This window comes from Prinia subflava, chromosome 26 (genome assembly GCF_021018805.1).
Source record: "Prinia subflava isolate CZ2003 ecotype Zambia chromosome 26, Cam_Psub_1.2, whole genome shotgun sequence".
In the NCBI taxonomy this organism is placed as follows: domain Eukaryota; kingdom Metazoa; phylum Chordata; class Aves; order Passeriformes; family Cisticolidae; genus Prinia; species Prinia subflava.
Window position 1 is genome coordinate 3,114,631 of NC_086272.1, and position 114,540 is coordinate 3,229,170.

Below are 114,540 nucleotides of genomic sequence, written 5' to 3' on the forward strand. Positions count from 1 at the left end.
AAAGGCAGTGGATGTTGTGTACCTGGATTTCAGCAAGGCCTTGGACACTGTCTCCCACAGCACACTCCTGGAAATGCTGGCAGCCCACAGCTTGGACAGGAGCACTCTGTGCTGGGTTAAGAACTGCCTGCATGGCTGGGCCCAGAGAGTGGTGGTGAAGGTTCTGCATCCAGCTGGTGGCACCAGTGGTGTTCCCCTGGGGTCTGTGCTGGGGCCAGTTCTGTTCAATATTTTTATTGACGACATGGATGAGGGGATTGAGTCTTTCATTAGTAAATTTGCAGCTGACACTAAGCTTGGACCGTGTGTCCATTTATTGGAGAGTAGGAGGGCTCTGCAGTCTGGAATGACTGGATGGATGGGCAGAGTCCAATAGGATGAAATTTAATAAGTGCAAGTGCTGAGTCCTGCATTTTGGCCACAAAAACTTCCTGCAGCACTCTAGGCTGGCAAGAGAGTGGCTGGACAGCAGCCAGGGAAGGGGACCTGGGGCACTGCTGGACAGCAGGCTGGACATGAGGCAGCAGTGTGGGCAGGTGGGCAAGAAGGCCAATGGCTCCTGGCCTGGATCAGGAATGGTGTGGCCAGCAGGAGCAGGGCAGTGTTTCTTCTCCTGTATTCGGCACTGGTGAGGCTGCACCTCGAGTGCCGTGCCCAGTTCTGGGCCCCCAATTTAGGAAGGACATTGAGACGCTTGAGCACGTCCAGGAGAGGGCAACAAGGCTGGTGAGGGGCTTGGAACAAAAACCCTGTTAAGAACGGCTGAGGGAGCTGTGGTTGTTTCGCCTGGAGAAAAGGAGACTCAGAGGTGACCTAATCGCTCTCTACAATTCCCTGAAGGGTAGCTGTAGTCAGGTGGGGTTTGGTCTCTTTCTCCAGACAGCAGCTGACACAACAAAAGGACACAGTCTTCAGCTGCCCCAAGGGAAATACAGGATGGATATTAGGAAGAAGTTTTTCACAGAGAGAGTGATAAAGTACTGGAATGGTCTGCCTGGAGAGGTGGTGAAGTCACCTTCCCTGGATGTGTTTAAAAAAAGATTGGATGAGGCACTCAGAGCCATGGTTTAGTTGAGGTGTTGGAGCATGGGTTGGATTTGATGATCTTGAAGGTCTCATCCTACCCAGTCATTCTGTGAATTCTGTAAGAAATTTAGGCTCAGTTCTGGTGGCTCATTCCATCCTGGCCCAGGACACAGCATCAGGAAGGTCTTTGCATTCCAAGGCTTTGCTGCAGCCAAAGAAATCTCCTGGCTCAGGGTCACCTTTCCTGCTCAGCCAGACCCAAGAGTGCCCCAGCAACAGCAGAGAATGGCAGCATTGCCATGGGCTGGCACAGCAGAGGGAGATTTCCCCCTTGAGAGTGGCTCATATTGCAGTTTTTGCATTCAGGCAGCTGCAGATCCCTCCGCTTTGGTTGCACAGCAGCTGGAAATGCAAGGGCAGGAGCTCTGTTCATGCCCAGCCACAGCAGGTGACAGCAAGGACAGGCTCCTGGCAGCGTGACATTGGTAGGCAGCTCCTTCAACAAAAGCTGGGGGCTGGAACTCTGTGCAGAAAATGCCCTGATGGTCTCTGCACCCAGGCAAAAGGAACAAAGTTTCAGTTTTGGCCTCTCTAGGGAGCACCAAAATGATTCCTTTACAGAGCAAGGGTCCATTGCCGGCTGTTCCCCAACCCCCAGAGGAGAGCCCAGGGGCCCAAGGAGCTGCGAGCGGGGACTCTGCAGGAGCCGGGACAGCGAGAGAGCCCGGGCTGAAGGTCAGCCCCGGGGCGGGCAGGGCCTGGGAGGGGGCACAGCCCGGGGGTCCCGCAGAGCCTCCCTGCTGCAAAGGCCCGGCTGGGACAGCGGGGCAGCTGCCGGGAGCCGTGTGCCAGGGCCGGGCCGCGGGTGGGTGTTCAAAGTGCCTCCAGGGGAGCAGCTTTTTGTCCCGGCCCGGGGGCATTCCCGCGGGGTCGGGGTCCCTGCGAAGGCGCAGGAGGACAGGGTGGAAGGGGTTAGTTTGTGGGTTTGTTTTTGGATTATTTTTGTGGGGGCTGATGGCTGGTTGGGATTTTATTGTTTTGGGAGGGGATACGGGCAATGGTTTTTTGTGAGATGCCCCCGGCAGTTTGAACCCCCTTGGGTGCGGGGAGCGCTGGCGCAGCCCCGGCACGGGCGGGGCGGCCCCGGGCGGGCTGTGGGAGCCGGGAGCGGCCGCCCGGGCCCGGAGCCGCCGCCTTGGGCCGGGAGCCCCCCGGGCAGAGCTCTGTGCTCGGGGCCCAGGCCCGGGCGGCCCGGGGAGCGCTCGGTGGCCCGTGGGCCCCGGCGCAGGTGGGTCCGTGTGGCCGGGCTCGCAGGGGAGCGGAGCGGCCCGGCCGTGGCCGTGCGGGGCCTGTTGGGGCTCGGGGGGCCGGGCTGGGCCGGGCAAAGGCTGAGGGAGAGCGGGGGAAGCGTTGGCACAGAGGCCCCGGGCTCCCCGTGCCCCCCTGGCCACGCAGCCGGGCTCGGGGGCCGCCTCGCTCAGAGCCGGCCCCGGCTGCGGGGGTCCCCGGGGGCCCTGGGGAGGGGGCGGCGGGGGCTGGCGGAGCTCTGTGCCCGGGGCTGGGCGCGGCTGCCCAGGGAGCGGAGGATGCAGGGTCCCCCTGTGGTGGGGCTTGCTCTGCCCGGCTCAGGGGCTGCATTGTCAGCCCAGAGACACGTGGGGATCGCCCGGTACCAGCAGCGCTGGGAGGCAAACCCGGGAATGGGGGGAGCAGAAACGGGCAGTGCGAGCGCTGGGGCTGTTCCAGAAGCCTGGACAGGTTGGGAACAAGGACAAGGGGGACCCATGAATACCCCAGGACTCTGAAAGAGGGACCCTGGATAGTGCTGAGCCCAGGGACACCTGTGATCCCTAAGTGGTGAGCCCAGAGAAGGGGAACCTCCTGGATTCTCAGGAGCCACAGCAGCCCAGAGAGGGCCAACACCAATACAAACTTGACCTGGGGCAACACTGACAGGGGTGGTCTCCAGGACCCCAAAGTGGAGAGATGAGAGAGGGGAAACTCATGGTTGGGTGTTTTTGCTGAACCTTGGTCACTTGGTTATTTTGGAGAAATGAATCTTTGTGTTTTGGAGGTTTATATGGGCACCAGATGGCCGGTGACTTCTAGAGATGGATTTGGGCAGGAGGAACCCCCCAACCCAATGTGCTCATATACTGTATTTTTCCCCAAAGCAGAATTTCCCACTCCCAGACCTTGACCAGATGGAGAAGGCAGCTGCAAGGAAGAGGAAGATGGCCAGGGACAGCCAGGCAGGTGAGGAGGAAGTCAGTGCCCCTTTGCCCCTCTCTCCTGCTCCATCTCCCAGCCCAGCCTGGCCCCGGCTGCAGGACAACCCTGCTGCCGACGCCGTCCTGCCGGGGATGCACTGGGGGGATCTCCTTGGCCTTCCCTCTGGCATGGAGGCAAATCCCATCCACTCCTTGTGCTTCCTCCCCTGGACAAAGAGCTGAGGACAGAGACCAGGGAGGACAAATCCCCACGGCAGAACCTCATGGAAGAGGCTGTTTTCAGCAGCTCCATGGTGCAGGAATGCAACGGGGAAGAAAAGTCACAGAGATCCCGCAGGAGGAGGGGCTCCAAACCCATCTCAGGGTGCTCAGAGGAGGAAAGACCCACGCAGTGCCAGGAAGGTGGACAGAGCTTCAGCCAGGGCTCTGAGCTGGTGGTCCATGAGCAGCTTCATGATGGGGAGAAGCCCCACAAGTGCTTGGAGTGTGGGAAGAGCTTCAGCTGGAGCAAGACCCTGATCCAGCACCAGATGATCCACACCAGGGAGAGGCCCCATGAGTGTCCTGAGTGTGGGAAGAAGTTTCAGACCAGCTCACACCTCCTCAAGAACCAGTGGATTCACACAGAGGAGAAGCACTTCTGCTGTCCTGTCTGCAGGAAGGGCTTCAAGAACAACTCCCACCTCGTCACCCACCAGCGCATCCACACCAGGGAGAGGCCCTGTGAGTGTCCCCAGTGCAGGAAGAGCTTCACCCACAGCTCTCCCTTGACCAGGCACCGACAGAGGCACTGGTAAGGGAAGCCCTGTGAGTGACCCGACTGTGGGGAGAGCTTTGTGTGCTGCTCCAACTCTATCCTGCATCAGGGGACCCACGTTGGGCAGAGCCCTGATGACCCACATTCCCTGTGATCTGCACTGGGGAGACACTGGGCTGGTGGTCCTTTTGTTTGGTGGTCCCTAATATTCTTTTGATTCCTCTTCATCCCTTTAAAACAGACAAAATTGGGATAAAAATGAACAAATTCATCAAAGGCATCTAAAGCCTTACTTTTTGCTAGTTTTTCGAGGGGATCTGGGATTCAGGGGGATACTTGGTAGGATTTAGGGGTTTGGGGGTATTTGGTGTCATTTTCTCCATTTCTTGGCACTCAAAGAGATGAGAAGGTTTGATCTGTTACCTCAAAACCACTCAATGCCACTGAAACCTATTCAATCCCACCCCAAAATTACTTGATTTCAACAGCCCCTCAGGGTGGAACGGGGTTGGAAGGACTTTGGTGAAGTGTGCTGCAAATCAGGAGGGGTGAGATGGGCATTGGGTGAGGGGGGTGGGTGGGATGGGGTTTGGGAGGGGTGGGATGGGGGAAATATGTCTTGGGAAGGGGGTCCTGATGTCCAGGAGAGGTGGGATGGCTTTGGGTGGGGATTGGGAGGGTGTGGTGAAATCTGGAATGAGAAAGCCGAAGGCTGGAAATGATGAAGGGAGAGGGAACCTATTCCTGAGGGAGTTTTTGGGTATTCCACATTCCTAAAGGCATTTTGGTGCATCCCAGGTTTCTGAGGCGGTTTGGGGGCACTCCCCAATTCTTGGCAGGGGGTTCCAGAGAGCAGCTCCATGGAGCCCCATTGCCAGGGGTGGTTGCTTTGGGCACGAGCTCAGAGCTGCAGCCAGAGTCCATTGCCTCGGTGCTGGAGAGCAGAGAAATGATGAAAGGCCCCAGATATCTCCAGGGTGTGTTTGGGGGCCCAGGACAAGTTCTGCATAGGTGGGACAGTCACTGCCCCAGCCCCAGCCACTGCAGCCTCTGGGCCAGCCCCAAAGTGGCTGCCAAGCCCCTGGCACCCCCAAAACCCCACCTGTGAGAGGGACCAGAGCAGGTGAGGCTGTGACACGGCTGTGACACTGACACGTCCCACGGCCCCGGAGCTCACAGCAGCTGAGATGGGCTGGATCCAAGGTCTTGGCTGTGGATGTCTCTCTCTCTCTCTTCTCCTGACTTCCTCTTCTCAAAATATGGATAACTTGAAGTTGTAGGGTTTAGCGTTTTCTGAGTCAGTGCTTTGTAAAGTGCCTTACCATATTCCAGGTTTAATATAATTTATAAGCTGGGTACTATTTCTGTGTAAATGTTTACATCATAGGTTATAACTTAGGATAAATACTGTTCAGTGCTGTTCTTTTGTTAAATTGTGACGTTTAAGGTGTAAGTTAAGGTTAAGGTAGAAGCTAAGTCCTGTTAGTTTGAGCTCTGTTCAGCTTTTAGGCCATGTTCCTTTTATCCTTGCCCTCACTGTCCTCTTGTCACACACACACAGAGGGACAGTTCTCGGTTTGTTTGTGGTTTGATTGCTGGATTTGGTTTGGCTGTGTTGATGCTTTCCTTCCTTGGTGTGCCCAGAGTGTCCAGTCAGGGGTAGAGTGACTCTTGCCAAGGAACTTTGTCATGCCTCACCACCTGTGCTCCTAATTGGTGACTTCTGTCAAATATGCTAATCTGCTAAACTTATAAAACTGTATTGACTTCATGGAGGGGTTGGGCATTTTGTGGACATTATCTGTATCTGCCCCTTGGAGGCCTCCAATAAAGATCAGCCTTTCTGTTACCTCCTCTATAATATTATGTCCAAAGGGTGTTACTTTATTTCTAGGTTCTGTAAGGCATCAACACAGCGGGGTCTCAGGGCACCCAGGAGACCACAGTGACACAATGACATCTTGGGGAGCCAAGTGCCAGCTGCAAACACAGCGGGGCCTGATGGAAGCCAGGAGCCACTTGGAGAGTGCCAGGGCACGTGGGACTCAGTGCCCGCTGTGACACAGCACAGCCCCATGGAGCTCAGCAGACCATTGTGACAACGTGGAATCTCAGGGATGCAAGGCTCTACTTGGGCAGAGTGGGGTCTCCTGGGACACAGATGCCACTGGGGCATTGCCAACTCTTGTATAACCCAGTGCCCCTTGTGACACAGGGCAGCCTCATGGAACTGTCCTGGGGATGGTTCATAACCCATCACCATTTCGGGTTGTTTTTTGTTTTGTACCAGGAATGGTCACTGCCTCCCCTCCCTGCCTCTGGGAGTGCTGCAATGGGTGGAGGGGCAGCCCGGGGTCCTGCAGGGGTTGGGGGACGGGGGCTGCTCTTCCTTCTGCTTGGGGCCATTGACTCAGTGGCCACGTGGCACAGCGCATCTGATTTGAGGTCTTGTTGCCCTGTGGTTTTGGTCTTTTGCTTTTTTCCTCTTGTTTTTTTTCTCCTCTTCCTGCTTGGGTGGACGATAACAGACTCCCAGTAGGTACCCCTGGGAGCCCGTCCTGTTTGCTTCGGGTAGAACAGGAACAATGAAAACCTTCCCAATGGCACAACTCCCCAGCCCACATGGGGAAAGGAAAGAAAAAGTTGTCAAGTTCTCAAAACCTTTCTCCTGCTTTGCTGCAAGACTCCTGCTTCACACATGTTGTGGAAAGTCAAGAGAAGCTGCATGGGTGGGATATCTTGTGACAGATGGTGCAACTCGTTCTCCAGGAAAGGTTCTTGGAAAGAGCAGACAGGACTGTGGAGAAGATTCTGGGAAAGCTGAAACAGCTTTTCGGAAATGAAATGAAAGTGGAAAGAAACAACCCAAGATATTTTCCTCTGTTTATTTCTCTGTCCCACTTTCCATCTTAAACTACTTCTTCATCTCATTAATTCTAAATGGGTCTCACCTCTGACATCCAAGACTTGGCAAGATTTAGACACTGTAAAATACCATGAGCTACATCCAGTTTGCCTTCCCGTTTTTCTTGGAAAGCAATGCCGGAGACACAAGTGCAGTGCTTGGGTCAGGTACAAATTCTGCATTCAGGGAATGTGCTGTGACAGTGTCTGACCCTCAGCAGGGACAATGCACAGCAACAGCCAAGGGGATTCCTCTGTCACTGTGCAGGAGTCAAGACTGGGCCTTGACTGAAAACGGCGAAGTTCCCGTGTTTGGACAGGCTCAGGGGCTGCCCCGGGGAGTGCAGGGCTCGGTGCGAGGCAGAGGGGGCAACGGAAAAAACTGACAAGGGGACAAACGGCCCTGGAGCTTCAGTTGCAGCGGCAGCAGCGGCAGCAGCGGCAGCAGAAGCAGAGAAGAAAAAAGCGGCTTTGTTGACCAACCCGTGCTTCCCCTCTCCCTCTCCCACAGTCCCGCAGCCTCTCCCTTTCCCAGTGTCCCCCTCCCAACCCAGTCTCCCTTTCCCCTGCTGGGCCGGGCCATGCCTCGGGCCCACCCCCGGCCCCGGGCGGGGCTGCCCCGTCCCTGCCCCCGGGCGTCCCGCCGCGGTCTCGCCTTCGCCCGGCTCTGGCAGTGCTGGCGATGGCGCTGCTGGGCGGGCATCAGTGCCTGGGGCTGGGGCAGCATTGCTGGCCTTTGGCTGCGCCTGTGCCGAGCCCAGCCCAGGCACCGGCCCCGGCCCCAGCCCCGGCCCCGGCCCCGGCCCCGGCCCCGGCCCCGGCCCCGGCCCCAGCCCCGGCCCCGGCCCCGGCCCCGGCCCCGGCCCCAGCCCCAGCCCCGGCCCCGGCTCGTCCCTGGGCCCGCAGAGGACACAGGCGGTGCGGCTGCTCCCGCCGCCTCCACTGCGGCTTCCCCAGCCCAAGCTCCTCCGCTTGGCAGCGCGGCCGCTGGCCCTGAGCCGCTGCTGTCCCGTTGCCAGGAGCAAATGCCTGGGGATGCCCAGCCCGGGCCGCTCGAGGGGCGCTCGGGGGCCGTTCCTGGCCCCGGGCCGAGCGCTGACAGCCGCGTCTCGCCGGCAGGGAAGGCGCAGCAGGCCCTCCAGGAGCAGTACCGCCTGGGTTCGCTGCTGGGCCACGGCGGCTTCGGCAGCGTCTGGGCGGCCACACGGCTCTCGGACAGTGCCCCGGTGAGCGGCAGGGCCGGTGGTGGGTGCACAAGGAAGGGGCGCAGGAGGAGGAGGAGGGCGAAGGAGAAGGAGGCTGGGGCTGGGCAGGGCAGGCAGTGAGCTCAGCCTGCTGCTCCCCTTGGCTTGCAGGTGGCCATCAAAAGGGTGCCACGGAACCGTGTCCGGCATTGGGGTGAGCTGGTGAGTGAGCGGGGCCAGCAGGAGAAGCTGGGCCATGCCAGGCGGGGATGAGCTGAGGCCTGGCAGGGTGGAAGCCGCCAGGACGCCTGGAGGGAGAGCGGGCGTGGGGCCAGCAAAGGGTGCAGAGCATCCCGGGCTGGCTGAGGGGTCCCTGACCCCTGGCACGGCCTCAGCCCCACTGACAACATTGTGCTCCTCCCACAGCCCAACGGCACCAGCGCACCACTGGAGATCGTGCTGCTGCACAAGGTCTCCACTGGCTTCCCTGGTGTCGTCCAGCTGCTGGAGTGGCTGGAGCTCCCCAAAGACATCATTATCATCATGGAGCGCCCGGAGCGTTCTCAGGACCTCCAGCACTTCATTCGGGCACGGCGGTTCCTGTGCGAGGAGGTGGCGCGGGAGCTGTTCCGCCAGGTGCTGGAGGCCGTGCGGCACTGCACCAGCTGCGGGGTCCTGCACCGCGACCTCAAGCCAGAAAATATCCTGCTTGACCTGGCCACCGGGCAGGCCAAATTGATCGATTTTGGCTGTGGCACCTACCTACAAGACACAGCCTATACTCACTTTGCAGGTGAGCCATCGCAGGGGTGTGCTCCCCATTGCAGACATCTCCTGGCCCAACATCTCACAGCCCAGCCTGGGTGTGGCTCTGGGGTTCCCTGCCACTCATGGCACTGAGTCTTCAGCCCAGTTGCTTTTGAACACAAGTGGGTGGGGGGACCAGCTTCCAGCCCTGCTGGCAGCCTTTGCCAGCCACTCTGCCTGGGACTGGGGCTGGGACTGGGGCAGCCAGCCCAACAGAAGCACCCGTGGGTGGGGGTGTCTGAGAGGGGAGCCAGAACATGTGCACCAGCCAGTTTGGGGAGCAGGTGAGAAAGGGCTTGGACTGCTCTGATTGCCTGGTTTGCTTTAGGTTCATAATGGTTTTTTGGGCAATGCAGGCAGGGACGAGTAAGGCATGGTTTTTGCCCAGCACTGAGTGGGTTTTGCTTGTCATGGTTGGGCCTTGCCAGGGCTTCCACTGCCACCTTCCGACACCAGTGGCTTCTTTTCCAACCCTAAGTTCGTACAAAAGTCCCAGGTGCTGGCCAGAGGGCAGCAGGTCACACCACGTGCCACTGGGGCAGCCCCTGCACGCCCAGGGATGCTGGGGCCAGGCTCTGGGAGCAGCAGCATCCCCCTGATGAACTCCATCTGTATTCCATAGGAACACGGTCATACAGCCCCCCGGAATGGAACCACTTTGGCTGGTACTATGGACAGCCAGCTACCGTCTGGTCCCTGGGCATCCTGCTGCACCAGATGGTGTGTGGGGAGCACCCTTTCAGGAGGGGCCACAAGATCAGCTGGGACCATCAGCTCTCGCTGCCACCATGGCTCTCTCAAGGTGAATCCTCATGTCTGAGCATGGGGGAAATGCCAGTGCTGGGAGACAGCAGTGGGCTCTGGCAGCTGCTGAGGAGGTGGCACGTGTCCTGCTGTCCTGCTTTCCTCCAAAACAGGGAATTCCTGGGAAAGTTTAGGCCCAGCTCTGAGCAAATGCAGCATGGCCTGAGAATGGGAACAGTGGGACAGACAGGAGCCTTCTCCAACTGACCGGCAGTTTTTGGTTTCTCTCGCCAGAGTGCCAAGATGTCATCCGGCGGTGTTTATCCATGCTGGATGTGGACCGGCCTTCAGTAGAAGACCTGTTGTGTCATCCCTGGATGCAGGATAGTCATCTGCCATAGAAGAAGGGAGAGAGCCACAGAAACAGCGATGCAGGGCCCTGGTAAGTTCCAGCTCCACACATGCCTTGGCAATCAGAAGCAAAGAACCCAGACTTTTTTGTCCTGCCTGTGTCACTGCACAGGGGTCATCAGATGGGAACACACAGCCCCTGTGCTGGAGCTGAGCTGCTCTGCCCAGCACTGCTGGCTGCCATCCCAGCTGCTTTGGCTTGTCCTGGGTCACTGCCAGCTGGGGCCCTGGGCAGAACACTGACAGCCTGGTCTCACTCCCAGGGAAAGCGAAGCAGCCCCTGGAGAAGCTGTGCCAGGTGGGGCTGCTGCTGCTGGAGACAGCCAGGACAACATCAAGGATGAAAACCTCTTCCTCGACCAGGCCACCACAAAGCTGAAGATGATGGACTTTGATTCTGGCACCTTCTTCAAAGCCAGGCTCCACAGTGAATTTGCAGATGAGTGCACACACAGGGGGATGCTCCCAGATTTGGGCATTGCACAGGCTGGCCGGGAAACAAAGGTTCCCCCTTTTGCTGGGGTGGAAGCAACTGATTTTTCAGTGGGCTGCCAAGCTGTATTTTGGCAGGGCTGGGGGGCATGGGCTGGGGTGGATGTGAAATGGCAGTGGGGTCCTGGCCCTGCCAACAGCCCCCAGTATCCACTGTGCCATTTCCCTCATTTTCCCTTTTTGTCTGTGGTCTATTTTCATTAATTTGCTGTTTGTTTCTCTAAAGGAAGCGTTCTAGGTGTTGTCCAGTCTGGACGGGGAAGTGCTTGGGACCAGCCGTGCCGTGGATGGGCCGTGCCCTTGGAGAAGGCTGAGGACATCGTTTGGGAGCAGCTTTTCTTCCAGCGGCGGATGGCGTCAGGTGGGTCCCGTCTTCTTGTCCTGGGTGGGATCAGAGCTTTTGGGAGATGGCAGCCAGCACAGGAGCATCCTGCTGTGGGCAGCTGCTGAGGAGGTGGATGTGCCACGGCTGGCTGCAGGCTGGGCACATGTCCTGCCCTCCTGCTCTGCTGCCAAGGGCAGCAATGATGGGCAGCTCTGGGCACCGCTCTGGGCACGGCCAGCATGGCCTGGGCACGGCGGGCACTGGGACAAGGGGGACAGGAGCCTTCAGCTGACGGGCGAGTTCTGGTTTCTCTCCTTGCAGCTGGGCTCTGCGGATGCTGAGGCTGCTCTGGGCTCTGCCAGGGCTCTGCTGGAGCTCAGCCCCAGGCCAGAATCAGCCAAAGAAGAAATGGTGTGACCTGCAGCAGAGACTTGCTTGAGCACTTGGGCAATGCAGCTTGCAGAGTGTACATCTCCGAGGGAAAACATCACACCCTCCAAAATTAAACTTGATCAAGAACTTCTGAAATGCAATCAATCTGGGATGACCCCAAATGACATTTATCAACTTGCCCAAGGTGTAGCTCAGCCCTTCCCTGAAGATTTCTCTCCTCCACCTACTTTTAAATTTCACAACTGCTCCCTCCTTTCCCCCAGTGAGTTCCCAGCCCATCACAGTCTCCGTCACAATGTTGCCTTCCTTGATGGCCTTCACCACAAGGAAGACCAAGCCCCAGGTTTAGGGCCTCATCCTGTCACTGGCTGAAGAGCAGCAATATCTCCGAGGTCCCGTGGCATTTTAGTGTCAGTGAGAGCTGCTGTCCAGCCCTCAGCTCTCCTCAGTGCTCAGTTCCCACTCCCTTTTCCTTGTCCTTCCAGCAGGATGAGCTCTGTGAATCCCCTTGAGCCTCCCCACTCTCCCAGCCCACCCACCCACCTCACTAAGGTTAAGCTGAAGCTTCTTTGTCTCCTCTGGCACACCAGTGCAGTCCCCTCTGCGGGGAGCCCCAGCCCCAGGGCACAGCACACAGCAGTGCAGTGTGGGCTGGAGCAGCTGCCCAGCACCCCTGGCTTGGCTGTTTGTGGCAAGGAAATGCTCCCTGTTTGCAGCTCTCCCTGCAGGATGGCCCCAGGGCAGAGCCCAGCCGGGCTCCCACTGCATCCCCTGAAGCCTGGGGCAGACAGTGGTGCCAGGGCTGAGGTTCATGGGCTGTCTCTGGGAGCCTCGCCTGAAAAGACACACGGAGCCACGAATCTGGGGAGATCAGAGCAGCAGGGAGAATCTCCTGCTTTGTTTATTACTTCCTATTGTATACTTTTAGCAAGGTGCCCATGGATTGGAGAGTGGCATTCCCACCGCTCAACCACATTGGTCAGAGGGACTGTCATTCAACCTCCCCTTCTCTTGGAGAAGGAATTCAAAACAATAGCAATATTTACAAAACACAATCTCCTTGTTTACATGAATGAGCGTGAGAAGGTGCACACTTCTACTTCAGTATGAATGCTCAGAATACTTGGGAGAATCTCATGGTGACAATGGGGCGCACCCAGAGCTGTGGCTTCCAGTCAGTGTTTGCAAGCGTTGTGTTCTCATCTCCTGCAGCCTGTGGGGAAAACAAACTGTGCTGCCAGGCCAGCAGTGCTCCTGTGGGCAGGGACAAGGCTGAAGGGCTTTCCCATTGCAGAAGAGGTGGCACTGATCCTTGTCAGGGCCTGGCAGGGCTGGAGCCGGGTCTGGCCTGCTGTGAGGGACTCGCTGCCACCAACCGGCCCCACCCGCCGCGCTGCGTCCTCCAGGGACAGAGGGGTCTGTGTGTGCCAGGGGCTCTGGGATGTCTCTGTCTGCATGGACAGAAGGGTCTGTGTGTGCCAGGGGCTCTGGGATGTGTCTGTACCCATGGACAGAAGGGTCTGTGTGTGCCAGGGGCTCTGGCATGTCTCTGTCTGCAGGGACAGAAGGGTCTGTGTGTGCCAGGGGCTCTGGCATGTCTCTGTCTGCAGGGACAGAAGGGTGTGTGTGTGCCAGGGTTTCCATAATGTCTTTGTACCCATGGGTATGGAATGAACACAGAGAGTGAAAGTGTCAGTCACGTTGCTTGCACACTCCTTCCTCTTTGCACAAGACACATCCATGCACACCCCCATGCATGGATATACTAAAAGGATAGGGATGAATAGAGATTTGGAATAACTCACTTGTAAGCCAGTGGCCAGGGCAATTTTTTCCCAGCTCAGTGTGAGTAGGTGTCCAAGAGCTGAAGGGAGCATCATTCAGAAGCAGTTTCAGGATTTCTAGGCAGGAAGTTACACCATCCATGTAACTCACTGTATTTATCCGGTGGGCTGCTGGTTCTTTAGGAATATGGAGCAATGGAGACACGAGACTTGGGAAACTCCCTGCTCTGTGGATTTGTGTCAAGGGGGGAGCAGCAGAAACACTTTGTGTCTGCTTTGGGGGATACAGGGTCCAAGGAGCTGGGGTGGCAGAACGTGACCTGGCATGTTGGCAGGTGAAGTCCTGTTTCATGACATCCCAGAGTGGAACAGGACAAAGCTGCAAGCACCCCCAAGCCTACTGATGAAGTCTTTGTGATGCTGCAAATTCTCAAGGAAAGGCTGCTGCCACACAATCCACTGGGATTTACAACTTTCAGTTGCAACTCTAGGTCGAAGTGTCAAACTGTAATATTTTTTACCCTCAAGACACAGTCATGCACAATCCATCTGTCAGTTTCTTAATGCTTCAACAACAATTTCAAATAACTTAATATTGGAAAGAAAATCCATAATCTTTTAAAAAAGGATACTGAGGTCAGTGAGATGGATCCATGCCATCAAAACATTCACAAATTAAGTAATTTAGTTGTCTTTTTAAGAAGATCAGCTACCTCTTAATCTAAAGTTACAGAAGATTTTTCACTGCATGTTTGTTTTTTGTTCTCCCTTTCTTATTTTCCTGCTTTTTCCTTTTTTCTTTTCCTTGTTAAGCAGATAACACATCCTAAAAGAGGAATGTACAGCAAAATGAGATACATTTTGGATAAACAATGAAAATGTAGGCTCCTCCTCTGTTTGCTTCTGTCTGGATACCCTGAAGAAAAAGATCTAGCAGAGACCAGCAGAGGTGGAAAGCGGCTTTGGACTAAACTGGAGTTCAGCACTGGTGACATCCTGATCCAGTCAAGAGTTGCAGAATTCCTTTGCACATCTCGAGCCATGTGTTTGCAGGCACAGCACCTGCAGTGCTGACGCACCAATGCACGTGAATAACTCTGTTATTCCCTCCCAGAATTTGGGCTGTGCCCAAGAACGAGGTGCTCCAGTGCTTTGCTGCTGGTTCCCGTGTGGAGGAGCTCCCTTCCCGCTGGCTGAGCTGCTCAGGCACAGCCCGGCAGCTCCTGGCCCTGCAGGGCTGAGGCTTTTCCCCATTGCTGGGCACAGACTGATGCAGCAGCTCTGCTGGACACGGGCACACACAGAGGGAGCAGAAGCAGCTGCCTTTGTGCACTTGCAGCTCCAAGGCCCAAACTCTGAGCAGACAGGGCTGCAGGAGTCTGGCAGGCTCCCTGTTTGCTGTGCTGCCCCACTTGTGCCCAGCCCAGCTCTGCAGGGCAGAGGGAGAACAAGGGGCAGCTCCCTGCCAGCCCCAGCCCAGGGACCCCTGCGGCCCCGGGGCTTGGGGCACTGTCAGCACCCGCTGCTGCAGCCACCACCTCTGCTGGCACTGCCAGCAACAACCAACCTGGGGCTGAGCCCAGGGAGCAGCAGCAGGGCCTGGAGCTGATCCCTCCCTCTGGGCAGGGCTGCACAAATGACCCACACAGCAGCAGCAGCACATGGAGCTGACTTTGAGCACATCCCTGCCACTCTTCCCTCTGTGTGCAGGGGTGTCACAGCAGCCTGAGGCACCTGGGAGCCCTCAGGGCCAGCAGGGACTTGAGATGGCAGCCCTGGGCTCCTGGGGGCTGTGCAAGGAACAGAGGTGGGGACTCCCTCTCCATGTGCAGCTTCCAGATGGAAAAGGCTGCTGTGCCCAGGCAGCTCCAAGGGCAGAGAAAGGAGGAGCTCAGCCACTGGATCTGTGCCAGTCCCACAGTCCTGGGCAGCAGCCACCGAGCACAGGGGAACAGAGGGCACAGCAAGAGGGACAAAAGCAGGCAAGGTCAGAGCCTGGGAAGAGCCAGAGCTGGGAGCAGGAACAGCTGCTCCATTGCACTCTTGGAGAAAGCTCTGGGCTGGTTCAAAGTGCTGAAAGGTGTGAAGGGCAGAGGGGAGGCCACACCAAACAATGCTCCTGTTTCCATACCCTCCCCTCTCAGTGTCCCAGACGGAATTGCATGAACTCTATTCTTCTCTCCGAGTCATCTCGTTCAGCATGAGCAGCTTAGCACCAGGAGCTGAAGGAGCTGAAGCCTTAGGCCACAAGAGCTGAGCAAGAGGAAACTTTTTGACCAAAGTAATGCTGCTAACATGGTCTTGGATGAATCCAGCAGATGGAATCCTGGAATTATGGAATCCTTTCTGTTGGGAAAGACCTCTGAGCACATCCAGTCCCGGCATTCACCAGCAGTATCAAGCCCAGCACTAAACCATGTCCCTGAAGTGCCAAGGCCTGGACAACAGGCCCGAGTGAGGCCTGAACAACAGGCCCTGAGCCAAAGGTGACCTCTGGATGAACCTTCCAACCAAAGGTTATCTTTGTATCTGCTCCATAATGAAATATGCATGGTCATTAGTGCTGTGATAAATTGATCACTCATCACTTAAACATGGATTGACCTTTCTGTAGTTAGAAACCGGACAAGGCCATGAAATCTGACATCTGGCCTTGTCTGGGGCTGTATGGTCAGAGTCAGCTCCCTTGGTTCCTCCTTGAGCCCCGGCCAGGCTTTGGGAGGAACCCAAGGGGAGAATGAAACCAGATGTTCCTGCACTAGAAGTGCTGTCAGTTTGTTTATTCAGCACTGTCAGAGCTGGGCCCTCTCCCAGCCAGGTTGGAGCCTCACCTGTGTCTGGAGGCCCCTGCAGGAATTCCCAGTGTCCGGGAGTGGCTCTGCAGTCCTTGGCTGTGACAGCTCCCCCAGCTGATGTGTGGGTCTGGGTGATGGCAAAGTCTGAGGGTGACTGCTGCTGTCTCTTTCTTAATCACTGCAGGCAATCCTTGGTAGTGATGATTGGGTGCATTGCTGAGCTTCTCCTTTTGTGATTCTTTGCAGTTTTGCATTAGAATAAATCACACCATTGCTGAACTTAGTGTCTGTGTCTTTGGTGCTGACCCTGCTCAGGGGCAGAACAGACACTGCAGCCCCAGAGAACCAAAGGTGCCTTGTGACACTGCGGGGCCTGGTGTGACCAAGGGGACCAGAGTGACACTGTGGGGCCACATGGAACCAAGGGGACCAGAGTGACACTGTGGGGCCACATGGAAACAAGGGGACCAGAGTGACACTGTGGGGCCACATGGAACCAAGGGGCCATTGAGGTGCTCAGTGAGGGTCTCATGGAACCAACTGGACCATAGTGACGCTTTGGGGTCTCATGGAACCAGGGTGAAATTGTGACATTGTGTGGTCCCAATGAACCAAGCAGCCATTGTGACTCTTCATGGAACCATGGAGACCATTCTGACACTGCAGGGACTCGTATAACCAAAGGTCCATTGTTTTCCTCTCCCTGGCACTGCAGAGTCCAGACTCTCCTTGCCCCTGCCCCAGCCCCACGGAGCAGCAGAGTCAGGTCTGGCCCTGCAGGTGGATGCCTGGAGGAAGCTGTGATCCAGTGGGAGACCCAGTGGAGAGAGAGGGCCCTGCTTCCATGCTGGAGCAGCCTGTTCTTGGAGGGCTGCACCCCGTGGGCAGAGAGACCCACCCCACAGCAGTTTGGGAGGACACTGTGCCCGTGGGAGGGCTCATGTTGCAGCAGGGGCAGAAGGGCTGCTGGTGGTGAGAGTGGACCCACGCTGGGGCAGTTCACGGAGAACTGTCTCCCCTGGGAGGGGCCCCACAGCCTCACAGGGGAAGGACTCCTCTCCCAGAGCAGCAGAAAATCTCTTGATGAAATGAGAAAACTCCCATGCCCTGTCTCCCTGTGCTGTTGGTGGGAAGGAGAGAGAGGCTGTGGAGGAAAGGTGTTTTAGGGGCTTATTTTATTTCTCATTATCCTCCTCTGATTCTGTTACTAATAAAATTCACTTTGCAACTTAAGTTGAGCCTTCCTTGCCTTTGAAATATTTCTCCTGGTCTTTATCTCCCTCATGAAGTGTTTGTTAATATTTTTTTTCCCTTCTCTGCCCAGCGGTGGCAGCAGAGGGCGAGCGAACGACCCTCGTGGGTGCCTTCAATTGCGCCAGTGTCAAACCACAACACAAGCTGTCTGCAAAAAGCTAACTCCTGGCTATTTGAGCAGGCAACCTTCTAGAACATGTGCAGGAAACAGGAGTAGTAAGTTCAAGCCCAAGGAAGTTTTCTGAGCCTTCATCAAAACAACCACCAAGAGGCTGACGACCACCTCGTGCAGAGACCCTGCATGTGCTACAGGAGCTTACATATTCATGTGATTAGAAAATATGCTACAGTATGAAGGTAGCAAAGTATAATGTGAACATAAAAAACATGTATAAAAGCTAGTAATGTGTGAAGAACGGATGAGTGAGCTTGTGGTGGAGCTATCCCCCTCACTCCGGGTGTTGAATGAAAAAATACCTGCTCTAAAGGCCTTATACTATATATATGGAGGACTGTTTCCTTGCCTAGTGTTCCAGGTTTTTGGCCACCTCATTGCCTCCAAAGCTGGATGCAGGAATTCCCAGTTGCTAGTAGTGGTTCTCCAGTCCCTGGCTATGAAAGCTTCCCCCATCTGATGTGTGGATGTGGATGGTGGCAAAGTCTGGGGGTAACTGGTACTGTCTCTTTCTTAATCATTATGGTCAATCTTTGATAGTGATGACTGGATGCAATACTGAGCTTCTCTATTTGAGATTTTGCTGATTTGCATTATAATAAATTCCATTATTCCTTAGGTTCATGTCAGTTTTTGGTGCTGCTCCTGCTCAGGGGCAGAACAGACACTGCAGCCCCAGAGAACCAAAGGTGCCTTGTGACACTGCAGGGCCTGTGTGACCAAGGGGACCAGAGTGACACTGTGGGGCCACATGGGACAATTGAGATAGTCCTGACACTTTGAGGACTAATGTAACCAAGCTTCCATTGTTTTCTTCTCCCTGCTCAGCCCCACAGAGCAGCCCAGCCTTGTCTGGCCCTGCAGCAGGAACTGCAGGCACTGGAGCTCAGAGACAGCCACTCTGTGTCTGCAATGCTCAGGAGATGCTCAGCTCAGGCAGCTCCTGCTGCCCCAGGGCCAGCCCCGCTGCCCAGCACAGCAGCAAGGAGTTCACCCTGGGGCTCCTCAGGCAGCTCCTGCTGCCCCAGGGCCACTGAACCTCAATCCCACTGCCTCCGGGGTGCTGAAGGTAGGAGGACTCAGGGAAACCCCAACAGCCTCCCACCACACAACCTCAGGTGTGCCCGAGGGGCTGGTACCTGGTTGGGAGCAGTGATGGTGCCAGCAGGGAGGGGATCCTGTGTTTTTCTTCAACAGGGGGTCCTGGCCGTGGGCTCTGGATTCCAGCTCTGGGCTTGGGGTCCTGGCTCTGGGTTTGAGGTACCAGCCATGGGCTTGAGGTCCTGGCTGTGGGCTCAGTGTTCCTTGAACATCCTTCTTGGACATCCCAGCCCTATTCTCAGTCCCCAGGTGTGCTGCCCATGCGCCACCTGCTCTTCATCCTGGCCATGGAGGATCTGAGCTGCTTCTTTCTGCCCAATGACCTCTGCACCATTGTTGCCATGAATTTTCCTGGTTTGCTGAGCATTCATATTAAAGGAGAAACGTGCAGTTTCTCACGCTGGTGAATTGTAAACACAGGACCATGTTTTGTAAATACTGGCAATGTTATGAATTCTTTCTCCAAGACAAGGGGAGGTTGAATGACAGCCTCCTGGACCAATGTGACAGGAGAGGTGGCGATACCCTTCTCTAATCCATGGTCACCTTGCCACAGATATATAATGGAAAAATAAACTAAGGGCTGGTCTTCTGCCCTGCTGCTGTTGATGCACCCAGATCTGTGTCCCCAGTCTGTGTTCCTGGTTGGGCCTCCACGGTGATAACTGGTGCCCAACGTGGTCAAGTTGCAAGCTAGTGAGGAAAGAAAAAAGAAGAAGAAAAAAAAAAATCTGCCTTCTACAGCTGCAAAAAGAAGAAACCCACGATGTTCTCAGAGGAACGATTGATGATGGAACTGCTCCACTCCTTTTTGTTGTCCTGTTACGCTGACTTGACCAGGAAACACGTGAGAGAACTGTTTAGCTGGGGAAAGAAACTTGGAATTTTTTATAGTGCTGAAAAAGCACTCTCAATCGACCCATGGAAAACCCTGGGGGAAAAACTTTTTTTATCCGTTCTGAACGGAAATATGAGAGCTAGCGCTCTCTTAGGGACCTGGGGAACAGTCTTCCCACTTCCAAAAGAGGCTGGAGAGGACTTTGAAGTTGATTCTGGGCTTTCGACAGGAAGCAGGACTGGCTCCCCTGCGAGCTCCGTCGTTTCTGACGAGGATTGCTCTGATGCAGGGTTAGAGCTGATGCAGGAGATCCCAGCCCCCATGTCGGAGGTTGGGCGTGGCCAGCGCGGGTCTCGGAAGGGCTGCGGGACTTTTGTGAGCCTTTTTGCTGGGCCACTGTGCCCGGGCAGTGCCGCTGACGCGCGCGCGCCGCGTCCACCTGTGTCCTGCTGAGCCAGAGCGGTTCAACGCCACTCCCGCCGCTCCGCCGGCTCTGCTCTCCGCCCCTCACGGGCCCGGCATGCCGCGGCGACCCCCCCGCTGCCCGCCGCCGCTGCGGGGTCCGCCCTGCAGCTGCCGCGCGGAGCCGCCCCGCCTCGGGCCCCCTGCGGGGAGCCGGGGGGGCCGCCGTGCACGCCGCCCCCGGCGCTGCCGGCGCCGCCCCCTGCCGCCATCTCCCCGGCCCGCCCCGCCCCGCCGCGACTTGCTCCGCGCAGGATTCGGCAGGCGAGAGCGGCAGGGACGGCCCCTCCTTGCCCCGTCCCCCCGCCGCGCCAAATGCTGTGCGCGGGGTCGCCGCCGCCGGCGGTCCGTGCGGTGCCCGCAGCGGAGCCGCCGCCGCCGCCCACCGCGCCAAGCCCCGCCCCACGCGTCCGGTGCCGGTCCGGCGCCGCGGGGGGAGGGCTGGGCGCAACGCTGCCCGCTGCTGCTGGGCCACCCGCGATGGACAGCCCCCCCGCGCCGCCGCGCGGCCCCGCCGCATGCCCCCTCCGTTCAGAGGGGACGGGGCCGAGCGCTGGAGCCGCAGAGCTGCCGCCGGCTCTGGCCCCGGCCACCAACCCATCGGCTGGCCGAGCAGGAGCTGAAAGCCGTGGCCCATCGGCCACGCCCCCCTGCCCAACACCCCCCCGCTCAGAGAGGAGTCTGAGCGAGTCACTGTCCCCCACCCACCCCCCCTACGGGGCCGGGTCGGCTGTGGGAGATGATAACGGGGCAAAAGCGTTGTCTGATGTGCACGCTTTTCCTGTTGTGAAATCGGATGAGGTTTTTAGTCCTGCATCCCAGGTGAACCAGGCTGCTGACCTAAGAGAGCTGCTGCCTGAAGATGCAGCTTTGCCCGAGCCAGTTCAGGGACCTGTGGACGTGGGTCCACAGCATCATAGCCATGATGACCCATCATGGGCAGTCCCGCTTCCCTTATCAAGGGACGTGGCAGAAAATAATACAAGCTTCACTGAGGCAATTCAATGGATCAGTGCAGAATTTGAGAATCTGATCTTTCCTTATGTAATAAGAGGTTTTGCAACAGTGATGCTTGAACCTCAACAGGTTTTTACCTTTGAAAGAAATTGGAAATTCCTAGCTGGACAAATGGCTGTCGTAAATAGCCACCTGCCTCGAGACGATCCCTTGTTTGGGGTCGGAGCTGACCTACTTACGGGGAGGAGTCAATATGCTTGCCCTGATGTGCAAGCTGGTCTTTCTCGCACTGTCTTAGATTCGTGCAGATACATAGGGATATCTGCATTGATAAAAACCAAGTTATCCTTCTCCCCAAAGCAAGACTTCTCAGATATAGCGCAGAAGCCAGGTGAACCTTTTCATCGACTTATAGTGCGTCTGATGGATTTTTTAGAGATGAGAGTCCAGGATAGCACTTTAAGAATGATAATTTTGGAGCAATTAGCAAGAAGCCATGCTAATTCTGCTTGCCAGAGGCTCCTGGAAACCATTCCAGAGACTTCTACTGTCCTGGAGATGGTCCAGACCTGTGCAGTTCTAAACACCTGTGATTGTATGGTGATTACCCCAACAGCGGCTTCACAGCCGGCAGAAAAGAGGCAGAATGATGGACATGAGACACAGGCAGATATTCAGCCTAGTGGAGAACAGGAAAAGGAGGCACAGAAAGTGACTCCCTTGTTTTTCTGCGCACAAGGTGTGGGTCCAGACCATACTGCAGAAACATGCGAGGCAGTGGGTCATGCTGAGCCCACGCCAAGCCCGAAAACTCGGAGGCGAAGAAAAAGACGAAGACGTCAGGGGGACGAAACAGTTTCCCAAGCTCTAGAACAAGAGCAAAATTCTCTGGCTGGTGTACAGCCATCATCTCAAGTGTAGGAAGTGTTGATGTTGCCACATAGCTATGGTCAGTTTTCCTTGGACCTTGCAGTGGGTTTCTACGTCCACATCCTATGTTGCATGCATTCTTTGAGAAAAAGTCAATTGCTCAATTTGTGTTTTCTAAGTTCTCTATCCTCAGGTTCTGCAATCCATGCTAAGAAGGCGGCCGCTGAAACACTCTGCTGAGCTGCCTCAGGTGCATTGGACTGATCCTGTTTGATCCTGAAACCTTGTGCATCCTGTGCCACCCTAGTGCCACCCATCACAGAAGCCTCTTCGAGATCTGATTGACATGAACACAGACTGGCATCCTCTCTTTTCCTATATGGCCTCCATAGAGACTTTGGATCCTGTGGAGCTGCTGGACAAGGACTGACTGAAGCAGTGTGATGCTGAGAGCCAACGGACTGTTAATCATGGACTCAGAGGAATTGTTTGCTACGGCTCAGTTTTATGTATGGTAGCCATTGTGACCTCTGTGGGGAAAGTGCACGTTGTTTGGGGGTTGTGGTTTTGGGACAGAACTTTTGGGGTTCAGAATTTTGAATTGAGTGATTAATTTTTCTTGGAATGCTCCTGCCTTTTGCACCGTATATTCCCTTGTATCTTATAAAAATTTAAATATATGAGGGTGTTGGTTGAATTATGTTAGACTATGCTCGAGATATTTTGAGCAGGTTATTGCAAGGGGTTCAGGGTGAAACCCTGGGTAGCAAAGGCAGAATCAGACCAACATGTAGCCCTCACACCGTCACCTAAATGAAGGTCGGTGAACTTTATACAGGTTTTTTTTTCCTTCTTTTTTCCTGTCATAGAATTGTTCATTTTTCTTTTTTTGTTTTCTTTTTAATATACTTAAAAGGGTGAGATGTTGCCATGAATTTTCCTGGTTTGCTGAGCATTCATATTAAAGGAGAAACGTGCAGTTTCTCACGCTGGTGAATTGTAAACACAGGACCATGTTTTGTAAATACTGGCAATGTTATGAATTCTTTCTCCAAGACAAGGGGAGGTTGAATGACAGCCTCCTGGACCAATGTGACAGGAGAGGTGGCGATACCCTTCTCTAATCCATGGTCACCTTGCCACAGATATATAATGGAAAAATAAACGAAGGGCAGGTCTTCTGCCCTGCTGCTGTTGATGCACCCAGATCTGTGTCCCCAGTCTGTTTTCCTGGTTGGGCCTCCACGGTGATAGGGGAATTACAGTGATGTGTCTGAATAACTTACGCCATTCTGTATACCAGCCAAAATCTTTATAGTTAACAAGCAGCTGCAGTCTTGTTTTCAGGGTTCTCATGAATTCATCAAGGCTACTGAGACAACAAGAAGACTAAAAATAAGAAAGAAGAGGCGGAGATTCTGTCTAAAATAATGCAAAATCTACATAGAAGACACACAACATGAGGATGGATGTTTGCCTAATTAGGTGTCCTGAAGGATGTGTGCCTGCCTTGTGAACAAGTGGCTTAGCCAATCGAGAGATACCTGTACATTTGGACAGTAGTTCTAGAATCTATAATTGGACTTGAATATGGACAATACAGTGGCTTCTGCTGAAATCATATTTTCTGGTATTCCATTGCCCGTTTTTCCCCTGCAGTGAAAGTGCCATCCCTGAGTGAAGTCTGAGTTTTATTAGATCAGCAAAGGGGAAGAGCCGAGCTTCAGGGCAGTGGAGATTTGGCTCTTTGTCAAGTGTACCCGTAGCGAAAAAGTGTTGCCTGGGCTAGAGATCCCACTCATGGATCCGGGAGCACGCCGCTCTCTCAGGGTTATTGATTCCCTGAGATTCTCCTTGGGGTTGCTGTTCCCCAAGGTAATAAGGGTTCCCCCAAGGTTGCTGTTCCCTGGGAGTTTCTTCGGGGTTGATGTTCCCTGAGGTAATAAGGTTTTCAGTCTTCTCTTCGCCCTGGGTGTTTCACACCGAAGCCAGAGACGACAAGTTGAGTCCAGCAGTTCGTGTTATCAAGGCTGTTTATTCTTAATTATCTATCAGTTCTTGTCGAGCTTTGCAAGGCGTCCCCAGCAAAGCAAGGCACGCGGCTGGACTGGGCGGATCAGAGAGCCCCGCACCTTAAGTACGGTATCTTTGACCCAACCACTGTCCAAGACGTATTTTTTATTTACAAAATTTTACTAATGCCTACTACCTATGCTAACATGTCAGTTCTACTCTAAGCCAATCTCTAAAACCCAACTCAGCACAAAATGGGGGACGAGAGCAAGAACAAGGAGGACAGGGGCCACTCCCCAATTCCTCCATCTTGTCTCTTCAGCCCCATATGCTAAGAATCCTAATTTCTATATTTATATTCTATAATAAACCATCCACTACTTATTTTAAATTCTTAGGGTTTGTGATTCTTCCTGCATGTGAGTGTTCACTCCCATGGACAGGGATCAGAGTCAGTGTCCTCCTGGGATCTCTGTGGGTCTAACTGACCCCCCTGTACAGATCCCAGACCCCCTGTCCAGTCTCCAAACCCTCCAGTGTGGCCAGAGGGATATCCTGGACTCCAACATCTTCCCCTCCTGTTTGCACCAAGAACACCTGTTGGGGGTAAGATTTGGTTTTTTTCTTCTCACAGAATTTTTTCCCATAAGTTTCCAAGAGGTCTTGATGACTACTTAGTCAGAAGAAAAAGGAGTACTTGACGGACATGGCAGCACAAGGCTACACCTATTGTTTTTGAGTCCCTGGGAGTGTCCCTCAGAGGGGAGAGATTATGAGCTTTGGGAAAGGTAAAAAGACAGATCTGGAGGAGGGGGAGGCACTCTTGCTCTCAGTGCCGAGGAGGACGGTCAGGCTGCCCCTGCTACAGGAAGAGTTCGCGGCCCTCACTCTGCCTCGTTCTGGTCCTGGGAAATCTATCGTCATCTGCTCCTGTTCCCGGGAATCCTGAGCTCGCTTTCTCCAGCCTTCCCCCACCGCCGCTGCTTCTTCGGAGCTTGGAGGTTCCACTGCTACTCTGTAGCCCTGCACTGCCCAGCCCTGCCGGGACACCCCTGCTGCTCCAGCTGCCAGCGCAGAGCTCCTCATCTCTTCCACCGGCCCGGGACTTTCCTCCCTTCCAGCTTGGCCTCTTGGAGTCCTGCAGGGGCACCGAGATCAAACTGCTCTGGGCTTTTGTAAAAGAAAGCCCTCAAGGTTCTTGGTTCTGTTTATTATTGATGCTGTAGTTGTTTTTTGTTTGTTGTTTTGTCATATATACTAGTAAAGAACTGTTATTCCTATCCCCATACCTCTGTCTGAAAGCTCCTTTAATTTTTTTTTTTTAATTAGAATAGTTTGGAGGGAGGGGATTTTCTCCACCTCTAGAGAGGTCCTGCCCCCTTCCTAGCAGATATCTGTCTTTCAAACCAAGACAACACCTCTCTGGCAGCCTTTTTCAAGGCCCGCCTTATGCATTGAAGCAAGCACGGCACAAACATCAGAAGAATCACAAGCCCTAACAAAAAATATATCAAAACTTTCAAAAGTTCTCTCCTCCATGATGAAAAATTAAACCAATTGAGCACTCCATCCAGCCATGATCCAGTGACCTCTCCAAGTTTGTTAACACTTTCCCACAATTGCTTTATGTTCTCATGGATGGATTTGGAATGGTCCGACAAATTCATACAGCACATTCCCTCAAATTCCTCACACCCGTGTCCATGTGTCAGCAATAGATAATCCATTGCTGCTCTGTTTTGGAGAGTTGTTCGTCTCACACTGTCAGTGTCAGTTAACATCTCACTCAGTGCGAGAGAGATGGATCGGACGTTTTTGCTCAAGCAACAGCCCATCGGATCCAATCGTTTCAAGGCTGCTGCTGCTGCATGTGGTGAAAATATAGGTACCAAAACTCTTTGAGCCTTTTTCCAGGTGTGAACATTGCCATCACAATTTGGATCATATTGTTTGATGGCTCTTTTTCCTCTATATTTTTTCTCTCTCAACAATGTCATATTGGGTGTTAACAATGAAAGTTTCCCAATGCTGCATGGACCACCTGTCACCTGTGCAGGGATCGCGGGCCAAATCCTGTCCCCGCAAATTAAAAAGATCCCTTTTGGCAACTGTGCTGGACCATCATGGCTGTATGGTTTGTTCCGCACCTTGGTGTAATTGCACCAAGAGGATGCATTCTTATAGATTATTTGATTCGGTGTGACATTTATTGCTTTGTTTTCTGTCACCCCAAAAGGACCGAATTTTACACAAAATCCCATTCTGGCCGATCCAAGAATTTCCAGTTCCTGAGGTTCAAAGGGGGCCTAAGGAAGGGATTCCACCCAAGCATCCCATTCACCTTCTGTTGGGATCGGCCATTCATTCACTGGCAAGCCCACTAAACATGTTGAGAAGGGTTTCTTTGGCTTTGAGTGTGTCAAACAGATGGTGTCCAACCCTGACGCATTGGCCAGAGTTTCCCAGACATTTTCTCTTGGTTGCATCACTGGCAGATCTGCCACACTGCCTAAGGCAATCGGTGAGAGAATGAGGCACAGGAATAACACCTGATCAAACTCCATATTTAAAAACCTCATTCTTCCTGGGAATTTTTGAGATCCAACACCACCCAAGTCCCAAAAGAGCCCCAAGTCCCAAAGTCTTTTGCACACCAGGCAAGGAGATGTTCACAGCTTTGTCACCAGCTCACGTCTTGCTTGCTTCTCCATTTCCAGGACTCGCATCTGCTTGCTTCTGGACCCGATAGGGTTTCACGTGTCTTGCCGACATCCACTTTGGTCCAGCTCCTGTGGAGACACAAGCATAACCCTTGCCCCAAGTTATTAATTTGAACGGACCTTCAATTTTTCCTGACTCTGGGTTTTTGACCAGGACCAGAGGATTCTCTTTCAATTTCACCTGAGAGCTTTTTGAAAAGTGTCTAATGATTGGTGGAGTGGGCTCTGTAAAAGAGCTGTTCAGGAAATTCAACACACATAAAGCTTTGTTCAGGCGCATGTCAGGTGTTGCGTCCGCCTCCCCCATTTTTGTTTGTCCAAAAGGGACTTCAATGTATGATGTGTTCTTTCAATGATTGCCTGACCTGTTGGAGAATGTGGGATGCCAAAGGTGTGACGGACACCCCATCTTTTCAAAAATTTGTCAAGCACCTTTCCTGTATATGTTGGACCATTGTCTGTCTTAATTTCCTGCGGTACGCCTAGTGATGCAAATGCTTGTAAAAAATGTCTGCATGTGTATTGTGCTGTTTCACCTGCGTGCAGAGATGCAAAAATTGCGCCTGCAAATGTGTCGATTGAAACATGAGTATTTTTGAGCTTTCCAAAAGATGGATATTTTGTTACATCAGTCTGCCACAACTGCAGACTTTGCAATCCTCTTGGATTGACTGCTCCCATGGATGTGGGGGGTTGCACAAGCTGACAATCCGGAAAAGCACTTATGGTTTCCTTCGCGTCATTTTTAGAGATGCGAAAGTTTTCAGTGTTTGTGCATTCTGATGAAAAAATGCATGACTCAGCCTTGCCTGTTCAAAGATATTTGGCAGAGTCTTTGAAATTGGCATTGTCAGTTTGTCTGCGTGTGCATTCCCTTCTCCTAAAAATCCTGGAAGGGAGGAGTGTGCCCTGATATGTGAAACAAAATATTCATGTTTCCTTTCCTGCAACAGTGACCTCATGCAAAGTAAGAATGTGTATAAATCTCATTGTCGACTGTCACGGTGCCGCTTGAGACCTCTGCGTCTCTGCACCTCGGACTAGCCCAGACACCGTGTACAGTGACGGAAGATCAGCCAGCGAGCAACGCAGGCTGGGCTGATTCTTGTAGGGGGTTCTTGGTTTCCGAGAGAATCTTCTCAGCAGCGATGGATAAAGTGACGCAGACAGAGACAGGGAGGGAGGAGACCGTTGAGGTAGTGACAGGATTTATTGCACCTGGTCACTGACTCCCAATTCTGGCGGGAGAACTCAGCGACCCGGGATTTTATCCGGATAGGAGAAAGGGAGTGGTGAAGTTACAGCAACCAATGGAAAGTGTCTTCGGGGCAGTTACACAGGTGGGAAAATCAAATTGGACCAACTAGGGATAACTGGGATGAGTTTCACAACAGCGGGAAAAATGATGGACAAATAACGGACTGTTACATAACAGCAGCGGGTGCATGCATTAACACAACTGAGAGAGACAAAGGAATGCCCATGAGGCTGAACAGGGTATATAAAACTAACTATTACAATAAACTTAATAAACTTAATTTGCTCACTGCCACAGTCGACTTCTCTCAAAAGTGACCCCTCAATTCTCCTGACCACATTTGCAACATATGCTGAATCTGTGATCAAATTGAAGGGTTGTTGGAACAATTCAAAAGTCCTCACTACTGCTGCCAATTCTACAATTTGGGGCGAGCCCTGCACTGTTTATATATTTGATTCCCACTTTCCTGTGGTTTCATTCTGCCACGTGATTACTGATTTGTGAGTTTTTACTGACCTGTCAGTAAACACCGTTATGGTGTCCAACGGCACCTCACTTATTTTTGGGTTTTCCCTTAGACTTATTTTTACTTTCAGCAATCTGTGGCTTGGAAAGCGAATTGTACAAATACCTGGACAATCTAACAATGCAATTTGTAAATCTTCTGATTTCTGCAATGCCCAATCGAGATACTCTTTTTTCAGAGGCAGGTAAATTGTTGCAAAGTCTTTGCCTGCCATGGACAACAGTCTCGCCTAGCTTTCATTATAATTTGAGCTATCTTTTCTAAATTCTTGAGGATTGTTTTGGAGGATCTGTGGGGTAAGAAAGTCCATTCGATGATCAACAACGGGTCTTTTTGTGACACGTCCCACTGGAAAATCAGCCCATACAACTGTATTTCTTCTCCTTATATTGCAAGAAAGAATGGTAATGATGTAACGATACGATGTGCTTGTCTTTGTTCGAGAATCTTCGCCATTTTCTCAAGGGCTTCTTGAGCTTCAGGTGTGAGAGCTCTGGGAGATTTGATGCTGCAGTCCCCTCTCAAAAGACTGAACAATGGTGCAAGTTCATCATTCGTGATTCCCAAGATTGGCCTCATCCAGCTGATTTTTCCTAAAAGTTGTTGCAGATCTTGTAGAGTGTGGATTTCTGTTCTGATCTGTATCTTCTGCTGCCTGATTGTTTGCTCCGTGATCTTCCATCCTAAATATTTCCATGGCGCAATCTCCTGAATTTTTGAGGTGGAGATTTCCAATCCTGCGCCGTGTACTTCTGCAATCACTCTGTCACGAGCTTTTTGCAGTTCTTGTTGTGTTTGTGCTGTGATGAGCAGATCATCCATGTAATGAACAATCCTTGCTTCTGGATGTTTCTCTCGCACTGGGGACAAGGCTCGCACCACAAACCATTGGCATATTGTTGGTGAGTTCTTGAGGCCTTGCAGAAGAACCACCCAATGATATCTTTGCAGGGGCTCCTCCCTGTTGATGCTCGGGATGGAAAATGCGAATCGAGGAGCATCATCTGGATGAAGTGGGATATTAAAAAAGCAGTCCTTGAGATCAGTGATCACAAGTGGCCAATCTCTCGGGATCATTGAGTTGAGAGTCCGAGTTGCAATGGACCCATTTTTTCAATGACCTCGTTGATTTTTAAGAGATCATGAAGCAGTCTCCACGAGCCTGAGGTTTTCTTGCAAATCACGAACACTGGAGAGTTCCAGGGGCTGTTCATTGGCTTGAGGTGTCCTTTTTGCAGCTGTTCTTGAACTAAGTTTTTGAGTGCACTCAGTTTTTTCCGTTCAAGGGGCCACTGATCCACCAGACAGGGTAGTCTGTTTTCCAAACCAGTTTCAAAGTGGCGAGTGCAACAGTGACCCCTACTGAAAATCCATTTCTAAATTGTCCTGGGGTGACAGGACATTTTCATGCTTTGTATCCCAGATCGTGTGTTTCTGTTCCCGTGCGTTTCTGTTCCCATGTGCTCAGTTTGTTTTGTCTATAGCTGAGCCCCTCCCTCTGCTGCTTGCTTTTGGCTTGCTGCTAGCTTTAGGCTGCTTTGCTGGCTTTGCTCTCTTGCTTTCTGCTTTTTTGCTTGCTTTTTTGGCATTTTTCTGCTTTTGTGTTTCCCCTTCTTTCCTTCCTCCCCTTCCCTGAAGGCATCAGACCTGCTTCGGGCCCTGATTTTTGGGAACGTCGAGGGAAAACCCCCTGGAGCCTGCACCTGAAAGAAGCTTTGGCACCCTCCCCAGCAGAGACCGCTCACCCTCTCTTGGACTGGTGAAAACACTTGTTGTCATCTCGGACTGTTTTTTCTTGTGTTGGGGAGTGGGTTTTTTTTTTTGTTGTTTCCTAATAAACAAGTTTTTTCCACTTTTTCCTCTGAGGAAATTCCTCCCGAACCCGGTGGTTGGGGAGGGAGTTGTGGGGATTTTTCTCTAAATTTGTCCTAAACTAGGATATGACTTCACGCCCCATTGTGCCAAAACATCTCTCCCCCACACCGTGAAGGGCTTTTGCACAATGAATGGGCGGATAATTGCAGTCCTTCCACCAGGTCCTGAAACAACAATTGCGTTCTCACTCTGCAGACACAAGGAGATTCCCCCTATGCCTGAGAGAGAACTCAGAGGTGCAACCAAATTCCATTCTCTGGGCCAAAAGATGTACGATATAACTGAAACATCGGCCCCTGTGTCAAGCATTCCACTGACTGTGATCGTCTTCCCACCATAGGACAACTCACAGGTGATGATGGGTCGATCCCGACCTATGTGCTTCACCCATGAAGCATGAATTTCCACATGCTCCACAGATGGAAGGTCTTGTTGGCCGAATACTGGCATGACCTGTTTTGCATCATGGAATGGTAGAGCAATGGCTTTGGCTATTGAGGTGTTTTCTGGAATGACCAGTGGTGTTCGAAGAGGTGTGGCCAAAACTGTCAATTCTTCATTACGATTTGCTGAGACAATGGAAGGGTATATGATGAGTCCTAGGATGCTGCTCCTATCTTTACCTATGATTAAAAATTCTTGTCTCTTGAAAGATGTTCCAGTGACTCCCGTGGAGATCACTGCATGATTCCCGTTGAAAAAGCATGTCAATTTGGAAGCTGCCAAGTCGCATTGTGCCGCTGGCGGCAGCAATTCTGGATCACTGGGGATCCTGGAGATTGCCCGACTTGAGGGCATCTGATTGACATTCCCCAAGAATTGTGTGTTTTGCAGAACCTGGTTTGGAGTCATCGCCATCACTTGTGTTGTTGCGCACTGGCAGCTCGCGCTCTTCTTCAAGTTTCCCGGAACTGGTAAAGGTGTTCTGTCTATATCTGTCTTGGAGCGACACTGCTTCGCAAGATGTCTTCCTCTTCGACATCTCGGACAAAGGCCTATCTGTTTCGTGGCTTTTGCGAGCTCTGGACAATGTATCTTGAGATGTCCTTGTTTGCCGCAATTATAGCATGTTGCTTTTGAAAATTTCGTCGCCGTTGTTTCTGAAGAATTGGATTGATCAAGCGGTGCAAGAGCTTCCTTAAAGTTCTCGTTCTTGGCTTTGAGGATTTTGTCAATCTGCTCTCCCAAAAGGCTCGCTTGAATTGATGCGACATGTTGAGGTGTGCCCACTTTGCTGCATGCTTCCACCATATCTGTCAGAGAGGGTTGACCTGGCATGGCGCTGATGATGCGCTTGCATTCTTCATTGGCATTTGCAAAAGCAAGGCTTCGAAGTAGGTACGGTTTTGCCCCTTCATCATTTACTTGTCTGTCCACTGCCTGCGTGAGGCGATCGACGAATGAAGTGAAGGGTTCCGAAGGACCTTGTTTGATGTCAGTGTAAATGCTCTCGGGAACTCCCGCTGGTGGGATTTGCACGATTGCCTTACGTGCTGCGTCTTTGATATCTGTCAACACCCCTTGTGGTAAGTTTCTGGCTTGCTGCTGTGGGTTGTCATTTGGTGGGTCTCCTGTCATTTCTGCCATGGTGAGAGCTTCATTTGGCCCTCCTTGATACTTGTTTCTGAGATCTCCAAGGGCTCTTCTCCATTTTGCATCCCATATCAGGATTTGAGTCTGTAAGAGTCATTGAAGCAATGGATCTAAGATCATATGGTGTTAAGTTGTATGTGTTGAATGTACCTTTCAAGAGCTGCTTGAAGTAGGGTGATCCAATGCCATTCTCACGCATTGCTCTCATTAAGTCTCTTACTACATCATGATTTAGTCGTTCCCATCTTGGGTTTTGACCCTGTGCATCAGAAGTCACTTGCATTGCTATACTTCCTGTGTCTGTCATATCAAATTCTTTTTCCTTTAATGCTTTCTTTTTAATTTCATTCCAATCCGTTGCTTCATATGCTTGTGGATCTATATAAATATACTGATGATATGGAGTCAGTTGCTGTGCGTGTTGCCACGATATGACATCTTCCTCCCCCTCTTCTTGCTGAGGATAGAAAAAGTGCTGTCCTTGTGCAGCACTCTTGAGAAAGGCTCTTCTTTGTCGACTAGATTGCTTTGGCTTTGCTGTGTAGCTGCCTTTTGCCGGAGGAAAAGGTTGAAAAAATTCTGCAGGAGAATCTTGAGAGAACTCCTGAGCACAATCTCTGAGTTGAAGGAAGAATTGCTTCACAAAGTCTTCTGAAAGTAGATTTGCTTGAGAAGCAAGTGGAATTCCTTGTGAAGCTGTGATTCTGATGATGTCATCATCGTCACTATCTATTTATTCTTCTTCTATTTCTTTTTCTTCCTCCTCCTCTTCTTCTTCTTCTTCAGGTTGTGGGATATAAAAATCTGTATCTTCTTTAAAAAGTGGTAAAAATTCTTCTTGTTGCTTTGGAGGTTGTTGTTTTTGCTTAGGAGTCGTTTTTCTTACAGAAATCTTTCTTTTGTATGAAATCGGGAAAAAATGGTGTAATTTTGGGGTTCCGCCACTAGGTGGCGCTGTTGCTGCACAGGCTGGGTGCAGTTTTAGGGTTTTGCCACCAGGTGGCACTGTCGCTGCACCGGCTGGGTGCAGTGAGTCTTTCTAGTGTTTTGATTGGATCGCTGCAGCGTGACCGTGTTGCTGCATACTTGCTTTTAATTTTGGTCGTGCACCAAGGTAGGATGTTGATTTTGTGTGATGTTTGGTGGGAGGAGGTGGGCATGGCGCTGCTTGCGCCTGCTGCGAGGAGATGGCGCCCAGGGGGCAATCCCCTCCCTGCTCCTTCCCCGTTCCTGCCTCCCTTTGCACAATGACGTTCTGCAACCCCGCCTCCCTTTGCTCGCGCACGGTGACGTGGCCCGACGCCTTTCCCGTCCCCCCATGAGCACTGATGTGGTGCGGCCCCGCCACAAACCGGATTGTGGTGACAATGGCTCCCGCTTCCGGCTGCATGGCGAGAGCAGCGGGCTCCGCGGACGTTCATGTGACGTGATCCAATTCAGCCTCTCCTGATCTCACCGCGCGCGGAGGCGACCCCTCCCATTCACGCCCCTTGACGACCTCCCCCAGCACAACGGCAGTGCCTGTGTCCGCTTTTGCCTCCAACTTGAGCTGTGCGGACACGGGCAACTGCTGAGTCTGCCCTGCATTTTTTGGAGTAAGTTTTATTTCACGAAAATCGCACAGAAGTATTTCATCCTCCTCATTTTCTTGCTCAAAGGCTATCACCGCGAGGCCTACCACGAAATGAGACTCGGGGAAGACAGGTCTGGGTAGACAGAGGATGCAGGGCAGAAGACTCGCCCTTTGTTTATTATACCTAATATATACCTGTAGCAGGGTGACCGTGGATTGGAGAGTGGTATCCCCGCCTCTCTACCGCATTGGTCAAGGAGACTGTCACACAGTCTTGTTTGTCCCAGCATGGAATGTGAAAACAATGGCTATGATTATAGAACATAGCTGGTGTTTACATGAAAAGAGCATGAGAAGGTACAAACCTTCTGCTTAATATGAAACGCTCACTAGCTAGGAAAAACTCATGGCAACAAAAGGCGACTGTGAAAGTTCGCCTTCTCCCCATTCGATTTCTTCCTCCTCTGTTTCGAACCCCTCCTCCTCCCCGCTGATGTTTCCCTCCCCGTATCGGGAGTCTGCGGACTGCTCCTGCCCGCATTGTGTGCTCCCCCCTGGCCCTGGTGGTGCAGCTGGTGTTCCTTCCCCCGCCCTTCCCCCTCCCTCCCTTGTTTTGCAGTGGGGGATGGGGAGGGCAGCGCAGAAGGACCACGGGCAGGCCGCCTCGCTTTCCTTGCCAGGGGGCGGGGTGGGGCGTTGAATGGGCGATGAAGTTTGGGCTCTGGAGCACTTACATGTCTCTCTCTAGGTTTATACTCGTGTGCAGAGGAACCAAGTTCATAAAATATCATATCAAGGTGCTTCTGCCAAGCAGGATGAATAAGGAGTTGTAATTTACCTGGAGGTGGTGATGAAGTTTGGGGCAGACTTATAGATTGTGGTGGAGTTAGGGGAAGTGCTAGAGACTGATCTTCAGCATTCTCTCCACCTTCTGGGGTTATGGTCGAGGTTTGGGGTGGCTGCTGCTCAGAGGCCTGAGAATCTGGTTCCTCTTTGCCTCTCTGCTGCCGTGGGAGGTTTGATTTCTCCCTGGTATGTTGTGTTATTATTTCCAGCAGTGCTCGTGCTGGTGCCAATAATTTGAGAGCTATCTTATCTCTCTTTGTGGCTTTTTGATATAATTTTTGTTCACCTCTTTCCAAAATTCCGTTTGGAACAGTAGTTCCGTTTTACATTGTGGAATTTCAAGGCGAATCCATTTCAAGAGAGCTCGTAGCTCCTTATTAGATAGAGCCGCAGGCTGTGCGCCAATGATGCTCTGCAGAGATGATAAAATATGTAACTGCTCTTGGGATACATTCCCCCCCATGATCTGGGGTTTTGACCGGTCTCACCTAGATTCAGTCTTTCCTCCCTCTGGAACTGGAACCGGTGTTGTCCCTTGCTGTCCCGCAGCTGTGGGATGACGCAGCCCGGGGCCCCTGGGTTCACGTCAGTCTGGCTGAAGTTCCAACGTCAGCAACCTGCTGAGTCTTTTCTTATCTTCTAGTGATGAAGTTTTCTCTTGTTCTGAGGGTCCGTGGCTGCTGAGATGTTTTTGGGCGCCACTCTCTCAGGGTTGCTGTTCCCTGAGATTCTCCTCGGGGTTGCTGTTCCCTGAGGTAATAAGGTTTTCTGTCTTCTCTTCACAAGCTGAGTCCACCAGTCCGTGTTATCAAGGTTGTTTATTCTTAATTATCTATCAGTTCTTTCCCAGCTTTGCAAGGCGTCCCTGGCAAAGCAGGACACGCGGCAGGACTGGGGCGGATCAGAGAGCCCCGCACCTTATGTACAGTACCCTTGACCCAACCACCGTCCAAAACGTACTTTTTATTTACAAAATTGTACCAATGCCTACTACCTATGCTAACATGTCATTTCTACTCTAAACCAATCTCTAAAATCCAACTCAGCAGAAGATGGGGGACGAGAGCAAGAACAAGGAGCACAGGGGCCACTCCCCAATTCCTCCATCTTGTCTCCTCAGCCCCATATACTAAAAATCCTAGCTTCTATATTTACATTCTATAATAAACTAGCTACTACTTATTTTAAATTCTTTCGGCTTGTGATTCTTCATACAATGTGACTATCCACTCCCATGGACAGGAATCAGAGGCAGTGTCCTCCTGGGCTCTGTGTGAGGCTGGCTGACCCCCTTGTACAGATCCCAGACCCCCCTGTCCAGTTTCCAAATTCTCCAGGGCGGCCAGAGGGATATCCTGGACTCCAACACCCGATAATGGACCGAAGGTAAAAGACAAAGGAGCTCTTTTTCTTCCTCAGGACCATGGTCCCACAGCTTTATTGTAGAACCCAAACTCCAAGAGAAAGGAAAAGAGACAGAAATCCACATGGTGGGGGGTTTAAGCCCGAGGAAAAAGGGTGGGGAGAGGGAGAGGAACCACAACCAATGGGAAACTACGCAGGGAGGGAGAAGGGGCATAAGGAGGAATCAAATAGGGGATACCAAAACCCAGAGGGAGTACAGAATATACCATGTGCAAAATATAATGAAACTATTTTTGTGTGCAAATATGACAAACCACCCAGTGCAATATAATAACAAAAAAACCCCTAACTATTTAGTGCACTTCAACGCCTCACCCTTTTTTGTTAAAACAAACCTAAAAGAAAAGTGTTGGGCCTATTTTGATGCAGAATATGAATCTGTCCACCACTTGTGATCTGCGGGCAAGTCAGGCTGCTCTTGGTCTGCAAACTCTGCATGATTGACTTCTGAGGTAGTAGGGATTAAACTGTTGAGGATTTTTAAAATAAGGCAACGTGGAACTCCCAACACTAACACAATTAAGAGTGAAACAATAAAAAAACAACAGAATTGTTTTAGCTATTGAAGTCCACTACCCCAAGAGTCCCCAGCCTTTGAACATTCTGCTTAACCAGTCTTCAGATTCTTGCTTTACTCGTCCAACTAAGCCTTTTAGTTCTTTGAGGATAGTGTGGACGTTTGATGCTTTTGATGTTAAATTCAGGCAATGGGGTCCTTCAAATTCCTGGCACTCATGTCCATGCAGCAGCAGGAGGAAGTCTATGGCTGCACGATTTTGGAGTGTGGCCTGCCTGGGAATCTCCTCGTCTTCTAGGACAGTGGATGTCAAGGTTGCTGGTTTGACTGAGACTGTGCCTTCTGATCACCCTGATCGGGGAGCCCGGCTAGCAGGCACAGCAGTCAGCTGGGGACACTCCTCAGTGCCCTGGGGTGCCGAGGGGCGGCTACGGGCGTTACCCTGTGCATGGGAGGGCTGTGGTCAGGAAAAAGCAAAGGCTGAAAGAGGACTCTGCACACTGGTATCAATCCAGGTCTTTATTGGTGACTCCAGAGAGCCCCTAGACACAGAGGGTACAGACTATGCAAAGGCTGTGCAGAGAGGCTCTGACTCCAGGCTTGGAGCCAACAGCCCCTTTTACAGGGAGGAGGGTACAAGGGGGAAAACCACTCATCAGCCAATGGGGGAAGGCTGGGGAAGGAACGGGGTACATAACAGATGATGAGGATAACGACTGAGGGTAGATTAGGGAAGGGACTCTTGCTTTCCAGCCTATCGCTCAACGCCCTTCTTAGAGGCTTCTAGAATAAGGGAAGAGTACATCAAGTGATGGAGAAGGGATCAGGGAGGGGGTATGGGGATTGCCATATAAAGATGATGATACAAACTCTTGATGATTACATCATAGAAAAAAACCTTAGCAAGCCAGAACAAAGGTAAACAAACTCTTGGGTTTAACCCCCCGAGATTAGGGTGATAAATCGTCTCTGCCCTTTGATGAGTCGCGAGCTGGGTGCAAAGAAACACACGGAGTCTTCAGGTTTCTTGTGTTCAACGTCTCGCTTTCTGTTTATTATTTCTTATCTCACAAGCTCTTCTCCGTGCAGCAGTAGGGGCAACGACGCTCTCCCCTCCTCCGGGAGGGTCTTGGCCTCCTATACTACATATTACGTTTCTATTATTTACAATTAATCACCAATACCCAACACCTGTGCTAGACAGGTCATATCTGCTTTGACCCTATCCAAACGTGCCACCTTCACAGCAGAAATGTTGGACCAGGAGAAGAAGGACAGGACCACACCCTGAATCCTCCATCTTGTCCTCTCGAGTCCACACACCCAAAACACATGCACCCCCAGTGATAAACTGATTACTATCTATTTCACACTTTGGTGACTTGTAACTCCTCCTGCAGTGTAGGTAGTTTCTCCCATGGACTGAAGTCAAAGCCTGCATCTCCCTGGGCTCTGTGCCAAGGCTTACAACCCCCCTGTACAGATCCCAGACCCCCCTGTACACGTTCCAAAGCCCCCTGCCCGGGTCGCAGACCCCTTTGACCGGGTCCTTGACCCTCCAGGGCGACCAGAGGGATGCCCTCGACTCGAACAAAAATGCATGGGACCCCTGGGCCAGTCACAATAGGGTGTTTCTTTCACTCATTTCCAGTCAGGCTCACATCTGCTTCCACCAAAGTAAAATCCTGTGATCCCCCTGTCATGCCAGGAATAGAGACAGATTCTTCACCGCCATGTCTTGACAGGATTAATGTGCACTGTGCACTAGTGTCAACCAAGGCCTCATATTCTTGTGGTTCAGATGTGCCAGGCCAACAAATCCACATAGTCCAAAAAACACGGTTTTCCCTAGCCTCTAACCTGGCTAGAGGCAGGGCCCCTCTAAGCCTGGTTCTTTCCTTGGGCATATGTCTTGGAAGTTGCTTCAAGGGGATCAGACAAGTCTTCATCATCATACCTGGCAGTTTGGCTACAGGCAACTGGAGCTGCTTCCCTTTTGGTGGAACTTCCTCTCTGAGTCTTGTCTTCCTTCAGTTCATGCACCCGTTGTGTCAGAGCAGCAGTAGATTTTCTGTCCCATCTCCTCATATTTTCTCCGCAATCGCGCAGGAAGAACCACAGCTCAGCTCATGGGGTGTGCCTCCCTTTCCTACATCTTGGGCAACCATAAGGTGTTTTTTGGTGAAAGCCTCGGGACAGTATTTTGATATATGTCCATGTTTCCAGCATCAAAAGCACAGTCTCTTGTCATTCTTGTTGTCCTGTGATGTTTTATTTTGCTGGAGTGCTGAGCTGAGGCCTTCAAGGGCTTTAGCAAGTTTATCCTCCCTTGTTTCTGCTTGAAATGTGAGAGCTTTTTCAAGTTTTTCTCCCAGAGCTTCTGCCTGGATCGTAGCTATATGTTCGGGGGTTTCAATTTTGTACAAACCTCTAATATTTGAGGCACAGTAGGTTCAGCTTGATTTTGGATGACCTTTTTGCATTCCCCATTCGCATTTGCATAAGCAAGATTACGAAGGAGGATTGGATGGGCCACATTGTCCTCACATTGTCTCTCCAAAGCTTGCATCAAGCAAACAATAAATGCTGCATAGGGTTCAGCTGCTCCTTGCTTTACTCCTGTATAAGTTCCCTCAGGGATCCCAACTGGTTGGGTGAGTAGCAAAGCTTTGCGAGCAGCATTTTTAATGTCCCTTAACACAGCTCTGTCTAGATCTAGTTGATCCTCTGGCCTGTCATGTGGTGATCTCTGGCCATATCTGCCAACATTACTGCAGTGTGAGGACCACCCGCATAACTCTCATGTAGCTGAATCAAAAATCTTCTCCATTTTGATTCCCATAACATGTTTTATGACTCGGTCAGTATTAAATTGGCAATATAACGACAGTCATGTGGTGTTTAGTCCACATTTTGAAATACTCCTTTTAATAATTGCTTGAAATAAGGCAAACCCAGTCCACTGTCTTTAATAGCTTTCCTCAAATCTTTAATATCTTCATGGTTCACTGGTTCCCACCTTGGATTGACCCCTCCTCTGCCATATTTAACTGGCATAACAAAAAGTGGTTTCTCAGCCATCTTAAGATCTCCTTCCCTAAGTGCTTGATGTCTGAGCACAGCCCAATCTGTCAGGGACTCACGCTGAATTCTTCTTGAAGGATGCCTTGATTCAGGCAGAGGTGAGGGGTGTTCCGAATCTGAGGAAGATAAGTCTCTTTGCTGGTTTAAGTCTGGTGGGTCTGAAGTTGATGTTATAAATACCAAGCCAATTCAAATTAATAAAATAAAATTTTATTAATTAAAGAATTACAGGACAAAAATTTGGGCAAACCAGCAATCGGAAGCACAGTGCTGATGCCTGGGATTGACACTGGGTGAACCTCAGTTACGGCCTCTATCGCACCGTAATTCCCCTCATTCATGAATTGGCCCTTTTTGGGGTCCCTGTTTTATACAGTTTATTTGGCCGGCAGCAGAGGATTTCCCCACAATTCTTTTGTCTTTGGGTTGGTTTCTTCATATTCATCTCTGCCGTCCGGTGTGCTGAATGGGGTTTCCCACGGAAAGATGAATGTTAAGTTCATTCCTCCGGTGTATGAATGGGAGGTGAAGTTCTGAATGAGAGGTGTTCTCCTAATCACATCTCCTGCAATGGCCAGGTACTTCACAGTTCCAGCGCCCCCAGAGGACTGATTCCAGGCTTGATTTATTCTTTATTCTGGTGTCAATGGTGGGCTTCCCGATTCCCAGCAGGGTATTGTCTTTCCCAGAATAGCAGCCTCTGGCTGTTGCCCATCCTGAAACTAGTCGGTTTCGTGCCTGATCACCTTGTGTATTTTGTTTCACAAAATATATTCACATTTTATAGACACCAAAAAACACGCATTAATATACAATATTTATTACAGTTGATGAATCCGATTTGTTCTGTGAAGCAATATCATTTATGTCTCTGCTTTGGTGCATTACAATCCTGTGGTGTCTCTCATTAATGTCCTGTGTAGTTGCTTCTTTTTGGTGTGTGCCCGCCCTGTTTCCCCCTCTTGTTGAAGCGTTGGTATTGTCCAAGTCCTGTGTAGGCTCGGGGGTTTGAAGCATGCGCAGAGAGCATGATGAAGCAGTCCACAAAATGCTGTGAGCAAGCAGGCAGCGGCGTAGGCGGTGAGGGCAGGACGGTGTGATTTGGTGCAGGCATGGCGTCATTCCCCTGCACAGGTTCTTTTCCACCAGTGGTAGAATCCGCGTGGTTGCGTGATGGCGGCATGGGTGCTAGCAAAGGCCTTCTCGATCGCGCTCCTGGGTGACCGTCCCCGGTAGCTGGTGGCAAGTTGGGTGCTCAGTTTCTTGTGTTGTCATCAGCCAGCGGCAGCGGTGGCTCTGGTAGGAGGGGAGCCACGCTTGCCGTTAGTGCAGTGTTTATTGTACATATTCACTGGTTTGCCTTGCAAGCCATAAATTTTTGCATGGAAACAGAGTTGACTCTAAAAACTTCTGATCTGTACTGCTGAGATTTGGAGAAGGTCCTCTTTAATCTCCTCCCTGAGTTTCTTGTGGTTCTCCTCCATCTTATCTCCTGGTTTCTGTAGATGCGTTTCCACAGCTGCGATTCTGGCATGTGTTGGGCCATGCATGACATCTGCATATGCTCAGAGCTTCTTCACCATATTCTGCACGGTCTCCTCAGTGTCATCCTGCTTCATTACTGCTACAGCAGAAGTGGGTTCTCGTGGCCCAAGTCGTACAAGTTTTCGCCACATCACATGGCACCATGTACATGAGTTCTAGTGTTGATGTCATCTGAGAAGACAATCTCTGCCACTGCCATTTCCCTCAAGAGTTGAATCCCTTGTTCTATGGTCTTCCACTGGGTTTGCTGCATCTAGACATCATCTGCACACCGATATCTTTATGCCCCACTTCCTAGGACCAATACCCAGAGACTGTGAGGATGAGCCCCCTCATCATTCCCTGGTTGATAACTGGATCAAGTGACAGGGATCCCAAATGTCTCATTTCAGTGCTGTCCAGAATTGTAGCCTCGCCTGCAGCATCCCAAAGACAGGCTAACCAACTAATTCTAGATTCCTCAGGTTGTCGCCTGTAATCCTTTCTTAGGCCCCGAAGGTCCTTCAGGGAGAAGGAATCAATATTGGCTTCTGATCCTGTGCCAGTTGCATTGGCTTCTGATTTTGGTGAAGGTCCTTCTCCTGGATCGTCGTGGTCTGCTGGTCAATGGGTTTTGTGTGTGTGCTTCTTTGCTGGAGCAACTACCAGGGGCTTAGGCTTACTGTCTGGTTTAGCTGCCAACTCAGGCTCAAGTTCTGGTTTAGCTGCTGGTTTCATAATTGGGGTTTTGGCTGCGGTAGGCGTTGATTTGTATCCCTGCCCCCCGCCTCTGCTGGCCTACAGTATCTAGCAGTGTGCCACAAGCATATGCCAGGGCCCAGCTTATTGCAATGAGTTTTTTCTCCTTAGAGTCATCATGGCAGTACTCCTCCAGATATTTCCCCACCTCATCTGGGTTCTGAATTTGTTCACTTGAAAATTCCCAGGCTGGGGGATCAGAAAATTCCTTCAAGGTTCGGCCCATTCTGTCCCTTTCTGCACACCACTCAGGATTTTCCAAGCCTGGGTCTACTTCTGGGTCTATTTCTGGGTCAGGGGTCTCATCAGCCCCTCTGGAAATCTCAGACCTCACCCTAGAGAAGCTACAAACCATATAGAGGAAGCTCACCAGATGAAATACCAGGAAGGTGGTATCTTTAACATTCAGGTGACGCTAAACATTCTCAAGAAGTGATGTAACAGATTCAAAAGAGAAGAGGGAAAGGAAAGGCTGCAAAGGTTCAGCCCCTACTCCTTCTCTAACAAACTGGGTACAATTACTAATAAATCCCCAAAACATGGTGCTGGAACTAGGACGCAGAGTAGGACAAAGGAACCACAAACCAAACATAGCTGGCACAAACTCCAGTACCTTTATAAACCTCCTATAAATCATGATTGCGGAGCCTAACAAAATAGCAATCTTAATTCGTGCACCTCTAGTGTAAAAGCTATGGGTTAGAGACAACACTGGAGCTATTTCCAGATGAGAAAACAAACCTAGGGACCAGAGAGGCATTAAAACCTCAAAAAAGCCTAGGAAACAGAAACACAGGAAGGACTCCATTCCTAGAGACATTATGAATTCAAGCAGCAACATGGCTACTGACAGTTTTATCCCCACACAAAGTACAATCGAAATGCAATCCATAATCAATACAAGTTTTTTCCACTCTCTCCAGCCCCACGCGGGGCACCAATGACATAATGAATTGTCCTGGTTTAGGGCAATTTGGGAGGAAACCTCTGAATAGGGTCCCTCTGGAAAGCAAACCCAAAAGGCCCTTCCCCCCAGCTGGTCTGGGAAAAGAACTTCCTTGGAGAAAAGTGAAAAAATCTATTTATTTAACAACAAAATGCCCACAAGCACAAAGAATGAATAATATGAAATAATAAAACCTCTCACTCCTCTGAACAGAGATGGTAAACCTGAGAAAATCCTTGCTGTGGGTGGCTCAGCTCACTCAGTTTTTATCAGTCCCAGTCCCTCTGGAGGTCCAGGCCCGCTGGGCCGCAGGTAGCAGCCCTTGGTGCTCCTCTGGGGTTTTCATTCAGGAGCAGATTGAAAGAGTCCCAAGAAAAAGGAAAAAAAAAAAAAAAACAGTCCAGGGAACTTCTCTGCCCTAGCTAGCTAAAACTAACTAAAAAGCAGAAAAAGGATCTCTGTCACAGGCACTGGTCTGTGCTTCGGACGAACACAGTCTGGAGAGAGGAATGTGCAGGAGGAGAGCTGTTCTCAAAACAATCTTGACGCTTCTTCTTTCCCTGCTTTGCTCTCAGAGCCAGCGTTAAAGGCACAGAACTCAATATACAGCACAAACAGAACAGACGGTTGGGGATACCAGCATCATAAAGTCACCCTAGGACAGCACTTGGAGTGTATTTTCTTAAAATTAAAGCTTAAACCTCTACTTTATGTATACGTGGCTTAATATATTCTAATTTCTCTAAAGGCTTTAATTCAACCCCTGTACTTTTCTCTCATTGTGGAGAATCCATGGAAACATGGGCTCCAACATTTGTCTACACTACTGTGGAGTTAGTAGGCAACTGTACAAGACTGATTTTTGGTAAGATTTTGAGAATTCTTCATAACTTTATTTCTCACATTTGTTTTTTGGATGATAAAGGTTTCTTTGATGGTTTTGTTTATTATCTGTTGTACACCCTGAAGTATATAAGGTACTACTACTAATACTACTATTAAAATAACTAATATATATGTAAACTTATTTTACAGCATTCTTTTAATTAAGGTCTAAAGTTCTATCTTTCAAACAAATTGTCTAACTATGACTCATTGTCTTCTTTGATTAGAGTTGTTTTTGTATGTTTTGTATGAGAGTAGCTTTTGTATGTTTTTGTGGATAGATTTGGAATGGTTAGATAGGTTTATATAGCATAATTCTTTAAATTCTTTACAAGTATGTTTAGGTGCTAGTAAAACAAAATTAATTGCTGCTTTATTTTGTAGGGTGGTATGTGTAATACTGCTGACATTTGTCAGCATATTACTGATTGTAATGGATGTGGCATTAGTTGGTAATTGTTGTGGATATTGGTCAGCTCTGGAAAGATTACTCCAACAGTGAATAATTATAATAAAAACTTGAGTTTCTATATGCAAAGTAATGGGGAGTATATTGAGGAACTGCTTTCTTGCTAATTACTAGCTGAAAACGTAAGGCAGAAATCTATTGTTAGAGAACTAAGAATTTCAAAATCTTGGGGTTTGGATATTGTTTTGGGAAGTTATTTGGTTTAAATGTCTTAGTTACTCACGGGATTGTTCTCATTAGTAACTTTGGTTTATTATTAAGCTGCTTTTTGGTTAAAGGGTCAGAATGTATAGGTATTGGTCAATCTTTTACTGGCATCCCCCTTTTTTTAAGTGTAAATAGGTAATTGTAAAATCCTGACTTGCTAAGGGTAATAATCTTCTTTTGGCTCTGATTATAAATTGTGATTGCAATAAACTGTTTATAATAACTATAACTTATAGTAAATAACTATATGATATATATTATAATACCTTATATTAACTCTGAATATAATAAATTTCTTTTTCATATTTGTAAAAGTTGTTTTGGGGACCTATAAGAAAGTGTCATTGTTAAACTTTTCTATTATCTTACTTAACATACTTTTCTACTTGCTAAGGCCTTACTCTACTCAGCACAAAAAGGACAGTCTTATTGTTCTATGTCCTCATTCTTGTATCTTTTTTAATTTATGCCTACATCTGCACTGCTATGAAGACTTTCTGCTTTTTCTATTTCCCACACCAAGGAAGCATTAGGTGGAACACGACTTATTATTCACACATGTGGGGAGTTCACACCACACTGATCTCTGGCATTTGTACTGAGCCCTGTAGCTACAAAACCACCAGGGCCCCTCACTCACCCATCTGCAGGGGCTGCACCTTGGGGGGTTTATTTCTTCTGTATCCTGCAGAAGAAATAAAAGGGCTGGAAGTGGAGAAGGGGGAAATGGGAATCTTTGGGGAAAAACCTCAGCACCAGGGGGATGCTGAGGAAGCAGGGAAGGTCTCAAGCTTTTGAGCAGAGACTCCTCACCAGCTCTGTGTTCCTGTCCTGTCCTGCTGGACACTGAGCACAGGGGCTGCAGTGGGGTGCCACAAAGGGCTCCTCTGTGACACAGCCCCTGTCCCCACTGTGACACAGCCCCTGTCCCCACTGTGACACAGCCCCTGTCCCCAGCACAGCTCCCAGCGATTGTTTACATGGAACCTGCCCCAGTGACCACTGCCCGGGCAGGGAGGCTCTGGGTGTCCCTGAGGGGCATGGGGACAGCTCACTGCTGGGCACACGGGTGCTCCCCAAGGACCTCCAGGCCCCCTTTGCCCTCCTGTCCCCTTGGGATGTCCCTGGTGCCCTCCAGCATGCCCCAGAGCCCTGTGCTCACACACCCCCGTGTGCCCCAGGATGTCCCTGTCAGTGCCCCGCAGAGCCCCGACAACACGACACGGGTGAGATTTGCTCAAGCCTAACAGAAATCCCCGGGGTTGGCACCTCAGATCTTCTCTGGCTCGCACCGTCAGAAGAGCTGGTGCAGAAAAGAGGACAAAGGAAATGGAACTTCTTCCACTGAGTTTGCCCTTTCTGGATCTGGCAGCTCCCAGCAAGGGAGATTCCCCTCTCGCTGGTTTTCACTCATTTCTGCTCTGGGACCATGATGGTGAACAGCCTCTTACAACCACAGCCCCTTCTCCACTCTGAATGCTCCACTGCTTCCAGCACTGCTCCACTGGGGACCCTTCCTGAGGCCTTCAGGGCACCCCAAGTCCCTCTGCACAAGCACCCCTGGACTGGGGGTTCCCCCTGCGCTCTGCAGTTCCAGTGGTGCTGGTCCCAGTAGCCCGAGGAGCTCTGCCTTGTGCTCTGATAGTGCTGAACAGAAAGTCTGTGCTGAACCTGGAAAACCTCGTCAAGTTTGGTGTCATTTTAAAGTGTGCTAACCATGGAGTTTCTTTGTGTTTCCTGGATTTCTGGGTAGACCTTGTCAGGAAAATCCACAAATGCCAGAGGTTTATATTCAAAAAGGAGACAGAGGAGTCCTTCAACTTTATTCGAATAAAGGGAGAGAGCCCACCAGGGCACAAGCTCGTGGGGTTTTTCATTCTCCAGCTTTCAGAGGACGCAGCCTCCTTTTATCCTAAACTCCCAGCAGCACGTTGCCCTCTTCCTTTTCCCATTGTCTGAAGGAAGGTACAGCCTTCCTGAGCCACCCACCACAAATTCCCCCTTGAACCTGTCCTTTTACCCCAAAGTTCAGCAGTCCAGGCTGGTGCAGACCCTTGTCTGCTTCTGTCTGGGCTCTTCGACTGAACCTGCTGCCCGAAGTCAGTGGAGACATTAAGGTTCCAAGGACCTTAACACCCATAACCTTCACCTGTCAAATTATTTTGTAAAGACATTGATGTAAAGACATTAGCACACATCTTTCCTCTCATTCCTGTGTGGCTGCTGGAGGAGTTCCTGGGGCACTTCCTGGGAAAATCTGCAGGTGGGTTCCCAGATGGGTCCCAGGCAGCTCCCGGGTGGGTTCCTGATGCCGAAGGGGCAGCAGAGACAAAAAAAGCTGGTTCCAAAGGAGCTTCACTGCTCCTTGTGGAAAACAAAGCTCACTCTTCAGAATTTTTAAAAGTTTAGTAACAGGGTAAAAGAAGGGCAGTATTTCCAGCACTGGGGGGCTTTTGACAAACGGCCAAAGAGCAACAAAAAAACCTTAAAATCATGTTCTATATATACAGTACCATAGCTGGGCTTACATGCATATCTGTTAGCTTATACATCATTTAAACAGTCCCCAGAGCCTTGGATGTTGCAGGGGCTCTTCATGTTCAGGTTTCCCATGCTGACTCACCTGTGTGACATCCTGAGATCAAGTGAATCAATTTGATTCCTTCCAGTGATTTCATCCTTGGTGTTTCACACTTTTCTGATCACAGGAGTTAACGAGCTCTCCCCCAGTCTCCTCCGGTGCTCTGTCTTGTGTCACTGTTATCCCTTGGGCAGGGCAGGCAGTGCATGGCCTCACACTCTTCTTCCTACTCACACAAAAGCCTTTGCACAGCTTCTGTTTTGCTAAGGTCTAGAGTACAATCTGCTCATCACACCGTTATTTCTATAAGCAATACACAGACATTACATTTATTACACTACTATTTCTATGAGCAATACAGTTCCTACTAAAACTGATAGATTATATTATATTAACAATCAGTTCAAAAGAGTTACAATTTGTACCATATTTAAATACTTACGATCAATAATAACATGCAAACGCTAATACATAAATGCAGAACCCAATGTTATTTTTATAAAATAATGTCATTTTTAAAAGGTGGAAGTGGGGAGCACTGGGCTCTGTGGGTCTGCCCAGCAGCTGTGCAGTCGCAGCCAGAGGAATTTCTATTTCTTTTCCTCTCTGACACCTCCTTCCTATTTCTCTACGTCACATTTCTTGTTCAGTGTGACAAATGAAGCACACTCCTCTGAAAAATTCTAAGCATTTTAATAAAGCATAATGAGAGATAAAACAGAAAGCAAAAGACACAGGTGCCTGCAAAGCCAGTACACACCCACTTCAGACTGCTTCAGTCTGCAGTCTTTTATACCGTTGCAGATGTATTATTTCCTCAAGTGATTGAGCAGATTTAGTTTGAGCTGGTTGACCACAATCGTAATTCAGATTTTCTGCAACCTTGCACACTTCAAGAGTTGAACACTTTGGAGGTCCAGGGTGGTCTTCTGATGCCACTTTAAGGGGTTTTGCTATTTCTCCTTTTATGCTCTTCTGCTCTCCGTTTCTGCTATCTTGGACATATATATTGCAAAAATAATTATATCTTAAAATACATCCTTTGCAAGCCCACTTACTCTTGTGAAAGCCTCTCTTCCCCTTTTACACTGCTCAAAGCGTTTACAAATTTTATCCTACGTCAAAGCGGTTAAAAACTTACCATAACTATTTACAAGCAATTACAATTTTATAATTAAAGAAAATAAATTCTAGTGAAAGTCAACTACTACACAATTGTTTAGAACCTTCAATAAAATAAATCTTAAATAAAATCCATAGGTTCTGGTGCTGTGGTCTCATTAGCACCTCATTGGGGTAGAGGCATCTCTCCCTCCCGGCACTGCAGCCCACGGCCAGGGGCCCTTCCCACTGCAATGGTTCTGGGATTCTGTCAGGGACTCACTTTCCTTTTCTTCTTCCCTCTGCTCTGAGCTGGCAATGGGCTGGAAAATGTCCAGCAAACCAACCTTTGCTGTCTGCTTTGTCAGCCTACACAGCTTCAGGACCTTGTCACCTGCCCCTTGGGCACAGCTGCCCTGGGCAGCAGGGCAGAACCGGCACCCTGGGAGCCTTGGGAATTCCCCTCTGGGATCCATGGCACACGCTGGGATGATCTGGAATTTCAGTTTCATGACACAGCACCCCATGCCCCTCCCAAGAGCCCTGAGTTCACTCAAACCCATCATCCCCCACATTCCCTGGAAGTTCAGCCCATGTCCCCACCCATGTCCGTGTGCCCTGATGTCCCCACCCATGCCCGTATCCCCACCATGCCCCCATTCTTGGCCCTCCATGTCCCCAACCGTGTCCATGTCACCCCCATGTCTCCAGCCATGTCCATGTCACCATCCATGGCCACGTCCCCTTGGGGTCCTGTTGCATCCAGGTGCCCACAGGTGGCCAGGAAGATGTGCAGACCACCAGCCAGCTCTCTTCCTGTCTTGGTCTGACAGACAGGAATCTGCTAGGGAAGGGCAGGACCTCCCTAGGGGTGGAGAATTCAAATCCTCTCCCTCCAAACGATGATGATGTAGAAAATAAAGGGGGGCTTTCAGGCAGAAGGATGGGGCCAGGAAGAACAGTTCTTCACTGGTATGTTGTGGATACATGGCTGGAAAAGCAGGGACATGTGCACAATCCTGCTCTTAGCTTAAGGGATGAGTAGAAGATGAAACGTCCTTGAACCATTCCTTAGATGGGATAAGGAGGAAGTAAAGCTTGGAACAGTAGCTGTAACAGGATGCTAGACAGGATGCATTGACCATAAGTTAGGGAAGATTTGCAGCATTTAGCGTCGTGGACAGAGCTTCTGAACCAATTATGTCTACTGCAAGGACGTGTGAACACTATGGTTTAACCAATGATGTTCAGAGTTAGGTGCATGATATGCTTAGCACAGTATAAATGTAAGCCAAATAGCTGAATAAACGAGCAAGATTTTTAACTCATATTGAGTGCTGTCTTGACTCTGGCTGATTCCCCGGCCAACTGTAGGTATGACAAAGCAAATAAACAACAACTACAGCATTAATAATAAACAGAACCAGGAACCTCGAGGGCTTTCTTTCACAAAGCCTGGGGCAGTTCGATCCCGGTGGCCCTGCAGGACTCCAAGAGACCAGGCTGGAAGGGTGGAAAGCCCCGGGCTGGTGGATGAGCTCAGAAGTTCTGCGCTGGTAGCTGGAGCGGCAGGGATGTCCCGGCAGGGCAGGGCAGGGCTACAGAGTAGCAGAAAGCCTCAAAGCAGCCCCGAATAGGCCGCGATGGCGAGACGGCGGGCCCAGCAGGGCAGGAGGAGGCGAGCTCAGAATCCCTGGGCACACGAGCACATGAGCAGATGATGGCAATTTCCCAGGGCAAGATGCAGTGATGACCGTGAGCTCTTCCCGCAGAGAGCACCAGCCCGACCATCCTCTCTCCCAGAGCAAGAGCAGCTGCCCCCAGCTCTGTCCTTTACCTCCCCCAAAACTCCACTTATCTCCCCCCTCTGAGGGAAACTCTCAGAGACCCAAAAACAACAGGTGTAGCCCACTGCTGCCATCTCCTTTAGACACTTCTTTCTTTAAATCAAGCACACAGTTGCTAGACTTCTAGCAACTTATGGGAAAAAAATTCTGTAAGTGAAAAAGAAACAAATGTAATCCCCAACACTTGCACACATGGATCACCAGGACCGTGGATCCCCAAGGCTCTGCCCAATGGGGCTCACTGGGGATCATCCAATGGGCTCCTCCAACGGGGGATGGAGTTGGAGCAGTGCACAAAGCTCTTCCCGCACGCGGGGCACTTGTAGGGCTTCCCTTCCTGCTGCCTCCATTGCTCTTGGGTCACGGCACAGCTCTGGGACAAGCTCTTCCCACACTCAAAACACTGTTAGGGCCTCTCTCCACTGTGCATCTGCCGGTGGACAAACAGCTTGGAGTGCTGGATGAAGCTCTTCCCACATTCTGAGCACGTGTAGGGGCATTCCCCAGTGTGCACTGTCTGCTGCATGATCAGGCCAGAGCTGTCATGGAAGCTCTTCCCGCACTGCCCCCACACACAGGGTCATTCCCCAGTGTGGAGCATCTGGTGACTTTTGACGTGGGAGCTCTTCGTGAAGCCTTTCCCACATTCCTCACACTCATAGGGCCGTTCCCCAGTGTGGATCCTCTTGTGGCGGATCAGGTGGGAGCTGACAGTGAAGCTCTTCCCACATTCCCCACACTCATAGGGCCGTTCCCCAGTGTGGACTCTCTGGTGGATCATCAGGCCAGAGGTGTCTCTGAAGCGCTTCCCACATTTCCCACACTCGTAGCGCCGTTTTCCAGTGTGGATCTTCTGGTGGATGATCAGGCTAGCGCTGGTAGTGAAGCTCTTCCCACACTCCCCACACTCATAGGGCCGTTCCCCAGTGTGGATCCTCTTGTGGGAGATCAGGCTGGACCTGTCAGCAAAGCTCTTCCCACACTCCCCACACTCATAGGGCCGTTCCCCAGTGTGGACTCTCAGGTGGATCATCAGGTGAGAGGTGTCTCTGAAGTGCTTCCCACATTTCCCACACTCACAGCGCCGTTCCCCAGTGTGGATCTTCTGGTGCCGGACCAGGCTGGACTTTGCACAGAAACTCTTCCCACATTCCGAGCACTGGTGCAGCTTCTTGCCATTGTGAAGCTGTTCATGCACCACCAGCTCAGAGCTCTGGCCACATCTCTGGCTGCCTTCCTGGCACAAGGTGGGTCCTTCCTCCTTGGAGCATCCTGGCATGAGTTTGGAGCCCCTCCTCGGGCGGGATCTCTGCGGCTTTTCCTCCCCGTTGCATTCCTGTGCCATGGAGCCGCTCAAAACAGCCTCTTCCACGAGGTTCTGCTGAGGGGATTTGTCCTCCCTGGGCTCCTTGTCTGGGGGAGGAAGGACAAGGACAGGATGGGATTTGCCTCCGTGCCAGAGGGAAGGGGAAGGAGATCCCCCCAGTGCATCCCCGGCAGGACGGCGTCGGCAGCGGGGTTGTCCTGCAGCCGGGGCCAGGCTGGGCTGGGAGATGGAGCAGGAGAGAGGGGCAAAGGGGCACTGACTTCCTCCTCACCTGCCTGGGGATCCGCAGGAATCCTCCTCTTCCTCACAGCCTTCTCCTCCTCTACCCAGCCAAAGTCTGGCACTGGGAATTCCTGGCGTGGGAAAGACATTCTGTGAGTGCACTGACTTTGAAGTTCCTGCTGTCCAAGTCCATCTCCAGAAGTCACCGCATGTCTGGTGTCCATAAAATCCTCCAAAAATCGAGGAGTCCAAAAACACTGTCCCAGGGCTTCCCTGTTTCCAGTGTCCTTACTCTGGGGTTATGGGGGTCCCTCTTCTCAGAGCTGCTGGGGGCCCGTGGGTCCTGGGGATCCCCCCTCTCCCGGACCCTGCTTTGGCTCGCTCAGGGGGTTTTGGGGCTGCCAGGGCTCATCCTGCCCTGATTCTGACTCGGCTCCCAGCTGTCCCAGGGTCCCCTTCCTCAGCATTCCCCCACTCCAGCCACTCAGCGCTTCTTCCCCCACTCCCCGACAACACTTTCATGCTCGGGGGGCCCGGACCCCCCTCATCTCCAGCCTCCACCACCCCTCCAGGCTGCCGGAGCTGCCCCAGCTCTGCCATCGCCCCGCTCCCCAATCCGGGCCTCCCGCCCTTCATCCCCGCCTCTCCCGGGATCCCCAAAACCAACGTCCCGCCCCGCCGGCACCGCGCGATCGCTTCGTGGGACCCCAAAATCCACCCAGGGGCAACTACGGCTCAGCTTTGCACTCCTGCAAGATCTGAAAATATCCCCATCTCCTCCCCCAAAAAACCTCCCAGGCACATGCAAAGATATTTGCGGCGCGATTCTGGAATCTCTTAGCTCCCAACGCCATTCCTAAAGAAAAACCCCAAACCTCTCGGGGACCCCCGGACAGATTTGGGGTGAGCTCCCTCTCCCTGGTCACCGGCAATGCTGCGGGGGCCGGAGCTGCGGTGGGCTCTGCGCGCCCCTGGTCGAACTCCGTCGCTCTTTCCGTGTTCCGGCTCCTCCTCCTCCTTTCTCCCTCCTCTTCCTCCTCCTCCTCCTCCACCACCAGCACGACCCCCCTTCCCCCCATTTCCCCGGACCGCGGCCGCTGCAGCACCGGCGTTTGGGTGGGGAGACCCCGCCAGGGATGGGTAGGGGGCTTGGGGACAGTGTGCACCCTTATTATCATTTATTAAAACGCTTAACAGTTTAAGAGGAGTGTGCTTCGTTTCTCTCATTGAACCAGAAGTGTGTGGTAGAGAAATAGGAAAGCGGTGTCAAAGAGAAAAAGCAATGGGAAACACCTCTGGCTTGCAGCTGCCCCCGCAGCGCCCAGCGCTCCCCACTCCCACCCCCCTGTGCCACCCCTGGCAGCCAGGCACCCCCGGGAGCGGAGTTTGGGCTCGGGGGGCAGGGGGACGGCACGGCCGGGTCTGCCCTGGGAGGAGCCCCGATCCCCCCGCCCATCCCCGGGGGCTCCTGGGGGCTCCCCCCTACCCAACAGCGGCGCTGCGGCGGCCGCGGGGCAGAGCGGGCGGGAAAGGGGGGCCCGGGCTGGGGGCGGAGGAGGGGCGGGAGGAAGAGGAGGGAGAGACGAAGGGGAGGAGCAGCAACACGAGGAGCACCGAGAGGAGGGGCAGCAGGAGAGGGTCGGTGTTCCACGGCGAGCCCGCTGAGGCCGCAGCTCCGCTGGGCGCGACCGCATCGCATTGCCCGGCAGCCCGCAGGTGACGGGGAGGGGAAGCTCGCCCCAAATCTATCCCGGGATCCCCGGTACGGTTGGGGGGGTTTGGCTTTTTATTTTTGGGGGGGTGTGGGGTGTGGGAGGGGAAGGAAGGTGGGGTTTGGAACTCGCAGATTGCAGCGTGGAGTGTTTGTGGAGGGGTGGTGGAGGCTGGCGATGAGGGGGGTCTGGGCTCCCCGAGCGTGAAAGTGTTGTCGGGGAGTGGGGGAAGAAGAGCTGAGTGGCTGGAGTGGGGGAATGCTGAGGAAGGGGACCCTGGGACAGCTGGGAGCCGAGTCAGAATCAGGGCAGGATGAGCCCTGGCAGCCCCAAAACCCCCTGAGCGAGCCGAAGCAGGAGGCGGGAGAGAGGGGATCCCCAGGACCCACGGGCCCCCCAGCAGCTTTGAGAAGAGGGACCCCCATAACCCCAAAGGAAGGACACTGGAAACAGGGAAGCCCTGGGAGAGTGTTTTTGGACTCCTTGATTTGGAGAATTTTATGGACACCAGACACACCGTGACTTTTGGAGATGATTTGGACAGCAGGACCTTCAAAGCCAATGCACTCACAGAATGTCTTTCCCACACCAGGAATTCCCATTGCCAGACTTTGGCTGGATGGAGGAAGAGAAGGCTGTGAGGAGGAGGAAGTTGTCCCGGGAACCCCAGGCAGGTGAGGAGGAAGTCAGTTCCCCTTTTCCCCTCTCTCCTGCTCCATCTCCCAGCCCAGCCTGGCCCCGGCTGCAGGACAACCCCGCTGCCGACGCCGTCCTGCCAGGGATGCACTGGGGGGATCTCCTTGCCCTTCCCTCTGGCACGGAGGCAAATCCCATCCTGTCCTTGTCCTTCCTCCGCCAGACAAGGAGGCCAGGGAGGACAAATCCCCTCAGCAGAACCTCGTGGAAGAGGCTGTTTTGAGCGGCTCCATGGCACAGGAATGCAACGGGGAGGAAAAGGCGCGGAGATCCCGCCCGAGGAGGGGCTCCAAACCCATGCCAGGGTGCTCCGAGGAGGAAGGACCCACCCTGTGTCAGGAAGGCAGCCAGAGATGTGGCCAGAGCTCTGAGCTGGTGGTGCATGAACAGCTTCACAATGGCAAGAAGCTGCACCAGTGCTCGGAATGTGGGAAGAGTTTCTGTGCAAAGTCCAGCCTGGTCCGGCACCAGAAGATCCACACTGGAGAACGGCGCTACGAGTGTGGGAAATGTGGGAAGCGCTTCAGAGACACCTCTGACCTGCTCCGCCACCAGAGAGTCCACACTGGGGAGCGGCCCTATGAGTGTGGGGAGTGTGGGAAGAGCTTTGCTGACAGCTCCAACCTGATTGTCCACAAGAGGATCCACACTGGGAAACGGCACTAGAAATGTGGAGAATGTGGGAAAGGCTTCATGAAGAGCTCCCACCTCAAACACCACCAGATGCTGTGCACTGGAATCTGACCCTGTGTGTGTGGGGAGAGCGGGAACAGCTTCTGTGACAGCTCTGGCCTGATCATGCAGCAGACAGTGCACACTGGGGAATGCCTCTACACGTGCTCAGAATGTGGGAAGAGCTTCATCCAGCACTCCAAGCTGTTTGTCCACCGGCAGATGCACAGTGGAGAGAGGCCCTAACAGTGTCCTGAGTGTGGGAAGAGCTTCTCCCAGAGCTGTGCCGTGGCCCAAGAGCAATGGAGGCAGCAGGAAGGGAAGCCCTACAAGTGCCCTGAGTGCGGGAAGAGCTTTGAGCGCTGCTCCAACTCCGTCCCCCGTTGGAGGAGCCCATTGGATGATCCCCAGTGAGCCCCATTGGGCAGAGCCTTGGGGATCCACGGTCCTGGTGATCCATGGTGGGAAGACAGCTGGCTGGTGGTCTCCACATCTTCCTGGCCCCCTGTGGGCACCTGGATGCAAAAGGAGCTCAAGGGGACGTGGCCATGGATGGTGACATGGACATGGATGGAGACATGGGGGTGACATGGACACGGGTGGGGACATGGAGGGCCAAGACTGGGGGCATGGTGGGGATACGGGCATGGGTGGGGACATGGGCTGAACTTCCAGGGAATGTTGGGCACGGTGGGTTTGAGTGAACTCTGGGCTCTTGGGAGGGTTGTGGGGTGCTGTGTCATGAAACTGAAATTCCAGATCATCCCAGCGTGTGCCGTGGATCCCAGAGGGGAATTCCCAAGGCTCCCAGGGTGCCGGTTCTGCCCTGCTGCCCAGGGGAGCTGTGCCCAAGGGGCAGGTGACAAGGTCCTGAAGCTGTGTAGGCTGACAAAGCAGACAGCAAAGGTTGGTTTGCTGGACATTTTCCAGCCCATTGCCAGCTCCAAGCAGAGGGAAGAAGAAAAGGAAAGTGAGTCCCTGACAGAATCCCAGAACCATTGCAGTGGGAAGGGCCCCTGGCCGTGGGCTGCAGTGCCAGGAGGGAGAGATGCCTCTACCCCAGTGAGGTGCACATGAGACCATAGCACCAGCACCTATGGATTTATTTAAGATTTATTTTATTGAAGGTTCTAAACAATCTTGTAGTAGTTGGATTTCACTGTAATTTATTTACTTTAATTATAAAATTGTAATTGCTTGTAAATAGTTATGGTAAGTTTTTAACCGCTTTAACGTAGGATAAAATTTGTAAACGCTTTGAGCAGTGTAAAAGGGGAAGAGAGGCTTTCATAAGATGTAATTGGGCTTGGAAAAGATGAATTTTAATATATGATTATTATTGCAATGTATATGTCCAAGATAGCATAAATGGAGAGCAGAAGAGCATAAAAGGAGAAATAGCAAAACTCCTTAAAGTGGCATCAGAGGACCACCCTAGACCTGCGACGTGTTCAACTCTTGAAGTGTGCAAGGTTGCAGAAAATCTGAATTAAGATTGTGGTCAACAAGCTTAAACTAAATCTGCTAAATCACTTGAGGAAATAATACATCTGCAACGGTATAAAAGACTGCAGACTGAAGCAGTGGGTGTGTACTGGCTTTGCCAGGCCCCTGTGTCTTTTGCTTTCTGTTTTATCCCTTATTATCCTTCATTAAATCTCTTAAAAATTTTCAGTGGAGTGTGCTTCATTTTTAACACTGTACAAGGAATGTGAGGTAGAGAATTAAGAAAAGAAGTGTCAGAGAGGAAAAGAAACAGGAAATTCCTCTGACTCAGGCTCCGCAGCTGCCGGGCAGAGCCGCAGCACCCAGTGCTCCCCACTTCCACCTGTTAAAAATGACATTATTTTATAAAAATAACATTGGGTTCTGCATTTATGTATTAGCATGGTATTATTATCACACATTTTTAAATATGGTACAAATTATACCTCTTTTTTATTCCCTTGTTGATATAAAATAAAATATGATGTGATATGATATATAACATAATAGAATTTAATATCATATATAACATAATATAATGTAATGTAATATAACATATATCATCATATCATATATATCATATCACATCATATGGTATAAATGCCAATTACTTTGCTAATTGAAATATAATTTGATTTATTAAAAAAGTCAAATTACAGAATTTCGGTAAAACCAACAAGCGGAGTTACGGTGACGATAACCCGGGATCGTCAAAGGGTGAACGGAAAGCAGCCTCTGTCGCACTGCAGTCCCCCAGTGTTCACCAGTTGGCCCCGTCTGGGGTCCAGGGTTTATACACTTTATTTTGCCCCTGGCATAAGATAAGTTCTTTGTTTCCCTGGAATAGTTATTCGAATTTATCGGAGTCACTGGTCTGCTAATGGGGTCTCCTATGGGAGGGAGAAGTGTCAATTTGGGTCCTCCCGTGAGGGAATGGGAGCTGAAATTTTGAATGGACAGATGTTCTTCTCCAGTGATCAGCGAGATGGTGGAGCTCTGATGACTCTGCTGCCTTTGGGAGGAAGAACTGATTGCTTATTTTAATGTTCCTCCTTTCTGATGCAAATGACGGTGCCCCAGGTTCCCAACATTTCATTGTCTCCTCCTAAAAGGTGGTTTCTGGGTGTTGCCTGCCTTGGAATTTGTCAATTCCGTGGCTGGCTGGAACTAAGGTTACATTTCATGTGACATATTTACAGTTTGTATTTATGTTTTAACATACTATAATCCATAATATCCATTCCACCAGGCAGCAACTGACAGAACAAGGGGACACAGTCTCAAGCTACGTCAGGGAAGGTACAGGTTAGATATTAGGAAAAAAATTTTCACTGAAAGAATAATAAAGCACTGGAATTTTCTTCCCAGGGAGGTGGTGGTGTCACCATCTCTGGATGTGTTTAAAAAAAGACTGGACATGGCACTTAGTGCTATAGTCTAGTTGAGGAGTTAAGGCATAGGTTGGACTTGATGATCTTAGAGGTCTCTTCCAACCTCGTTATTCTGTGATTCTGTGATTCTGTGATTCTGTGATAAGAACATGAATTAACGCACCATATTGACCACAGGGAATATTATCCTGATTTTGTGACTTCAGAGAAAGTGGATTTGCAGGTATGGGAGTGATTTGCCAAAGCAACTTCAGGCAGGAGTGGGAGCTGAAATACTAAAATCCCCAAATTCTGCTGTCCTGGAGGCACCCTGGGCTCTGCCTGGGGGATCCCTGGATCCCTCCTGCACTGAACACACACCTGGATGTGCTTATTGCCTCTTATGGGTCATTGTCACACTAATTTTTCCAAGCTTTGCCTCTTCCTGCCCCCTGGCTTGGTGCAGGGAGGGGTCACAGGTGTGCAGACCCTGGTCAAACACCTTTCCCAGCTGCTGGCTCACCTGTCTCTGGTTTTCCCTGCAGATCTAGGAGGGCACAGCACAGATCCAGTGAGTGATCATTGCCCGTGAGCACCTGGGCAGGTACAAGGCCTGAGGGATGCCCCAGCTCCAGGCCTGCTATTCCAGGGAAAGGGATTGTGCTGCATTTCTCCATCAGAAGAACATGGGAAAACCCCTTTTCCATCCAACTCCTGTTCTTGTGCCTGACCCAGCACAGGCTCTGGGACCCCATCCATGCCCTGAGCTCATCCCACTGACTGATCATCCCAAACATCCCTAAACCCCACAGGGATCTTAGCGCTCCTTCCAAATCTCCCTTTGGCTTTCAGCAGCAAAGGAGACAAAATCCTTCCCCAGCAAACCTGGATGAGCAAACCTGATGGTCGGATTTGGGCTGTTTCCATGTTTTTAATGGCACTGATCCACTCGCTTTGATTATTCCTGGGGCTTGGGTGATGGCAACTGGATCAGCCTCAGGGAACTTAAAAAAACCCTGACTTTTCCTCCTGTGGAAGGGCCCAGCTGGCTGTGGCACTTAGGCTCCAGCGCCCCAGTTCCCAAGATCCACAGGAAACACTGTAGGTTTGGAGCCTTTCAACAGCCAGATCTCAAGAAAGACTAAAGTGAATCCTTATTTCTCATGCCTCGACCCAGAATTCCTTGTTACGGGTCCGTGGTAATGACGGTGTGTGAGGGAGGCTACGTATGTGCTGGCAGGAAAGGAGAGGGATGGGGCAGTGGGAACGGGAATGAACTGATCCTGTGGAAAAGCGTGCAGGAAATGGGCTGGGTTTGGGCATGGCAGTGTGTGCTGAGCTGGGCCTTGCCCTGCAAATGCCCTGCAAGGAGACACGGCCTCATTCCTGTGCACACACCGGGCAGCATCAGCTTCTCCCACCTGGCCTGGCATTCCCAGCTCCTCAGGCTGCCCCTGAGGGCGCTCAGTGCTGGAGGCACCGCCAGGCACGGAGCTGACCCACATCCAGGCATGTTGGCCACCGGCGCTGGGGCTCCAGGGAGAAAACCAGCACAGAGCTGGGGCAATCTTCAACAAACGCTGGGAACATCTGGAACGCTGACAAACAGTGTTTAGAGCTGTGAATTCCCTGAACATTCCCAGCCAGTGCTCACTCCTGCCTTCAGCCATCTCCTTGTGCAAGTGGTGTCTGAGCCATGAAAATACAGCCTGGGCTCTGAGCAGTGCTGGGGCAAAGGTGTGTCTTGGCCACATCCCGGAGCTGGGACGCCTTCAAAGGGGACAAACTGGGTTTAGGAGGCTCATGACCTTAACAGGATCATTTGACGAATGGGATTGTGATAAACGCCAATCACTCGTTTTTTGAAATTTATGAATATTTAATAAAGAATAAAAATTGGTTACAAAAATATTAATACAATAATAAAAGTTTAAAAAAAGTTTCCAGAGACAGGACAAATAATGAGACAACAAGAGCAAAGAAGGTAGCCCGGGCTTTTGTCCCCCCTCCCTCCCAGACAAAGGCTAGGAAGGAGAAGGGCCCAGAACAAAGAGAAGTCTTCTTTTTTAAGCCTTCAGTTTATGACTATTCATATCTTACGTAAAACAAGTAATTTTCAGCTGTTTCTTGTCACAAAAGCTTTCTGTTAATTAAAAGAACACATGAGAGCATACGTCCTTGAGAAAGTTAGGTTCTGTGGATAAGAGGCTATAAATTCTTCTTCACTGGAAGGTTTAGAGGCCTCTGTAATGTTTAGGGGCCTCTGTGAATGTTATCTCTCTGCTGAGGAATTTTTCTTCTTGAGCAAAAAAATATAACACACATACACAGCTTCTATTGTACTATAACTTATTGTTAATTACAAAACTACATTCACTACATTATTCTAATGTTAATATAGTATAACTTTTCTATCTATCAGATTACATATAGTAAATATCTGCGTAGAGCCACATATACAATATGCCTTTTTCACAGGATGTTCCCCAAACAACCCCCAGAGACCCTTGGGAGATCCCTTCCTCTGATGTAAATGAGTTCTCAGAAGTCATTAAATATGTACATGAAGTTGTAGGAACGTTCAGCAAATCCATGTGAGTTTGGGAAAAGGGATGGATTTGTATTAGTGACACAGAGAGGAGCTGGTGTGTGAAATAGCTGGGGCTGTGTGATCCCAGCGCCAAAACAAAGCAAGGCCTGCCTTTAATATCGGAATGAGAGGGTTGGAAAGCTTTTCCCGATGGTTTGGGGACAGCAGGGAGACCAGGGCGAGGTGAGGGAGGCAGGTGGAAAAGCCTTGGTGCTGCCCCAAGGGGATCCCCCGTGCCTGGAGAGCTGCAGGGCTGAGAAAAAGCTGAGAAGGAAACATTTCCCGGAGCGCTCGGGCACGGCCCCAGCGGGCACGGCCCCCGCAGGTGCCGATGGCGGGGCTGTGGAAGGGGCCACCCTGCAGGGATGGAGGGCGAGGGAGGAGCGATGGGACGGGCTGGGGAGGAGGGAGGCGGAGGCGGAGGCGGGCGGATCCCGGCGGCAGCTCCTCCTGCGGGAGGATGGCCCTGGGAGCGGAACCGGCGGCGGGAGCGGCCGCGTGGTGCGGGACGGGCCCGGGGAGAGGTGGGGATCCCGGGGACAGGAGAGGATCCCGGGGACGGGAGGGGATCCCGGGGACGGGAGGGGATCCCGGGGACGGGACGGGATCCCGGGGACGGGAGGGGATCCCGGGGACGGGACGGGATCCCGGGGACGGGAGGGGATCCCGGGGACGGGAGGGGATCCCGGGGCCAGGTGGGGATCCCGGGGACGGGAGGGGATCCCGGGGACAGGTGGGGATCCCGGGGACGGGAGGGGATCCCGGGGACAGGTGGGGATCCCGGGGACGGGAGGGGATCCCGGGGACGGGAGAGGATCCCGGGGTAAGGACCGGATCCCGGGAGGGTCGCGGGGCGTCTCGTTGCCGGCAGGGGCCCCGGGCGGGGAGCGGCGGGAGCCGCGGGCACGGAGCCCCGCGGGCACGGAGCCCCGCGGGCACGGAGCCCCCGGGCACGGAGCCCCCGGGCACGGAGCCCCCGGGCAGAGCCCCCGAGGGTGGCGGTGCCGGGGCTGTGGCAGGGGCCGCTCCAAGGGCGCGGTGCCGCAGGCGCTGCCCCGAGCGCGGCCAGGCCGGAACGGCGCGGCCCAGGGCGGAGCGGCCGGGCCGGGCCGGGCGGCCCAGGGAGGCCGCTCAGGCCGATGGCGGTGCCGCCGAGCCGGGGCCGCGGGAAGGGCCGTGCCGGGGCGGCCCCGGGGGGGTTTTGTCCCGCTGGCTCCAGCGCCGTGCCAAGGGCTGCGCCCCGGGGCCCAGCTGCAGCCGGAGGGAGCGAACCGCGCTGGGAACAGCGGCTCGGGGCTGGGAGCGCCGCGCCGGACGGGGACGGGCACGAGGAGGAGGAGGAGGCGCTTGCCGGGCCCGGGATGAGCGCTGGCATGTATTATCTGAGCCCAGCTGATGTCTCTCACCGCTTTAGCTCTAGAATTACTCTGAGGCCCGGCAAGCCGCCGATCCCTGCGGCAGTGGAGCTTTTCCCACGGCTGGGATCGAGTCCCCATGGCCGAGTTTGAGGCGGCTGGAGGAGAGGGGTCCCCGGTTGGGCTGTGCCCCATTGCCAGGCGGGGCAGGTGCAGCTGTGGCTGAGGCGTGGGGTTTGTGGCCACGAGGGGCTCTCAGGTGGCCCCAGTTGCCTGCTTTGGGAGTTGGTGGCCAGGTGCATGTGGGAATGTTGGCTCGGGGCTGTCCCTGAGCCCCGTGTGCTGCAGAGCTGGGCAGGTTCCCCGTGTGCAGCGGGGCTGCTGCAGCTGCAGGTGGCAGTGAGTGTGCAGGAGGGAACTGCACCTCTGCTCAGCCTGGCCCTGAGCCTGCAATGTTTTGTGCTTCTCGCAGGTCTGCGCCTCAACCCAGGACATTCCAGCAGCCCAGAGCTGGGATCCAGACACAGCGCCTGATCCTGCCTGGGGCTGCCCTTGGATCCAGCTGCTGCCAGGCTCCTCTCAGGCATTTGGAAAACCGGGGCATCCCTCCTGCACCCCATGACCCAACAGAAGTGGCTTCCCCATAAACCTTGTGTGCAGCTTCCTGTGGAGCTGGGAATGCACAGCACAGGGTGTCACCCACTGCTGGGGAGCTGGGAATGCACAGTTCAGGGTGTCACCCACTGCTGGGGAGCTGGGAATGCACAGCACAGGGTGTCACCCACTGCTGGGGAGCTGGGAATGCACAGCACAGGGTGTCACCCACTGCTGGGGAGCTGGGAATGCACAGCACAGCTGTCACCCACTGCTGGGGAGCTGGGAATGCACAGCACGGGGTGTCACCCACTGCTGGGGAGCTGGGAATGCACAGCACGGGGTGTCACCCACTGCTGGGGAGCTGGGAATGCACAGCTTAGGGTGTCACCCACTGCTGGGGAGCTGCCAGATGAGTCCCCAGGGCAGAACTGGGCATTGCTCTTGCTCCTGTCACAAGTTGTGCCATGGCTCAAATCCCTCTGATCCTGGCAGTTCTTGGATCCACCCTGCACCCCTGGGAAGCTTTCCCTTGCAGTCAGCCCCACTTAATTTAAGGAGTTTGTGCTTCATGTGCGCTCCACCTGCACCTTGTGGTGCTTTGGGATCCACCTCCACCCTCAGGGGCTCTGGGGTGCCCTGTCTTGTGCTGGGGACAGCAGGAAAGCAGAGGGGGCTTGGGGAAGGAGCCCCCAGTGAGAAATGGGGAGCAGGAGCTTGTGTGGCTGTGCCAGAAAGCTGGGAGGGCTCTTGGCAAAGGGCTGATGGTGCAGGAGAGCAGCAGGGGGGAAAACAGCTTGGCCATTCCATGGGGAAGCTGGGCCCTGGCACCAGAGCATCAGGTGCAGGGGCTGAGGGAAGCAGGTGGAGCTGCTCTTTCCTGGATCCTGCTCCGTGGGATCTGCCAATGGCCATGCCATGGGATCAGTGCTGTGCAAGAGCCACTGGGAAGGGGGGTCAGGGCCAGCACTGCCCTTTGGGCTCCCCTTGTCCCCCTCTTGGGCCAGGATTGGGATTTGGAAGGGATGAGGAGCCCCAGCTGTGCTGCCTGCCTGCTGCAGCTGGGAATTGCAGTGCAGCTGCTCCAGTGCCCTTGGGCACCCTTGGCATCTCCTCCTCCTGCCCCAGGAGCCGCGTGGCTCCTTCTCCTGCAGCCCCAGCTCCTGCCACGCCTCCTCCCTGTCCCTTGCCATTGGGGACATTGGCTCCTCTTTGCTTTCAGTCCTTGGCCCTGCAGTTTCAGCTCTGCCTTTCCCCGGGATGGGCTGGCAAACCCAAAATATGCCCTGGCCTGTCCTGGACACTCTGATGCCTTCCCAGGGTTTGAGATGCTCCAGCTCAGATCTTGGCCCCCCCACCGGGGGTTTGGGCCTCTCAGACTGGACTTTGAGATCCTCAGACCAGGGTTGGCACCCTTGAACTCTTGTTGCACATGAGGGTTCATTCCCTGGATGCCACTTTCCACCCCAACCTGAGGCATTTCCTATTTTTCATTGCAGTTTCTCAGGGAGGAGCTGGGGGTGTCTGCAAAAGGCCGATCCCAGTGCTGAGCAGCAGGACTGATGCTGGTTTGGAGTCGGGGGTCAGTGGGTCAGTGGCCATGAGCCCCCGTTTAGTTGGTTCTGAAGTGGCTGGTTTTGCACTGGCTGGTGGATTTTGGGGGTGACACCCCAATCAAACTGGGGGAATGTGTAGAGGAGGGGTTTATTTGGGGGTACAGAGAGAAAAGGGGTGCAGAGGGACCCCAGGGTGGGTTTTGGGCTCTCCCTTAGGTGGGGAGGGGGTTGGAAGGAGCCCAGGTGGAGCTTTGGGGTCTTTGGGGTGTTTTGTCCTCTTAGGCATTGGCACCACCTGGTAACCGTTGTCTCTGCAAAATTGGGAGTCCCCTAAACCAGAAACCTCCCAAAATCTGCCCAATGGGGACTCCTCACCACCAAAGGACCTACAAAAAGGCCTGAGCACCAGGAACAGCTCCAAATTTCAGTTCTCCAACCCACTGACCATCAAAATCGGGTTCTTTCCACCTTGCACCCTCTAATCCAGGGTGCAAATCCTCCATAAATGCCCCAAATCAGAATCCTTTCAACCCAAACTCCTCAAAGCTTCAGTTCCCCCACCCAATCGCTCCAATCCAGGCATTTCCTACACACCGTTGCCCAAAATTGCTGTCCCCCCACCAAAAATACCCCCAAAATTGGGGTTTTCCAACACTTTGACCCCCCAAAGATTGGGTTCTCCGCCTTACCTTTGAGGCTGCTCCACATTTACAGCAGATTCCCTCCAGTTTAGTGGTGCAGTCTCACACCTGAGAGCCCCATTTTTGCCACACTCTTGATTTTTGGGTCATACCTGGGGGGCTGGGCAGATCCTGGATCTATGTGGTGACCCCCCACATTCTGGAGCTTTTCCCTCCATTCTCCAGGTCTATCTCCCGTTTTCACAATTCAGCCTTCATTTTTGGGGTCCAGCCCACAGTTGGGGCCCCACCATTGTTGGCCCCCCTCGGATTTTGGGGCTCACCTGGGGGGCCAGGTTGTCCAGCAGGACGATGTCAGCCCCTGCCCCTGCAGCTGCCAGAGCCTCATTTGCACTCGAGCACTGCAACCCCAACCAGCGGGTGAAGCCCCCGGCCTGGCGCAGCCCCAAAATCATCTGGGGAAGAGAGGGGGGTCAGCGGGAACCCCAGAGCGATGTCCAATCCCTCAGACCCAAGATGGGGTGGGGAAAATGGGGAGGTTCCCCCAGTCATTGACTTAAAATTAGGGTTTCACATCACACCCAGCACTGATCCCCACAAATTGGGGTCCTCTCCCCAGATTCCCCCAATTCAAGGGTGTCCACTGACCCCAATGTTGGGGTTCCCCCTCCTATGATCCCCAACAATTCAGGAGTTATCCCCCAAACTGGGACCTCACTGTCTCTCCAGTCCAGGGGTCCTCCCACATCACTCCACACCTAGAATGCCCCAATCCAGGAGTCTGTCCCAAAATTTGTACTCCCCTCAAATATTGGTGTTTCTCCACCACCCTTGAAATTTGGGGTACCCCAAACCATCTCTCCCCTCACAATGGAGCCCCCTTGCACCAATACCCCCCCCATTTCCTCCAAACCTCATGTTCCCCCATGCAACACCCCCAAAATTGGGGTTGTCACACCCACGACCCTGAACCCACCAGTTCAAGAGTCCCTGCACCCATCTCCTGCCAAACTGGGGTTCCTGCCAACCCCATCTTGGGGATCCTCACCTACACCCCACAATCCAGGGGTTTGGGTCCTTCCCATCAGGCAGATGTTCACCCAGGGTAGCATCCAGGCCAGCAGCTGGTTCTCTGGCAGGCTGTGGGGGACATGGGGACATTGGGGGATCACCATGGGGGGAGAGATTGGGAGGTCATCATGGGGAGGGACATGGGGGGGACATGGTGGGAACAGAGGACGGATGGAGCCCATCAGGCAGATGTTTACCCAGGGCAGCATCTGGTTCTCCAACAGGCTGGGAGGGACATTGAGCCATGAAGGGGTCACCGTGGGGGGGACAGGGGGATGAGGGACACCACGAAGACACGGGGGGACCTGGTGGGAGACATTTGGGCCAGGGATTGTTCTTCAAGAGCCTGAGGGGTCCATCAGGAACATCTGGGGGTCACCATGGGGGTGGGGCACACGGTGGGACATGGACAGGGGATGGAAGGTGGGGGAGGGGATGGGTTGCCATGGAGGAGGACATGGGGGGATGCATAAAAGGGACACGGGGACATCATGGAGGGCATGGTGGTGATGATGATGATGGTGGTGGTTGGGTGATGATGATGATGGCATTGGGTGGTGATGGTGGTGATGATGATGATGGTGTTCAGTGATGAATTGGTGATGCTGTTGCTGAAGATGGTGATGGTGTCGATGGTGTTGGGTGATGGTAATGGAGGTGATGGAGTTCACTGTGGTGTTGCTGATGAAGACCAAGGTGTGGATGAGAGTGACGATGATGGGGACAGTGATGGTGGTGATGATTGTTGGAAGCCTGGAAACTGAGAATTTTAGGCTTTCTGTGCTAACAGGCCCTGACCCTCAGGCAAGCACTACATTTGACCTGAGGCCATGGAAAAGGCTTCCAAAATTGAGTGATAGCACTGGGATTATGGGTGTGCAGTTTGAATAGAAGTGTGTGATGTCACAGGGTGGAAAACTTGGATTTTAAGGTTTAAGAATATAGTAATATATAGAGAGCAAGATGGAGGATTTAGGGCATAGGCTAAGTTCTTTCAGCTTCTTCTTCATGGGTTTGGTGGTATACTGTAATTGGGTAAGAAAATCTGCATTGTGGACTACGGGTGTTTGGTTATTGGGTGAAAAGTAAAAATAGTCTAGGTGTCATTTCATAATTGGAGTATTTGTGCTTAAAAGACCTTGGAAAGAGTTAGAGACAGAGCCACTTTTCACTTGTTAGCTAGAACTCACAACTTGTGAGACTGTACTAAAGATAAGAATTAATAAACATCTGAGTCCAAACATGAACTGCGTCCCTCGAGCAATTAATCCCGGCTCTAACAATTGAAGAAAAGGAGATATCAAACCCATAGATGATGATGATGATGATGCTATCAGTGTCACAGTGACGGTATTGGTTGTGTTGGAGTTGACTGGTGATGATGCTGGTAGTGATGAAGATGAAGCTGTGGGTGATAAGGATGAAGGTGCGGGTGGTGTGGTGGTAACGGTGTCCATGGTGGTGTGTAATGGTGATGGTGTTTGTTGGTGTTGATTGGGGTTGGTGGTGAAGATGATGGTGTGGGTGATGAAGATGGTGATGACAAAGATGATGGTGATGATGGTATTGAGGATGAAAGTGAAGGTGTGGGTGATGAAGACAGAGGTGTCACTGATGAAGATGATGGTGTGGGTGATGAAGATGCTAAGGGTGATGGTGGTGTTGCTGGTGCCATGGTGACGGTGTCAGCGGTGTTGGATGATGAGGATATTGGTGATGGAGTTCAGCACAGTGTGGACGATGGCAGGAGTGAGGAAGATGAGGTACGTGGTGATAAAGATGATGATGATGATGATGATGGTGACGATAGTGTCAGTAGTGTCATGGTGATGATGTCAATGGTGTGGGTGATGAAGATGAAGGTGATGAAGAAGATGAGAGTGATGATGGTGCTGTTGGTGGTGGTGATGATGATGGAGGTTGGTGGTATTGGGTGATGATGATGGAGGTGTGGGTGATGACGATGATGATGGTGGGGTGGGGTTGATGGTGTGGGTGGTTGTGGTGATGAAGATGATGATGACGATGAAGGCCACCCCCACTACTTGTTCAGGGCCTTTCACATCTCCATGGGCACCAGCACTGACAGCACCGTCGGCACTGGGGCCCCAAAGATGTCACAGTGCAGAGCCTCAAAGAGCTCGTTGTGCTCTGGGACCTGCATGGAGAGGGGCTGGGGGGTCACCAGGGCATCACCGGGCTGGAACACTTAGGGGACACCTTGGGGACACCCAGGGAGGACTCCTGGGGGCTGGGGAGGCTCCACTGGGGTTGGGATTGAGGAGCAGCAGTTGCCCGTCCCAAACACTGTCACCACAGGAGGACTTTGCCATGAGATTGGCACAGAATGGAGCACCCGAAGATAAGATCAAGGTGGGACAATTGTCCGGGGCTTATCCCAGACCCTGGGGGAGGTAAACAAAGCTGGGGGAGCAGAATGGATCCCTGGTGCTGGATAGGGAAATCCAACCCAGCCCCCGAGCTGGAATCAGCTCCGACTGGGTCAAAGGCCACTGCAGAGGGGCAGATGGCGACCACCAACTCACGGCCACCGACCCCAGAAAGCTCCGGCTGAAGAGAAGAGACAGCCTGAGCTGGGACTGATCAGCACCCAAGGGCAGGGAATTGTTGAAGCAGTGGCATGAGAGAGCTGGGTAGCCCATGAGCACTAATTCCTTGGTTTGCTCATAGGGATAAACAGGGAAAAGCTCAGAATGACCTCAGGACCCCCCACCACTGAGAAGCTCCAGGGGAAGAAGGAACACCAGGACACTGCTGGATCCATGGGTGGTGCTGCCCTTCTGACTGATCCCTGGGCAGGGAAGCGCTGTGGCTCCCAGCGGCAGCAGAGGAGCCAGGGCTCCAGGCTCCTGGCCGTGCTCCACTGCTGCCGCCAGCCCAAGCTCTGCTCCCTGGGCATGGGGCTCCCCGAGCCCTGGGCACAACCTGCTGCCCTCTGTGCCCCAAAGCCTGCGCGCTCCAGAGGCTGCTCTGGGTGCCCCTGGGCCCTGCCAGCTGTGGGGGGACATTCCAGGCTGTCCCAACCTGCCCTGCCCAGGGCACCAGGCAGGGGGGAAGGGACAGAGAGCCCTGGCAGCCCCCAGAGTCGCTCTGCTCATGGTGGGGGAGGAAGCGGAGCCTGGCAGGGCTGAGAGAGGGACAAGGAACACACAGGGACAGGGAACGTGGAACACACACAGGGACATGAGAACAAGGCCACACGGAGAGCCAGAGCTGCTTTGCTGAAGCCATTTATTGATTCTTGCAGGGACATTCCCAGGGCTCCCAGGGGATCAGGGCCCTCTCCAGGGATGATCATCTCTTCATGCTGCTGCAGGGGGACAGGACACGAGTGTCACCACCAATTCCAGACCTGAAAGGATGAACCCAAATTGGGACCCTGCTGTCCACTGGGACATGAGAGGGCCCTTGTCCCCAGCCCTCTCTGCAGGGCCCTGCAGCAGGAGAAGGGATTTGGAGCCCTGCATACACCTGGAACTGCACTTGGCTCTTGAGCTCCATGTGGCTCCCAGAGCCCCTCAGCCTGGAATATCCCAAAAGCTCCCACAGCCCTCCCTGCTCCCACAGGGACACTGGGTGTCCCCAGAGCCCCCCGGTGCAAGGAAAGCCTTGGGGACAGCTCTGTCCACCTCAGCCCAGCACATGCATCAGGGACAGTCCCCTGCATGTCCCTCTGCCATCGCCAAGGTCTGCACAGCCCAGAGGGCTCAGGGATGTGCCCTGGCCCCCGAGGATCTTTGGTGGGGCTGGAGAGCCCTGAGGATTTCTCACCAGGGCATCCAGAGGGGCAGCCGGGCATCACTCCCGCAGAAGCTTCACCTTTTCAGCCACAGGGTGCTGAGGGGGAAAGCAAGGGTTAGAGCCACACTGGAGGATACTGGGGCACGTTGGGACATAGTGGGGCATGCTGGGGTGCACTGGGATGTACTGGGGTGCACTGGAGGGTCATGACCAGGAGAGGGGAAGCTCTGGGCCCAGCAGAACTCCAGGTACCCATCTCAAAGCTCTTAACTTATGGGAAGCCAATCGGTTTTTTCAGAGACATGGGCAGATGTCCCTGGTCGCTGGGGTGTCCCCAGTCCCAGCAAGGCACAGGGGGACCCAAATGGCTCCAGTTCCCACACTGGTGCCCCAATTCCAGGACTTACCTCAATGCATCCACCCCAACCTGCTACTACACCTCCCTGTGGAAGCAGAGCAAAGGATTAGTCTGGAATGGCCCTTGTGGGGCTCAGGGGATCACAGGCGTCCCCAAGCCCCGTGGCTGGCCCCGGTCTGAGGGGGAAAATCCCTTCTGCTGCCCCCAGTCCCACTCCAGACAGTTTCCCCTGATCCCTGTTCCTGCAGGGACCATGGTGGGGATGGAGACAAGGAGAGCGAGGGGAATTTGGGGCCTCCAAGGAGGAGGGGAAGGAGTGGGATGTGGGGAACCCAAAGACAGTGAAGTGGGGGGAGCTGGGGGTCCCAAGGGATGGGGCTGGGGGTGTTGAAGGGATGGGAATTGGGGAATGTGGGTGGGGAGGCAGGAATTCCAGTGGGGGGGCCATGGAGGCTGAAGTGGGGGGTGGGTGGGGGCAGGGGAAATCCTGGGCAGAGGAGCAAAATTGCTGGGTTTGGGAGGGGCTTTGGGAGTGGCAGTCAAGGAGGGGGATTGGGGGACACCACTGCCATGGGCAATGAGAAAGGGAAAGGACTGGAGGGCAAGAGGAGAGGGAATGGAGTGGCCATGATGCTCTTTGGGGGTGACTGGGGTGCACTGGGCTGGGTGGGAATGCAATGGGGAGCCTGGGGAAGGGGCAGCCTTGGGAAGCTCTGGGGTGCACTGGCATGCACTGGGGTGCACTGGGATGGCCACGAGAGGGTGATGGCCACGAGAGGGGAGGGTCTGGGCACAGCAGAAGAACTCGGGGTACCCACCTTATCATTCCCAATGCCACCAGCTTCCTGTGGAGAGAGCATGAGGTGTCAGTGGTCACTGGGGTGTCCCAAGTCCTGGGAAAGGTTGGGGGTGACCAAAGTGCCCCCCAGTTCCCACACTGGTGCCCCCAGCTCCAGGACTTACCCCAGCACACACAGTTTCACCACTGCCATCCATGTGGGCCTGGGGAAGGAGAGCAAAAGGTTGGTGAGGATTGGCCCTGGTGGGGCTGGGGGCACACAGGTGTCCTCAGCCCCCCGGCCCATGGCTGTCCCCTGCTCTGGGCAGGGCTGCCAGACAGAGCCCGGCAGAGCCCCTGCCTTGGGAAGAGCCCCCAGCGCCGAGCCCAGCCCGTGGCCCTGCAGCCGCACCTGGCTCTGTGCTGGGAGGCACAGCAGCATGGAGAAGAGCAGGGCCACGCCGAGCACAGCCACCTTCATCTTCCTCTGGCACTGGGCAGCGCTGCCTGAGGCTGCAGCAGGGCACCGGCACCTTTATCCCTGCCGGGACTCCTCCCTTTGCCCTCCCCGACAGCCCCCAGGCCAAACCCCGTCTTGGCACAGCCCCCAGCCCTGGCCACAAGCCCAGCCCTGCCCAGAGTCCATCCCAGCTGCGGCACGGATCCAGTCCCCCTGCCCGCATCCCTGCAGCTTCCCGCACGGGGCAGCTGCCCCTGCAAGGGCCCAGGAAACCCGGGGGGGCCAAGGGGGGCCAAGGGGATCCAAAGGCAGCTGGGGACCCGGTGGGGACAAGCCCCGCTCCAACACCATCCATCCTCCAGCAGCCCCCAGTGCCACATCCCCCATCTCCCGCCGGCCCTGCCCTGCCAGAGCGTTCCTTGCAGGACAGCCCGGAGCTGAGCCCGGCCCCAACCCTGGTGTGTCACAGCAGAATTGTCCCTGTTGCCACTGCAGCCTCTGGCCTGAACGGGGAGCTGCCCTGAGCCCTCTTCTCGGGGCCCCAGGAGCCCAGGATCAGGGAGAACGGGGAGCTGGGAGCACAGCAGGGTCCTGGGCCATGGCAACAGCTGGGAGACTGGGATCTGCAGGCTCTGCAGGCACTGGGGAGCGCTGGGCAATGCTGGCACTGGCACACAGCTCCCGCAGCGCCCCTGGCCCCAGGGATGGCCCTGCCCTGCCCTGCTGCCAGCGCTGGCCCTGAGCAGGGCTCACCTCCCCAGCCGAGGCTCCCGCGCTCCTGTCCCAGCTCAGAGCCCCTGGCCCGGGGAGCCCCGAGGGCACAGATCAATGACAGCCCCTGCCCAGGGCTCCCACCAGCTGCCAGCGCCTCCATTCTCCACTGACAGGCCCTGACATTTCCAGCAGATCTTCCCTCCTCACGGCACACTGACCACACAGAAGGCACCTCTTGTGGCACAGGTGGCAAAACCCTGCAGACACCTGACTTGACTGTTTGCCTTGGATTTTCCCCAGGAGCCAGCAGGAAGATTTTCCTTTGGCCTCTTGGTGCTTTGTGCCTCTTTTGTTGGAGGATTGAGGAGCGCTGACCCAGGAGGGGCCCAGGGACATTTCCAGCCCCTGCACACCTGAGGGGCCATTGTGGGTGAGCCCAGCTGGGGCTCCATGGGCTCTGCACAGACGTGCTCCTGTTTGCACATCAGCAGCTCAGTGGAACATGGAAATGTTCCCCCTTTGGTGCCTGATGCAGGGAGGGGTTAGAGAATTGACCAGGGGGATCTGAGGTGCAGCTGATCTGTCCTGGGCTGTGTCCCTTCCTCTCCCTGAGCAGGACTCTGAGCAACTTGGGACATTTCTGATTTTCCTCTTATCCTTTCTGTGGGATGTTTTCCACACTCGGGTTCCAAATCAATTTCTGGCCCAGCCATTCTCCACAGGCTGTGACTCCACGGAGGTGTTGTGGGCGATCACAGGGGGAAAAGAGGAGCCTGTTGTGCCCACATTTCCATCTCCCTTCCAAATTTCCCAGAGCCCTCCCGTTACCAGACTCCCTCAGTGGCAGCGGTGTGGGGGAGAGGGGGGCAGACAGGGCAGGAGCAGGGGCTCTCAGGGCTGCTGGAGTGCTTTGGCTGGGATAAGTGGCTGCTCAGCAGTTGCTGGCCGGAGCAGAGCCGTGCTGGGTGTCCCCATCAGTTCCTGTGGCTGTGCCGTGCTCCTGTTCCTGCTGCAATTGGGACAGGTGGGGTTGGGCTGCAGTCGCTGGGCTCCCTGGGGGCTTTCTGGGAAGGGCTGCAAAATCCTGCCCTTGATCTTGGGCAGGCATTGGCGCTCTGTGCTGGGCCCTCCCTCTGCTCTGGGCATGGAGACAATTGCCCATTTCCCTTCTTGCCTTTTGTCCTCCCAGGTGTTTTCAGCAGAGGACACACAGAATGGCCCCTGCCCCACCTGGGCCTCCATCGTGGCTCTGCTGTCCTTTATTCCAACAATTCTTCAGTGTCTGGAACATCCTGGTGAAACTACAATCCTCCTGCTGCTCTTTCTCAGGAAGAGTTTCCCTGCTTTTCCTGAGGCTCACCAGCTCTTTAGGAAGATCCCCAGGGATTTGCCCCACCCCAAAGCAGTGTAGCCATGGCTGACACGGATTGGAAACACAGGCAGGTCCCTCTGAAGGTTGTCCCCTCCAACAGGCTGGGCCTTCAACCCAAGCAAGTTCAGGAGGGAGGGAGAGCCATGAGGTTTGAACCCAGGGAGCCCCAGCACCAACTCTGTGTGACACAGCTGGGCCCTTCCAGCCCCTGCTCCACATCCAGGGAGGGGAACAGGGCAGGTTTGCATCTCCAGACACACAAACACCAAGCCATGGCCTTGGCTGCACTGGCTGCCCTGCAGCCAGGAAGGATGCATGGAAACAGAGGCTGACTTGGGAGAGATGCAAAAAGAATCCAGCCACTCTCTGGGAGAGCAAATCATCAGCTGCTTCTTCCAGTGCCAGACACCAGGGCCAAGAGCAAGGAATCTGAGGATACAGAGCCCAGCTGGGGAGTCCTTGCAGGAGATGTGGGCACTGACAGTGGCATTGGGGCAGCAGTCCTTCTGCAGTCCTTCTTCCCCATCCCCATCCAATTCCAAACCCCTCCAGCAGCCCATGGGACAGACAAGGAGTGCTCTGGTTTCATGTTCTGCGTACAATGGTTTGTGGTGAAGGATTTTCATGAGACCCAAGCTGGGGATCGCAGGCTGGTGGTGAAAACTTGCTTTGGGTTCTGAGGGCACTGGGAGGTTTGGCTGAACCCCAGTGAATCCCAGGGGTCCCTGGTTTTGTTTGCAGGATGATCCTGTCCCAGCTCAGAGCCCATGGCAGGGGGAGCCCCGAGGGCACAGATCAATGACAGCCCCTGCCTAGGGCTCCCACCAGCTGCCAGCGCCTCCATTCTCCACTGACAGGCCCTGACATTTCCAGCAGATCTTCCCTCCTCACGGCACACTGACCACACAGAAGGCACCTCTTGTGGCACAGGTGGCAAAACCCTGCAGACACCTGACTTGACTGTTTGCCTTGGATTTTCCCCAGGAGCCAGCAGGAAGATTTTCCTTTGGCCTCTTGGTGCTTTGTGCCTCCTTTGTTGGAGGATTGAGGAGCGCTGACCCAGGAGGGGCCCAGGGACATTTCCAGCCCCTGCACACCTGAGGGGCCATTGCGGGTGAGCCCAGCTGGGGCTTCATGGGCTCTGCACAGACGTGCTCCTGTTTGCACATCAGCAGCTCAGTGGAACATGGAAATGTTCCCCCTTTGGTGCCTGATGCAGGGAGGGGTTAGAGAATTGACCGGGGGGATCTGAGGTGCAGCTGATCTGTCCTGGGCTGTGTCCCTTCCTCTCCCTGAGCAGGACTCTGAGCAACTTGGGACATTTCTGATTTTCCTCTTATTCTTTCTGTGGGATGTTTTCCACACTCGGGTTCCAAATCAATTCTCCATTTTCCTTCTTGCCTTTTGTCCTCCCAGGTTCTTTCAGCAGAGGTCACACAGAATGGCACCTGCCCCACCTGGGCCTCCATCGTGGCTCTGCTCTCTCTGATTCCAGCCCCTCTCTAGCAGAGCAATCCTTCAGCTGGGTACTCCAGTGCCAGGTACCAGGGCCAAGGGTAAAGGAATTTGAGGATACAGAACCCAGCTGGGCATTCCCTGATGGAGATATGGGCACTGCCAGTGGCATTGGGAATAGGGCAGCAGTCCTCAGCCTGTGGAAGCTGCTCCTGCTCACTGGGAAGGACAGGAATCCCTTGGAGCAAGATCTTGGGAGCTCTTGCTTAGGGATCTACCCAGGATCTGAGGGAATCACCTCTGGGGGAGGCAGTTCATAGCACCCTAGAGAACAAGCAGCCATCCCAATCCCTGGATGGAATCCAGAACACGCTGTCCATGCAGAGAGAGTTTGTGCAAAGGGCACTGATGTTGTTCATTAAGAGCAGGGGGATAATGAGCTGGACAGGCCACCCAGCTCCAGGAACTGGGAATGTCCCTGCCTCCCTCGGGAATGTGTCTCAGCTGTGCAGAGACTGGCCCCACACTTACCCCAGCTTTTAATGAAGGATGTTTTTCCTGCTGCTACTGACCACAGTCTCAGCTATGCAGAATTTCTGCTCTAGGGAGGGGCACTGGTGCCACAGCCCATGTGTCACCCCATGGTTCTGTCTGTGGGACAGGGGCCTGCACAGGAGGAAGTGGGATGGGGAACCTCCCTGGAGACTAGAAGCTCGAGTCCAGAACTTGGAAGGGTGAAAAAAAGAAAAAAAGTACTTCTCCAGGACAATCCCAGAATCCTGGGATCACTGAGGTTGGAAATGCCAACCAGGACCATCAAGGCCACCCTGTGAGTGATCCCCACCTTGTCACCAGAGCAGAGCCCTGAGTGCCACGTCCAGGCGTTCCTTGGACACCTCTGGGATGGGGACTCCATCATCTGACTGAGCAGCCCCTTCCAAGGCCTGACAACCCTTTCCAGGAAAGGGAAAAAATTCATCCAGATGTCCAAGCTGAAACTCCCCTGGCACAGCCTGAGGCTGTTCCCTCTCATCCTGTCCCTGTTCCCTGGCAGCAGAGCCCAACCCCACCGTGCTGCCCCTCCTGTCAGGGAGTTGTGCAGAGTGAGAAGGTTCCCCCCTGAGCCTCCTTTTCTCCAGGCTGAGCCCCTCTGGCTCCATCAGACGCTCCTGGTGCTCCAGCACCTTGCACAGCTCTGTTCCCTTCCCTGGACATGCTCCAGCCCCTCAGGGTGTCTCTGGCCATGTGGAGCCAGAACTGGACACAGCCCTGCAGGGGCCTCAGCAGCCCCAGCACAGGGACTGTCACTGCCCTGCTCCTGCTGCCACCCCATGGCAGGCACAGCGCAGCAGCCCTTGGCCTCTGACACACCTGGGCACACCTGTGCTCATCTTCAGACACTGGCACCAGCACCCCGAGGACCTTTCCCAGTTCTCCAGCCAGTCTCCTCCAGCCTGGACCATTCCATGGGGTTCTTGTGAGCTCAGGCTGGGACCCAGGTCTTGGCCTTATCGACCCCCACACCTTTGGCCTCAGCCCATCGATCCAGCCTGCCCAGATCCCTCTGCAGAGCCTTGATGCCCAGCAGCAGATCCACAGGCCCACCCAGCTTGGTGTTTTCCATGAATTTGGTGCTGTCAGACTCAATCAGCCCTGAGCCCTGTTCAGTGAAGTGCTGATCTGCAAAAGGAGCCCATCAACCTCAAGCTGGGGGCACCTGGAATGGCCCCTCAGGTGTGCAGGGGCTGGAAATTCCTCTGCTGAGCAGCTTCACCTCCCCTGGGCCCCTCCTAGGTCAGCGCTCCTCAATCCTCCAACAAAGGAGGCACAAAGCACCAAGAGGCCAAAGGAAAATCTTCCTGCTGGCTCCTGGGGAAAATCCAAGGCAAACAGTCAAGTCAGGTGTCTGCAGGGTTTTGCCACCTGTGCCACAAGAGGTGCCTTCTGTGTGGTCAGTGTGCCGTGAGGAGGGAAGATCTGCTGGAAATGTCAGGGCCTGTCAGTGGAGAATGGAGGCGCTGGCAGCTGGTGGGAGCCCTGGGCAGGGGCTGTCATTGACCTGTGCCCTCGGGGCTCCCCCTGCCAGGGGCTCTGAGCTGGGACAGGATCATCCTGCAAACAAAACCAGGAACCCCTGGGATTCACTGGGGCTCAGCCAAACCTCCCACTGCCTTCAGAACCCAAAGCAAGTTTTCACCACCAGCCTGTGATCCCCAGCTTGGGTCTCATGAAAATCCTTCACCACAAACTGTTGTAGGCAGAACATGAAAGCAGAGCACTCTTTGTCTGTCCCATGGGCTGCTGGAGGGGTTTGGAATTGGATGGGGATGGGGAAGAAGGACTGCAGAAGGACTGCTGCCCCAATGCCACTGTCAGTGCCCACATCTCCTGCAAGGACTCCCCAGCTGGGCTCTGTATCCTCAGATTCCTTACTCTTGGCCCTGGTACCTGGCACTGGAGGAAGCAGCTGACGATTTGCTCTCCCAGAGAGTGGCTGGATTCTTTTTGCATCTCTCCCAAGTCAGCCTCTGTTTCCATGCATCCTTCCTGGCTGCAGGGCAGCCAGTGCAGCCAAGGCCATGGCCTGGTGTTTGTGTGTCTGGAGATGCAAACCTGCCCTGTTCCCCTCCCTGGAATCGGAGCAGGGGCTGGAAGGGCCCAGCTGTGTCACACAGAGTTGGTGCTGGGGCTCCCTGGGTTCAAACCTCATGGCTCTCCCTCCCTCCTGAACTTGCTTGGGTTGAAGGCCCAGCCTGTTGGAGGGGACAACCTTCAGAGGGACCTGCCTGTGTTTCCCCTCCGTGTCAGCCATGGCTACACTGCTTTGGGGTGTGGCAAATCCCTGGGGATCTTCCTAAAGAGCTGGTGAGCCTCAGGAAAAGCTGGGAAACTCTTCCTGAGAAAGAGCACCAGGAGGATTGTAGATTCACCAGGATGTTCCAGACACTGAAGAATTATTGGAATAAAGGACAGCAGAGCCACGATGGAGGCCCAGGTGGGGCAGGGGCCATTCTGTGTGTCCTCTGCTGAAAACACCTGGCAGGACAAAAGGCAAGAAGGGAAATGGGCAATTGTCTCCATGCCCAGAGCAGAGGGAGGGCCCAGCACAGAGCTGCAATGCCTGCCCAAGATCAAGGGCAGGATTTTGCAGCCCTTCCCAGAAAGCCCCCAGGGAGCCCAGCGACTGCAGCCCAACCCCACCTGTCCCAATTGCAGCAGGAACAGGAGCAGGGCACAGCCGCAGGAACTGATGGGAACACCCAGCACGGCTCTGCTCTGGCCAGCAACTGCTGAGCAGCCACTTATCCCACCCAGAGCACTCCAGCAGCCCTGAGAGCCCCTGCTCCTGCCCTGTCTGCCCCCCTCTCCCCCACACCGCAGCCACTGAGGGAGTCTGGCAACGGGAGGGCTCTGGGAAATTTGGAAAGGAGATGGAAATGTGGGCACAACAGGCTCCTCTTTTCCCCCCTGTCACCACCCACACCACCTCCCTGGAGTCACAGCCTGTGGAGAATGGCTGGGGCAGAAACTGATTTGGAACCCGAGTGTGGAAAACATCCCACAGAAAGGATAAGAGGAAAATCAGAAATGTCCCAAGTTGCTCAGAGTCCTGCTCAGGGAGAGGAAGGGACACAGCCCAGGACAGATCAGCTACGCCTCAGATCCCCCTGGTCAATTCTCTAACCCCTCTATCCATCAGGCACCAAAGGGGGAACATTTCCATGTTCCACTGAGCTGCTGATGTGCAAACAGGAGCACGTCTGTGCAGAGCCCATGGAGCCCCAGTTGGGCTCACCCGCAATGGCCCCTCAGGTGTGCAGGGGCTGGAAATGTCCCTGGGCCCCTCCTGGGTCAGCGCTCCTCAATCCTCCAACAAAGGAGGCACAAAGCACCAAGAGGCCAAAGGAAAATCTTCCTGCTGGCTCCTGGGGAAAATCCAAGGCAAACAGTCAAGTCAGGTGTCTGCAGGGTTTTGCCACCTGTGCCACAAGAGGTGCCTTCTGTGTGGTCAGTGTGCCGTGAGGAGGGAAGATCTGCTGGAAATGTCAGGGACTGTCAGTGGAGAATGGAGGCGCTGGCAGCTGGTGGGAGCCCTGGGCAGGGGCTGTCATTGATCTGTGCCCTCGGGGCTCCCCGGGCCAGGGGCTCTGAGCTGGGACAGGAGCGCGGGAGCCTCAGCTGGGGAGGTGAGCCCTGCTCAGGGCCAGCGCTGGCAGCAGGGCAGGGCAGGGCCATCCCTGGGGCCAGGGGCGCTGCGGGAGCTGTGTGCCAGTGCCAGCATTGCCCAGCGCTCCCCAGTGCCTGCAGAGCCTGCAGATCCCAGTCTCCCAGCTGTTGCCATGGCCCAGGACCCCGCTGTGCTCCCAGCTCCCCGTTCTCCCTGATCCCGGGCTCCTGGGGCCCCGAGAAGAGGGCTCAGGGCAGCTCCCCATTCAGGCCAGGGGCTGCAGTGGCAACAGGGACAATTCTGCTGTGACACACCAGGGTTGGGGCCGGGCTCAGCTCCGGGCTGTCCTGCAAGGAACGCTCTGGCAGGGCAGGGCCAGCGGGAGATGGGGGATGTGGCACTGGGGGCTGCTGGAGGATGGATGGTGTTGGAGTGGGGCTTGTCCCTACAGGGTCCCCAGCTGCCTTTGGATCCCCTTGGCCCCCCTTGGCCCCCCCGGGTTTCCTGGGCCCTTGCAGGGGCAGCTGCCCCGTGCGGGAAGCTGCAGGGATGCGGGCAGGGGGACTGGACCCGTGCCACAGCTGGGATGGACTCTGGGCAGGGCTGGGCTTGTGGCCAGGGCTGGGGGCTGTGCCAAGCCGGGCTTTGGTCTGGGGGCTGTTGGGGAGGGCGCAGGGAGGAGTCCCGGCAGGGATAAAGGTGCCGGTGCCCTGCTGCAGCCTCAGGCAGCGCTGCCCAGTGCCAGAGGAAGATGAAGGTGGCTGTGCTCGGCGTGGCCCTGCTCTTCTCCATGCTGCTGTGCCTCCCAGCACAGAGCCAGGTGAGGCTGCAGGGCCACGGGCTGGGCTCGGCACTGGGGGCTCTTCCCAAGGCAGGGGCTCTGCCGGGCTCTGCCTGGCAGCCCTGCCCAGAGCAGGGGACAGCCCTGGGCCGGGGGGCTGAGGACACCTGTGTGCCCCCAGCCCCACCAGGGCCAATCCTCACCAACCTTTTGCTCTCCTTCCCCAGGCCCACATGGATGGCAGTGGTGAAACTGTGTGTGCTGGGGTAAGTCCTGGAGCTGGGGGCACCAGTGTGGGAACTGGGGGGCGCTCTGGTCACCCACAACCTTTCCCAGGACTTGGGACACCCCAGTGACCACTGACACCTCATGCTCTCTCCACAGAAAGCTGGTGGCATTGGGGATGATAAGGTGGGTACCGCAATTTCTTCTGCTGAGCCCATACTCTCCCCTCTCGTGGCCATCACCCTCCAGGCCATCCCAGTAAACCCCAGTGCATGCCAGTGCACCCCAGAGCTTCCCAAGGCTGCCCCTTCCCCCAGGCTCCCCATTGCATTCCCACCCAACCCAGTGCACCCCAGTCACCCCCAAAGAGCATCATGGCCAATCCCTTTCCTCTCCTCTTGCCCTCCAGTCCTTTCCCTTTCTCATTGCCCATGGCAGTGGTGTCCCCCAATCCCCCTCCTTGACTGCCACTCCCAAAGCCCCTCCCAAACCCAGCAATTTTGCTCCTCTGCCCAGGATTTCCCCTGCCCCCACCCACTCCCCACTTCAGACCCCATGGCCCCCCCACTGGAATTCCTGCCTCCCCACCCACATTCCCCAATTCCCATCCCTTCAACACCCCCAGCCCCATCCCTTGGGACCCCCAGCTCCCCCCACTTCACTGTCTTTGGGATCCCCACATCCCACTCCTTCCCCTCCTCCTTGGAGGCACCAAATTCCCCTCGCTCTCCTTGTCTCCATCCCCACCATGGTCCCTGCAGGAACAGGGATCAGGGGAAACTGTCTGGAGTGGGACTGGGGGGAGCAGAAGGGATTTTTCCCCTCAGACCGGGGCCAGCCACGGGGCTTGGGGACACCTGTGATCCCCTGAGCCCCACAAAGGCCATTCCAGACTAATCCTTTGCTCTGCTTCCACAGGGAGGTGTAGTAGGAGGCTGGGGTGCATGTTTTAAGGTAAGTCCTGGAACTGGGGCACCAGTGTGGGAACTGGAGCCATTTGGATCCCCCTGTGCCTTTCTGGTACTGGGGACACCCCAGTGACCAGGGACATCTGCCCATGTCTCTGAAAAAAACGATTGGCTTCCCATAAGTTAAGAGGTCTGAGTTGGGTACCTGGAGTTCTGCTGGGCCCAGAGCTTCCCCTCTCCTGGTCATGACCCTCCAGTGCACCCCAGTACATCCCAGTGCACCCCAGCATGCCCCACTATCTCCCAACGTGCCCCAGTACCCTCCAGTGTGGCTCTAACCCTGCCTTTCCCCCTCAGCGCCCTGTGGCTGAACAGGTGAAGCTTCTGCGGGAGTGATGCCCGGCTGCCCCTCTGGATGCCCCGGTGAGAAATCCTCAGGGCTCTCCAGCCCCACCAAAGATCCTCGGGGGCCAGGGCACATCCCTGAGCCCTCCGGGCTGTGCAGACCTTGGCGATGGCAGAGGGACATGCAGGGGACTGTCCCTGATCCATGAGCTGCGCTGAGGTGGACAGAGCTGTCCCCAAGGCTTTCCTTGCACTGGGGGGCTCTGGGGATACCCAGTGTCCCTGTGGGAGCAGGGAGGGCTGCGGGAGCTTTTGGGATATTCCAGGCTGAGGGGCTCTGGGAGCCACATGGAGCTCAAGAGCCAAGTGCAGTTCCAGGTGTATGCAGGGCTCCAAATCCCTTCTCCTGCTGCAGGTCCCTGCAGAGAGGGCTGGGGACAAGGGCCCTCTCATGTCCCAGTGGACAGCAGGGTCCCAATTTGGGTTCATCCTTTCAGGCCTGGAATTGGTGGTGACACTCGTGTCCTGTCCCCCTGCAGCAGCATGAAGAGATGATCATCCCTGGAGAAGGCCCTGATCCCCTGGGAGCCCTGGGAATGTCCCTGCAAGAATCAATAAATGGCTTCAGCAAAGCAGCTCTGGCTCTCCGTGTGGCCTTGTTCTCATGTCCCTGTGTGTGTTCCACGTTCCCTGTCCCTGTGTGTTCCTTGTCCCTCTCTCAGCCCTGCCAGGCTGCGCTTCCTCCCCCCCCATGAGCAGAGCGACTCTGGGGGCTGCCAGGGCTCTCTGTCCCTTCCCCCCTGCCTGGTGCCCTGGGCAGGGCAGGTTGGGACAGCCTGGAATGTCCCCCCACAGCTGGCAGGGCCCAGGGGCACCCAGAGCAGCCTCTGGAGCGCGCAGGCTTTGGGGCACAGAGGGCAGCAGGTTGTGCCCAGGGCTCGGGGAGCCCCATGCCCAGGGAGCACAGCTTGGGCTGGCGGCAGCAGTGGAGCACGGCCAGGAGCCTGGAGCCCTGGCTCCTCTGCTGCCGCTGGGAGCCACAGCGCTTCCCTGCCCAGGGATCAGTCAGAAGGGCAGCACCACCCATGGATCCAGCAGTGTCCTGTTGGTCTTTCTTCCCCTGGAGCTTCTCAGCGGTGGGGGTCCTGAGGTCATTCTGAACTTTTCCGTTTATCCCTATGAGCAAACCAAGGAATTAGTGCTCATGGGCTACCCAGCTCTCTCATGCCACTGCTTCAACAATTCCCTGGCCTTGGTGCTGATCAGTCCCGGCTCAGGCTGTCTCTTCTCTTCAGCCAGAGCTTTCTGGGGTCGGTGGCCGTGAGTTGGTGGTCGCCATCTGCCCCTCTGCAGTGGCCTTTGACCCAGTCGGAGCTGATTCCAGCTCGGGAGCTGGGTTGGATTTCCCTATCCAGCACCAGGGATCCATTCTGCTCCCCCAGCTTTGTTTACCTCCCCCAGGGTCTGGGATAAGCCCCGGACAATTGTCCCACCTTGATCTTATCTTCGGGTGCTCCATTCTGTGCTTGTCTCACGGCAAAGTCCTCCTGTGGTGACAGTGTTTGGGACGGGCAACTGCTGCTCCTCAATCCCAACCCCAGTGGAGCCTCCCCAGCCCCAGGAGTCCTCCCTGGGTGTCCCCAAGGTGTCCCCCAAATGTTCCAGCCCGGTGATGCCCTGGTGACCCCCCAGCCCCTCTTCATGCAGGTCCCAGAGCACAACGAGCTCTTTGAGGCTCTGCACTGTGACATCTTTGGGGCTCCAGTGCCGACGGTGCTGTCAGTGCTGGTGCCCATGGAGATGTGAAATGCCCTCAACAAGTAGTGGGGGTGGCCTTCATCGTCACCATCATCTTCATCACCACAACCACCCACACCATCAACCCCACCCCACCATCATCATCGTCATCACCCACACCTCCATCATCATCACCCAATACCATCAATCTCCATCCTCGTCACCACAGCACCAACAGCACCATCATCACTCTCATCTTCTTCATCACCTTCATCTTCATCACCCACACCATTGACATCATCACCATTACACTACTAACACTATCATCACCATCATCATCATCATCATCATCTTTATCACCACGTACCTCATCTTCCTCACTCCTGCCATCGTCCACACTGTGCTGAACTCCATCACCAATATCCTCATCATCCAACACCGCTGACACCGTCACCATGGCACCAGTAACACCACCATCACCCTTAGCATCTTCATCACCCACACCATCATCTTCATCAGTGACACCTCTGTCTTCATCACCCACACCTTCACTTTCATCCTCAATACCATCATCACCATCATCTTTGTCATCACCATCTTCATCACCCACACCATCATCTTCACCACCAACCCCAATCAACACCAACAAACACCATCACCATTACACACCACCATGGACACCGTTACCACCACACCACCCACACCTTCATCTTCATCACTACCAGCATCATCACCAGTCAACTCCAATACAACCAACACCATCACCGTGACATTGAGAACATCATCATCATCATCATCTGTGGGTTTGGTATCTCCTTCTCTTCTGTTGTTAGAGCCGGGATTAATTGCTCGAGGGACACAGTTCGTGTTTGGACTCAGATGTTTATTAATTCTTATCTTTAATACAGTCTCACAAGTTGTGAGTTCTAGCTAACAAGTGAAAAGTGGCTCTGTCTCTAACTCTTTCCAAGGTCTTTTAAGCTCAAATTCTCCAATTATGAAATGACACCTAGATTATTTTTACTTTTCACCCAATAACCAAACACCCGTAGTCCACAATGCGGATTTTCTTACCCAATTACAGTATACCACCCAAAACCATGAAGAAGATGAAAGAACTTAGCCTACGCCCTAAATCCTCCATCTTGCTCTCTATATATTACTATATTCTTAAACCTTAAAATCCAAGTTTTCCACCCTGTGACATCACACACTTCTATTCAAACTGCACACCCATAATCCCAGTGCTATCACTCGATTTTGGAAGCCTTTTCCATGGCCTCAGGTCAAATGTAGTGCTTGCCTGAGGGTCAGGGCCTGTTAGCACAGAAAGCCTAAAATTCTCAGTTTCCAGGCTTCCAACAATCATCACCACCATCACTGTCCCCATCACCGTCACTCTCATCCACACCTTGGTCTTCATCAGCAACACCACACTGAACTCCATCACCTCCATTACCATCACCCAACACCACTGACACCATCACCAGCTTCAGCAACAGCATCACCAATTCATCACTGAACACCATCATCATCATCACCACCATCATCTTCATCACCCAACTCCATCATCATCATCATCACCATCATCACCATCCAATGCCATCATCATCATCACACGACCATCACCACCACCATCATCACCATCACCACCATGCCCTCCATGATGTCCCCATGTCCCTTTTATGTGTCCCCCCATATCCTCCTCCAAGGCAACCCATCCCCTCCCCCACCTTCCATCCCCTGTCCATGTCCTGCTTTGTGCCCCACCCCCATGGTGACCCCCAGATGTTCCTGATGGACCCCTCAGGCTCTTGAAGAACAATCCCTGGCCCAAATGTCTCCCACCACCATGTCCCCCTGTGTCTTCGTGGTGTCCCTCATCCCCCTGTCCCCCCAGGGTGACCCCTTCATGGCTCAATGTCCCTCCCAGCCTGTTGGAGAACCAGATGCTGCCCTGGGTAAACATCTGCCTGATGGGCTCCATCCATCCTCTGTTCCCATCATGTGCCCCCCATGTCCCTCCCCATGATGACCTCCCAATCTCTCCCCCCATGGTGATCCCCCAATGTCCCCATGTCCCCCACAGCCTGCCAGAGAACCAGCTGCTGGCCTGGATGCCACCCTGGGTGAAGATCTGCCTGAGGGGAAGGACCCAAACCTCTGGATTGTGGGGTGCTAGGTGAGGATCCCCAAGATGGGGTTGGCAGGAACCCCAGTTTGGCAGGAGATGGGTGCAGGGACTCTTGAATTGGTGGGTTCAGGGTTGTGGGTGTGACAACCCCTATTTTGGGGGTGTTGCATGGGGGAACATGAGGTTTGGAGGAAAGGGGGGGGAGGGGGTATTGGTGCAAGGGGGCTCCATTGTGAGGAGAGGGATGGTTCGGGGTACCCTGAATTTCAAGGGTGGTGAAGAAGCACCAATATTTGAGGGGAGTACAAATTTTGGGACAGACTCCTGGATTGGGGCATTCTGGGTGTGGACTGATGTGGGAGGACCCCTGGACTGGGGAGACAGTGAGGTCCCAGTTTGGGGGGTAATCCCAGAATTGTGGGGGATCGTAGGTGGGGGTACACCAACTTTGGGGTCAGTGGACACCCCTGAATTGGGGGAATCTGGGGAGAGGACCCCAATTTGTGGGGATCACTGCTGGGGGTGATCTGAAACCCTAATTTTAAGTCAATGACTGGAGGCACCTCCCCATTTTCCCCACCCCATCTTGGGTCTGAGGGACTGGGCATCACACTGGGGTTCCCCCTGACCCCCTCTCTTCCCCAGATGATTTTGGGGGTGTGCCGGGCCGGGGGCTTCACCCGCTGGTTGGGGTTGCAGTGCTCGAGTGCAGATGAGGCTCTGGCAGCTGCAGGGGCAGGGGCTGACATCGTCCTGCTGGACAACCTGGCCCCCCAGGTGAGCCCCAAAATCCGAGGGGGGCCAACAATGGTGGGGCCCCAACTGTGGGCTGGACCCCAAAATAGACCAGTAAAATGGGGGATGGAGGAGACCCCCAGAAAATGGGGGGTAATCACATAGATCCAGGATCTGCCCAGCCGCTCGGGTGTGACCCAAAAATCAAGGGTGTGGCAAAAATGGGGCTCTCAGGTGTGAAGCTGCACCACTAAACTGGAGGGAACCTGCTGTAAGATGTGGAGCTTCCTTAAAGGTAAGGCGGAGAACCCTATCTATGGGGAGGTCAAAGTGTTGGAAAACCCCAGTTTTGGGGGTATTTTTGGTGGGGGGACAGCAATTTTGGGCAACGGTGTGTGGGAAATGCCTGGATTGGAGCGATTGGGTGGGGGAACTGAAGCTTTGAGGAGTTTGGGTTGAAAGGATTCTGATTTGGGGCATTTATGGAGGATTTGCACCCTGGATTAGAGGGTGCAAGGTGGAAAGAACCCAATTTTGATGGTCAGTGGGTTGGAGAACTGAAATTTGGAGCTGTTCCTGGTGCTCAGGCCTTTTTGTAGGTCCTTTGGTGGCGAGGAGTCTCCACTGGGCAGATTTTGGGAGGTTTCTGGTTTAGGGGACTCCCAATTTTGCAGAGACAACTGTTACCAGGCAGCACCAATGCCTAAGAGGCCAAAACACCCCAAAGACCCCAAAAGTCCACCTGGGCTCCCTCCAACCCCCTCCCCACCTAAGGGAGAGCCTAAACCCACTCTGGGGTCCCTCTGCGCCCCTTTTCTCTCTGTATCCCCAAATAAACCCCTCCTCTACACATTCCCCCACTTTGATTGGGGTGTCACCCCCAAAATCCACCAGCCAGTGCAAAACCAGCCACTTCAGAACCAACTAAACGGGGGGTCATGGCCACTGACCCACTGACCCCCGACTCCAAACCAGCGTCAGTCCTGCTGCTCAGCACTGGGATCGGCCTTTTGCAGACACCCCCAGCTCCTCCCTGAGAAACTGCAATGAAAAATAGGAAATGCCTCGCGTTGGGGTGGAAAGTGGCAGCCAGGGAATGAGCCCTCAGGTGCAACAAGAGTTCAAGGGTGCCAACCCTGGTGTGAGGATCCCAAAGTCCAGTCTGAGAGGCCCAAACCTCAGCTAGGGGGGCCAAGATCTGAGCTGGAGCATCTCAAACCCTGGGAAGGCATCAGAGTGTCCAGGACAGGCCAGGGCATATTTTGGGTTTGCCAGCCCATCCCGGGGAAAGGCAGAGCTGAAACTGCAGGGCCACGGGCTGAATGCAAAAGGAGCCAATGTCCCCAATGGCAAGGGCCAGGGAGGAGGCGTGGCAGGAGCTGGGGCTGCAGGAGAAGGAGCCACGCGGCTCATGGGGCAGGAGGAGGAGATGCCAAGGGTGCCCAAGGGCACTGGAGCAGCTGCGCTGCAATTCCCAGCTGCAGCAGGCAGGCAGCACAGCTGGGGCTCCTCATCCCTTCCAAATCCCAATCCTGGCCCAAGAGGGGGACAAGGGGAGCCCAAAGGGCAGCGCTGGCCCTGACCCCCCTTCCCAGTGGCTCTTGTACAGCGCTGATCCCATGGCATGGCCATTGGCAGATCCCACGGAGCAGGATCCAGGAAAGAGCAGCTCCACCTGCTTCCCTCAGCCCCTGCACCTGATGCTCTGGTGCCAGGGCCCAGCTTCCCCATGGAATGGCCAAGCTGTTTCCCCCCTGGAAGGCTCCTGCTGCTCTCCTGCACCATCAGTCCTTTGCCAAGAGCCCTCCCAGCTTTCTGGCACAGCCACACAAGCTCCTGCTCCCCATTTCTCACTGGGGGCTCCTTTCGCAAGCCCCCTCTGCTTTCCTGCTGTCCCCAGCACAAGCCAGGGCACCCCAGAGCCCCTGAGGGTGGAGGTGGATAACAAAGCACCCCAAGATGCAGGTGGAGTGCACATGAAGCACAAACTCCTTAAATTAAGTGAGGCTGACTGCAAGGGAAAGCTTCCCAGTGGTGCAGGGTGGATCCAAGGGGTGCCAGGATCAGAGGGATTTGAGCCACGGCACAGCTTGTCCCTGGAGCAAGAGCAATGCCCAGTTCTGCCCTGGGGACTCATCTGGCAGCTCCCCAGCAGTGGGTGACACCCCGTGCTGTGCATTCCCAGCTCCCCAGCAGTGGGTGACACCCTGTGCTGTGCATTCCCAGCTCCCCAGCAGTGGGTGACACCCTGTGCTGTGCATTCCCAGCTCCCCAGGAAGCTGCACACAAGGTTTATGGGGAAGCCACTTCTGTTGGGTCATGGGGTGCAGGAGGGATGCCCCGGCTTTCCAAATGCCTGAGAGGAGCCTGGCAGCAGCTGGATCCAAGGGCAGCCCCAGGCAGGATCAGGCGCTGTGTCTGGATCCCAGCTCTGGGCTGCTGGAATGTCCTGGGTTGAAGCGCAGACCTGCGAGAAGCACAAAACATTGCAGGCTCAGGGCCAGGCTGAGCAGAGGTGCAGTTCCCTCCTGCACACTCACTGCCACCTGCAGCTGCAGCAGCCCCGCTGCACACGGGGAACCTGCCCAGCTCTGCAGCACACGGGGCTCAGGGACAGCCCCGAGCCAACATTCCCACATGCACCTGGCCACCAACTCCCAAAGCAGGCAACTGGGGCCACCTGAGAGCCCCTCGTGGCCACAAACCCCACGCCTCAGCCACAGCTGCACCTGCCCCGTCTGGCAATGGGGCACAGCCCAACCGGGGCCCCCTCTCCTCCAGCCGCCTCAAACTCGGCCATGGGGACTCGATCCCAGCCTGGGAAAAGCTCCACTGCCGCAGGGATCGGCGGCTTGCCGGGCCTCAGAGTAATTCTAGAGCTAAAGCGGTGAGAGACATCAGCTGGGCTCAGATAATACATGCCAGCGCTCATCCCGGGCCCGGCAAGCGCCTCCTCCTCCTCCTCGTGCCCGTCCCCGTCCGGCGCGGCGCTCCCAGCCCCGAGCCGCTGTTCCCAGCGCGGTTCGCTCCCTCCGGCTGCAGCTGGGCCCCGGGGCGCAGCCCTTGGCACGGCGCTGGAGCCAGCGGGACAAAACCCCCCCGGGGCCGCCCCGGCACGGCCCTTCCCGCGGCCCCGGCTCGGCGGCACCGCCATCGGCCTGAGCGGCCTCCCTGGGCCGCCCGGCCCGGCCCGGCCGCTCCGCCCTGGGCCGCGCCGTTCCGGCCTGGCCGCGCTCGGGGCAGCGCCTGCGGCACCGCGCCCCTGGAGCGGCCCCTGCCACAGCCCCGGCACCGCCACCCTCGGGGGCTCTGCCCGGGGGCTCCGTGCCCGGGGGTTCCGTGCCCGGGGGGCTCCGTGCCCGCGGCTCCCGCCGCTCCTCGCCCGGGGCCCCTGCCGGCAACGAGACGCCCCGCGACCCTCCCGGGATCCCGTCCCGTCCCCGGGATCCCGTCCCGTCCCCGGGATCCCCACCTGTCCCCGGGATCCCCACCTGTCCCCGGGCCCGTCCCGCACCACGCGGCCGCTCCCGCCGCCGGTTCCGCTCCCAGGGCCATCCTCCCGCAGGAGGAGCTGCCGCCGGGATCCGCCCGCCTCCGCCTCCGCCTCCCTCCTCCCCAGCCCGTCCCATCGCTCCTCCCTCGCCCTCCATCCCTGCAGGGTGGCCCCTTCCACAGCCCCGCCATCGGCACCTGCGGGGGCCGTGCCCGCTGGGGCCGTACCCGAGCGCTCCGGGAAATGTTTCCTTCTCAGCTTTTTCTCCTCCCTGCAGCTCTCCAGGCACGGGGGATCCCCTTGGGGCAGCACCAAGGCTTTTCCACCTGCCTCCCTCACCTCGCCCTGGTCTCCCCGCTGTCCCCAAACCATCGGGAAAAGCTTTCCAACCCTCTCATTCCGATATTAAAGGCAGGCCTTGCTTTGTTTTGGCGCTGGGATCACACAGCCCCAGCTATTTCACACACCAGCTCCTCTCTGTGTCACTAATACAAATCCATCCCTTTTCCCAAACTCACACGGATTTGCTGAACGTTCCCACAACTTCATGTACGTATTTAATGACTTCTGAGAACTCATTTACATCAGAGGAAGGGATCTCCCAAGGGTCTCTGGGGGTTGTTTGGGGAACATCCCATTCGTCAAATGATCCTGTTATGGTCATGAGCCTCCTAAACCCAGTTTGTCCCCTTTGAAGGCGTCCCATCTCCGGGATGTGGCCAAGACACACCTTTGCCCCAGCACTGCTCAGAGCCCAGGCTGTATTTTCATGGCTCAGACACCACTTACACAAGGAGATGGCTGAAGGCAGGAGTGAGCACTGGCTGGGAATGTTCAGGGAATTCACAGCTCTAAACACTGTTTGTCAGCGTTCCAGATGTTCCCAGCGTTTGTTGGAGATTGCCCCAGCTCTGTGCTGGTTTTCTCCCTGGAGCCCCAGCGCCGGTGGCCAACATGCCTGGATGTGGGTCAGCTCCGTGCCTGGCGGTGCCTCCAGCACTGAGCGCCCTCAGGGGCAGCCTGAGGAGCTGGGAATGCCAGGCCAGGTGGGAGAAGCTGATGCTGCCCGGTGTGTGCACAGGAATGAGGCCGTGTCTCCTTGCAGGGCATTTGCAGGGCAAGGCCCAGCTCAGCCCACACTGCCATGCCCAAACCCAGCCCATTTCCTGCACGCTTTTCCACAGGATCAGTTCATTCCCGTTCCCATTGCCCCATCCTTCTCCTTTCCTCCCAGCACATACGTAGCCTCCCTCACACACCGTCATTACCACGGACCCGTAACAAGGAATTCTGGGTCAAGGCATGAGAAATAAGGATTCACTTTAGTCTTTCTTGAGATCTGGCTGTTGAAAGGCTCCAAACCTACAGTGTTTCCTGTGGATCTTGGGAACTGGGGCCCTGGAGCCTAAGTGCCACAGCCAGCTGGGCCCTTCCACAGGAGGAAAAGTCAGGGGTTTTTTAAGTTCCCTGAGGCTGATCCAGTTGCCATCACCCAAGCCCCAGGAATAATCAAAGCGAGTGGATCAGTGCCATTAAAAACATGGAAACAGCCCAAATCCGACCATCAGGTTTGCTCATCCAGGTTTGCTGGGGAAGGGTTTTGTCTCCTTTGCTGCTGAAAGCCAAAGGGAGATTTGGAAAGAGCGCTAAGATCCCTGTGGGGTTTAGGGATGTTTGGGATGATCAGTCAGTGGGATGAGCTCAGGGCATGGATGGGGTCCCAGAGCCTGTGCTGGGTCAGGCACAAGAACAGGAGTTGGATGGAAAAGGGGTTTTCCCATGTTCTTCTGATGGAGAAATGCAGCACAATCCCTTTCCCTGGAATAGCAGGCCTGGAGCTGGTGCATCCCTCAGGCCTTGTACCTGCCCAGGTGCTCACGGGCAATGATCACTTGCTGGATCTGTGCTGTGCCCTCCTAGATCTGCAGGGAAAACCAGAGACAGGTGAGCCAGCAGCTGGGAAAGGTGTTTGACCAGAGTCTGCACACCTGTGACCCCTCCCTGAGCCAAGCCAGGGGGCAGGAAGAGGCAAAACTTGGAAAAATTAGTGTGACAATGAGCCATAAGAGGCAATAAGCACATCCAGGTGTGTGTTCAGTGCAGGAGGGATCCAGGGATCCCCCAGGCAGAGCCCAGGGTGCCTCCAGGACAGCAGAATTTGGGGATTTTAGTATTTCAGCTCCCACTCCTGCCTGAAGTTGCTTTGGCAAATCACTCCCATACCTGCAAATCCACTTTCTCTGAAGTTACAAAATCAGGATAATATTCCCTGTGGTCAATATGGTGCGTTAATTCATGTTCTTATCACAGAATCACAGAATAATGAGGTTGGAAGAGACCTCTAAGATCATCAAGTCCAACCTATGCCTTAACTCCTCAACTAGACTATAGCACTAAGTGCCATGTCCAGCCTTTTTTTAAACACATCCAGAGATGGTGACACCACCACCTCCCTGGGAAGACAATTCCAGTGCTTTATTATTCTTTCAGTGAAAATTTTTTCCTAATATCTAACCTGTACCTTCCCTGACATAGCTTGAGACTGTGTCCCCTTGTTCTGTCAGTTGCTGCCCGGTGGAATGGATATTATGGATTATAGTATGTTAAATCATAAACACAAACTGTGAATATGTCATGTGAAATGTAACCTTAGTTCCAGCCAGCCACGGAATTGACAAATTCCAAGGCAGGCAACACCCAGAAACCACCTTTTAGGAGGAGACAATGAAATGTTGGGAACCTGGGGCACCGTCATTGGCATCAGAAACGAGGAACATTAAAATAAGCAATCAGTTCTTCCTCCAGAGGCAGCAGAGTCATCAGAGCTCCACCATCTTGCTGATCACTGGAGGAGAACATCTGTCCATTCAAAATTTCGGCTCCCATTCCCTCACGGGAGGACCCAAATTGACACTTCTCCCTCCCACAGGAGACCCCATTAGCAGACCAGTGACACCGATAAATTCGAATAACTATTCCAGGGAAACAAAGAACTGTGGGGAAATCTTATGCCAGGGGCAAAATAAAGTCTATAAAACCTGGACCCCAGGCGGGGCGAACTGGTGAACACTGGGGGACTGCAGTGCGACAGAGGCTGCTTTCCGTTCAGCCTTTGACGATCCCGGGTCATCGTCACCGTAACTCCGCTTGTTGGTTTTACTGAAATTCTGTAATTTGACTTTTTTAATAAATCAAATTATATTTCAATTAGCAAAGTAATTGGCATTTATACCATTTGATATGATATGATATATATGATATGATGATATATGTTATATTACATTACATTATATTATGTTATATATGATATTAAATTCTATTATGTTATATATCATATCACATCATATTTTATTTTATATCAACAAGGGAATAAAAAAGAGGTATAATTTGTACCATATTTAAAAATGTGTGATAATAATACCATGCTAATACATAAATGCAGAACCCAATGTTATTTTTATAAAATAATGTCATTTTTAACAGGTGGAAGTGGGGAGCACTGGGTGCTGCGGGTCTGCCCGGCAGCTGCGGAGCCTGAGCCAGAGGAATTTCCTGTTTCTTTTCCTCTCTGACACTTCTTTTCTTAATTCTCTACCTCACATTCCTTGTACAGTGTTAAAAATGAAGCACACTCCACTGAAAATTTTTAAGAGATTTAATGAAGGATAACAAGGGATAAAACAGAAAGCAAAAGATGCAGGGGCCTGGCAAAGCCAGTACACACCCACTGCTTCAGTCTGCAGTCTTTTATACCGTTGCAGATGTATTATTTCCTCAAGTGATTTAGCAGATTTAGTTTAAGCTTGTTGACCACAATCTTAATTCAGATTTTCTGCAACCTTGCACACTTCAAGAGTTGAACATGTGGGAGGTCTAGGGTGGTCCTCTGATGCCACTTTAAGGAGTTTTGCTATTTCTCCTTTTATGCTCTTCTGCTCTCCGTTTATGCTATCTTGGACATATACATTGCAATAATAATCATATCTTAAAATTCATCTTTTCCAAGCCCAATTACATCTTGTGAAAGCCTCTCTTCCCCTTTTACACTGCTCAAAGCATTTACAAATTTTATCCTACGTTAAAGCGGTTAAAAACTTACCATAACTATTTACAAGCAATTACAATTTTATAATTAAAGTAAATAAATTACAGTGAAATCCAACTACTACAAGATTGTTTAGAACCTTCAATAAAATAAATCTTAAATAAATCCATAGGTGCTGGTGCTGTGGTCTCATGTGCACCTCACTGGGGTAGAGGCGTCTCTCCCTCCTGGCACTGCAGCCCACGGCCAAGGGCCCTTCCCACTGCAATGGTTCTGGGATTCTGTCAGGGACTCACTTTCCTTTTCTTCTTCCCTCTGCTTGGAGCTGGCCATGGGCTGGAAAATGTCCAGCAAACCAACCTTTGCTGTCTGCTTTGTCAGCCTACACAGCTTCAGGACCTTGTCACCTGCCCCTTGGGCACAGCTCCCCTGGGCAGCAGGGTAGAACCGGCACCCTGGGAGCCTTGGGAATTCCCCTCTGGGATCCACGGCACACGCTGGGATGATCTGGAATTTCAGTTTCATGACACAGCACCCCACGGCCCTCCCAAGAGCCCTGAGTTCACTCAAACCCATCATCCCCCACATTCCCTGGAAGTTCAGCCCATGTCCCCACCCATGTCCATGTGCCCTGATGTCCCCACCCATGCCCGTATCCCCACCATGCCCCCAATCTTGGCTCTCCATGTCCCCACCCGTGTCCATGTCACCCCCATGTCTTCACCAATGTCCATGTCACCATCCATGGCCACGTCCCCTTGAGCTCCTTTTGCATCCAGGTGCCCACAGGGGGCCAGGAAGATGTGGAGACCACCAGCCAGCTGTCTTCCCACCATGGATCACCAGGACCATGGATCTCCAAGGCTCTGCCCAATGGGGCTCACTGGGGATCATCCAATGGGCTCCTCCAACGGGGGATGGAGTTGGAGCAGCGCACAAAGCTCTTCCCGCACGCGGGGCACTTGTAGGGCTTCCCTTCCTGCTGCCTCCACTGCTCATGGGTCACGCCACACCTCTGGGACAAGCTCTTCCCACACTCAGGACACTGTTAGGAGCTCTCTCCACTGTGCATCTGCCGGTGGACAAGCATCTTGCAGTGCTGGATGAAGCTCTTCCCACATTCTGAGCACGTGTAGAGGCATTCCCCAGTGTGCACTGTCTGCTGCATGATCAGGCCAGAGCTGTCACAGATGCTGTTCCCGCTCTCCCCACACACACAGGGTCAGATTCCAGTGCACAGCATCTGGTGGTGTTTGAGGTGGGAGCTCTTCATGAAGCCTTTCCCACATTCTCCACATTTATAGGGCCGTTCCCCAGTGTGTATCCTCCTGTGCTTGTATAAATTGGAGTTCTCAGTGAACCTCTTCCCACACTCCCCACACTCATAGGGTTGTTCCCCAGTGTGGATCCTCTTGTGGACAATCAGGTTGGAGCTGTCAGCAAAGCTCTTCCCACACTCCCCACACTCATAGGGCCGTTCCCCAGTGTGGACTCTCTGGTGGCGGAGCAGGTCAGAGGTGTCCCTGAAGCGCTTCCCACATTTCCCACACTCACAGCGCCGTTCCCCAGTGTGGATCTTCTGGTGCCGGACCAGGCTGGACTTTGCACAGAAACTCTTCCCACATTCCGAGCACTGGTGCAGCTTCTTGCCATTGTGAAGCTGTTCATGCACCACCAGCTCAGAGCTCTGGCCACATCTCTGGCTGCCTTCCTGGCACAGGGTGGGTCCTTTCTCCTTGGAGCGCCCTGGCATGGGTTTGGAGCCCCTCCTCGGGCGGGATCTCCGCGGCTTTTCCTCCCCGTTGCATTCCTGTGCCATGGGGCCGCTCAAAACAGCCTCTTCCACGAGGTTCTGCTGAGGAGATTTGTCCTCCCTGGGCTCCTTGTCTGGGGGAGGAAGGACAAGGACAGGATGGGATTTGCCTCCGTGCCAGAGGGAAGGGCAAGGAGATCCCCCCAGTGCATCCCCGGCAGGACGGCGTCGGCAGCGGGGTTGTCCTGCAGCCGGGGCCAGGCTGGGCTGGGAGATGGAGCAGGAGAGAGGGGCAAAGGGGCACTGACTTCCTCCTCACCTGCCTGGGGATCCGCAGGAATCCTCCTCTTCCTCACAGCCTTCTCCTCCTCTACCCAGCCAAAGTCTGGCACTGGGAATTCCTGGTGTGGGAAAGACATTCTGTGAGTGCATTGGCTTTGAAGGTCCTGCTTCTCGAGAAGTCACCGCATGTCTGGTGTCCATAAAATGCTCCAAAAATCGAGAAGGAGTCCAAAAACACTCTCGCAGGGCTTCCCTGTTTCCAGTGTCCTTACTCTGGGGTTTAAGGGGGTCCCTCTTCTCAGAGCTGCTGGGGGCCCGTGGGTCCTGGGGATCCCCCCTCTCCCGCCTCCTGCTTTGGCTCGCTCAGGGGGTTTTGGGGCTGCCAGGGATCATCCTGCCCTGATTCTGACTCGGCTCCCAGCTGTCCCAGGGTCCCCTTCCTCAGCATTCCCCCACTCCAGCCACTCAGCGCTTCTTCCCCCACTCCCCGACAACACTTTCACGCTCGGGGGGCCCGGACCCCCCTCATCTCCAGCCTCCACCACCCCTCCACAAACACTCCACGCTGCAATCTGCGAGTTCCAAACCCCACCTTCCTTCCCCTCCCACACCCCACACCCCCCCAAAAATAAAAAGCCAAACCCCCCCAACCGTACCGGGGATCCCGGGATAGATTTGGGGCGAGCTTCCCCTCCCCGTCACCTGCGGGCTGCCGGGCAACGCGATGCGGTCGCGCCCAGCGGAGCTGCGGCCTCAGCGGGCTCGCCGTGGAACACCGACCCTCTCCCGCTGCCGCTCCTCACGGTGCTCCTCGTGTTGCTGCTCCTCCCCTTCGTCTCTCCCTCCTCTTCCTCCCGCCCTTCCTCCGCCCCCAGCCCGGGCCCCCCTTTCCCGCCCGCTCTGCCCCGCGGCCGCCGCAGCGCCGCTGTTGGGTAGGGGGAGCCCCCGGGAGCCCCCGGGGATGGGCGGGGGGCTCGGGGCTCCCCCCAGGGCAGACCCGGCCGTGCCGTCCCCCTGCCCCCCGAGCCCAAACTCCGCTCCCGGGGGTGCCTGGCTACCAGGGGTGGCACAGGGGGGTGGGAGTGGGGAGCGCTGGGCGCTGCGGGGGCAGCTGCAAGCCAGAGGTGTTTCCCATTGCTTTTTCTCTCTGACACCGCTTTCCTATTTCTCTACCACACACTTCTTGTTCAATGAGAGAAACGAAGCACACTCCTCTTAAACTGTTAAGCGTTTTAATAAATGATAATAATGATGCACACTGTCCCCAAGCCCCCTACCCATCCCTGGCGGGGTCTCCCCACCCAAACGCCGGTGCTGCAGCGGCCGCGGTCCGGGGAAATGGGGGGAAGGGGGGTCGTGCTGGTGGTGGAGGAGGAGGAGGAGGAAGAGGAGGGAGAAAGGAGGAGGAGGAGCCGGAACAGGAAAAGAGCGACGAAGTTCGACGAGCTGCCCGCAGAGCCCACCGCACCTCCGGCCCCCGCAGCATTGCCGGTGACCAGGGAGAGGGAGCTCACCCCAAATCTGTCCGGGGGTCCCCGAGAGGTTTGGGGTTTTTTTTTTGAATGGAGTTGTGAGCTAAGAGATTCCAGAATCGCGCCGCAAATATCTTTGCATGTTCCTGGGAGGTTTTTTGGGGGAGGAGATGGGGATATTTTCAGATCTTGCAGGAGTGCAAAGCTGAGCCGTAGTTGCCCCTGGGTGGATTTTGGGGTACCACGAAGCGATCGCGCGGTGCCGGCGGGGCGGGACGTTGGTTTTGGGGATCCCGGGAGAGGCGGGGATGAAGGGCGGGAGGCCCGGAGTGGGGAGGGGGGCGATGGCAGAGCTGGGGCAGCTCCGGCAGCCTGGAGGGGTGGTGGAGGCTGGAGATGAGGGGGGTCCGAGCCCCCCGAGCGTGAAAGTGTTGTCGGGGAGTGGGGGAAGAAGCGCTGAGTGGCTGGAGTGGGGGAATGCTGAGGACGGGGACCCTGGGACAGCTGGGAGCCGAGTCAGAATCAGGGCAGGATGAGCCCTGGCAGCCCCAAAACCCCCTGAGCGAGCCAAAGCAGGAGGCGGGAGAGGGGGGATCCCCAGGACCCACGGGCCCCCAGCAGCTCTGAGAAGAGGGACCCCCATAACCCCAGAGTAAGGACACTGGGAACAGGGAAGCCCTGGGAGAGTGTTTTTGGAGTCCTTCTTGATTTGGAGGATTTTATGGACACCAGACAGACGGTAACTTCTGGAGATGGACAGCAGGACCTTCAAAGCCAATGCACTCACAGAATGTCTTTCCCACACCAGGAATTCCCAGTGCCAGACTTTGGCTGGGTAGAGGAGGAGAAGGCTGTGAGGAAGAGGAGGATTCCTGCGGATCCCCAGGCAGGTGAGGAGGAAGTCAGTGCCCCTTTGCCCCTCTCTCCTGGCTCCATCTCCCAGCCCAGCCTGGCCCCGGCTGCAGGACAACCCCGCTGCCGACGCCGTCCTGCCGGGGGTGCACTGGGGGGATCTCCTTGCCCTTCCCTCTGGCACGGAGGCAAATCCCATCCTGTCCTTGTCCTTCCTCCCCCAGACAAGGAGCCCAGGGAGGACAAATCCCCTCAGCAGAACCTCGTGGAAGAGGCTGTTTTGAGCAGCCCCATGGCACAGGAATGCAACAGGGAGGAAAAGCCCCGGAGATCCCGCCCGAGGAGGGGCTCCAAACCCATGCCAGGGTGCTCCGAGGAGGAAGGACCCACCCTGTGCCAGGAAGGCAGCCAGAGATGTGGCCAGAGCTCTGAGCTGGTGGTGCATGAACAGCTTCACAATGGCAAGAAGCTGCACCAGTGCTCGGAATGTGGGAAGAGTTTCTGTGCAAAGTCCAGCCTGGTCCGGCACCAGAAGATCCACACTGGGGAACGGCGCTGTGAGTGTGGGAAATGTGGGAAGCGCTTCAGAGACACCTCTGGCCTGATGATCCACCTGAGAGTCCACACTGGGGAACGGCCCTATGAGTGTGGGGAGTGTGGGAAGAGCTTTGCTGACAGGTCCAGCCTGAACTCCCACAAGAGGATCCACACTGGGGAACGGCCCTATGAGTGTGGGGAATGTGGGAAGAGCTTCACTGAAAGCTCCAACCTGATTGTCCACCAAAGGATCCACACTGGGGAACGGCCCTATAAATGTGGAGAATGTGGGAAAGACTTCAGAAAGAGCTTCCACCTCAAATGCCACCAGATGATCCACACTGGGAAATGACTGTGTGTGTGGGCAGTGCAGGAAGAGCTTCTGTGACAGCTCTGGCCTGATCATGCAGCAGACAGTGCACACTGGGGAATGCCCCTACACGTGGTCAGAATGTGGGAAGAGCTTCATCCAGCACTCCAAGCTGTTTGTCCACCGGCAGATGCACAGCGGAGAGAGGCCCTAACAGTGTCCTGAGTGTGGGAAGAGCTTGTCCCAGAGCTGTGCCATGACCCAAGAGCAATGGAGGCAGCAGGAAGGGAAGCCCTACAAGTGCCCCACGTGCGGGAAGAGCTTTGTGCGCTGCTCCAACTCCATCCCCCATTGGAGGAGCCCATTGGATGATCCCCAGTGAGCCCTGTTGGGCAGAGCCTTGGAGATCCATGGTCCTGGTGATTCATGGTGGGAAGACAGCTTGCTGGTGGTCTCCACATCTTCCTGGGCCCCTGGGGGCACCTGGATATAAAAGGAGCTCAAGGGGACGTGGCCATGGATGGTGACATGGACATGGATGGAGACATGGGGGTGACATGGACACGGGTGGGGACATGGAGGGCCAAGATTGGGGGCATGGTGGGGATACGGGCATGGGTGGGGACATCAGGGCACACGGACATGGGTGGGGACATGGGGTGAACTTCCAGGGAATGTGGGGGATGATGGGTTTGAGTGAACTCAGGGCTCTTGGGAGGGCCGTGGGGTGCTGTGTCATGAAACTGAAATTCCAGATCATCCCAGCGTGTGCCGTGGATCCCAGAGGGGAATTCCCAAGGCTCCCAGGGTGCCGGTTCTGCCCTGCTGCCCAGGGGAGCTGTGCCCAAGGGGCAGGTGACAAGGTCCTGAAGCTGTGTAGGCTGACAAAGCAGACAGCAAAGGTTGGTTTGCTGGACATTTTCCAGCCCATTGCCAGCTCCAAGCAGAGGGAAGAAGAAAAGGAAAGTGAGTCCCTGACAGAATCCCAGAACCATTGCAGTGGGAAGGGCCCCTGGCCATGGGCTGCAGTGCCAGGAGGGAGAGACGCCTCTACCCCAGTGAGGTGCAAATGAGACCACAGCAGCAGAGCCTATGGATTTTTTTGCAGATTTATTTTATTGAATAATTGAATAAACAATCTTGTAGTAGTTGGATTTCACTATAATTTATTTGCTTTAATTGCAAAATTGTAATTGCTTGTAAATAAATATGATGCCTTCTAAAGTGCTTTGAAGTAGGAGAAATTTGTAAGTTCTTGTGATCAGTGTAAAAGGGGAAGCAAGGCTTTCACAAGAGTAAGTGGGCTTGCAAAGGATGTATTTTAAGATATAATTATTTTTGCAATATATATGTCCAAGATAGCAGAAACGGAGAGCAGAAGAGCATAAAAGGAGAAATAGCAAAACCCCTTAAAGTGGCATCAGAAGACCACCCTGGACCTCCAAAGTGTTCAACTCTTGAAGTGTGCAAGGTTGCAGAAAATCTGAATTAAGATTGTGGTCAACCAGCTCAAACTAAATCTGCTAAATCACTTGAGGAAATAATACATCTGCAACGGTATAAAAGACTGCAGACTGAAGCAGTGGGTGTGTACTGGCTTTGCCAGGCCCCTGCATCTTTTGCTTTCTGTTTTATCCCTTATTATCCTTTATTAAAATGCTTAAAAATGCTTCATTTTTAACCCTGAACAAGAAATGTGAGGTAGAGAAATAGGAAAGAGGTGTCAAAGAGCAAAAGAAATAGAAATTCCTCTGGCTGGGACTGCGCAGCTGCGGGGCAGAGCTGCAGCACCCAGTGCTCCCCACTTCCACCTTTTAAAAATGACATTATTTTATAAAAATAACATTGGCATCTCATTTATGTATTAGCTTTTGCATGTTGTTATTGATCATAAGTATTTAGATATGGTACAAATTGTACGTCTTTTTATCTCCTTGATAATACAGTGTAATATATCACTTTAAGTAGGAACTGTATTGCTCATAGAAATAGTAGTGTAATAAATATAATGTCTGTGTATTGCTTACACAAATAATGCTGTGATGAACGGATTGTACTCTAGACCTTAGCAAAACAGAAGCTGTGGAAAGGCTTTTGTGTGAGTAGGAAGAAGAGTGTGAGGCCATGCACTGCCTGCCCTGCCCAAGGGATAACAGTGACACAAGACAGAGCACCGGAGGAGACTGGGGGAGAGCTCGTTAACTCCTGTGATCAGAAAAGTGTGAAACACCAAGGATGAAATCACGGGAAGGAATCAAATTGATTAACTTGATCTCAGGATGTCACACGGGTGAGTCAGGATGGGAAACCTGAACACGAAGAGCCTCTGCAACATCCAAGGCTCTGGGGACTGTTTAAACAGTGTATAAGCTAATGGATATGCATGTAACCCCAGCAATATAACAGTATATGGAGAACATGATTTTAAGGGGTTTTTTGTTGCTCTTTGGCCGTTCGTCAAAAGCCCCCAGCGCTGGAAATACTGCCCTTCTTTTACCCTGTTATTAAACTTTTTAAAAATTCTAGAGTGAGCTTTGTTTTTCACAAGGAGCAGTGAAGCTCCTTTGGAACAAGCTTTTTTTGTCTCTGCTGCCCCTCTGGCACCAGGAACCCACCCGGGAGCTGCCTGGGACCCATCTTGGAGCCCTCCTGCAGATTTTCCCAGGAACTGCCCCAGGAACTCCTCCAGCAGCCACACAGGAATGAGAGGAAAGATGTGTGCTAATGTCTTTACATCAATGTCTTTACAAAATAATTTGACGGGTGAAGGTTATGGGTGTTAAGGTCTTTGGAACCTTAATGTCTCCACTGACATTGGGCAGCAGGTTCAGTCGAAGAGCCCAGACAGAAGCAGACAAGGGTCTGCACCAGCCTGGACTGCTGAACTTTGGGGTAAAAGGACAGGTTCAAGGGGGAATTTGTGGTTGGTGGCTTGGGAAGGCTGTACCTTCCTTCAGACAATGGGAAAAGGAAGAGGGCAACGTGCTGCTGGCAGTTTAGGATAAAAGGAGGCTGCGTCCTCTGAAAGCTGGAGAATGAAAAACCCCATCGACTTGTGACCTGGTGGACTCTCTCCTTTATTCGAATAAAGTTGAAGGACTCCTCTGTCTCCTTTTTGAATATAAACCTCTGGCATTTGTGGATTTTCCTGACAAGGTCTACCCAGAAATCCAGGAAACACAAAGAAACTCCATGGTTAGCACACTTTAAAATGACACCAAACTTGACGAGGTTTTCCAGGTTCAGCACAGACTTTCTGTTCAGCACTATCAGAGCACAAGGCAGAGCTCCTCGGGCTACTGGGACCAGCACCACTGGAACTGCAGAGCCCAGGGGGAACCCCCAGTCCAGGGGTGCTTGTGCAGAGGGACTTGGGGTGCCCTGAAGGCCTCAGGAAGGGTCCCCAGTGGAGCAGTGCTGGAAGCAGTGGAGCATTCAGAGTGGAGAAGGGGCTGTGGTTGTAAGAGGCTGTTCACCATCATGGTCCCAGAGCAGAAATGAGTGAAAACCAGCGAGAGGGGAATCTCCCTTGCTGGGAGCTGCCAGATCCAGAAAGGGCAAACTCAGTGGAAGAAGTCCCATTTCCTTTGTCCTCTTTTCTGCACCAGCTCTTCTGACGGTGTGAGCCAGAGAAGAGCTGAGGTGCCAACCCCGGGGATTTCTATTAGGCTTGAGCAAATCTCACCCGGGTCATGTTGTCGGGGCTCTGCGGGGCACTGACAGGGACATCCTGGGGCACACGGGGGTGTGTGAGCACAGGGCTCTGGGGCATGCTGGAGGGCACCAGGGACATCCCAAGGGGACAGGAGGGCAAAGGGGGCCTGGAGGTCCTTCGGGAGCACCCGTGTGCCCAGCAGTGAGCTGTCCCCATGCCCCTCAGGGACACCCAGAGCCTCCCTGCCCAGGTCACTGGGGCAGGTTCCATGTAAACAATCGCTGGGAGCTGTGCTGGGGACAGGGGCTGTGTCACAGTGGGGACAGGGGCTGTGTCACAGAGGAGCCCTTTGTGGCACCCCACTGCAGCCCCTGTGCTCAGTGTCCAGCAGGACAGGACAGGAACACAGAGCTGGTGAGGAGTCTCTGCTCAAAAGCTTGAGACCTTCCCTGCTTCCTCAGCATCCCCCTGGTGCTGAGGTTTTTCCCCAAAGATTCTCATTTCCCCCTTCTCCACTTCCAGCCCTTTTATTTCTTCTGCAGGATACAGAAGAAATAAACCCCCCAAGGTGCAGCCCCTGCAGATGGGTGAGTGAGGGGCCCTGGTGGTTTTGTAGCTACAGGGCTCAGTACAAATGCCAGAGATCAGTGTGGTGTGAACTCCCCACATCTGTGAATAATAAGTCGTGTTCCACCTAATGCTTCCTTGGTGTGGGAAATAGAAAAAGCAGAAAGCTTTCATAGCAGTGCAGATGTAGGCATAAATTAAAAAAGATACAAGAATGAGGACATAGAACAATAAGACTGTCCTTTTTGTGCTGAGTAGAGTAAGGCCTTAGCAAGTAGAAAAGTATGTTAAGTAAGATAATAGAAAAGTTTAACAATGACACTTTCTTATAGGTCCCCAAAACAACTTTTACAAATATGAAAAAGAAATTTATTATATTCGGAGTTAATATAAAGTATTATAATATATATCATATAGTTATTTACTATAAGTTATAGTTATTATAAACAGTTTATTGCAATCACAATTTATAATCAGAGCCAAAAGAAGATTATTACCCTTAGCAAGTCAGGATTTTACAATTACCTATTTACACTTAAAAAAAGGGGTATGCCAGTAAAAGATTGACCAATACCTATACATTCTGACCCTTTAACCAAAAAGCAGCTTAATAATAAACCAAAGTTACTAATGAGAACAATCCCATGAGTAACTAAGACATTTAAACCAAATAACTTCCCAATACAATATCCAAACCCCAAGAATTCGAAATTCTTAGTTCTCTAACAATAGATTTCTGCCTTACGTTTTCAGCTAGTAATTAGCAAGAAAGCAGTTCCTCAATATACTCCCCATTACTTTGCATATAGAAACTCAAGTTTTTATTATAATTATTCACTGTTGGAGTAATCTTTCCAGAGCTGACCAATATCCACAACAATTACCAACTCATACCACATCCATTACAATCAGTAATATGCTGACAAATGTCAGCAGTATTACACATACCACCCTACAAAATAAAGCAGCAATTAATTTTGTTTTACTAGCACCTAAACATACTTGTAAAGAATTTAAAGAATTATGCTATATAAACCTATCTAACCATTCCAAATCCATCCACAAAAACATACAAAAGCTACTCTCATACAAAACATACAAAAACAACTCTAATCAAAGAAGACAATGAGTCATAGTTAGACAATTTGTTTGAGAGATAGAACTTTAGACCTTAATAAAAAGAATGTTGTAAAATAAGTTTACATATATATTAGTTATTTTAATAGTAGTATTAGTAGTAGTACCTTATATACTTCAGGGTGTACAACAGATAATAAACAAAACCATGAAAGAAACCTTTATCATCCAAAAAACAAATGTGAGAAATAAAGTTATGAAGAATTCTCAAAATCTTACCAAAAATCAGTCTTGTACAGTTGCCTACTAACTCCACAGTAGTGTAGACAAATGTTGGAGCCCATGTTTCCATGGATTCTCCACAGAGAGAGAAAAGTACAGGCGTTGAATTAAAGCCTTTAGAGAAATTAGAATATATTAAGCCACGTATACATAAAGTAGAGGTTTAAGCTTTAATTTTAAGAAAATACACTCCAAGTGCTGTCCTAGGGTGACTTTATGATGCTGGTATCCCCGCTCGTCTGTTCTGTTTGTGCTGTATATTGAGTTCTGTGCTTTTAACGCTGGCTCTGAGAGCAAAGCAGGGAAAGAAGTGCCAAGTTTGTTTTGAGAACAGCTCTCCTCCTTCGTGCCGAAACCCAGGAAGAAAAAACCCTCGGGAATCGGGGTTTTCGCCTGGACAGAAGCAGTGGCTAAGGCGGGAAAGAGAACCTGACCCTAGCGGACGGGAAGCCGTCGGACCAGCCAATGGACGCCATGGCGAAGGTCGTAAGTTTGATTCATAAACAGTGGGGAATTAAGTGCAAGCTCAGGGATTTTCACCTTGCTATTGCAAGATTATTAGAGATTGGGGTGATTGAACGCCCAGTAGAAATATTACATTCGGAGGTGGGGGGGAGATGCACGGTCGCGCTAGCCGAGGATACGAAATCCTCGGGCAGCGGCAGAAGTCTCAAAGCGTGGGGAAAGGTCGAGCGAGCCCTACGCAAGGCGCTTGAGGAACAGGAGTTCTGGAGCGCCGCATGCGTGTGTTTGCTAGCTACCCCCAAGCTGGGGATAGGAGCCACAATGCAAACAGCGTCTGAACGCGATTTGTCCGAGGGTGGGGATCCACAGGAGCCAGACGCGTTTCCCCGCTCCCTGATCCCGAGCCCAAACCCCCCGGTGCCGTCAGAAAACCCCCGGACCCCTCCGCCAAACTCGTCGGGTCCCCCCTCGCCCGCGGAACCTTCCTGAAAATAAGGAGGTTCCCCATCCGTCTCTTCTCCACCAGCCAGCGTTTCGGTGCCCGAGGCGCGGCAGCGTGCGCGGGTTTTTTGGGAGGAACTGAGGGGTGAAGCCAGAGACGCCAAAACGTGGTGCAGGAGGAGACGCGGGTAGCACCCCCGCCATACGCGTTTGAAAATGGCGCTGGCCGAAGGGAGGGGCAGGGCCTGGATACCCTCGGCGGGGAGAGCCCGGAGTGGCGGGTGTTTGCTGATGCGCATGTGCGGGAAAAAGACGGGGAAGAGGGAGAAGAGCGCACGCTCGGACAGGAGCCGCGGACTCCTGCTGACGCGTACGCGCGGCTGGAAGGGAGAGAGTGCATGCTCAAAGCGGCGCCGCGGCTCTCCACGGGCGCGTATGCACGGGAGAGCGGCAGACAGCGCGCGCCCAGCCCGGAGCGGCGGGCTTTCGCTAACGCGTATGCACAGGAGAGCGGCAGAGAACGCATGCCAATCGAGAGCCGCGCTCAGTGCTGCTTCCATTTAAGGAAGAGACCTCCCCCCACGGGAGGCAGGGCAAGCCCAGGGGGCGGGAGCGGCACCACCCCCGAAGGGAGGGGCGGGGCCGGAGCCGCACAAAACGGCACGGGAGCCCGGAATTGCGCTGGCATTCAGCTTCTGACTCTCAGTCGGACACCACCAGCGGCAGCAGTTCGGGAGAGCTGTCGGACACTGATTGGGACTCAGAAACAGAAAGAGCGGAGCTAATACGGTTTAGAGAGAAACCTAATAAAACCCTAAGCCACTCCGAAAGGGGTTTACAATGCGAGCTGGCCCAGTTCACTGACTGGGGAAAGATAAAAATAGCTTGCGCCAAATGGGCACCGGCGGCTGCAGTGAAAGCCTTCCCGGTAAGGGTTACCGGACTAGAGGGTAACCAGCAAAGAACATATACGCCGGTAAACCCCAAAGATGTACAGACAATTGTAAAAGCCATCTCAGAGAAAGGCATGAATTCAGCCATGGTTTCCACTCTCATGGATGGCCTTTTTGGCAACTATGATCTACTCCCTTTTGATATTAAACAAATAGGTCGCATGATATTTGATGGAGCGGGAATGATTCTTTTCAAAAAAGAATGGGAGGATAATTGCACAAACTTACTAGCCCAGGCTTCTGGAGCAGGGCAGCCCCTGCACAGCTCCAGCTTATCCAGGTTGATGGGAAAACATGATGACATGATTACCCCTCAGCAACAAGCTGCGAACATGCGAGCTGAGGAAGTTAGGGCCACCACCCAGGCTGCCCGGGAGGCCATTCGAGCTGCGTCTCGCGTGGTGGCCAGGCCCTCTCCATGGTCCACCATAAAGCAGGCAGAGAGTGAAAGCTTCACACAGTTTGTGGATCACCTGCAAGCAGCAGTGGATTTGTCTACCCTGCCTGCAGAGGCAAGGGGCCCTGTAGTAGCTGATTGCCTGCGGCAGCAGTGCAATTCTGTTACCAAGGACATTTTGCGTTCCTTGCCGGCCGGAGCCAGCCTGGCTGACATGATCAAACATGTAGTAAAAGAGGAGCACCTGACACCCATCCAAGCAGCTGTTCGCACCCTAACCAGTGCCATGGCATGTTTCAAATGTGGCTAGGCAGGCCACATCGCAGTGAGCTGTCCCCAGCCAGCACAGCCATCCCCCGCGGTGCCTCCGCTCCAAGCGCGTGCGAGAGGGCCCTGCTGGGGCTGTGGGAAGAAAGGGCACCTCGTCAAAGACTGCAGGTCCCAGCCTCAGGGAAACGGGAAAGGGAGGGGGCGTGCAGGCCGCACCCAGCCTCCTCCCGCTGCGAATGTGAGGCGGCCCATCTATGCCAACCCCCAGTGGGGCGGGGAACCTTCATACCCCCTGCCCCCACAGGGGACAGCCGGTTTTGCACCCCCCACAGCGACACAATGGCAAAGTTTCACAACATTGCCAGCGGTGCCCTCGTGTCCACCACCGCCGCAAGCCGCGCCTATGGAAACAGAAGGAGGAGCTAGGAGCTTCGGATCTATGGAACACAATGTTTTCCTTACAGTGAGTTTAGACGAGCGGCCACGTATTGCGGTGAAACTGCAACGAGGCGAGGAAATTATTGACATGGCAGCACTTCCAGACACCGGCGCAGACATATCTTTAATTAATAAACTACATTGGCCTTCTCATTGGCCTCTGAAATCCCCCTATACCCGCGTTGTGGGCATAGGAGGCCTGACTGTTCCCTCAATAAGTGCAGATCCTATTCGGATCATCTTTGAAGATGGACAGGTGGTTGTGGCTCATCTATATGTTGTGCCAATGCATGAAGAGATTCTGGGACTACTAGGAAGAGATGTGCTTTCCCAAATAGGGATGGTTTTAACTACTGACCGGCATTTTCCTTAGTGGCCACTGCAGAGCAGCCACCCATTTTAAAAATCACCTGGTTAACTGATACCCCTGTGTGGGTTGAGCAGTGGCCAATGACAGAGAAGAGGCTGCGAATTACCAAGAAATTGGTGCAGGAACAACCAAAAGCAGGTCACATTCAACCCTCAGTGAGTCCATGGAATACACCGATTTTTGTCATCCCTAAAAAATCAGGGAAATGGAGACTATTACATGACCTTCACAAGGTCAATGAGCAGATGCAAGCGATGGGTGCCCTGCAACCAGGCTTGCCAGCACCGACTATGATTCCTCAAGGGTGGGACATTGTGATCATCGATTTGAAAGACTGTTTTTTCACTATCCCACTCCATCCTCAAGATACTCAGTGCTTTGCCTTCACTGTGCCATCTATTAACAGAGCACCTCCAGCACAATGGTATGAATGGGTAACTCTTCCTCAAGGAAGTCGTACCTCACCTACCATGTGCCAGATTTTCTTCAATTGGGCTTTGCAGCCAATTTGTCAGCATTTTTCCAATGCAATAATTTATCATTATGTTGATGATATCCTTGTTGCTACTAAAGAGCCTCTGCTCGCAGAGGAATTAACCTGGCTAGTCACACAATTAAAACACCGCGGTCTGACTGTGGCCCCGGAAAAAATACAACGATCAGCTCCGTGGAAATACTTAGGATGGTTGATCATGAGTGCACATATCCGGCCGCAGAAAATTACTTTACATACCAACATTTCTACATTATATGATGCTCAGAGACTTTTTGGAGACCTGCAATGGGTTCGCACCATTGTAGGAATTACCAATGATGACTTGCAACCGTTTCTGCCGTGGCTACATGGTAATGATGCCAGTAGCCCTCGACAATGCACCCCTGAACAGCAACGAGCCTTAATCAAGGTGTCAGAAAAGCTACAACGTGGTTGGAGTATTCGCCGTATGGAACACCTCCCACTGTCACTGTTCCTCTCCAACGCAGATGCCTGTCTGTTTGCCATCATTTTTCAATGGCAAAAGAAAAAGGGGGAACACCAGTCTAGGTTAAAGTCGACAGCTGGGGTGATTGAATGGGTGTTCTTACCGGTGCAGCCGAAGAGTCGTGTTATGACAAGAACAGAAGCCCTTGCCATGCTCATCAGGAAGGGGAGAGATAGGATTTTGGAGATAGATGGGGAAGAACCGGCAGATATCAGTGTTCCTATTAGGAATGAAGATCTGGACTGGAAGCTGAGACATTCTGTGGAACTGCAAGAAGCACTGTTAGGTTTTACAGGTGTGGTTCATAGTCAACAGCCAAAAGGTCCAATGTGGACTCTGATTGTATGCCATCAGTGGCTGGAGAAGCCTCTGTGTTCCATGACACCTGGGGAAGGCAGAACAGTTTATACAGATGCTGGTCGAAAGACACAAAGAGCTGTGTGTGTGTGGAAACGGCGAGGAGAATGGAAGCAGCATTTAATCCACAGTGAAGCCAGAGACAGCTTGCAGACCCTGGAACTGGGAGCAGTGTGTTGGGCTTTGCAAACCTGGAATAAGGAACCTCTTAATGTGGTGTCAGACTCTTTATATGTGGTTGGAGTGGTACAGAGAATCGAAGATGCACTCATTAAGACCACTCAGAATCAACGCCTTGGAGAACTATTTCTACGACTGAGGAGTATACTCAGACAGCGTCAGCATGCCTTTTGCGTGATGCACATTCGTAGTCATCAGTGCAGCAATGGTTTGGGAGAAGGCAATGCACAGGCAGATGCTGCAGTCAGTTGCGTTGCCCATGTCCCTCCTGAAAGCAAATTTGTAAGAGCTCGCAACAGCCACGAGAATTTCCATCAGAATGCTAGAGCTTTGCGTCGTCAATTTCAAATATCTATGAACGATGCACAGGGGATCGTGCGTGCCTGCCCTCAATGTAGTCATCATGGGCCAGGTCTTGGCCTAGGCACGAACCCTCGAGGCATGAAAGCCCTAGAACTATGGCAGATGGATGTAACACACATCCCAGAGTTTGGAAGGTTGAAATATGTTCATGTCACTATTGACACCTACTCCAAATTCATTTGGGCCATGGCACAAACTGGGGAAAGAGCTCTGCATGTTGAGAGACATTTAACTGTTTGCTTTTCAGTGATGGGAGTGCCTGCAGAAATCAAGACTGACAATGGTCCAGCTTATGCGGGACAACGATTTGCTAGGTTTCTGCAGAAGTGGGGAGTCAAACATACTACCGGGATTCCTCACTCTCCTACTGGCCAAGCCATTGTGGAACGGGCTCATTGGACACTGAAAGAGTATCTCGCAAAGCAGAAGCAAAACAATGACCTAGATGTGACCAATCACTTGTCTAAAGTACTGTTCACTTTAAATTACTTATGCCTAGCAGAAGGACGAGAAGAGCCTGCAGTTGTCATCCACCACCAGGCTGTAAAAGAAGGAAAACCTCAAGCAATCCCAGGACTTTACGTATATCATAAGGACATGCGAACGGGTGAATGGCAGGGACCCAGTCCACTATTGTTTAATGGTCGCGGTTATATGTGTGTTTCCGCAGGAGAAGCAGGACCTGTCTGGGTGCCGAGTCGCTTTACTCGTGCATGTCCACAAGAAAAGATACCAACCGGTGGTGACACTCTTAGAGACACTCACAGAGACAGCGACGACTTACCTGAAGCACCTCAAGAAGACACGGAGAGTGCTGAAAGTTGACTGTTTTAATAATACTATATCATTGCACTGCTATAGCTTCATACTTAGAGACACGATAAGTTATTGGTTAAGGTTTTAAGTTAATAGCCTGTTTGCTACACTGTTTGCTTTTCACAATGGGTGAAATGTTAAGCATGAGGGTGTTTGTTTTAATCAGCGTGGTAGTAGAAACAAGAACAGGGATGTTTAACATTGACACAAGGGAGAACATGTGGGTTACTTGGGCCAAGCAAACTAAACAGGATTCCTTCTGTTTATCTCTATCTTCGCCATCCAATCCTTTTAGAACTTGCTTGATTGGAGTTCCACTGACCTCCATGGTAGAGTTCAAGTTTTTGACCCCTGTCAGCATTGACCCAAAAGGTGCTTTAGGGCCACAAGCTGCTGCCATAGCGCGAAACCTTAGAACTGCTGGTCCAGAGCCTCAGGAGTTTGATCTTTTAGGTTCTGTGCCAGGAAACTATTGTCTTGTCTTTGGGCGTTTTACAGTAAACTCAAGTCTATTAATCATAGACGAGCAGCAATTGAAAGGCCACGCTACGTGGCTATCCCCTCATTCACCACTGTATTACAATTACACTGAGTATTGTAATAATTGGGTCAGATCTGTCACACAATTGACAACAGCTGCTAAGAGATTGCCACCAGGAATCTTTCTAGTTTGTGGAGACAGAGCATGGTCCACAGTACCTCCAAACAGTGTAGGAGGACCGTGTTATTTTGGTAAACTAACCCTGTTCGCACCTAGTATTCATCAGGTTCTAGGCTTGCCGCAAAAGGCTCGACGAGTCAAACGCGGTATGTCTCAACTAGGTCCCAACTGCAGAGATCAAGCTAAGTTATGGCAGCCTGCAGCCGTGATCTCAGCATCCGTTTTTGCCCCAGGAGTTGCTTCAGCACAAGCCCTCACAGAATTGAAACATTTAGCCTGCTGGACAGGAAAACAGATTAATGTAACGACGAAGTTGTTGAGCGAGCTTGCTGAAGATGTTAGTGGCATTCGCCATTCGGTGCTCCAAAACCGAGCTGCGATTGACTTCCTTCTTTTGGCTCAGGGGCATGGATGCGAAGAGTTTGAAGGCATGTGCTGCATGAATTTATCAGACCACTCATGGTCGATACATCAGCAGTTAGCACAGTTGAGGGACAACATGAAACACCTTGTAGTTGAAAACACTCCGTTTGACAATTGGCTGAAATCTTGGAATCTCACCGGGTGGATTGTGGACTTGATTCGTTTTGGTATAATGATTTTTATTGCTGTCATAGTGGTTTTAATAATAGTGCCTTGCTTAATACAATGTATGCGCAAATTAGCCCACCGTGCCTTAACGTCGGTTTGGATAGCCCAAAAAGAAAAAGGGGGAACTGTGGCCGAGTTTCTCAGGTATCGTGGGCATGATATGCTCATGGATACGATTTGAGCTATTCCAAACTAGGCCAAACTAGGCCTCAGGCCTGGGTCTAGTAGGCCGCAGAACGTTCAGCATACGTAGTAGCAGATAAACTTATCTGCTACTAGGAATGTGTTAAGGTATGGACACTCGCAGCATAGAGGTAATGGCACTAAGTCTCCGTAGCTACCTTAACCCTGGATTGTTTACATACTTCTGTATGTCCACTGCCTATCAGTGCACCTGCTAAATGTAAACGACTCGCTCTGTATTTAACCTGCCATCTCGCAGAATAAACCAGAGTATGTGCTGGAAACCATACTGGTTGGTCTCACGTCGCTCTAGTCCCCGGTCTTACCAGAGCTCAGCTTCACTTGTCCACCCTATCTGACCCCGTTTACTAGGATGCTGCAGTTGACTGATCATCTAAAGAGAGCCCATGGGCAAAGAAAGATCTTTTTTAGATGCTCTAAGTGTGGTAAGCAAAATCTTAAATACCACAGTATTGCCTGTCATGTCCCTCGGTGCAAAGGTCAGGTGTGTGTGGTTCCACAGGCGAGTGGGTCTGTGAGGTATGCTCTCGTGGTTTTACATCCAAGGTGGGCCTGGGCCAGCACAAGAAACTGAAACATCCTCTTGTGCGCAATGAGGAATGGATTTAGGACTCCTGCCCTACAGGGTCATCTTTGAGAGGGGCCCACAAAAAAGTGTGAACTGAAGAGGAAGAGGCTCTCCTGAGTCAACTGGTGGTGAGGTTTGCTAGCAGCAGGAACATCAACCAGTTAATTATGGAGCATATACCATCAAAAATGCCAAGCAGATTAGTGATATAACAGATGCCTTCTGGGAAAAGGCCCCTCCAAGAAAGTCCAGCTAGTAGAAGGCGAAGAAACAGGGAGAAAAGACCCTCCCCAGTCTGCTGAAGGGCCAAGGGAGGGACGCTTACAGCTCCAGTATTTTGATGCCATCAGACAGAGGCTATCAGCTGGCGGATTCACCAGTTGCCAGGAGGCCTTCATGAGAATATGAGATGGGCAAGATCCACAGGTGGTGGTGAACGAGGTATATGAGAAGTTTTGAGAGAGCCTGAATAGGCTTGGCCTTAAAATTCCCAGTGGCTGAGACGCATCCAGAGCAATAACTAACTGGATGCAAAAACGGGCTAGAAAACGTGGGATATATCATCATTATCAGAGTCTGTTTCAATTACAGAGAGGACAGTTGGCACATGTCATCTTGGATAACACAGAAGTCCTGCAATGCCAAATACCATCTGGCATTGTCCACAGTGCATTTAAAGTGAGATGGGAAACATCATTTAAGGGTCTTGAAACCTTCCCTGTGTATAGGGATGCGAATAACACCAGGTTTCAAGACCTGATTACGGATAAATAGAGTGGTAAGAACATGAGTGAGAGACATAAAACCTCCGCTCCGGGGCCAGATGGGATTAGTTTGGGTTATCTTACTAAAATAGACCCTAAGTTTTCCCAGTTGACTGAGATCTGCTCCTGAACCCTGACACAGCAGTGGATGAACAGGGCTATGCCCTGACCCTAGAACATCTCTGTGGTGAGGGACAATGGGTACCAGTGCAGGCTTCTGCCATTCCTGTCCCAGCCCTAGGAATCCTTAAAGAATTAGCAGGCAAGGCTTTTTTCAGTCTGCAGCCACATGGCCCCCTTACACCTTACACACAAATTTGACAAGGGCCATTGGAATCCTTCATAGACTTTGTAGAGAGGCTCACACAAGCCTCATTGAAACTCAAGTTAGAACAGAACATGCCAGGGAGGGAATACTAGAGGAGATTGCCTTTATTAATGCAAATGATTCCTGCCGTGCTGCAATCCTCAGTCTCCCTCTAGACCCCCCTCGGGTGTGCTCCTCCTTGCGCGATGTAGTGAATACAGTCATAAGCCATGCGAGCAGAGTGCCGGATGTGCTCCTGCTGGCACTTGGAGAGACTGAAAACAAACAGGAAGTGCCCCAGTCGCCATGCTCAGGGGCCTTGGTGAAAGATGAGGAGGCAGGCGGGAACGAAGGCGGAATGGGGCCAGCACAAGTGATGCAGCAGAGAGGCGGAGTTTGGGGCAGTGACGAGAGCGGGGCGGTGCTGGCGCTCCTTTCACCAGAAGGCAAACCGATGACGCAGGCATATGTGACCAAAACAAACATGGCAACTTCCACTGCCACTTCTGGAAACTTGGACCCGCTCCGGTCCGACATTCCCACACCGTCACAGACGGCTACGGTGCAGCCCGCCACCCATACACAGGCAGCCCATTGCCCCCTGCCAGAATCTGACTCAGACGGAGAGAGTTCTGAGCCCGATGTTCGTCGTGCACCACAGCTGCAAGAAAAAGTACGGCAATTCAGAAGAATTACAACAAATAATAACTAAACTCGCCGAGCTTTCTAATCACCAGAGCCAGCTTGAGCAGCAAGCAGCTGTGGCATCCAGAATTTCTCCGCAAAAAATGCAAAATCTATCAGCTTTGTCTTCCTGACAACCTGACCAGGCATTGCCACCTGCTGCACAGCAGATGGCACTGCCTGCCACCCAGCAAGATCCGATTCAAAAGTGCTGGCCTGGTGTTCTACAAGAAGCTGTTTTAGATGGTGATTTTAAAGCTGACAATTCCATTGTTTGCCCAGTCACCATCAAACAAAACCAGGCTAGGTGGGAACCCCACGAGTGGAAAGTGTTAAATTCAGCCAAGCAAACAGTCTCGACGCATGGTATTAGGTCCGAAGCAGCCAAGAATATAATACAATACATTTTTACTGCCGATCTCCTTTGGCCAGCACACTGTTCCAGCATTGCATCTTTACTATTGACACACTCACAGTTTCTTATTTTTGAGAGGGAATGGAGATATTTAGCCACCGAAGAAGCCAAAAGACATCAAATACTGGGAGATCCATTTTATGGAATCCAACCAGCTATGTTAACAGGGCAAGGACCATACGCTACAACTAATGTACAACTGACATTTCCAATTGAAATCCACCAGCTGTCTCAGGCATTGGCCAACAAGGCTTTACTACTGGTTCCAGACAAGAAAAAACCTGCATCATATGCAAATGTTAAGCAAGGAGCCAGAGGCATACAGTCAGTTCATCGATCGCTTGTCTGCAGCTTTAAAAGATGCCCAAGATTTACCTGCAGAAGTGCAGGAACATTTATTTAGTTCCCTTGCTTTTGAAAATGCCAACGCGCGCACCAGGACTGTGTTAGCTTCCCTTCCTCAAGGTTGTGCAGTTGATGAGATGTTAGTAAGAGCAACCAGAGTGGAACAGAACAACCAAACAGCAGCATTCACAGCAGCTGTGCAGAATGCAATGCAGCAACAGGGACATATCATTGCAGCTGCATTGACCGGAAGAAATATCAGCCCTTCCAGCAACAGAAGACCAGCATCTGGCGTTGTTTGCTTCCGCTGTGGTGATACAGGCCATTTCAAATGAGCCTGTAAAAGACTGTGTGGTGTCACAAATGTAATACAGACACTCATGCCACTGAAGCTTGTAGGAAGCAGGGAAACTTCAAAACCAGCGCACTAAGGCAGCGCACCAAGACACAAATCAACGCCTTGACTCACAAGACCCCGAAAGTGGTTTCCGAGTTAAGAACAGGCCTGCCACATGGGGAAGTCTTGGTGTGGATGTAACAAAAACAGAAGAAGTTACCTTACAAGACAAAGAAGTAACCCTGATTCCCACCAATGTATATGGACTAACGTACAGCACAATCTCTTTAGCTGGAGGTTTGTTGCTGGGAAGATCCTCCACAGGCAAACAGAGTGTGACTGTGATTCCAGGAGTCATCGATGCAGATTACACCAGACAAGTGAAAATAATGACTTATGCCTTGCAGCCACCTGTGACCATTCCAAAAGGGAGCAGAATTGCTCAAATTATCCCATTTGAAAACGTTTTGCCACATTGTCAACGGCCAAGAGAACCAGCTGAAAAAGAGAGAGGAGATGGAAGCTTTGGATCAACTGGCCACAATGTCCTTCTTACAGTAAGCCTGAAAGATCACCCGCGCATCATAGTGAAGTTACATCACGGTAACCAGATCATCACTCTATCACCAATTCTCGACAGAGGCGCAGGCATTTCCATCATCAATCAAATGTACTGGCCATCTGATTAGCCTTTGCAGTCTCTCTACACCCATGTTGTAGGAGTGGGCGGAATGAGTGTTCCCTCAATGAGCACAGACCCTATCAGTATTATCTTTAAAGACAATCAAGTCATCGTAACTCAACTCCACATTACGCTTTTG

At 53.1% G+C, this 114,540-nt stretch overlaps 5 protein-coding genes and 2 non-coding genes across 10 annotated transcripts in view; 4 read left to right on the forward strand and 3 right to left on the reverse strand.

Annotated features, from left to right (window-relative positions):
• Positions 1 to 1,660, reverse strand: part of LOC134562217 (serine/threonine-protein kinase pim-1-like) — a 7,700-nt gene extending 6,040 nt beyond the window's left edge. The window contains exon 1 of the mRNA XM_063419638.1: positions 1,646 to 1,660. Coding sequence (XP_063275708.1) covers positions 1,646 to 1,660 — 15 coding nt within the window. The remainder of the gene's footprint in view (positions 1 to 1,645) is intronic.
• Positions 1,661 to 45,515: 43,855 nt separating this feature from the next.
• On the reverse strand, positions 45,516 to 52,041 carry LOC134562049 (zinc finger protein 892-like). Its single transcript, XM_063419507.1, has 3 exons — positions 51,687 to 52,041; positions 50,861 to 50,942; positions 45,516 to 50,675 (listed from the first exon to the last, which is right to left on the reverse strand). The coding sequence occupies exons 1-3, from the start codon at positions 51,987 to 51,989 to the stop codon at positions 49,843 to 49,845; spliced, it is 1,218 nt and encodes a 405-aa protein (XP_063275577.1). The 5' UTR covers positions 51,990 to 52,041; the 3' UTR covers positions 45,516 to 49,842.
• Positions 52,042 to 53,047: 1,006 nt separating this feature from the next.
• On the forward strand, positions 53,048 to 54,461 carry LOC134562110 (zinc finger protein 3 homolog). Its single transcript, XM_063419565.1, has 2 exons — positions 53,048 to 53,197; positions 53,383 to 54,461. Exons 1-2 carry the CDS (start codon positions 53,098 to 53,100, stop codon positions 53,883 to 53,885), a joined length of 603 nt encoding a protein of 200 aa, XP_063275635.1. The 5' UTR covers positions 53,048 to 53,097; the 3' UTR covers positions 53,886 to 54,461.
• Positions 54,462 to 59,749: 5,288 nt separating this feature from the next.
• LOC134562051 (uncharacterized) lies at positions 59,750 to 64,623 on the forward strand. Of its 4 annotated transcripts, none has more exons than XM_063419509.1 (2): positions 59,750 to 59,860; positions 61,164 to 64,623. In XM_063419509.1, exon 2 carries the CDS (start codon positions 61,452 to 61,454, stop codon positions 62,592 to 62,594), a length of 1,143 nt encoding a protein of 380 aa, XP_063275579.1. In that variant the 5' UTR covers positions 59,750 to 59,860; positions 61,164 to 61,451; the 3' UTR covers positions 62,595 to 64,623. The 4 variants fall into 4 exon arrangements, with proteins under 4 accessions (XP_063275579.1, XP_063275582.1, XP_063275581.1 ...); XM_063419512.1 differs by having other exon boundaries at positions 59,798 to 59,837; XM_063419511.1 differs by lacking the exon at positions 59,750 to 59,860 and adding an exon at positions 60,044 to 60,107.
• On the forward strand, positions 60,690 to 60,773 carry LOC134562242 (small nucleolar RNA SNORD45). Its single transcript, XR_010083113.1, has one exon. It is a non-coding gene; the product is annotated as a small nucleolar RNA SNORD45 (small nucleolar RNA).
• A 22,718-nt stretch (positions 64,624 to 87,341) lies between the features above and the next one.
• On the reverse strand, positions 87,342 to 87,425 carry LOC134562244 (small nucleolar RNA SNORD45). Its single transcript, XR_010083114.1, has one exon. It is a non-coding gene; the product is annotated as a small nucleolar RNA SNORD45 (small nucleolar RNA).
• Positions 87,426 to 96,025: 8,600 nt separating this feature from the next.
• Positions 96,026 to 100,555, forward strand: LOC134562056 (zinc finger protein 397-like). Its single transcript, XM_063419517.1, has one exon. It carries the CDS (start codon positions 96,252 to 96,254, stop codon positions 97,269 to 97,271), a length of 1,020 nt encoding a protein of 339 aa, XP_063275587.1. The 5' UTR covers positions 96,026 to 96,251; the 3' UTR covers positions 97,272 to 100,555.
• The last annotated feature ends 13,985 nt before the right edge of the window (positions 100,556 to 114,540 follow it).

Excerpts from the sequence above, each read along its gene's own strand:
- LOC134562110 (XM_063419565.1), top strand. The coding sequence starts at position 53,098 with ATGTCTTTCCCACACCAGGAATTCCCATTGCCAGACTTTGGCTGGATG. Across the intron at positions 53,198-53,382 it reads GTCCCGGGAACCCCAGGCAG|ACAAGGAGGCCAGGGAGGAC; the intron begins GTGAGGAGGAAG and ends TTCCTCCGCCAG.
- LOC134562049 (XM_063419507.1), bottom strand. The coding sequence starts at position 51,989 with ATGATAATAAGGGTGCACACTGTCCCCAAGCCCCCTACCCATCCCTGG. Across the intron at positions 50,943-51,686 it reads TGTCCGGGGGTCCCCGAGAG|GAATTCCCAGTGCCAGACTT; the intron begins GTTTGGGGTTTT and ends TTCCCACGCCAG. Across the intron at positions 50,676-50,860 it reads TCCTGCGGATCCCCAGGCAG|ACAAGGAGCCCAGGGAGGAC; the intron begins GTGAGGAGGAAG and ends TTCCTCCCCCAG.
- LOC134562051 (XM_063419509.1), top strand. The coding sequence starts at position 61,452 with ATGCACAGCACAGGGTGTCACCCACTGCTGGGGAGCTGGGAATGCACA.
- LOC134562056 (XM_063419517.1), top strand. The coding sequence starts at position 96,252 with ATGGACACCAGACAGACGGTAACTTCTGGAGATGGACAGCAGGACCTT.